General features: G+C 42.2%; 2 long non-coding RNA genes and 3 pseudogenes across 19 annotated transcripts; 4 read left to right on the top strand and 1 right to left on the bottom strand.

Annotated features, from left to right (window-relative positions):
• Positions 1 to 21,343: 21,343 nt before the first annotated feature.
• LOC143672719 (uncharacterized) lies at positions 21,344 to 83,464 on the top strand. 18 transcript variants are annotated; one of them, XR_013169976.1, is made up of 9 exons: positions 21,344 to 21,663; positions 23,788 to 23,824; positions 35,660 to 35,744; positions 56,967 to 57,137; positions 60,473 to 60,666; positions 61,146 to 61,253; positions 79,245 to 79,322; positions 79,826 to 79,925; positions 82,150 to 83,464. It is a non-coding gene; the product is annotated as an uncharacterized LOC143672719 (long non-coding RNA). The 18 variants fall into 18 exon arrangements; XR_013169979.1 differs by lacking the exon at positions 21,344 to 21,663 and adding an exon at positions 22,086 to 22,100; XR_013169978.1 differs by lacking the exon at positions 21,344 to 21,663 and adding an exon at positions 22,114 to 22,128.
• On the bottom strand, positions 36,943 to 54,882 carry LOC143672721 (uncharacterized). Its single transcript, XR_013170000.1, has 2 exons — positions 54,277 to 54,882; positions 36,943 to 37,124 (listed from the first exon to the last, which is right to left on the bottom strand). It is a non-coding gene; the product is annotated as an uncharacterized LOC143672721 (long non-coding RNA).
• An 8,345-nt stretch (positions 83,465 to 91,809) lies between the features above and the next one.
• Positions 91,810 to 95,058, top strand: LOC143672722 (fibroleukin pseudogene; annotated as a pseudogene).
• A 1,868-nt stretch (positions 95,059 to 96,926) lies between these two features.
• Positions 96,927 to 111,009, top strand: LOC143672718 (protein CLEC16A pseudogene; annotated as a pseudogene).
• Positions 111,010 to 111,550: 541 nt separating this feature from the next.
• Positions 111,551 to 112,600, top strand: LOC143672716 (ras-related protein Rab-2A pseudogene; annotated as a pseudogene).
• Positions 112,601 to 123,385: the final 10,785 nt, after the last annotated feature.

The following is a 123,385-nucleotide window of genomic DNA, read 5'->3' as shown; positions in this document are numbered from 1 at the left end:
ACTCATTTATTAGCTCTAGTAATTTTGTTTTGGATTTTTCCGGGTTTTCGACGTATAGTATCATATCGTCTGCAAACAGTGATAGTTTTACTTCTTCCTTTCCAATTTTGATGCCTTGTATTTCTTTTTCTTGTCTAATTGCTTTGGCTAGAATTTCCAACACAATGTTGAATAATAGTGGTGATAGTGGACATCCTCGTCTTGTTCCTGATCTTAGGGGGAAAGTTTTCAATTTTTCCCCATTGAGGATGATATTAGTTGTGGGTTTTTCATATATTCCCTCTATCATTTTAAGGAAGTTCCCTTGCATTCCTATCCTTTGAAGTGTTTTCAACAGGAAAGGATGTTGAATCTTGTCAAATGCCTTCTCTGCATCAATTGAGATGATCATGTGATTTTTCTGCTTTGATTTGTTGATGTGGTGTATTACATTAATTGATTTTCTTATGTTGAACCATCCTTGCATACCTGGGATGAATCCTACTTGGTCATGATGTATAATTCTTATAATGTGTTGTTGGATACGATTTGCTAGAATTTTATTGAGGATTTTTGCATCTATATTCATTAGAGAGATTGGTCTGTAGTTTTCTTTTTTTGTAATATCTTTGCCTGGTTTTGGTATGAGGGTGATGTTGGCTTCATAGAATGAATTAGGTCGTTTTCCCTCCACTTCGATTATTTTGAAGAGTTTGAGGAGAGTTGGCACTAATTCTTTCTGGAATGTTTGGTAGAATTCACATGTGAAGCTGTCTGGTCCTGGGCTTTTCTTTTTAGGGAGCTTTTGAATGACGAATGCAATCTCTTTACTTGTGATTGGTTTGTTGAGGTCATCTATTTCTTCTTGAGTCAAAGTTGGTTGTTCATGTCTTTCCAGGAACCTGTCCATTTCATCTAAATTGTTGTATTTATTAGCGTAAAGTTGTTCATAGTATCCTGTTATTGCCTCCTTTATTTCTGTGAGGTCAGTAGTTATGTCTCCTCTTCCATTTCTGATCTTATTTATTTGCATCCTCTCTTTTCTTCTTTTTGTCAATCTTGATAAGGGCCCATCAATCTTATTGATTTTCTCATCGAACCAACTTCTGGTCTTATTGATTTTCTCTATTGTTTTCATGTTTTCAATTTCATTTATTTCTGCTCTAATCTTTGTTATTTCTTTCCTTTTGCTTGCTTTGGGATTCGTTTGCTGTTCTTTCTCCAGTTCTTCCAAGTGGACCGTTTATTCCTGCATTTTTGCCTTTTCTTCTTTTCTGATAAAGGCATTTAGGGCAATAAATTTCCATCTTAGCACTGCCTTTGCTACGCCCCATAAGTTTTGATATGTTGTGTTTTCATTTTCATTTGCCTCTAGGTATTTACTAATTTCTCTTGCAATTTCTTCTTTGACCCACTTGTTGTTTAAGAGTGTGTTGTTGAGCCTCCATGTATTTGTGAATTTTCTGGCACTCCACCTATTATTGATTTCCAACTTCATTCCTTTATGACCCAAGAAAGTGTTGTGTATGATTTCAATCTTTTTAAATTTGTTAAGACTTGCTTTGTGACCCAGCATATGGTCTATCTTTGAGAATGATCCATGAGCACTTGAAAAAAATGTGTATCCTGCTGTTGTGGGATGTAATGTCCTATAAATGTCTGTTAAGTCTAGCTCATTTATAGTAATATTCATATTCTCTATTTCTTTATTGACCCTCTGTCTAGATGTTCTGTCCATTGATGAGAATGGTGAATTGAAATCTCCAACTATTATGGTATTTGTGTCTATTCCCCTTTTCAGTGTTTGCAGTGTATTCCTCACGTATTTTGGGGCATTCTGGTTCGGTGCATAAATATTTATGATTGTTATGTCTTCTTGTTTAATTGTTCCTTTTATTAGTATATAGTTTTCTTCTTTGTATCTTTCAACTGTTTTACTTTGAAGTCTAATTTGTTGGATATTAGTATAGCCACTCCTGCTCTTTTCTGGTTGTTATTTGCATGAAATATCTTTCCCCAACCTTTCACTTTCACCCTATATTTATCTTTGGTTCTAAGATGTGTTTCTTGTAGACAGCATATAGAAAGATCCTGTTTTTTAATCCATTCTGCCAGTCTATGTCTTTTGATTGGGGAATTCAGTCCATTAACATTTAGAGTTATTACTGTTTGGATAATATTTTCCTCTACCATTTTGCCTTTTGTATTATATATATCATATCTGACTTTCCTTCTTTCTACACTCTTCTCCATGTCTCTCTCTTCTGTCTTTTCGTATCTGACTCTAGTGCTCCCTTTAGTATTTCTTGCAGAGCTGGTCTCTTGGTCACAAATTCTCTCAGTGACTTTTTGTCTGAGAATGTTTTAATTTCTCCCTCATTTTTGAAGGACAATTTTGCTGGATATAGGAGTCTTGGTTGGCAGTTTTTCTCTTATAGTAACTTAAATATATCATCCCACTGTCTTCTAGCTTCCATGGTTTCTGCTGAGAAATTTATACATAGTCTTATTTGGTTTCCCTTGTATGTGATGGATTGCTTCTCTCTCGCTGCTTTCAAGATCCTCTCTTTCTCTATGACCTCTGACATTCTAACTAGTAAGTGTCTTGGGGAATGCCTATTTGGGTCTAATCTCTTTGGGGTGCACTGCACTTCTTGAATCTGTAATTTTAGGTCTTTCATAAGAGTTGGGAAATTTTCAGTGATAATTTCTTCCATTAGTTTTTCTCCTCCTTTTCCCTTCTCTTCTCCTTCTGGGACACCCACAACACATATATTTGTGCGATTCACATTGTCCTTGAGTTCCCTGATACCCTGTTCAAATTTTTCTGGATAGTTTCTGTTTCTTTTTGGAATTCAGATGTTCCATCCTCCAAATTACTAACTCTATCTTCTGTCTCTTTAAATCTATCATTGTAGGTATCCATTGTTTTTTCCATCTTTTCTACTTTATCCTTCACTTCCATAAGCTCTGTGATTTGTTTTTTCAGTTTTTCTATTTCTTCTTTTTGATCAGCCCATGTCTTCTTCATGTCCTCCCTCAATTTATCGATTTCATTTTTGAAGAAGTTTTCCATTTCTGTTTGTATATTCAGCATTAGTTGTTTCAGCTCCTGTATCTTATTTGAACTATTGGTTTGTTCCTTTGACTGGGCCATATTTTCAATTTTCTGAGCATGATCTGTTATCTTCTGCTGGCGTCTGGGCATTTAGTTAGATTTCCCTGGGTGTTGGACCCCACAGGTTGAAAGATTTTTCTGTGAAATCTCTGGGTTCTGTTTTTCTTATCCTGCCCAGTAGGTGGCGCTCGTTGCACACGTTTGTCTACGTGTTCCACCAGTGAAAGTTGCTGTGGGTCCTTTAACTCTGGAAAACTCTCGCCGTAGGGGAGGTTCGGCAGCCGAAGCGACTTGGAAGAGTGCCAGCTGGCCCAGGGGTCTGAATGCAGGGAGGGTTGCCGGCCGCCGCAGCACGGGAGAGTGCCTGACCGAATTTCCTAGTCGGCCTGGGGCGCCAAGCGTGGCGGGAGGGCACCAGCTGTCGCAGCCTGGGAGAGTGCACTGATCCCAGCTGGACCGGGGATTCACGTGTTTGGAAGGGACCCCCCAGTCACCGTTCTCCGCAGTCTGGGGATTTCCGACCCAACTCTCTCAGTTGGTCCAGGGGGCCTCGCGTGGTGGGGGCACCAGCCGCCGTGGCCCAAGGGAACCGCCTGCCCAATTCTGCCAGCTGGCCTGGGAAGGAGGAAGGGAGGGACTCCGGCCGCTTGCCGTCCCGCCCGGAAAAGCCCGCGCCCCTCGGTGATCTCACCGGGGCTGTTTCTCCCATACAGTCAGCCGTTCCAGGATGGGGTACGCCATCCCTTTGATCTCCGTCATGGCTCTGGGAGCTGCTCTGTATTTTCTCCACTCCCCCAGTAACTGTTCTGGAGGAGGAAAGGTGAGGGTGGCAAGGCTGTCAAGGTCAGTGGCGGAGGAGCCGGTGAAGGCGGAAGAGGGCATGGTGGTGGTTGGAGAGCCGCCGGAGCAGGAGGGGGAAGAGGGGAGAAGAGGGCGGGCAGGCCGGCTGCTGTGGGGCGTGGGCGCCGCGCTCCGGGCTGGCAGACAAAGAGGGGAGAGGAGGGAGGCGCGCTAGACAGTTTTTTTATGTTAAGAAACCATAGCAGAACATAACATGTTCTGTTATACTTTTACACAATTACCAGAGTTATGTTATTTAACAGATAAAATAAAAAATATATATGTATTTGTTCAGCTTTTCTTTTAGTTTAGCACATATACTTTTAGAGAAGTATTAGAGCAAAGCAGTGCAACCGACAATTTGGCTGTTTCTATTATCTGTAGCCTTTTTAGAATAACTAAAACCATGACTAACAACACTGTACTATGGCTTAACATCATAAAGATTAGTATCAGGATATAACATCAACAGTGAGAACATTGTCAAATTTCTTAGGAATTTATACAATCTCCAAATGTATGAATAATTTTACTTTAACTAAGAACAATATATAAAATTTCTTTTAACTATTGTGATACTTCCCAAACATTTCTTCTACAATAGGTTAAGTTACTTTAGCTCCTTACTTATACAAGCTGAAAGAACAAATTATTTGCAACAGTTTTTACCTAGATGTGACTTCTGAAATAAATGATAATGCCAACATAAATATTAATAAGAATATTATTTTGATGCCCACATTATTTTAAAAGGGAGAAAAGTAAATTTTAGCTTTGTATGAATACTCAGCTTAATGCCAAAGCTTTCTTTTATTAAATATAGATACAAAGATTTGAACCTGTATGTTTCCTTCCAATAACAATATTCATGAAAGGAAAGAGACAGAGATACTATAAAATAATGGAGGAAGGGAAGAAGTTTATGCTTGGGTTTAGAACATAGCCAGGCATCTATATACTTTATATTCAGAACACATAAATGATTACTTTATAATATATCTAAAATCTCTTAGTCCAATTCAGCACTACCCTCATAGGTCAGGAAAGCCCCAAGTTTGAAATATAATCAGCTTTTTGATGTTTTAGGGATTTATGTCCAGAAAAAACTCAAATCTTTCTCAACAATATTCCCAACTGCTGAACAATGCCAGGAAGTGTTAATTCATAAACTTAAGTTATGGTTTTTAAATAGTAGTTCAGAATTCTATTTGTTTGAAATGTAATTTTCTTATTTAAAGGTCTTACATGTGTCATCTCAGTGAGGACTTCTTAGATCATTCTTTATCTTTCTGCTTTTTAAATTCTTCCAGCATTTTTATTTCTTCATTGTATCTGTTTTACACTTGCCCTGGTACAATATATTCTAACTAGAATATAACTCTTTTAAGTCAAGAATTAGATTTTCTCTGTTTACGTCAGCATTTTTTAACAGAAATATTCTGACTGATTTTAAGAAATCCCCTGTAAATTCAGATTCTGCTACATACTGAAGGAAAAAATGGCCAAGAAAGCAAAGTCAGATTCTTTGAAATTCAGGTCATCAAAGTTATTTAAAAAATCCATTTGTATTTTTATTAAACTTAATTGATTTTTAAAATAGAATATTTGAAACATTAACATTTAAAAATTTTTATTATACTTTATAGAGATACATTGCTCAATTCACAGAATCTGAGTTATCTAATTAAGCTATTTTAAGAGGAGTTTTAAAAATGTATTTACAATACTAGCTTAATTTATCAGTAAGTTTTTATAGATTTAGGGGGAACATACCCAAGCAGAATAAAACTTCATTTGTTCAATTCAAAATTTATAATAAAATTCCTTTTACCAGAGGTTGAAAAAAAATCAGTTTTCATAATATCTGAAAATACAAATAATTTCTAAAGTACATTTGTTCATCAGGTTTTAGAAAATACACTGCAATTGATTAATTTCTCAGAGAGAAAGAGGGAAGGAGTGGGAAGGGAAGGTTGAGAAAGAGGGAAGGGGAGCAGAGGGGTGTGGGAAGCACTGTGGACTCCACATTAGGGAGGTCTGCTGAGGGGCCAAAAGCTTAGAAGGTTTTTTATGAAGAAGGTGGAGTTGGTATGAAGTGACAGAATGACACAGAGAAGGTCAAGAACTGAGAGTCCAGGAAGCCTGAGAGTAGGGAACTTCAGACCATTTGCCCCTGTGCCAAATAAAATTATCAAGTTCAGTGAGAATTTGCCAATCAAAAGTGCCATTTTCTGGTCAACATTTTTGTAGCTCTAAAGTGTATTGCAGCCAAATTATATTGCAGAGAAAAATAAGTTATTTCCCTTTTTAATTGGAGCTTATTAAGATTACAGAGGAAACGTCTTAGGGGAGTATATTTGGGGTGGTTGTTTTGAAGTCACCATGAAGTCACTGGGCATTACCCATGATTTTGTGAGGAAGGGAAAGCTTACAGAGGTCTACTTGTGGGATGCTTACAGAATTTTGCTCATGGGAGGATTACAATGTAACTGCTCCCTTGGAGGCTTACGATCTTCTTGGGCATGTGAGGCTGACACATGTTTTCTCATGGGAGGCTCACAGAATCCTGCTCATGGGAGGCTTATGAGTTAACTCCTCTCTTGGAGACTTACAGTTACCAGCTCCCTTGGAGGCTTGTGGGACCACTCAAGATGTAGTTCAAGTGAGACTAACCACCCGGATCTACAATCCAGTTGCCTCAACAAAGCAGGCATTCCTGGTTTGTTGTCAGGGATCAGGAGATTGCATTGCAGTCTTTCACTCAAAGCATTCTCCAAGTTATTTTGATTGCTGCAATGGGGAAAATGGTCTTGGAGCTGGAGAGTTTGGGCTGAGTGCTCAGAATTCTAGGTCAGGAGGCCATGGTTCTGTGCTGATGTGGGCCTAAGCACTGTGCTGGGGAGGGCCAGGGTGTCTCTGGGGCACCAAACAAAACTCTTGAGGGTAGAATCTGGGCAGAAGGGCATCACTTACCTAGGGTTAAGTTAGTTGCAGGTGTTTGAGTGCCATGGAGGTGAGCTGGTGACATGTCATGGTGGTCTGAGTTGATGGACTCAAGCCCTCAAGCACTTGGAAACCTAATGACTGTGCAGTTCAGGGAATGGACTTGACTGGCAGGCTGTCCCATTACCCCAAGGGGGCGGGGACTCAAACTGCAGTCTAATCTCTAAACGGGTCAACTGGGAGGCAGTCCCATCACCCTGAAGGGCTGGAAACCTAAGCTTCAGTCTGAACTCCATTCCTGGAGGTCCTGGTTTCCAGAATTAGATGTCAGGATTGCATCATTAAGGATTTCATACAGGACAGCAAGTCACAGCTTAACAGATTTATGGAAGGGAGAAAGCAGGTGGGAGCCTGAAAATGCCTCCTATCAGGGAGCCAATGAATGGAAAGAGATGGCTCTCACTCTCTTTCTGAGGGCTGTAGTGTTAAAGGAAAAATCCACACCAAGAAGGGAGGGGGATGATGCCCCGGCCTTCTTTGATGTGCAGCTGCATCTACCTACAAGGGTTAACAAGCAGGTTGCCTTCTGGTGGGGATGGTGTTGGCATCCCTGGGCCTCCCCAGTGGTTTTTCATCTTGTTGCCACATCTGGCTCTGCAAAAGAAGTCCCTTTTATAAGTAAAGTTCTTTTTCAGAGACCTGACACCATTCTCTAGGACACACTAGATGCTCAGTGAATATGTCTCTGATCTCACATAAAAGCTTTAAAAGTTTTTTTACATACAATGTAATCCATTAAAAATGCCAAATAAAATACCATGTACTATTAAACTAAATTTTAAGCAGTTCAACAAATTCTATAATTCTAATTTTCACTGTTTTAAAATCAGTTACTTTCTTGGGTTGCTGTACATTTATTAAGTCCCATGTAAGATGTTTCTGTTTATAAACACTGTCTTAGTTGACCCTTTGAGCTAGGCTTACTGTTCTTTTTAACTCTTAGGATACAGGTCCAGTGAATTTTAAAGCAATTTCCAGAAGACCATTGCCAGTAAATTGCAGCTCTGATTTTGAACACGTGACTGTTAGACTCAAGCCTACACGCTAAACTCTGCTTCATGGTTTAAATTGTAAGTATTTTAAATCATGACAAATCCCTTATAAATGGCATATTTAATGGAGCTTGGTATACCAGCAAAAGGTAGTGCCAACACTTAACCGGTGGCCATTGTAGACATAGGCTGTCTTTCTCCATATCTTCCATGCTCCCTAAGTTAGAAGGCCATCATAATACACCTTAAAATACTTGTCCACTGCTTCTAAATTTTCTATCCTCACCTGAACCTAGACTAGATCTGGGGTGGACTCTCAGGTGAATTACTGAAAACATGTGTGTCCTTGGACAATTTACTGATCCTCCCTGTATCTTCTCTCATCCTCTGAAAAGTGGGGGTAATGATAGAATCTGTCTCACTGGTTTGAGATAATTAAGGTGATGTTCATCATTATCATCATTTTGTTTCCTGAATATTTGCTTATGCTTAACACATTTGATATTTAGTAGGGTGGGTTCCCCTTTGGTCCTTTTCCTGTTCAGAAATTTTCTGGCATTTCCTGCAGTTTCCTCCATGGTTAGCAGAACACATTTTATTTTAAACTAATGATTAATGGAAAGCTGAAAGGTCATTGAGATTAGCCTCCTAATGAACCCAGTTTTCCACTCCATGGATTTAATTTCATCAGGGATACCCTGCATAAACTCCTCATCCATCTGCCCACCACAAAGCTTTCTCAATGTCCCTGGGGTGGTGCTTCTTGGGGAGAGTCATTCCATAACTATTTATGTATCAGGAGGGCTCAGAGGTGTTGGCCATCAGTCTTTCTGGAATCTTCACAGGAAGAGAGTTTCTGGGAGCCAGGCTTCTTGGTGGCTCAGTGTGAAGCTGGAAAGAGGGTGTCTGTAAACCTGGGTAGTATTAATGATGGTCAGAGGGGACATAAATGGGAGGTTGAGGTTGCAGTTCTGTCCTTCCTTTCTTGGGGACCAGAGAGTATCCTTGTTCTTTGAATAATCAATGACCTTTTAGAGCAGCTAAAATGAAGTAAAGTGTAAGTTATGTTTTCCTTCATTTTCACCATTTCCTCTGCTCTCCATTTCTTTGATGGATCCAGTTTTTGTTCCAGTTTAATTCCTTTGAACTACTTTTACATGATTTGGGTGATTCTTCTTGGAAATGGAACCACTGCCAGTCTGGACCAAAATAGACAAATTGAATGAAAAATAACGTCAGAGGCAGACTATAGAAGCTAAGTTCTGAAGCCAGGAACTTACTGGGCCAGGAAATGGATCCACCCAAGCCATATGGAGAGGGTGAATTTGCCTGGGAGTTAGAGGGTGGGCCTTCCACCTCCTTGCAGTGAGAGAGTTGTGTTGCCTCAGGCACTGGAGAGGGTGTAGAAAATTCTCTGGGGACTGGGGAAATCCCACTGTTTTGGAGGGGTTGAGCATGTTCCCTGGTGATGGCAGAGAGCCAAGGTATGCCCCCAGGCTTGGAGAGGGTGGAGCTGAGGTAAAGGTGGTTTCCCCTATGTCCCCATTCTGAGAGAGGTAGGCTGCTGTGTAGGCCTTTGGAAAAGGTGAGACTGTTGCTTTCTAAAGCCCCCAAAATAAAAGACTCTAAGATGGTGAAATCTAATGGAGTCTGCCCTGCAAGTTTTTGAAACTGCTGGGGTTCAGTGATCCCTGTGTTCCTTCCAATTCCACTTGATGGAAATGGGAATATGCATCTTATGACAGTCACTCCTTTGTATGTTGGCAGCAAATAACTTGTTCTGAGTTTTATAGGTCCAGATCCAGGGGAGAATTTTGCCTTAGGACAGACCATGCCAAACTTAGATGAGATTTTGTACTGTTTCTGACTTCATATTATTTTTGTTGTCACTGAAATGGTTTAAAGCTTTCTGATATTCTTATTGAATGAATGCTTTTTGCATTTGGAAAGAACACATCTTTTTGGTGTCCAAAGGGTGGAATATTTTATGATATTCCATTGTGTGTGTGTGTGTGTGTGTGTGTGTGTGTGTGTATATATATATTCAATATGTTAATCATTAATTTCCTTTTGATGGACATATGGGTTGTTTGCATCTCTGGCTATTGTGAATAATACTGCTTTGAACACTGGTGTACAAGTATCAGTTTGATTCCCTCTTTTCAATTCATCTGGGTATACACATGAGAATGGGAGTTCTATGTTTAACTTATTGTGGACTGCCATACTAATTTACCCATTGGCCACACCATTTTACATTCCCATTAACAATGCACAGGGTTCTAATTTCTCTACATCCTCACCAACACTTATTTTCCATTTAAAAAGAAAGTAATACACATCTAAGTGGGTGTGAAGTGGGGTCTCACTGTGGTTTTCAAATGCATTTCCCTAAAGGCTGTTAAAAATGTTAAGCGTCTTTTCATGAGCTCTTTGGCCATTCATATACCTTCTTTGGAGAAATGTCTGTTCAAGCTATTTGCCCAGTGTTTAATTGGTTTGCTTATCTTTTTGTTGTTGAGTTGTAGGAGTTCTTTATATTTCCCAGATATTAAACCTTTAACAGATATCTGATTTGCAGCTATTTTCTCCCATTCTGTAAGTTGCCTTTTCACTGTCTTGACAATGCCCTTTGATGAACAAAATTTTTATCTTGATGAAGGCCAATTTAAATATTTTTTCTTTTCTTGCTCATGCTTTTAGTGTCATATCTAAGAATACATTCCAAATCCAGGGTCATGAAGATTTTCCCATTATCTTCTAAGAGTTTATATTTAGAGCCTTGATACATGTGCAGTTAATTTTTGTTTATGGTATGAAATATAGGTCCAATTTCATTCTTTTGCATGTATATGTCCAACTGTCACAGCAGCATTTCTTGTTGAGATTATTCTTTCCAGATTGCATGTATGTGAAACCCTTGTTGAAAATCACTTAGTCATAGACGTGTAGGTCTATTTTTGGACTCTTAATTCTATTCCATTTTTCTATATGTTCACCCTCATGCCAGTACCATACTGTTTTGATTATTGTAGTTTGTAGTAAGTTTTGAAACTAGAGAATGGGAGTCCTTCAACTTCATTCTTCTTCTTCAGAATTGTTTTTGTCATTTGGGGCCATTTACAATACCATATGAATCCAAAGGTCAGCTATTTTCTTTGTGCAAAAAAAAAAAAAATGACTGCTGGAATTTTGATAGGGATTGCACTAAATCTATAGATATATCTGACAGCTTAACAAAAGTACAATTTCTAATTCATGAATACAGGATGCCCTGCCCTTTATGTAGTTCTTCTTTGATTTCTTTCAGTACCATTGTGCTGTTTTCAGTGTACAATTCTTTCATCTTTTTGGTTAAATTCATTTTGGGATGCTTTATTTTTTAGAGGTCATTTTATATGGAACTGTTTTTTCATTTTCATTTTGGAGTGTTCATTGTTAAGGCACAGAAACACAATAGAGTCTTATGTTGATCTTTTACCCTGAAACTTTACTGAATTCATTTATTATGACTAATACCTTTCTATGGATGTCTATGGATATTCTGTATATAAGATCACGCCATATACGGATGTAAAGAATTTTGCTGCTTCCTTTCCAACTTTGATGCCTGTTCTTTTTCTTGCCTAATTTCCCTGGTTAGAATTTCTGGTACAATGTTCAATAGCAGTGGGGGAGTTGGCACACTTGTCTTGTTTATGATCTTAGGGGGAAAACTTTCAATCTTTCACCATTGAGTAGGATGCTAGCTGTAGAATTTCACAAATGACCTTTATTAAGTTGAGGATGTTTCTTTCTATTCCTAGTGTTCTAGGTGTTTTCTACATGAAAATGTGTTGAATTTTGCCAAATGCCTTTTCTGCATTTGTTGAGAAGATCATGTGTGCTGTTTATTGCAAGTGATTCTAGTAATATGGTGGAAATAACCTTATGTTTTTGTATTTTTTTAATTATTCTATTAATATGGTATATTATGTTAATTGATTTTCTTATGTTGAAGCACCTTAGCATTCCTAGAACAATTCTACCTAGTCTTTTTGTATAATCTTTTCAATATGTTTTCGGGCTTGGTTTGTTAGTATTTTGATGAGAAAATTTGGATCCACATTCATAAGAGAAATTGGTCAGTAATTTCCATTCCTCATGCTGTCTTTATCTGGCTTTAGTTTGAGGGAAGTGCTGTTCACATAGAATGACTTAGCCAGTGCTCTCCTCCTCAACTTTTTAGAAGAGTTTGAGAAAGTTTTGCATTAATTCTTCTTTAGCTGCTTAGTAGCATTCAGCAGTGAAGCCAACTGGTCCTTAAATTTTCCTTCTTGTGAGGCTTCCTTGTTTCTGGTGTGGGCATGGATGGTCTTTACTCACTTATCTGATGATTTGTGACATAAAAAGTCTTGTTGTTGACTGAGGAATGTTGGCCCAGGTGACATTATTGTGGGACAGGTTATATGGTTTTTGCCTCTTATACATTCCTCAAATCTTAAAATTCTGAATTCCAAAGTATACCAGGCTCAAAGGGTTTCAAATGAGGATGTAGATCCTCTTTGCCCCTCTCTTTCACCCCATGGTGGAATCTATGCATAATTGATGTTGAATTTATCTTCAAAATGCTCCTCTATTATCCCCAGTTCTGTTTTCTATTCCACCTCCACAAAGCTGACACACTGTCTACCTGACTGTTGCACTCTGCTCCCTCCTGTTCCTCAAATGCGTTCTTCCCCACCCAGCCACTGGAGGGATATTTGTGAGTGCAGAGAGGACTATGACATGTGTCTGCTTTGGTGACTCTCAGACCCCATGCTCTAGTCCTGCTTGCTGTCCAGTCTCATCTCCTGATGGCTGTGCTGGCTGCCCTTCCATCCTAGACCTCTGAAATTATTTCCCACTTCAGGACCTTTGCACATGCTCTTCCTGTTCCTGGAGGCTAAAGCCTGGTTCCTAGTGTCCCTGGTGCCTTCTTACCATTGAAGTTTCTGTGTCAATGTCACGCCTCAGAGAAACTTCCCCAATTGGCCCCATCCAGGTAGCTCATTCCCATTACAACCTGCATAGCTCATTCCTTGTCTTATAATTTCTCTCTGATTTATTAGTTGATGTAGGCCTCACCCTGCAGGGCCATGAGGAGAGACTGCCTTGGTTTTACCATCACAGCCTCCACTGACACTCCACATAACCTCTGGGCTGCAGGAGGGGCTCGATATTTGCAAATTTGCCAAATAAATATATGATGTGAACAGATAAGTGAAGGTCTGTCAGAAATGTAGTGATAGTTGTGAAGGCAACCAGGGACAGCAGAATAGCAAACCCATGGAAGAGGTGCCTTCAGCTCAGTTGGGTGGCTCAGGGAGTGTCCTCTGAGGGAGGCATTTGCTTTGTAGTCTCAAGGTATGAGGGGGCCACAACACCAAGAACAGTAATGAGTCTGGCTTGTACAGCCCAGCCAGGCAGGTGGGGATGTTTCATGAAAGGTCCCTGAGGGCTCCCACAGGTGAGGGCAAAATGAGGCACACAGGAGTGGTCCCCAGCCATGGGGAGCCAAGGACCAGTGAGAAGGGCCCTTTGTTGTACTCCAGAGAGAACTCTGGAAAATTCTCAGTGTTACTGGAAGAAAATCTGGCCCCCTCACTCAAATGGTCCTTAAATCCTGGTTCAGTGAGTGTTTATGGCTTTATAGACCAGTACAGTCCACCAGGAAGGTTTATCATGGGGTTCAATGGCAGGCAGCACACTTGGACAAATGCCCTATATGACTGGCTACCTGGAAAGCCCAGTCAGTGGAAACAGGTCATTCCTCATCACATTGGGTCAGTGTGTTGTTGCCAGGCACAGAAGTAGATACTCTTTCTGCTCCACTTAGATTGCAGAGCCCTGAGGCTAGCCTTGCTGGAGGACATACAAATACTCCATGACAGGTGTAGGTCATGTGTCAGCAGGTGATGAACCACCTTCCCTTTCCATGTGCTGAAGGCCCACCATTTGTGTTCTCTTGGTCTTATGTTCCTCCTAAGAGGACAGACTGAGAGCTGTGCTTACTTCCTGGGAGGACTGAGGGGTTCCAACGATGGGGGCCTCACACTGAAACCAAGTTTGGAGTCAGGCTTGCATGGTCAGATGAGTGGCCATCGGCCCAAATTCCTCATGTTTGGGGCATGGGCTGCAGCTTCCCCATTGCTTCATATTCACCCAGTGTCATTCTTCTTAGGCGGGGGCAGTGACTCATCAAAAGTTCAGGGGTTTGAACAGTTGCTAGAGTTTTGTCTTGGTGTTGTTGGGTCAATTTGTCATTGGGGTGAGATGGCTGTGGCTGAGGCTGGCATCACATTGGCTCAGAGACTTGCCTGTGGCTGAGCATTGGCCAGGTAGGGCTGTGGCAGCTATTCTGTGTTTAACAACAACTATGCAGCCAGAACTGATTGTCAGGCAGTACACAGGGCTATTGTGAGGTGAAAGAAAGGGTGGGTGTCTGTGTATACATTTGAGAAGTTGAACCCAGTGCAACAGTTTGGTCTGTACTGGATACATATTTATGGATAGTTTGTTGAGAACAAAGGCAGACAGAGTGATAAAGAATAGTGGATGGAATCAGTGTGATGGCCTTTCCCAGACAGAAGGTTCTGTTACCTGCTCAGAAGCACTTACCAGCCTGGGGATAGGAGTCTGAGGATTGTGACTTGTCTGAGTATCCCCTCCTCTGACCGTCCTGTGCTTTCCACAGGAAGTGAGAGTACTTACTGTCCACCATCCTGGGAAGCCACTCCAGGACTGTGGGGACCACTGTGCATAGCCCTCGAATTTCCTGGACACCAGACCTGCATTGTGACTGGCTCCCAGATACTATCATTCCTATGGCCACTGGGACCAGCTTACCTGTTCAAACCCTGCTATGCTGTGATAGTGAGGGAGCAGGGATGAAGCAGTCACTCCCTGATAACTGAGAGAAGAGAGGCTTGTACCCTTGAATGGAGGGATCACCATCAAGGAGTCTACGTGGCTGCAGTGGATGTGGATTTCTTCAAGAACAGGGGAAGCAGACTTAGAGAGAAGAGTACTGCGCAGTGGTTATCATTTATTTACTTCTAGTATTTTGTCTTTTTTGATATCAAAGTGCCCTGAAGAAAGAATTAATTTTCACAAGTCTGCAGAAGGAACGTGGAAGTGGAAAGAATTAATTTTCATAAGTCTGCCCTGACCAAAAAAGCTCTATCATGGGACTGGACCCAAATTAGAAAGACTAGAGGGAATTTCTAGTGAAAGTCAGGAGAGCCTTGACAAATCTGCTTCTTCTCATGTTCACATTTTTTGATAACTATATCAATGTCATTATTCCCAACACTTTAAAGAGGAAAAAAGAATGACATGGATATTTCAATTAAAGTCCCCAGTGCCCACAGTGGGTAGATGCCTGAACTAGGCTTCAGATCCAGAGAGAGTACAACTCCAGAGATCAGTTTCACAATCATCAAGCTAGACCCACCCCCATAAACTATGTAGGGATTTCACCTGAAACAATTTTGTGAGGTTAAATCTCAAAACAGACAGTCCCTTTCCTACAATATTCAATTCTTATCTTCTTAAAATGCCTAGCCTTTGACTCAAACCTTTCTGCCCCAAAACACAACCAATTGCCCTGTGTGACATTCCCCTGAAGCAACATTCTGGACACTGCATGACTGAAACAAGCAGCCCAGAGCTTGCCTCATTTCCAAACTCACATCTGTTGTGAAGATCAAAGATTTCCACCTTCCACCTACATCTCATTTTTCCTTCACAAATTAGTGTCCAAACTAAAGATGTCAGCAACTCTCTCCAGGAGGAAGCCAATCCTCATCCTCACAGAAAATGGAGAAACTAACCAGATGCAAATTGAGGAATAGGAAGGACAGAAAATACCCCACCAACTCCTGCTGCTACAACTCCCTGTCAGGAAATGCTCAAGAAGATGACTGATGATGACATCCATGCATGGAGAAGGAAAGCAGATATCAGTGAGGAACACCTGAAAGATCTTGGGAAACAAGGAGGCTGGTGGAGTTTCCACCGTCGTTCAGGAAGAAATTTTCCTTCCCTGGAACATGGCTTTGAGATGAGCAGTAAACATTATTCCCTGCTCCCTGCTCCTAGGACATTTCTTTTGAAAAATGCAGAGCTGGTGAAGAAGAAGGGCCTTAGGGGCTGGAGAACTCATTGAGGACCAGCCACAACCAAGTCATCCTGTGGCCCTCTCCCACAGTACAAAGATGTACAATGGAGAGACTGGAGCATTGTTGGCCCCACCTGATTCTACACAAAAGGCCAGGGTCCCTGGGGAATGTCACATGGGCACCTGGGGCCATACTCTTGCAGGGATCATGTACATGGGAAAATGTGACAGCTGGGAAAGTTCCTAGGAGATATCCTAGGCCCAATCAAGGAAGAAAATCTCCACCCAACCAGTGTGTCCAACCCAGAAGTCATCAGCCACTAAGACCAGGTTCAACAACACCACGGGGGAATTGAATCACTTCCAGGAATGGCTGGTAAGAGGCCAAGCCCCCAAGCATTGTTCAAACCAGAGTTTGGCCTTACCCAATTCTGGGGGTTTATCAATGAATTTTCAGTTGACACCATGACTTCTGGACTTGTCACAACTGCACTTGGTGGGATTTGTCTGTCTAAAACCCAATTGCCACATTCTCCCCTTCCACATGCTACACCCCAGCCCCATGACCAGAATTCATCTTTGCCCGTCTGACCCTATGGCCTCCCACTCACACTGAATTTGGACATATTGCATGGAACAAAAGTGGGTAACTATGAGGATAAGGTAAGAATCCAATAAGTCACATTAGCTGGGCCATGATGAGAGCACACAGACTGACCCCAACAGGATCCAGGCCTGGAGGCTAGACCCATCACAGTGCATACATGGACTAACCAGCTGCAGGCATCAGAATGACCACCAGGCTGTTAAACTCCATGTCCCTTTGCACCAGGGAGCCCATGGCTGAGCCACCTCAGCCTGGTGTAGGCTGAACACCTTGCTCCCAAATTCACTTCCAGAGGTAGAGATTGGGCTGGGGTTCCTAGGAGGCAATTTGGGGAGGGGCAGGCTGAAGAAGGCAAAGTGGAGACCTTGGTGCAGCAGGGATGTCCCATCCCTCTGTGTGGGTGGGCAGGAGAGTGTCTTTTGAGGAGTATGTGCAGTGACCCCAAGGGGGTGACTGCATGGTCAGTTTCCGCCACTTTCTACCTTTGAGCAGAGCCAGAGAAACTTCCACATATGTGTATGTCTGTGTGTTATTCCTTGCTTCTTTGAAAGTCATCTTATTTTTTTCATCTGAAGCTTCTATGGTTTTCTTTTTAGCCATCTGAAAATTTCCTCTTCTTGTTATACTCATGGTTTCTTTTTTCATTAACTTTTCTGCAGTCTGGAAAAAAAAAACATAAAGCATGAAAAGTAATTATGCATGTATTAGTTTGCTGAGCTGTCAGAATGCAATATACCAGAAATGAGATGGCCTTTAAAAAGGGAATTTAATGAGTTATAAGTTTACAACTCTGAAAAGAGCATGAAAATGTCCAAATTAAGGCACCAACAAGAGCTTACCTTAACTCAAGAAAGGTTGATGCAATCTAGAACACCTCGGTCAGCTGGGAAGGCACATGGGTGGCATCTGCTTGTCCTGGGCTCTGTTTCTTTCAGCCAGTTTCCTGTGGGACTCCTCACTTGGCTTCTGTGTGTCTTCACTTTGTTCCTCTAGCTTACAACTCCTGGTTCTGGCTTGATTTACCAGATCTCATGGGATGGCACATTGTGAAGTCTGTTGGGCTCTGCTCATTTCTAGGCATTTTCTCTCTCTGTAGGCATTCCAAACACCAACAGAAATCTATGTCTTTGTCTGCTCTGATGCAACTGCTCTCCTAGTGTCTGCAACTGCAGTTCCAAACATCTGTGTCTGTCTGTCTCTGAGGTTTCTCCAAAATATTTCCTCTTTTAAAGGACTCTAGAAAGGTAATCAAGACCGACTTTGAATGGCTGGAGTCACATCTCCTAGTAATCAAAATTTCACACCCACAATTGGGCATGCCACATTTCCATGGAGATAATTTAATCATAAATTTTTGTCCTACACTTTTGGATCAAGATATAAAGATATGGCTGCCCCCACAGGATTGGATTAGGATTAAAACATGGCTTTTCTCGTGTACATAATAGTTTCAAACCAGCAGAACATGTTATGAGGAAGATCTAAAAACAATTCAATATATTGTTTGCTAATTTTTAAATGTGATAAACATTTAATAAAACACTAAGGCAAGAGGGTATGCCTGGGGGTGATAGAAAGGCATACAATGAGTGTGGGGGGAGGCACTCAAATCATCCAGATCTGAGAAGTTCTGTCTGCTAAGAGGAGTGAGTGAATGCTCTGTATTACTTTTATTCATATGCCTCCATTATGCTTGATATATTCTCTTGAAAAATATCCTGTTGAAAGGTAGGTAATTCATATTAACTGCATTTTTATTTTTTAATGATTTTTTAAATCAAAGAGCCACATTACATTAACAGTGGCTATTATATTGAAATCCAGGTTTCCAGGTATCACATATATCATTTATTGTTGTAATGAGAAAATGTAGAATCATCTCTGAGCTGAAAGGTGTTGAAAAATAACTCACTTAATAGAAAGAGGGGTTATGTAAAAATAAGAAGTACTATGTCTAAAGATGGAACTATTGGAGGAAAGGAAATGACAAAGAAGAACAAAATTTACCTGAGGATGCTTTCAAGGAAACAATACATCAGATGGAATAATAACAATGATAAAAATTAGGAAAAAAATTACAGGACACAGCAGAACAGAGATCTTAGGCTCAGAAAAGGAGGGAAGACCAGGAAAGAAGAGAAGTATTGTGAGCAACACAAAGGGAAAGTGCAAGGAGATACAAAAGAAGTGGAAAGGATGAAAAGTGTGTGTGGGAAAAGAAAATGGGTCAAAGGGTGGAAAGGGACTATGGTTACTTTCTAGCTAAAGGCTTCTACCATGTCCCTTTGTAGGCTGGGCCAATCCACAGGGGAGGGTCCTGGAGCCACAAGGGACTCTGGAGCTCACTCCCCACCCCCCAAACAACAAGATCCCTCAAGGGTGTGTGGGCTGACTGCCTGAAGTAATCTTGTGTTTCAATCCTGCGACTACACAATTGGTTTGAAAGATAAACCTTAAGGTGTCTTTCTGATACCCTGCAATGCCTGCCTCCCCTCCCCACCCTGGGCCCATGCCCCTTTAAACCTGCCCCCCTAGGAGGAAGCACTGCAGCAGGCACCCCAGGCGGGGTTCTTCTTTTCCTCATCAGTCATGTCCTTCTGAGATAAGGTTTCTCCATAAAGGTAGGAATATGTCCTGATTCTCAAGGCTAGAGAGCAGGCAGGATGGGAGAGACGGGGCCACCAGGGGAGAGGGTGATGAAGGGAAGGTTGCTCAGGGTAGGCTGTCAGCCCACACACCCTTGAGGAATCTTGTTGTTTGGGGGATGGGGAGGGAGCTCCAGAGTCCCTTGTGGCTCCAGGACCCTCCCCTATGGATTGGCCCAGCCTACAGAGGGACATGGTAGAAGCCTAGATTGCCAGGACCTGAAGTGGACAGCGAGTCAGGATGTGGTGAAGAGGCTCCTGGCTCCTAGTCCTTCTGTGCTTTGGTCCCCTCCTGAGCCTTTGAAGATGAGGCCAAGTCCACACCTGCCCTACAGCACCCTCTCCTGGTGTTCACAGGTGGACTCAGGTGTCTGGCATCCTGGCTCCTTCCCTGATGCCCTCCCCATTGACCTGGACACTGTTTATTCATTGCATCCCCTGGGTCCTGGGGCTTCTTGGTCAGCTATCACTCACCTGCTGCTCTTGTCCTGGTGTACAGGTCCACCTGTGACCCACTACACCACCATGAGTCCCTGTAGCCTAGGTGGGAATGGGTGCTGCCAGGTGGGGACAGCTACAGGTACCAGGATCACAGGTCTTCATTACCCCAATTGGAGTTGTCAGCAGTCAAAAATAGCTTGGATGTGGAATGCGGATGCCTGCGCCTGCTCTCCTCACCACCTGTCAATGGACCTACTGACTTATGCCCCCCCGAGCCAGGATGGAGCCTGCCCAGTCACAGATCTCTGGCTCACTTACAGCCTTCCAAGACTTGTGGCTGGTCAGGGCATATTTCCTCTTCAGCAGCAAAGTGGACTCTATCCCCAATTAGAGGGCCTGGAAGGAGAACCTCCTATGTCATAGCCTCTAGGGAGAGGGTTCTGGGGACAACTGGGAGAGGAGAAGGCAGGGGCCCCAAAGTGTCAGGCCAATGGCCATCCTAGCTGGTTCCAAGCCCCACACGCTGGAGCAAGCAGCCCAGGCCTCAGCCAGGCTGCAGGGAGGTGGACTGAGCCACTAAGAGTCAGCAGTTACCCCACCATGGGAGGCCTTGGTGTTTGGGTAGACAGGGTGGAGAGGACATCCTTGAGGTCAAATCCTGCTACACCCCACCATGTCAGTTGCCCCAAGATCCTTCCAAACCTTGTAAGTGTAGAGTTACAAGGGACTTGTCTCTTTTGTGTCAGTTTCTTTTGGAGATGTGATACCTTTTCCCCTCCTCCACTTTCCATGCCCTGGATGCAGAGGTCACTCATGGCTTCTATATCGCTGTCTTTGTAGTCTGCATGGCGTCTGGCCAGCCCTTCCAGAGAGCCGCAGGGATGTGGCATGGCCCATGCTGAGCAGGTTCCTGCTTTGTTGTGCTCAGTGCCTTGTAGTCACCACCTGGAAATTCTTAACCGTGTTTTTGAATGTGTGCTTTGTCAGTGGTGTCTGAGTGATAGTGGTGAGGGCACTGGAGTGTGGAGCATCTGCCTCCTGCGAGACTGTCTCCCTGGGCAGGTCTCCACTGCCTGCTTCCCGGCATCCTGGTGCCCCAGCCCCACCTGGCTGCCCTCGTGGAAGGTCAGGCCTGGGCTTGTTCAACATGCAAGCTCTGTGTGTGAGGGGAGGGACCGGTGGGCTGCTGACACAGTCCCAGTAGCCTAGCCTGAGAGTGAGGCAGGTTAGACTCAGGAAAAGCATCTTCCTGACCCTCAGGCACCTTCGGACCCAGAACAGGGGGGTAGGGTGGGTGAGAATAGCCAGGAACCCAAAGCATTTGAGCAAAACAGGATACATTGCTCAACCCGCAGAGCATGGGCCAATCACAATAACCCATTTACAATCCTTAATTAGAATGTCTAGGCAGCCTATTGCAATAGTTTATTTACAATACTTAATTTGCATGGTCACTAACCAATCACAAGAATATATAGACAGCCAATCACAAGAATATATACACAGCCAATCACAGTTGCCCACTTACAAACCTTAATTTGAATGCTCACTAACCAATCACAATGTAACAGCATTTCAAACTCCCTCTCTCTTTAAACCGTTGAAAACCGTTGGGCTAAACCACCTGCGCGCTCCCGTCCCTGGAACGTGCCCACTCTGGGTTCTTAATGGTGCACTTTCTTTTCTGTCAGTGATCTTTTCTGACTGGGTTGCACTTGCTTATCTCATTCTTGAATTCCTTCTCACCCGAGATGTGGACACTGGAAAGGGACTCTGGTGACAAGGGAAGTCTGGCAGCTTCTGTCTTAGCGGGCCAGCCAGGAGCTGCCTCGCAGCGTTCGCGACAACTCACCCCCAGCCCTGCCTATCTGACTGGAGTGAGGTGATCATGCAAGCCCGTAAGTGTCCCCCCTGCCCCCCAGGTGTCACAGTGAACAAGCTGGTCCACTTTCTTATCGCCGCTCACAGCGCCGCGTTTCCCACCCGCGCCGGTTGCGGCAGCTGTTCGGCAGCAGACCTGACGTGGGGCCTGCTGCACCGCCTGGGCCCCAGCCCGAATCCTCGGGTCTCGGTCCCCGCTGCCTGCCAGCCTTGAAGACGCTGCAAGAGGGGCCCGGGGCTGGAGCCCTGGCTGGGCACAAGGGACACGGGAGCCGCCGAGCGGCGCCGCACGTGCAGAGAACAGCGGTGCAATCGCCTTCGCTGCCTCTGGGGTTTAAACTCAGTCCCGAGTGCGACCGCGGGCGGCGGTAGTGAAAGCTGCACCCCACTCGCGTCCCTCTTCTCTCCGCCCCGGCTGCAACCCACCGGTCGCCGGGCTCGGTGGCGCGTGCAGGTAGCCCCAGCTTTCCTGGCGGTGGATGGTGGGTGCTGGGCGTGTCGGGACTGCGGCGCTCTATGGAGTGGGTGTCCTCACCGGGCATGGCACCACCATGGGGTTCTCGGCGAAAGCCAGGGGCATCAGGTTGTGTAAGGGGGGGTGCGTATCCGGCCCAGGCTGGACACCGAGCAGGTCAGACTCCCCGTGCTGGGTGGCAGAGGGACCACGCGGCCCGGGCCAGGAAGCCTGTGCCCCTCCGCCCCCGCTGCGGGAGCCGGGGACTCTAAGAGGAGGATCCACCTGGACTGGGGGAAGCAGACCCTGGAGGCGGATGTGGCCACGCCGGCCCTGCTGTCCCGAGCCCGGTACCTGCTGTCGGGGCCCCGCCCGGGCGGAGCTGAAGTAGAGTTAGCCTGGGAAGGCCCCACTCGGGCCCCACGCTCCCCTTGGCGTTCTCACTCCTGGCTGCGGGGCTCGGCTGAGAGGCCCGCCCGGCCACCCCAGTGAGGCCCAGTGGGCTCGGGTTTAGGAGTTGCAGGCGCAGCCGCTGCGGCTGGGCGCGATCTTCCTTCACAGCCGGCCCCTTCGGTGTCCGCGCCGTCTCCACCAACTGCCCTAAAATGGACTGTTTGCCCTGCAACTCGCGGTGCCAGCGCCGCCTCCAACTCCACGGCCGCCCGGTCCTGGTTCTCCCCCACACCGCAGTGTTTAGCGAGCCACACCCGGGGGTCTTCTCAGAAGTTTCCGGCTGGCCGCACTCCAGCTGCCAGGACAGTAGTGGCGGCCGCGCTGCCGCATAGGCGCGGTCCTGCGGGTCCTCAGCGCTGTCCTCGGCACCACGTGGCAGCACCAAGGCCTGCTGCCCTCCCTGACCCGCCGCGCGGCCACACGCAGCACGAGCCCCCTTCCCGCCCGGAGTCCCCCTCCTGCGAGAGGCCGCCGGCCGCGCGCCCCGCCCCCTGCTGCAGGCCAGAGCCGGACCCGCGCGCGCAGGCTGCCTGCGGATGGCTGAGGCCGCGGAACCTGTGCCACAGCCTGAGAGGGGGAGCGGCCGCACGCGCTCCTATGGCAGAAATGGTGTAGCATAAGGCGCGGGACCCCGCGGGCTGCACAGTGGACCGCTTAGCCACAAGGGCAGTGGCTGCTGCGGTGACTGCCATCCAGGCTGTGGTGTGTCCCAGCAAAATCCACACACACACACACACACACACACACACACACACACACACACAAAGTGCTGTGCGCAGCACTAGAACTGGGCACACGAGATAAATAATAAAAGAAGTAGGGAATTTGCAGTAAAATAGGGTTTTTTTGGTCATTTTTTATGCAAAAGCTAAAATTGGTACTCTAGTTCGCTTCTGTTCCAAAATTAAAACAAGAAAATGTACATATTATACTGATTTCAGAACTTTAGTGTGTCTTCAATGAACAAACTTATGTACTGTGATGATTGAGAAGGAAAATGAAAATTTTCTGGTTGAATGACTTGGTGTATTTAAAGTCACAGGCAGACCAAGTGCTTCTCAGTAGTCACACATCCTGCAGTGTGAGTGGCAGAAACAAAGCTGTCTCTCCAAAGAAAAGTTAAGGATAGCACGTTTGATTTCTACAGAGTAAATCTTTTTTTTTTTTATCAAACTCTTTGCCGTTTTTAAATTGTATCTGGAATAGTGTCAATTATTTTCTCCTGTTTTCACAGGTGAAATAAAGAAGTTGTGCAAAGAATCCCAAAAATGGTAATTATTTTGTTTGTTAAAAAGTAATTTTGAGGTACTTTGTTGGTGCTATGCACAGTGTGTGTTCCAGACATACACTAGTAAACAGAATAGACAACTTTTTGTCCTCTTGGAATTTTAGTTATGCCGAGGACACAGATGATAAACAAGCAAAACATCACACATCCAGTATGATATCAAAGAGAGAGATGCAATTTTAGCAACTCCCCAAGTTGTGTCTCCCCTACTAAAGGTCCTCTCTATACTGTGATAAGCTAGTGTAGGTAAAATCTTTGAAAAGTCTCTGTGAAGTCATTATATATGAAAAACAAATTTCCTTTCAGTTTCAGTTTGTTTTTTATATGTTGACTTGGGTCTCAACTTTGAATATAATTTTGCAGCTGACAATAAACAAAAAGCCATTACTTGTGAGAATGTGAAGGATGCTCGTTGTGGAAATGTGAGGGACTAAGTAATACTTACAGGGACTTCCAAGGGGAGGTGTGAGGGTGGAGACAGGAAGAATGGATGGGAGTTACTCCTCCCCCCTCTGCTCTTTGCATTGTTTCCTGTAGATTATGAGAAAATGGGAACTTTGCTTTCATATAGCAACTTTTAAGAGAACTGATGGAATTTTGTTTTTGGCATGGAATTTGAAAATGTGTTCAAGATAATTTATAAAAACTTAAACTGAATGTGAAATAGCCCCTTTTTTAAATTCGTTCCCTTCCTAATTCAAGGAGGTAGTAGGGCTGTGCGAGGAAGAAGGTATGGAAAATGCATGGCTCCAGAGGTCTGCATCAAAATAAGCTCATTGTAGTGGCCTTACCCCAGGGGCTGAGAGGAAGGTGGGTTGGAGTGCTAAAGGAGAGTCAGAGATGTCTGACAAGAGGCAGGGGCCCTGCTTACTGATACTGTCACGAAGTAGATAGCATCAGTTCAGAGGAAAATAGTGATCCTGGCCTTGTCACAGTGCTTGTGCTCAAGCAGGGCAGGGAGGAGCAGAGCCAGCGTTTTAGAAGAACATCTAGGAGAACTCCAAATTTGTATCTTAGGTGCCACCCAGGTGCCCAAAGTTCCTGGGAATTGCCAGGTTATACACACATAGCACAGCATCCATCTTAGACTCTATAAATAACACTGAAAACTCAGGAATAAATGTGACTACTATAAGAAAATTACAGTCCTGGCCCCAATTTTCTTGAAAGTTTTCCCTAAAAGAGACCATACAATATTTGTGCATCTGCTTCTGGCTTATTTTGCACAACATAATTTGCTCAAGGTTCATTCACCATCATTTCATGACTTCATTACTTTCTGTAGCCACACAGTATTTCATCATATGTATACACAGCAGTTTGCCTTTCTGCTTCTCAGTCATTGTACACTTCAGCCACCTCCATCCATTGGTCATCATGGATAATGTCCAAATTGAACAGTCCGTGTCTCCCAGCATCTTCACTTAGTTGTACAATCACCATCACTCTCAATTTTTGACATTTTTCATTGCTCCAAAGAGAAACATAACACACTCAACAAAGAGAAATTCTCAAACTCCCCTTAACTCTTATCCCTCCCCCTTAGTTATTTAACCCTAGCATTGCTGTGGTACCTGTCTTCCTGTTATATATAGCCCATAACATGTGTGCCAGTTTAATGCTGTTATGTACCCCCAGAAAAGCCATGCCCCTTTTCCTGATTCAGTCCTAAGAGGGCAGCCATGTTTCTATTAATTCTGATTTAATATTGTGGAGTGGAAACTTTGATTGGATTGTTTCCATGGAAATGTGAGACACCCAATTGTAGGTGTGAACTTTTGATTAGATGGAAATCTGACTTCCCACTTAAGATGGCTCTTGATTAGTTTACTGGAGTCTTTTAAAATAGGAAACATTTGGAGAAACCTGGATGTGGACATACATATAGGTGTTCAGAAATGCAGAAGCCCTTGGAGAAGCAGTTGATTCTGAGCCAACAGAGATACAGGTATTTGGAGATGTTTGGGTGCTGACAGAGAAAACAGCCCTAGATATGGATATTTGGTGATGCAGAGACCAGCAACCATTGCCTTGTGCCTTCCCATTAGATGCTAAGTAAGTCAGAATCCAGTGTTTTGTCCTGGAGGAGATATGTGAAGGCCCATAAACACTCACCCATGTACCTTCCCATGTGACAGACATTAGCCTTTCTTGAGTCAAGGTATCTTTCTCTGGATGCCTTTGTTTGGACATTTTCATGGCTTTAGAATAGTAAATTTGTAACTTAATAAATTCGCTTTTCAAAAGCTGTTTCTTTCCTGGTTATTTATTCCAGCATCATTAACAAACCAAAAGAGCAGGTAACAGTTTTCCCCCATACCTGTGTATTATTTACTGTTTGTACAAGATTCATACCTTTGAAGTAGTTCAAGCAAATACTTATTTATATTTGTAGTGTTAATCATTGAGTTATATGGCTTTCAAACCTTCACCTTCAATATGACAATATTACTTATAAACCCACCAATGAACTACTATCACTTCTTTCCATTCCCATATTCAACTTCAACCTCATTAGGTAACTTCATCCATATCTGGATTCTGTGACACACAAAGTTCCCTATATTTTACAGTATAAGACTCTGAGTATTTCTTTACCAGGGTTATATTAACAAAATTATGCAATATCTAAGGTCATCCATGTTGTTATATGCTTCAGGACATCATTTCATCTTAAATGCTGCATAATCTTCCAGAATATGTATAATAGCACTTTTTGTTTATCCACTCATCTGTTGATGGGCACTTGCATTGTTTCTATCTTTTGGCAATTGTAAATAATGCTGCTGTGGATATAAGTGTGCAGATGTTTGTTCATGTCACTGCTTTTCAGCTTTTCTGGGTATATGACAAGTGGTAGTATTTCCAAGTCACAGAACAGCTTGATGCTTGGTGTTCTACAGTGGCTGTGCCCCACTATCCATTCCCACCAGCAGTGCATAAGTGTTCAATTTCTCCACATACTCTCCAACATTTGTAGTTTTCTGTTTGTTTATTAGCAGCCATTCTTACAGGTGTGAGGTGATATCTCACTTTAGTCTTGATCTGCATTTCCCTTATACATAATGAAGATAAACATCTCTTCATGTGTTTTTTAGCCATTTGCTCTTTGGAAAATGTCCATTCATATTTTTGCCTATTTTATAATTGGGTTGGTTTTTTTGTTGTTGTTGAGTAGTATGATTTCTTTATATATACTAGATATCATATGTACCCTTATCTGATATGTGGTTTCCAAGTATTTTCTCCCATTGTGTTGGCTGCCTTTTCACCTTTCTGACAAAAGTCCTTTGAGGCACAGAGCCATTTGATTTTGAAGGTTCCCATTTATCTGTTTTTTCTTTCATTGCTTGTGCTTTTGGTGTAAATTTTAAGAAGTGATCTCCTATTAGTAGACCTTGAAGATGTTTCCCCATATTTGCTTTGAGGAATTTCATGTTACTGGCTCTTATATTTACATGCTTGACCCACTTGAATTAGTTTTTGAGTAGGGTATAAGGTAGGGGTCTTGCTTTATTCTTTTCGCTATTGATATCCAGATCTTCCATACACAATTACTGAAAAGACTTTTCTGTCGCAGTTCAGTGGATTTAGGCCTTTGTTGAATATAAATCACCATAGATTTGGTGGTATATTTCTGCATTCTCAATTTGATTCCATTCATCAGTGTGTCCTATCTTTGTGCCAGTATCATGCTGTTTTGACCATTGTGGATTTATAATAAGATTTAAAGTAAGAAAGTTTAATTCTTCCCTAATTGCTAGTCATTATTAAGATATTTTTTGGCTTTTTAAGATAATTTTCCCTACCGAATAAATTCTTAATTTTTTTATTGTTAAATATAACATATACAAAGAAAAGAGAGAAAAAGCAATTACTTTCAAAGTACACTTCGAAAGTAGTTACAGAACAGATTTCAGAGTTTATTATGGGTTATCAATACACTATTTCAGAATTTTTCTTCTCGCTGCTCCAACATTGGAGACTAGAAGTTTTGTGTGTGTGTGAAAAATAACATGTATACAAAAAAGCAGTACATTTCAGGGCACATTGCAGCAATTAGTTGTAGAACAAATTCAATGTTTGGTATGGGTTACAATTCCACAGCTTTAGGTTTCTACTTCTAGTTGCTATATGATACTGGAGACTAAAAGAAATATCAATATAATATTTCAGCAGTCATACTCATTTCTTGAACCCTATCTTCACTGTCTAACTCCACCTTCAACTTTGATCTTTCTCCCATTCTTTAGGAATATCTAGGATATGGCCATTCTATAATTTCATGTTGGAAGGGGATGTTGATAACATGGGATAGGGAGATAGAACTAGTTGATGTTCTGGAGAGGCTGGTCCCTCTGCATTTCAAGACTTATCTGATCCTTAGAACCCATCTGGGGGTTGTATGTTTCTAGAAAGTTATCTGAACACATAGAACCTTTGTAGAATCTTATATAAACTCTAAGTGCAAGTTAGAGTTGCACTTGGGAATGGTTTGGGTTGGGGTTTGGCTAGCTGTGGTAGGTAGCAGAGTCTAACTGAAACTTTCATGAGAGTGACTTCCAGAGTAGCCTCCTGACTCTATTTAAACTCTCTCAACCACTGACACCATATTTGTAACACTTCTAAAGACTTTTGGTCAGAATGGCATTGTTGATCCCACAATGCCAGGGCCAGACTCATCCCTGGGAGTCATATCTCATGCTACCAGGGAGAATTTTACCCCTGGATGTCATGTCCCATGTACATTGGGGAGGGCAATGATTTGAATCTCAGAGTTGGGCTTAGAAAGAGAGGCCACATCTGAGTAACAAAAGAGGTCCTCCAGAAGTAACTCTTAGGCATATCTATAGGTTGGCTAAGCTTCTCTGCCACATACTTAAACTTCATAAGAGCAAGCTTCAGGATCAAGGGCTTGGCCCATTGATTTCTTAATTTGATACTAGCTTTATCAAGTCCTCAAAGTGGGCTTTTGGAATATTGGTTGATAATGCATTGACTATGTAGATCAGTTTGGGAAGATTGTTACACAATCTTTAGTTTGTCAGTTTGTCTATATAATGACATGTTACCTTCCCATCCATGATCAGGGGATATATTTTCACCTATTTAGATCTTTGATTTCTTTGAGCAATGTTTTGTATTTTTCTGTGTGCAAGTCCTTTAAATCCCTGAATACATTTGTTCCTAGACACTTAATTCTGTTAGTTGCTATTTTGAATGGAACTTCTTGTCCCTTTAATTAGTGTACAGAAACCTTACTTCTTTTTGCATTCTAATCTTCTATCCTGCCACTTTGCTAAATTTGTTTGTCATCTCATCTAGCTTTGCCATATGTTTCTCAGGATTTTCCAAGTATAAGATCATGTTTTCTACAAATAATGTAAGTTTTACTTACAACTTCCTTTCTGATTTGGAAATGGAAGCATTTATTTCCTTTTCTTGCCTGATTGCTCTAGCTAAAACTTCTAGCACAATGTTGAGCAACGGTTACAGTGGGGATTTTCTCATTCCTGATCATAGGGGTTAAGATTTCAGTTTCTTACCTTTAAGTATGATGCTGCTGTCAGTTTTTCATATATGCCATTTATCACACTGAGGCAGTTTACTTCAATTCTTATGTTTTGAAGTTTTTGTCAGAAAAGGATGCTGAATTTTGATTAATGCTTTCTCAGCATCAATTGAGATGATCATGGGATTTTTACATTTTAATTTGTTAATGTGTTGTATTAAATGGATTGATTCTCTTCTGTTGAAAGGCCACCCTTGCATGCCTGGTATGAAGCCCAGTTCATAGTGGTGTCTAATTCTTTTAATGTGTCATTGGATTTGATTTGTAATATTTTGTTGAGAATTCTTACATCTATATTCATTAGGGAAATTCATCTGTAGTTTTCCTTTCTGGTAGGATTGTTACCTGGTTTTGGAATTAGAGTGATTTTAGCTTTATAAAATGACTTATGAAGTGTTCTTTTTTCCTTAATTATTTGGGAACAGTTTGAGCAGGATTGGTGTTAATTCTTATTGGAATTTTTTATAAGAATTTGGAATGTTTGAATAAAAATTTATTTAATTATCAAGTTTATTTAATAGTAATAATAAATCATTGAATTTCTTCAATTATTGAGTAAATATTTGGAATGTTTGATAAAAATTTTGAATGTTTGGAATGTTTGAAAAAAATTTGGAATGTTTGTTAAAATTCCCCAGATGTGAAGCCATCTGGCTGTGGTATTTTCTTTGTTGGAAGATTTTTTTTTTTTTGCATGGGCAGGCATTGCTAATCAATCCCAGCTCTCTGTCATGGCAGGCAAGAATTCTGCCATTGAGCCATCATCACACTGCCCTGTGGGAAGAGTTTTGATGACAGATTGCATCTCTTATGATTGGCTTGTTGAAACCTGCTATTACCTCTCAAGTCAGTGTAGGTTGATCATGTGTTCCTAGAATTTGCCCATTTCACCTAAGTCATCTCATTTCTTGGCATATAATTCATAGTTTCCTCTTAAAAAATACTTTATTTCTTCAGAGAGTGTGGTAATGATCCCCCTCTCATTTGATTTTTTTATTTCCATCCTCTCCCTATTTTCATTGTCAGTTTAGCTAGGGGTGTATCAGTTTTATGATTTTCTCAAAGAACTGACTTTTAGCTTTACTGACCCTTTCAATTGTTTTTTTGTTTTTTGCATGTGTTCTCCAATTCATTCATTTCTACTTAAGTTTTTTCCTTTCTTCTATTTGCCTACAGTTTAGCTTGCTGTTCTGTCTCTAGTTCCTCCACGTGAGCAGTTTAGTCTTCCATTTTTTCTTTCTTATTTGTAAAAACATGCATTCCAGGGCAATGAATTTCCCTCTCAGCACTGCCTCTGATGCATCCCATAAGTCCTGATATCTTACATACTCATGTTCATCTTTCCCACGATAGTTATCAGTTTGTCTTGCAATTTCTTCTTTGACCTATTGATTATTTAAGAGCATTATTTAATCTCCAAATGTTTGTGAAAGTTCTGGTTCATTGCTGGTTATTGATTTCCAGCTTCATTCCATCATGGTCAGAGAAGGTACTTTAAATAATTTCAATCTTTTAAAATTTATTAAGACCTATTTTGTGTCCAAACATATGATCTATTCTATAGAAGGTTCCAAGAGCAGTAGAGAAGGATGTATATACTGGTATTTGGGGTGTAATAACCTTTGTATGTCTGTTAGGATTAATTCATTTATCACATTGTTTAGGTTTTCTGTTTCCTTATTGATCCTCTAAGTGTTCTATCTATAGAGGAAAGTGATGTATTGAAGTCTTCCACTATTATTGTTGAAATGTCTATTGCTCACTTCAGTTTTGCCAGTGTTTGCCTCATGTTCTTAGGAGACCCTTGATTAAGGACATAAACATTAGTGATTGGTAATTCTTCCTGGTGAATTGTCCCTTTTATTAATACATATTGTCCTTCCTTGTCTCTTAAGAAACATGTTCATTTAAAGTCTATTTTGTCTGATATTAGTATGATTATTCCTGCTTTCTTTTTTTCACATTTTTTATTGTAAAATATAGCATGTGTACAAAAAAGCAATACATTTCCAAGTACATTTTAACTAGTAGTTATAGAACAGACTTTAAAGTTTGGTATGGGTTACAGTTCTATGATTTCCATTTTTTCTTCAAATTATTTCAAGTCGCTGGAAATATCAATATAATGATTCAGCAGTCATACTTATTTGTTAAATCCTACCTTCTCTGTCATACTACTCCTTTTTTCTGTGAAAAATAACATATATACGAAAAAGCAAGAAATTTCAAAGTACATCAAGGCAATTAGTTGTAGAACACATTTTAGAGTTTGGTATGGGTTTCAATTTCACAATTTTAGGTTTTTTTCCTCTAGCTGTTCTAAGATACTGCAGACTAAAAGAAATAGCAATATAATGATTGAGCAATCATACTTGTTTGTCAAATCCTACATTCTCTGTATAACTCCACCATCACCTTTGATCTTTCTACCACTATTTAAAGGAATTTGGGCTATTCCCATTCTAAATGTTTCATGTTGGGAGGGGCTGTTGATAATATGGGATGGGGGATGAACTAGTTGATGTCCTGGGGAGGCTGGCCCCTCTGCATTTCAGGGCTTAACTGGTCCAGGGACCCATTTGGACCTTTTAGATTTCTGGAAAGTTACCCTAGGGCATGGAACCTTTGTAGAATCTTATCTAAAGCCCTAAGTGTTCTTTAGGATTGGTAGGAATGATTTTGGTTGGGGTTTAACAAGTTATGATAGGTAGCAGTGTCTAACAGAACCTTGCATAAGCGTGTCCTTCTGAGTACTTAATTCTATTTGAACTCTCTCAGCCACTGATACCTTACTTGATACACTTCTTTTCCCTGTTTCGGCCAGGATAGACATTGTTCATCCCCACAGTGCCAGGGCTCATCCCTGGGAGTCACTTCCACACTGGCAGGTAGACTTCACCCCTGATGTCATGTCCCAGAGAGTCAGGAGGGCAATGACTTCACTTGCAGTGTTGGGCTTAGAGCGAGCCCACATCTGAGCAACAAAAGAGGTCCTCCTGAAGTAACTCTTAGGCACATACCTAGAGAAAAGCTAAGCTTCTCTGCTACCTACATAAGCATCACAGGAACAAGCCTCAAGATCAAGGTCTTGGCCTATTGCTTCAGGTGTCCCTAATGTTTGAAACAGTATCAGGGGTTTCCCCTGTAGTAAACTTTTTTAAATTGAAAAACCTTCAAACACATATATTGTACATGCATGGTGTACAATCAGTGGCTCACAATAATCATCACATAGTTATGAATTCATAATCATGATCCTTTTTTAGAACATTTGCATCATTCCAGAAAGAAAAAGAAAAAAACTCATATATACGATAAACCTTAACCCTTCCTCTCATTGACCAATAATGTTTCCATATACCAAATTTATCTTGCCCTTTGCCCTCCCTATTATTTATTTATTCTTTATCCATATTTTTTACTCATTTGCCCATAACCTAGAAATAAGGAACACCTGGCACACAGTTTTCACAGCCACAAAGTTGTACTGTAAATGTTATACCTTTATACAACTGTCTTGTAGTATGTAGGCTAATAGAACAGAACTCAACAGTTTCAGGTACTTCCCTCTAGTCACTCCATCACAGCATAAACTAAAAAGAGGGATATCTATGTAATACCCACAAATAACCTCCAGGTCAAATGTTTGAAATTACTCAGCTACTGAAAGTTTGTGTCTCATTTCTGTTTTTCCCCTTTTGGTCAGGAAGTCTTTCTCAATTTCTTGATGCCAGGCTTAACCCAGGCTTTCTGCTTTCTATTGCCAGGGAGATTTAAATGCCTGGGACTCATATCCCACATGGAAGGGAGGGCAGTGAGTTCACCTGCTGAGCTGGCTTAGAGACAGAGGCCACATCTGAGTAACAACAGGTTCTCTGGGGGGCAACTCTTAGGTCTAATTTTAAGTAGGCTTAGCCTATCCTTTGCAGGAAGAAGTTTCATTCAGGTGAACCCCAAGATTGAGGGTGCAGTCTATTGATTTGGTTGTCCCCACTGCTTGCAAGAATATCAGAAGTTCTCCAAATGGAGAAGTTGAATATTTCCTCCTTTCTCCCCATTACCCCAAGGAGACTTTGCAAATACTCCTTTATTCACTACCCAAATTAGTCTGGGATTAATCAGGGCATAAAGTAGCCTGGACAAACCAACAAAATCTCATGCACTATTCAAGATTCCATGTACTTACAGTGTTCAACTAAACTGACCATACAAATTAAATTAGGACATGCACTACCCAAAATATATATTTTGCACCAAATAAATATCTCTCCCTTTAGTTTCACTCAGAGGTTGACGTTTTAAAATATGGATGATATCATCCTTTACCCAGTCTTATTAATATACCTTAATCTTATCCAGATCAGCTTCATTCATATCTCTACTTGAGGTCTGATTACTTTTTCAACTTTTTAAACAGTTCCTGTATGTGTTACTGCTCACTTTCATAGCTTCAGAGCACTAACTATGAGTCTCAGGTGTCATAAATACCTGAAATTTCTGGGAAAGAATATATTATATATAAACAGCTCAGTATTTCAGAACTTAAAATTAACAGTTACACCCCATGAATTTATGTGATTACTGTAAGAGCTTATAATCTAGGACTCTTTACAGTAAGCCCCAACCTGATAACCCATGCTCTAGACTTTAGTTCACTGAATTGTTACATTGTAGTTAGTCCATATGATTGGAGCATGATGATATTTGTCTTTAAATATCTTAAAGTTCTTAAACTTTAAGAATGAACTCTTAAAGTTCATTCACCTAATTGCATGCAAGTTTGAGATTTCAGTTTATGTTGTAAAGTTGACACTCTAACAATGAGATTCTGAGTCAGATTTTCAGAGATCTCAAGTCTGCAGCTATAGGAAATAAGATCTTCCTTCAGGGCACTCATAGAAATGTTTACATCTGTCTTACAGTACATACACTTCTCATTTGAAGTCTTCACCTCATCCCTTTCCCTCATCAATGTAGACAGCGTATCTAACAACAAGCAACCAACATCTCTATACCTCCTGTTTCCACTAAACTCCATAAAGTGTCAAAAATATTATCCCCCAGAGCCTGGCATTAGAAGAATCCAACTCACCCCATGCATTGGCAGTGTCATTCTGATTGTGGGAAACAGAGTTCTTAGTGTTTTTGAGTCCAATCAGAGTAGAAAACCAATAATAAAAACTCAAACTTTTAAGATTCTGTTTCTTAAGAACCTCTCCTGGTACCAAGCTGTATTAGCCAGGGTTCACTAGAGAAACAGAATGTAGTTATCAAATTTTTAAAATCATCACATGTAACCATGGGAATGTGAGTTGTAGCAAGCCACAGGCCTCAATAAACGCTAAGGAGAGGTCCTCAATAAACTCATAGGAGAGGCTGGCTGGACAACTGTGGGAATGGAAGAGTCCAAAATCTGCAGGGCAAGCTGTGAAGCTGATGACTTCAATAAAGGGTTTGGATAAACTCCATGGGAGTGGCTCCCTGGCTGAAGCAGGAAGAGTGACTGTCTCTTCTGAATCCTCCTTAAAAGCCTACTGGTGTTTAGATTAATCATCACTCACTGCAGAAGACACTACCCTTACTGATGACAAATGAAACCAGCCCTTGATGCAGCCAATGTGATCATGATTAAAGTCCATGAAATGTCCTCATAGCAACAGACAGGGCAGCTGTTGCCCAACCAGACATCTGGGCACCACCATGTGGCCAATTTGACACATGAACCTTAACATTATACCTGTTAATCTCTATTCTAGATTCCAATTCTGAGCTTGCTCATTCTAATTGTTTCAAAACAATGAAATTACACAATATTTGTCCTTTTGTATATGGAGTATTTTTCTCAACATGGTTTCTTTCAGGTATCATCTATGTTATTGCATGCTTCAGGAGTGCATTTCTTTGTATGGCTGAATAATTATCCATTGTATGTATATACCTCCTTTATCCATTCATCTCTTGATGGATACTTGGGTTGCTTTCATTTTTTGGCAATTATGAATAATGCCCTATGAACATTGTGCAGATGTCTGTCTGAGTGCAGTTTTTGATTCTTTTGAGTATTTACCTAGTTGTGGGAAGACTGGATAATATAGTAGTTCCAAACTTAGCTTCCTAAGGAACCACCAAACTTTTCTTCTTAAGCAGCTGCCCCATTTTACATTGCCATCAGCAATGAATGAGAGTTCTTGTTTCTCTGCATCTTCTCTAATCCGTGTTTTTTTCCTTTTTTTTTTTTTTAAATAGGAACACTCTAATGTTTAAGAGATGGTGTCTCATTGTGGATTTCATTTACATTACCCTGATGGCTGTTTGTGCCCAGCATCTTCAGGTACTTTCTGGTGATTTGTATGTATTCTGTAGAGACATGCATGTTCAAGTCTTTTGACCATTTTTTAATTGGGCTGATTGTCCTTTAGTTGTTAAGTTGGAGGATTAGAAAGAATTTTCACCAGGAGGAATAGACATCCTCAATTTGGTAAATTAACATTAACCTGAAAGCAATTGTTTAATCTCACAGCAGAAGGAAGGTCAGTTTATTGAGAATATGGAATTTTTCTGGGTTTATAATCCATAAGTAATGGTCAAAAGGACTGCTTCATCTTAACACCACAGGATTTGATTTTTTGGAAACTAATTTAGCATAGTAGAAAGTAAATTAAAAAAGCATAAATTGATAAATGTACAGTGACAAATTAGCTGAGTAGCCTGAAAGAATAGTAGAGTCTTAAATAAATCAATGAAGAGGGGAAAGGGAAACCTTAGCTTGAAGTTCAGAGAAGGGATCTCTGAGAAAGTTGTCAAGTAATATGAGAATGTAGGTAAAGGAGCATCAGTAAAAATGTGTTTGTAGAGATTATGTGAAGAGCGGCATTGACAGTAGTGTTAATGCAGAGAAGACGTCAGTGCTCCTCTGTGTGAGTGAGATCTTGAGAGGGTGTATTTTTGAGGATCTGTTAACTTCTATTGGAGACTTGAGGAATATTGTTTTTTATTGTGTGGGGAAAATTGAATCAGTTTGAGGTACATTTTAGTGTATATGTCTGTTACACACAAAATCAGGGTTTAAAGATTAGAAATATAATCCACACAATAGTTTTGGATGCAGCATATGAGAAGTTTGGCAAAAATTGAAGCAAGTAAAGAAATGCATAACATTTCTAAGACAATGTATAGGAAATGGGGAGAAGAGGGACTAGCATTTTGTTTGACATGTTCCAATAGTAATACTTAAAGGATTTTTGTGAGGACTCTTTGCAAGAGTGAGTAGAGCAATTTGAAAACAATCAAGAATGTCAGAGAACAGAAAATCCGAAGAGAAAGTTCCTCCAAAGAAGTTATTTTCCAATTATAGCTCGATTTCAAGTAAAAGGCTGACACAATCATTAGATTTAATTTTCAGGAGCTCTTTGGTGAATTAGTCATATTTATTTATGAAGAGATTATAGTAAGCTTAGAAATTCAAAGAATGATGTGATACGATGTAGTCCCCAGATCCCAAATGGTCATTACTCACATTTATATCTATCTTATCATCATTATACTTTTCCATTTATTTTAGTCTTAGGACATGAGAATAATAAGAGATATGCTAAGAGATCTCCACTGTCTCCAGATGTACTCTTCCTTATGTCTATTGTGTAGTAGAAGTCCAGTTTTACCTTGGATGTCAGGATCAATCACCCAGCTGGATTGTAACTGCTTTCTTTGCCTGTTGACTCAGAAACACAAGGAAAAAAAAAGTGGCTGAGTGCAGTTTTAACTTCCAGTTAAGCAGAAATCATGACTGTGTCTTGTGGTGAAAGCACTCCACCTTCTAGACCAGAAGAGGATACAGTCATAGGAACAGAAAGCAAACATTTTTCTAGTGGATCATTAATAAGTGGTGCCCTAACCATTACCATCCTTGGTTTCCTGGACCCACGAATCCTGGGTATGGGAGAAACAGCACAATTGATTAGATGCCAATTTAGAATCATATACAACCTCCAAATCCAAAAATGGTAAAATAGGTATGGTGGCCCATTTTTTAGTTGTAGGAGCCAGGTCTAGCACCTTGTCCTTTCATCTTAGAAGGAATATGTCAATTTATCCCCACACCACTGGATACCTGACAATTACACAAATGGAGAAGGCCCCTGAAGTAATTTATATTTATGTCCCACTCTCTGATATGCAAATAAATTTCTCACCAATAAGTCTAGATTAATTGCTACTTTTTGCTTATTAGATCCATTTAGCATATCAATGCAATGAAAAATGTATAATGACCCAGGGAAGGGAATGTCAATTGAGGTCTGTGAGGACTAGATTATTATATAGGGCTGGAGACTTGAGGCACCCTCTGTTAGGATGGCAAAGGTTTACTGCTGGCCTTGACTGCTGAAAACAAAGTTTCTGTTGGTCAGGAACAGGAATCAAGATAAAAAGCAATTGATGATCAGTGGCTGCCTAACAGTTGCTATGCCTAACATAGCATATGGGAACAGTATGACATATTGAAACATTTTGGAATATCTAATATAAACCTTGAAGTTTTTTGTCTCAGATGAATTTCTTAAAAATTTAAAGGAAGAAGAAGGTTTTCCTTATAAATCTACCTGATAATATTGACTATGTAAGTGGGATATTTATATTTAATATAAATCCTTTTAGAGCTGCACTTTCTTTCTTATATGTGACTTCTATTTGCACACCATCTTCTATGTTCTTTTTAATTTTTCTCCTGAATGCCTCTTTTAGATGGATAATTTTTGGTCAGATTTTCTCATCTGTTAATTTTGAAGAGCTCCATTATTTTATTATTCTTATTGGTTATGTGAGAAAAGACAACATTTTTGCTGTCTTATCAAATGTAAAGTTAATCTTTTATCACCTTCTAGATAATGTATTTTTAAGTATTTCAGCTTTATCTTTTTAAAACACTTTATTGATGTTATTGCTGAGAAATATCATTATTTTTATTTTATAAATTCAATATTCATTTGGATTTATGCATTAAATTAACAATTTTCATTGCTTTTAAATCCTACCTGATTGTTTCAAATTCTTTCTGGGATAGTTTTTATTTTGCCTAAGTAACATTTCTTTACTTTTTTTAGAATTAATTTGCTGCTAGAAAACTTTTAAATTTGTTATTGGTTTTTATTTGTTTGAAAATGTTTTTACTTAACCTCACCTTTAAGGACTTCATTGTCTATACAGAAATCTATGTTGATGGCTATTTTTAAATTTTATTATAAAGCTATATCATTACCTTCTGTGTTCCATTGTTGGTGACAGATGTTAGTTTTTCATTTATTATTAATTTGAAAGTTGTATTTCTGCTTTATAGCTTCTTTTAAGTTTTTTTGAAGTTGTAAAAAACATGTCAAGGTATAAATTTCTTATGAGTTTTTTCCTTCTGAGTTTTCTAGTGTTTCTTGAGTCTATGTATTTCATTAACTTTGGGCCAGACAGACACCATCTCTTCAAATATTGCTTCTGTTCTATTCTATCTGTAGTCATCTACTGACACTCTCAAATAAATATGTGTTATGACTTCACACCCTACCCTCTACCATGTTACTATCTCTTCCATATGTTCCTTCATTTGTCTCATCAGGCTTCATTTTAGATATTTTTCAGCCCTAATCTTATTATAAGATTATAAAGTCTGCCTCTTTGCCTAATGTGTTTTTCCTATTCATTTAGTTCATTTTTCAAATGTTTTATTGTGTTTTAGCATTTCCTTTGTGTTATGTTTTGTTACTCACTTTTTAAGACTTCTAGTATACTCTGAAAATTATAGTATCACTTAAATTCTTGAATGTAAGAAGCATAGGTGTTTTATGTCCAATCTCTAGTGTGCCTTAAGGCCTGTTGCTGCTGCCTCTCATTCAGATTGTCATGTCTCCTTGTTTATTTGGTCTCTTTTCATTAAAATGAATTTGAACATTAGATTTTAAAATTGTAAAAATGATATGAGAACTAGGATGATGTCAGTGTCCTTCAAAGAGGTCTTTTGTTTGCTTTTGCCGGGCCCTGTGTACATCAATAATGTAAGACTACCTTAATCCAAAATAAAAATGGAGTATTTTATAGTTGATTGAAAATTTTTCCAAGAAAGCCATCTGCTAGGTTCCCAACTGAAAATAGTGGATGTATTACCACTCTTGTTAACAAACTTTGGTATTTATCTCCCTACCAAATTGATGTTGACAAAACATTGCTCTGATTCTCAGCTACCTTACTGAAATAACACCCCCAGGGCATAAGCAGTCTGGAATACTGGTTAATATTTTTGGATTTCCATCTTCTTCAAATTTTGGTCCAGTTTTACTTGCTTGTTGAGTAATATGTTTTATCTAATAATGTTTCATCAAAAGAATTATATAATCCACTGTTATAGTCTGCTAGCTTGCAGAATGCAATATACCAGAAATAGAATGGCTTTTCAAAAGGGGAATTTAATATGTTGCTAGTTAACAGTTCTAAGGCTGAGAAAATGTCCCAATTAGAACAAGACTACAGAAATGTTCAATCAAAGGCATCCAGGGAGAGATACCTTGGTTCAAGAAGGCCGATGAAGTTCAGGGTTTCTCTCTCAAGTGAGAAGGCACATGGTGAACACAGTCATGGTTTCTCTCTCATCTGGAAAGGCACATAGTGAGCACGGTCAGGGTTTCTCTATCATATGGAAGGGCACATGGCAAACACAGTGTCATCTGCTAGCTCCTTCTCCTGGCTTCCAATTCCATGAAGCTCCCCAGGAGACATTTTCTTTCTTCATCTCCAAAGGTCACTGGCTGGTGGACTCTGCTTCTTGTGGTTATGTCGTTCTGCTCTGCTCTCTCTGAATCTCTCGTTCTCCAGAATGTTTTCTCTTTAATAAGACTTCAGAAACTAATCAAGAATCACCCAAATGATCCCATGTTCATAAAACATCCCTGGGTCTTTTTCCTTTGGCATCTCCAAATCACCTAATCCAGCCTGACAACCACTCTGGATTACATCACATCTCCAGGGAGATGATGATCTAATTACAGTTTCAAACATACAATGCTGAATAGGGATTAGAAGAAATGGCTGCCTTTACAAAGTGGGGTCAGGATTAAAACATGGCTTTTCTAGGGTATGTGTATACATAATTTCAAACCAGCACATCCACCATCAATAGAATATTAATTTCTCTGTGCTTAATGTGGCTTTATTATTTGGTGGAGTATTTGGAAGATGGCTTCCAGGAAAAAATAGTTAAACATACAGCTTTTTGAGTCCCTTCAAACACCTTTCTTGTTGTTTCTCTTCAATACAGGTATTGAAATAGTCAATACAGGTATTGACTAATGATTTTTATCTTTTAAAATTCCTGTCCTTCAAATACTGAACATTTGGAATCATTCTTTAGATGGTGGGAGGGTAATCTTGGACAGGTAGTTTTTATCAGTCTTTTCACTTTGTGTGGTATCAGTGTGCAAAGATGAAACCTCCTTTCACTGCTGCCCATTCAGAACATAAACCTTAGTAGCCCATTGTTCTTTGTTTTATAGGTTTATCATATTTTATTTTACTGTGTGATCATTAAATTACCAGATGGGTGATATTAGTGAACTCCATTCCTGCCCAACCACAGTGGCAAGCTTCTCTCCTCCATTTCAGGGAGGCACAGCTCTGGGTGATCCCACAATCACCCTGGTATGACAGGTTGAGACAGATATCACTTATCTGACCACACCCACCACTAATGCCAGGCTAACAGGTTTATTATTACCAACAATGCCCTGGTGCATAAATTACTCTACAGAGTAACCCATTTAAATTTAGCTCCCTAGAAAAAAAATTCCTGAGGTCAGAGTTTTAAATTTGTTTTAACCTCAGGAAGGTGACTCTCAGCCTTCTGCTTCCCTGGTTAACTCTCACAAACTAACTGTCCAAGAGTTTATCCTGTATCTCCACAAGATCTCTGAATCTTCTTCCAGTTACTTAAAAGTTGGTGTATTAGATAGGGTTCTCTAGAGAAACAGAATCAACAGGGAACACTTGCAAATATAAAATTTATGAAAGTGCCACACATGACTGTAGGAACAAAATCCACAGGGCAGGCTGCAAAGCCGATGACTCCGACGAATGGCCTGGATGAACTCGACAGGAGAGGCTCACCAGCCAAAGCAGAAACGGAATCTGTCTCCTCTGAGTCCTCCTTAAAAGGCTTCCCATGATTGCATTTAGCATCACTAATTGCAGAAGACACTCCCCTTTGGCTGATTACAAATGGAATCAGCTGTGGATGTAGCTGACGTGATCATGACCTAATCCTATGAAATGTCCTCATTGCAACAGACAGGCCAGCGCTTGCCCAATCAGATGAACAGGTACCACAACTTGGCCAAGTTGACACCTGTCCCTAACCATGACAGTCCGCCCCTTGTCAACTTGGCACCTATATATATATATATATATATATATATATATATATATATATCACCTTAGACCATACTTAATTTCCAAATGAAAACAAATAAGCACACATTTTTTCTTTTACCTGACAATACTCAACTGTCCTGCATATAACTGGGAACACATTAAATCTCTCCAGAATAGGGTGCAAATCCTTGGGCAACATTCATTCTTAAACTTGATATCTTACAACCTAAATAGTATAACATGAACAAAACAGCATTACAGTCCTCGTTTCTGTAACTGACCATGTGGTCGAAGTTCGTATTTATCACTACCTTCTTCCACTACCCATTCCATGTTCCCTTTCCCCTCAGCAAGCACTTCAGCTGGCTGTGGTTCTTTGCCTGGTGGGGTGACCCAAACCTTCATTCCTGAAGTCTCAGAGCCATTAGTGGTCCTGCCTGGATTGTGTTGTTGCAGTTTTCCGTTGATTTTAATCACAGGGCATGGTAGTACTAATAGACGCCCCAGGGGATCTCCTATATTCCAAGAAAACTCTTCTTTACCTCCATTATGTAGTTGCAGTCCTACTTCCTTCTGATAGTCAGGGTCAATTACCCCAGACAATAATGTAATCCCCTTCTTGGTGTGTTGATCCAGAGGCATAAGTAGCCCAAAGTGACCAGGTGACAATCTGAACTTCCAGTTCAGTGGTATCACTGTTGTTTCTCTTGGAGAAAGCACACCCCGTTTTGGAACTAAAACCTGTAGACCAGAAGAACTCAGGGTAGAAGGGACAGGAAGCAAAAATTTTCCTAGTGGATCACTAGGAGTAATAGCGAGTGGCACCATATCCATTTCCACCCCTTGGTTCCTGGACCCATGGATCCTGACTATGGGAGAAATGGCACCATACAGTGGACACTGATTCAGAGCATACACAGCTTCCTGGAGAACATTACCCCAGCCTTTCAAGTTTTTGCCACCTAGTTGGCACCGTAATTGAGTTTTCAAAAGGCCATTCCACCGTTCTATCAATCCAGCTGCTTCTGGATGATGGGGAACATGGTAAGACCAGAGGATTCCATGAGCATGTGCCCATTCCCGCACTTCATTTGCTGTGAAGTGTGTTCCTTGATCTGAAGCAATGCTGTGTGGAATACCATGACGATAGATAAAGCATTCTGTAAGGCCACGGATAGTAGTTTTGGCAGAAGCGTTGCATGCAGGGAAAGCAATCCCATATCCAGAGTATGTGTCTATTCCAGTTAGAACAAATTGCTGCCCCTTCCGTGAAGGGAGTGGTCCAATGTAATCAACCTGCCACCATGTAGCTGGCTGGTCACCTCGGGGAATGGTGACATATCGGGGGCTGAGTGTGGGTCTCTGCTGCTGGCAGATTGGGCACTCAGCAGTGGCTGTAGCCAGGTCAGCCTTGGTGAGTGGAAGTCCATGTTGCTGAGCCCATGCATAACCTCCATCCCTACCACCATGACCACTTTGTTCATGAGCCCATTGGGCAATCACAGGAGTTGCTGGGGAAAGAGGCTGACTGGTATCCATAGAACGGGTCATCTTATCCACTTGATTATTAAAGTCTTCCTCTGCTGAAGCCACCCTCTGGTGTGCATTCACATGGGACACAAATATCTTCACGTTTTTAGCCCACTCAGAAAGATCTATCCACATAATTCTTCCCCAGACCTGTTTGTCACCAATTTTCCAATTGTGGTCTTTCCAAGTCCCTGACCATTCAGCCAAACCATTAGCAACAGCCCATGAGTCAGTTTACAAACACACTTCTGGCCAGTTTTCCTTCCAAGCAAAATGAACAACTAGGTGCACTGCTCGAAGTTCTGCCCATTGGGAGGATTTCCCCTCACCACTGTCCTTCAAGGACACCCCAGAAAGGGGCTGTAATGCTGAAGCTGTCCACTTTCGGGTGGCACCTGCATATCGTGCTGAACCATCTGTAAACCAGGCCCAAGTTTTCTCTTCCTCAGTCAATTCACTGTAAGGAACTCCCCAAGAGGCCATAGCTCTGGTCTGGGAAAGAGAAGGTAATGTGGCAGCAGGAGTGAAAACCATGGGCATTTGTGCCACTTCTTCATGTAACTTACTTGTGCCTTCAGGACCTGCTCTGGCTCTATCTCGTATATACCATTTCCACTTTACAATAGAGTGCTGCTGTGCCTACTTTATGCCTTGGTGGGTCAGACAACACCCAACTCATGATAGGCAACTCAGGTCTCATGGTAACTTGGTGGCCCATGGTTAAGCGTTCAGTCTCTACTAAGGCCCAGTAGCAGGCCAGAAGCTGTTTCTCAAAAGGAGAGTAGTTATCCGCAGCAGATGGTACAGCTTTGCTCCAAAATCCTAAGGGTCTGCGTTGTGATTCTCCTATAGGGGTCTGCCAAAGGCTCCAGACAGCATCTCTATTTGCCACTGACACTTCCAGCACCACTGGATCTGCTGGATCATACGGCCCAAGTGGCAGAGCAGCTTGCACAGCATCCTGGACCTGTCACAGAGCCTCCTCTTGTTCAGGTCCCCACTCAAAATTAGCAGCTTTTCTGGTCACTTGATAAATGGGCCAGAGTAGCACACCCAAATGAGGAATATGTTGTCGCCAAAATCCAAAAAGACTAACTAGGCGTTGTGCCTCTTTTTTTGGTTGTGGGAGGGGCCAGATGCAGTAATTTATCCTTCACCTTAGAGGGGATATCTCAACATGCCCCACACCACTGGACACCTAGAAATTTTACTGAGGTGGAAGGCCCCTGTATTTTGTTGGATTTATCTCCCATCCTCTGACACGCAAATGCCTTACCAGTAAATCTAGAGTAGTTGCTACTTCTTGCTCACTAGGTCCAATCAACATGATATCATCAATATAATGGACCAGTGTGATGTCTTGTGGGAGGGAGAAACGATCAAGGTCTCTGTGAACAAGATTATGACATAGGGCTGGAGAGTTGATATACCCCTGAGGTAGGACAGTGAAAGTATATTGCTGACCTTGCCAACTGAAAGCAAACTGTTTCTGGTGGTCCTTACTAATAGCTATTGAGAAAAAAGCATTTGCCAGGTCAATAGCTGCATACCAGGTACCAGGGGATGTATTGATTTGCTCAAGCAATGATACTACATCTGGAACAGCAGCTGCAATTGGAGTTACAACCTGGTTGAGTTTACAATAATCCACTGTCATTCTCCAAGACCCATCTGTTTTCTGCACAGACCAAATAGGAGAGTTGAATGGGGATGTGGTTTGAATCACCACCCCTGCACCTACAAGTCCTTAAGAGTGGCATAATCTCTGCAATCCCTCCAGGAATACGGTATTGCATTTGATTTACTATTTTGCTTGGTAGGGGCAGTTCTAGTGGCTTCCACTTGGCCTTTCCCACCATAATAACCCTCACTGCATGAGTTAGAGAACCAATGTGGGGATTCTGCCAATTGCTCAGTATGTCTATGCCAATTATACATTCTGGAACTGGGGAAATAACTACAGGATGGGTCCGGGGGCCCACTGGACCCACTGTGAGACGGACCTGAACTAAAACTCCATTGGTCACCTGGCCTCCATAAGCCCCCACTATGACTGTTGGTCCAGAGTGATGTTTTGGGTCCCCTGGAATTAATGTCACTTCTGAACCAGTGTCTAATAATCCCCGAAATATCTGATCATTTCCTTTTCCCCAATGTACAGTTACCCTGGTAAAAAGCCATCGGTCTCCTTCGGGAAGACCTAGAGGAAGGTTAACAGTATAAATTTGTGGCGGTGTAACAGGTTTCTCCCCCATAGGGACCTGGCCTCCCCTTCATTCAAGGGGCTCAGTGTCTGTAAACTGTTTCAAGTCTGGAAATTGATTAAGGGGCCGTGACTCTGTGTTTTTGTAATTCAGGTTAGACTTCTGTTCCCTTGACCTAGAACTCTTTTGTTTATACAGCTCCAACAAGAATTTAGTAGACTGCCCTTCTATTGTATTTATAGGCACCCCATGATTTACTAGCCAATGCCACAAATCTCTGCGTGTCATATAATTTTGATGCCTCCTTTGAGTTTGTTGTCTATTATAATACCCACGTCTACCCTATCTTTGGTGATTAAGTGTTGCCACCTGGCTTCTTCCAACTCGGGATCCTGTCATCCCCATTGTCTTTAAGGATTCCAGCTCAGTGACAGCAGTTCCTACAGTAATATCTGACCTACAGAGAAGTGCAACCACAGAGCTCTTGAGGGATGATGGTGCTAGTCTCACAATCTTATTTCTCACTGTTCTGGTAAAAGGTGCATCCTCTGGACATTCCTGGGGTGTAAGAGCAGGCTTTGCATGATAAATCCACTCTAACATCCCAATCTCTCTAAGCCTCTGGATCCCCTCATCTACATTATACCAGGGCAGTTCTGGCATTTCAACCTCAGGTAATGTTGGCCACCTTTTGATCCATGTTTCAACCAACCACCCAAACAAGCTGTTAACACTTTTTCTAACTGCTTGAGCTATAACATTGAATGCAGAGTCTCTGCTTAGTGGACCCATATCAATAAATTCAGCCTGATCCAGCCTTATATTCCTCCCACCATTATCCCACACTCTTAAAATCCATTGCTGTAGAGAGCCGCTTTCCGGGTTTGGCCTAGTGGACACGCTGCAGCCTGCTCTAGAGTTCCCCCCGCCCATCGAGTGAGCCAAGATGGCGCTCACATCCTGCTTCCGCAAATGACGCACACGCCCACCAACCCTATCTTCCAATCACCTCTGTATACGTGGCATTAACCTATTGGGTTTGGGCACAGTATATAAGAGGTTACCCGGACGGGGTGGGTGGAGACGACCCACAGGGAGCCGTGCCTGACGGCCGCATAGAGGTTGTTCCCCCGCGGGGCATCTTGTCCCGCGCGGAACCTGTAACAGAGAATGCAAGCTTAACTCCAGTAAAGGTCTGTGCTTACAACTGCTACGTGTCTTGGATCTGTGTTTCTCACCAGCGCGGATTTGTCTGCGTCTCTCTGTCTCTCCTCATTGTCTCACCCGCCGGCCGGGGGCTTGACGCTGAGCGAGAAGTCGCGGACAAGTGGTGGCCCGTATGGGGAAACCTTCTGCTGCCTTTCCCCGAGCTGGTGAGGACGTGCTTCTTGAGTTCGCAGCGGACTTCCCGCGCTTGATCACCGCGAGAAGGTGAGTACTTCTTATTACGTGAGAGTTAAGGGCTGTGGGCGTTCAGGTAGCCCCAGTGAATCGGGAGAGCTCCCCGATTGATTAAAGTACAGTGCCGACTGCAAGCATGGGGCAGTCAGAAAGTTCACCTTTATTACCCCTTTTAAAAACCCTTTTGAAGCAGCGGGGCATCTCGGTTAAGAAGAGTTCCCTCCTGCAGTTCCTTGAAGATGTTGCTACTTTTGCACCTTGGTTCGCCCACTCCGGGAGCCTCAGCCTGCCTTCTTGGTTAAAACTTGGTAATGACATAGAACGGGCGCGCCAGACGGGCCTTTGTATGGACTCGATCCTGGTCCCTATCTGGGAAACCGTCCGTGCTTGCCTTGAGGCAGAGTCTACTTCAGGCCTCAGTCCGTTCCCTGCCCTGCTAGAGGCATGGCACGCGCTTCAGGAAACTCAGTCGGCTTCGTCTGCAGACGGCTCCTGTAAGAGTGAGCCGCCAACTTGCAAGCCGCCAGAGTCAGACGTTAGTTCGGACGACTCTGACTCGGAGTCAGATAGTAATGAGACCGAGGGTGCAGATGCGCCTCCGCTGATCGATTGGGGGAGGCCCCCTGTCTCACCCACGCAGCCTTCCGCCCCGCCAGCGCCTGCTGCAGGGGCGCGGCGGCTTCCGGTGAATGGTTTTGGTGATCTCGCCAAAAACCCTCACCACGGGCTCCCTCTGGTGGCCGAATCAGGTAATTACAGTGGCTGCTCTCCAACTTCTAAGCGCTTGTTAAAAGGAATGGGATATGTCCCCGGCAAAGGCTTAGGAGCCTCATTGCACGGGCGCGCAAGGCCTATACAAGCTGTCTCCAATTCTGACAGACGAGGCCTGGGTTTTTCCTAGGGGCCACTGAGGGGAGACTCCCACCCACACCTATAAAACTAAAATGGAAGACCAGTACCCCGGTGTGGGTGCCTCAGTGGCCCTTACCAAAAGAAAAGCTGTCAGCATTGCATACTCTAGTGTCTATACAGCTAAAAGAGAGCCATATCATTCCCTCCACATCGCCTTGGAACACACCCGTATTCGTCATAAAAAAGAAATCAGGCAGATGGAGATTGTTACATGATTTAAGAGCCATTAATAATTGCATGGAGTCCTTAGGACCTGTTCAGATGGGGTTGCCCCTTCTCTCAGCTCTGCCAGAGCATTGGTCTATTTTCATCTTAGACATCAAAGACTTACTAAAGAAACAGAAAGGGGGAATAAGTCACGGCCTGTCCCCAAAGGCTCAACTGTCTATAGCCTTGTTTACGTACAATTTTTTAAATGAAAATGCACAAGGAATGACACCTGCCCTACAGCACACCACTCCGAGTCCTCCACATAGAGGTCTAGTCCGTTGGAAGGATGTCCTGTCAGGACAATGGCAAGGCCCTGACCCAGTGCTCAGCTGGGCCAGAGGCTCTGTTTGTGTTTTTCCCTAGGAACCAGGACGTCAACCAGTGTGGGTTCCGGAAAGACTGGTGAGAACCGTGACATCGCCCGAGGAGGCCACGGAGCTGTTACCTAAAAAACCAACAAGCCTTCAACCTGAACCATCAGATCAGGCCTCCAACTCTGCTGATGACGGCGGCGACTGACGAGATGGCAACGAAAACGCCGGTCACCCTTCGATTGTTTAGAAGGGGGACCAGTTTTAATAACCCCCGTTGCCTTCGACCTTTCCAAACTGGGCGAGACTGTACAAAGTCTGTGGAACCGAGTCACCTCTTGGTTCTCTTGGCCCAATTTGACTACTTGGATTCTCGTAGCAGTGGGACTCTTAGTAACTCTGTTCATTGTTAAATGTTTGTTAGAACGCTTGTTCCAGACACAGCAGCAACTACGTGTTTCTACCATGTTAGCTATGTCTTCCCAGTCAAATGTGGGTGTGCGTCCCTCCTCGATAGATAGCCCGTCTGAATCACCTGGGGCAAAGCTCTTGTCAGCAAGGTTTGTTGCAGGCTCCCTGGCCACTACCCGTGTTTAGCTAGGCACCAGAGGCTGTTAATTTTGCGCGCCTAGCCGCCTCGACGGTGGAGCTGCGGCCGCAGTCCTGGCCAGACTGGGCTTGGCTCTAGCCATTGCACCGAGGCCTCCGCAGCGTTTCCTATGCCCTGGCTGTCGCTCTCATAATCCCCGCTTGACCCAGTTGCGAGGCGAAGCACTGCAGGGAGGAGTCACGTGGTATCCAGTTCACGGACTCTCCGGTCTCTATATGAGGTGAGCAATCTGGTCGGTGCCAGAGGCTCCGTCGTGTGATGACGCGAGCCTAGTCCAGACTCCCCAAAGCACCAAACTATGTTGTGAGCCACTCAGGCCCACGGGAGCACCATCATCAATAGAGACACTGGGTACAAGAATACGGTCTACGGACCATGCCTCTTATAAAAACAAAAAGGGGGAGATGTAGAGAGCCGCTTTCCGGGTTTGGCCTAGTGGACACGCTGCAGCCTGCTCTAGAGTTCCCCCTGCCCATCGAGTGAGCCAAGATGGCGCTCACATCCTGCTTCCGCAAATGACGCACACGCCCACCAACCCTATCTTCCAATCACCTCTGTATACGTGGCATTAACCTATTGGGTTTGGGCACAGTATATAAGAGGTTACCCGGACGGGGTGGGTGGAGACGACCCACAGGGAGCCGTGCCTGACGGCCGCATAGAGGTTGTTCCCCCGCGGGGCATCTTGTCCCGCGCGGAACCTGTAACAGAGAATGCAAGCTTAACTCCAGTAAAGGTCTGTGCTTACAACTGCTACGTGTCTTGGATCTGTGTTTCTCACCAGCGCGGATTTGTCTGCGTCTCTCTGTCTCTCCTCATTGTCTCACCCGCCGGCCGGGGGCTTGACGCTGAGCGAGAAGTCGCGGACACATTGCCACCCATATTCCCTTGATTTCTGTCTATATAAATTGGAAAACTCACACAGTTCTTTTGGAGTATAACGTACCTCCTCATGTGTGATACTTTGTACCTCACCTTTAGGGGCCTATTGGGACTTTAGTTATAGGTCTAGAAGAAGTGAGGGGTGGTGGGGGTGGGTCATGAAAAGAATTAGAAATATCTTCCAAGCCATTTGCTTCAGGGCTTTCATTTGCAGTTTCATGTGGTGAAACAGGATTAATAACTCTAGGGCTAATCCCTTCAGGAGGAGGTTGGGTGGCCAATTCCTCAAGGCAGGCTGGAGGTGGGGTGGCTATGTCCTCAGGGCAGACTATTACAGGGTTATCTAAAGAAGGCTCAGCATGGTCTAGGGTTTCAACCTCACCCCCAACATCATTATCAATCCGTATGTCACCATCCCATTTTTCAGGGTCCCACTCCTTTCCAATCAATGCCCTCACTTTAACGGCAGACACCATGCAAGACTGAGATTTCAGTTTACGTTGTAAAGTTGTTACTCTAACAATAAGATTCTGAGTCTGATTTTCAGAGATCTCAAGTCTATGGCTACAGGAAATAAGATTTTCCTTCAGGATACTCATAGAAACGTCTACATCTTTCAGACGGTGCTTAAGCTTCTCGTTTGAAGCCTTAAGCCCATCCCTTTCACCCTTTAATGCAGACAGTGTATCTAACAACAACCAACCAACATCTCTGTAACTCTTATTTCTACAAAACTCTGTAAAGGTGTCAAAAACTTTATCCTCCAGAGTCTGGCTTCATACAAGCGAAGCATTAGGAGATTCGAATGATGATATTTTGACTATCTCCTTTGCCAACTCAGTCCATGGATTGGGAGTGTCATTCTCATTATGGGAATCAGAGTCCTTAGTGTCTCTGAGTCCAGTCAGAGTAGAAAACCATTCATAAAAACCCATTTCTAAGATTCTGTTCCTTAAGAACCACTCCTGGTCCCAAGATGTATTAGTTAGGGTTCTCTAGAGAAACAGAATCAACAGGGAACACTTGCAAATATAAAATTCATGAAAGTGCCACACATGACTGTAGGAACAAAATCCACAGGGCAGGCTGCAAAGCCGATGACTCCGACGAATGGCCTGGATGAACTCGACAGGAGAGGCTCACCAGCCAAAGCAGAAACGGAATCTGTCTCCTCTGAGTCCTCCTTAAAAGGCTTCCCATGATTGCATTTAGCATCACTAATTGCAGAAGACACTCCCCTTTGGCTGATTACAAATGGAATCAGCTGTGGATGTAGCTGACGTGATCATGACCTAATCCTATGAAATGTCCTCATTGCAACAGACAGGCCAGCGCTTGCCCAATCAGATGAACAGGTACCACAACTTGGCCAAGTTGACACCTGTCCCTAACCATGACAGTTGGCTTAACCAAAGGGAACTTAACATGTCATGGTTTTGAGGGCTAGGAGGCCTGCTTCCTCCTGGGGTCTGTAGTAACTCGTGCTGGCCTCACTTGCTCCAGTCCTTGAAGTTCCATGGCTTACCTCTGTGCCTCACACCACTTGGTGATGTTCTATCCTTTCTTTCTTGGGTCCCAACTGGCTTACTGCTTCTCCCTGTGGCATCATCTCTTTGGTGATATCTTCAAGTTTCTTCTCTTTTAAAGGCCTCCAGTAATCTAGATTAAAGTCCATTCTGCTTCATTTGGCCACAACTTCGCTAAAAAATAATATCTTTAAAGGGCCTATTTAAAATGGGTTTAGATCCACAGAGACCCACATTAGAATTAAAAAAATATCTAAAATGGGGTACATAATTCAGTCTACCTCAGTACTCCTGGTCACTTTAGATCATGAAGGTAAATGAGGTGAATGTTTCAGTTGTGAAGAGCAACTGCATATTAAAAACTGTACATTTCTATCACTTTTCAATGGTTTTATGTCTTATCTGTTATTCTCAAATCCCTTATGGAAAGCCCTTTGGGAAAAGGAAGTGGGTTCAGTCAAAGTAAAATTTCCTTTGCTTTATAATTATAGTTAAGTAACTTATTTTTTACATCCTGGGGACTGATTAATTCAGTTATCATAGTAAGAGATAAAAATGAGTAAATTTACAAGAATTAAATCCACAGATGTCTGAGTTATAGTCCTTCTGTCTTAGAGTGCTAAAACTACAAAATTTCAATATAGCAGTAATGGAACGGCTTTTAAAAAGGGAATTTATTAAGTTGCAATTTTGCATTTCTAAAGCCATAAAATATACAAATTAAGGCACTAACAACAGGTTTCCTTTACTCAAGAAAGGCTGATACCATCCAAATGACCTCTGTCAACTGGGAAGGCATGTGGCTGTATCTGCTAGGGTCTCTTGCTTTAAGACACCTCTCTCAGCTGGGAAGACACATGGCGATGTCTGTTAGCTCTCCTCATTTCATAAAACATCCCTGGGTCTTTTTCCTTTGGCATCTCCAAAGATCTCTGAGTGTATGGGCTCTCTGAGCACTAAAGCTTTTTCAAGAATGGTATTCTCTTAAAGGACTCTGGTAAGCAACCCACCTTGAATGGGTGGAGACACATCTCCATGGAAACCACCTTATCAAAAGTTACCCCTTACAGTTGTGTGGGTCACATCTCCATAGAAACAATAGAAAAGGACACTGTCCAGCAATATGGAATGAGGATTAAAGAACATGGCTTCTCTGGGGTGACAATTTCAAGCCAACACATTGCATACTCTGGATTATGTTCTTTCCAAGTACAAAATGCAGTCATTCCATCACAGTATCTGAAAGCCTTTAAACCACTTCAGTATTAATATAAATACAATACAACATAGAAACAACACAGAATGTCATCAGATCAAGTAATAGACATGGTCTGTCCTAAGGCACAATTCTCCTCTGACTCTGTTCTGGTAAAACTCAGAACAAATTACTTGCTGCCAGTGTATAAAGGAGGGACACTCACTGGATACATAGTCCCATTTTAATAGGAAGAAATTGGAAGGAAAACAGGGGTGACCCGACCCAAACAGTTCTGAAAATCTGCAGGAAAACTACATTAGATCTCCAAGTATGAAAGTCATTTATCTCCAGAGCTTTGGAAAGCAGTAGTCCCACTGCTTTTTTTTTTTCCCCCAAGGGCTTGTGCAGTGGCCTGGTACTCTCCAAATGCAACCTTATGGGACATTGGTGAGACCACCTTTTTCTATGTTCCACACTCTCCAATTATGGAGGCAGAGCCTGGGCTCTCTCTCAGCACTGGGGCTTATGCACAACTCCTCCAGAACTGTGTGTTCGAAGCTAGGCTCTTCCCAATCCCCAAGGAATATGCTCCACCTCTCCAAAGCCTGAGATGGCAAAACTCTTCCTGAACAAGGTGGGAGGCCAACCTTCTGCTTTAGGGGCAAACTCACAATCTCCAAGTGCATGGATGAGTCTGCTCTCCTGATCTGAGGTTTCTTAATTTCCATGGTTCTGCCTTTGAAGTTATTTTCCTCCAATCTGTCCCTTAATGCTTTTAGTCCAGACATTTATACAGATCCTGCAACACACTTGTTGGGTCTGTTTGCAATAGGCAGGCATCATAACCACCTGACAATAGGACTTTCCACAAATTCTTCCTAGATAACTCCATCTCCAATCCTGGCTTTTTCTGAAATGGCTGACTTGTTCCATGTATAGTTAAATCCACATATGGGGCCCTATTCTCTGTGATCTCCCTTTCTGGACACCCCAAATTTTCCAGGCCATCAGTTTCTTGTTCTTTGGTACTCAAGTTTTCAGTTTTCAACTTATTTCTTTCCTATCACATTTCAATATAAGCTGTGAGCCCTTCCGCATTTAATTTGGAAGTCTCTTCTACTAAATACTCAAGTCTGTGGCTTTGAAAATCTGCCTTCTATCAAAAACCAGTAGTCAGTTTTGCCAAAATCTTTACTACTGTGAAAAAAGATCACCTTCCTTCTGTTTTAAAGTAACGCATGCTTCATTTCAGTTTAAGTCCATATCAGAAGTATCCTTAGAGTTCATATTTCTACCAGCAGTCTCTTCAAAGCATTCTAGGCCTTCTCCATCAAGATCCTTGCAACTCTTCCGTAATCTTCCCTTGATCCATTTTAAAAAGACATTCAAACATGTTGGTATTTACAAACTGCACCATCACCCCACTTCTCTGGTAACAAAATCTATTAATTAAAGCCACTGGAATGCAATACACTAGTAAAAGAATGGCTTTTAAAAATGGAATTAAGTTGCAAGTTTACAGTGCTAAGGCCATGAAAATGTCCAAATTTAAGGCACCAACACAGGTTACCTTCACTCAAGAAAGGCTGATACCATCTGGCAACACCTCTGTCAGCTGGCAAAGGCACATTGTCAACATCTGCTAGCTCTTTCTCTTTATATCATAAGGCTTACCTGGGGGTGTTTTCCTTCTGCATCTCCAATGATTTCTGACTGTGTGGTTGAGGTTTGTTTCCATCACCATAGAAATCACCGCATGCATAAGGTAGGGCTTTAGAGAGGTGAAGCCTAAGGCATTTCATTTCAGGTGGGTCACTGTAACCTCCAGTGCTTTAGCAGAGCACTACTGGTCTTTTGTGTACCTTACTGTTCTCTCCATCCTGGGTTGAGAACATTACATTGACAGCTGCCCTGTTCCAACCTGGCAGTGTTATTCTGGAGAAATCACTCTGCCAGAGCCTTAGAAAATTCGTTGAAAAACTCTGGGCTCTCCAAACTTGAAAGGGATGAGAGTCAATGGGATAGAAAAGGGAAGAAATCTGGGTGGGCAGAGCCTCGTGAGGCTGTGGAGTCACATGGGATGGAGACCAGGATGATGTCACATTATGACATCAGGAACTCAGCTGGGGACTGGCTGCAAGGGTGGGGGTAAATGTCAGGGACACAGGTCCTGAGAAGGAGAGTAGAATCTGAGCACGATGTGGGGATTTTCCCTCCACTAATGTCATTTGTCTACTTCTAAATGACATAAATGCTGACCCTCCTGAGGAGGCTGCTCTGGCCTGCCCCTCTCCTGCATCTCTGGCACCTACAGACTTGGGTCACCTGCTGTGCACCCACATTTACCTTCTCTACCCTTGGAACAGCTAAAGAAAGGGGTTTGAAATATCAAGCCAAACACTTTGAGGATTAGGAATGATATTTTAACCATCTACATGTCACAGAGCAGTGACAATCAGATGAGCAGCAAAAAGAGTTCATTGATACTAATCAGTAATGTAGAAATCACAGAAAACCTTGGGACTTTTGGGTGACAAGAGCTACTGAAATGAGGAAGTGAAAGGCAGAACTGTGCAGCAGAACATGTGAACAAAATGCCAGAGTAGAAAAGAAAACTTCAGAAAGAAAAGATGGCAGATGTTTCTCATACCAATTCTTTAACAGTCAGCAAAGCTGCTGACCTCTTTCAATCCAAAGTAACAATGAGGACTCATGCAGGCAGATGAACATGTGATGGAGTTAGACATGGGATCCCTGAATGTGACACCATCCTGATAAGAAAATGTAGGCAAGATCTTAGTGCAAAGCTCAAAGCCCTAGACTATCGTCAGTAGTTCTGATTCTGCTGATAAGGAAAGAGGTAAATGTTTGTTCAACAGTACAGTCTCAATTAGTACATTTCCTTCTACCAAAGCAGATGAAGGAACATGTGAGTACATAGTAGTGGTATATTCTTGGGAGATTGACCAACACAAAGTTAGTCTCTTGTGGGATTAACATTTACCCTCACCAGACAAACCCAGAGGATGCTGCATCTGTCAACTGGTCATGTCCATGCTCCTTGTGTGCTCAGTGGCTCCCTCTTATCTGTTCAAGGAAGGAATCAGGCAACTGGGCATGGAAGGGAGAGTAAACTTAGAAAGCAGGAATTATCTGGCATGCCCTAAAGGAATCTGGAATTTCAAAAAGTCATCTGTTACTGCATTTGTCATTCTTTTAACTGGCTTCCTTTCCCCATTGTCTGGTGATCCAACCATACTCATCTATCCTGAACTTTTATATACTTTTCCACAGGAAGTTTCACCAAACAAGGAAGAAGGCCCAGTGAAGGTTTTCTCCACAAATTTAATTATTAAATTCTTTTTAAATAATGGAAAGATGAATTAACAATATATTTAACATCTTATCCCTACAACATTGGTATATCATTACTATTGAAAGGTAGTTTCTTTGTCACGTATCTTTCCATTTATTCATCTTGTGAATATAGATGTTAGGTTTCTCAACAAAGTACTTGCAAATTGAATCCAGCAGCATATTAGAAGAATTACACACCATGGCCAAGTGGCATTTCTTCAGTGCGTGCAAGGCTGCCTCAACATAAGAAAATCAATTATCGTAAAACACCATACCAACAAGTCAAAGCAGAGAAACCACATGATCATCTCAATTGATAACAGAAAAAGCATTTAATAAAATTTAACATCATTTCTTGCTGAAAACGCTTTAAAGGATAGGAATAGTTGGGAACATCCTCAACATGATAAAGGGAATATATGAAAAACCCACAACCAACATCATCTTCAATGGGGAAAGACTGAAAGCTTTCCCTCTAAGATCAGGAATAAGATAAGGATGTCCACTGTCACCATTATTATTCATCATTGTTCTGGAAGTTCTGGGCAGAGCAATTAGACAAGGAAAATAAATGAAAGCATCCAAATTGGAAAGGAAGAAGTAAAACTCACTGTGTGCAAATGACATGATAATATATGTCAAAACTCCTGAAATATCTTTGGCAAAGCTACTAGAGCTAATAAATAAGTACAGCAAAGTGGCAGAATAAAAGAGCAATGTCCAAAAATCAGTACTGTATCTATACATCAGTGATCAGCAAACTGAGGAAGGACTCAAGAAAAAAATTCCATTTACAATAGCAACCAAAAGAATCAAATATTTAGGAATAAATTTAATTAAGGGTACAAAACATGTATACACACAAAACTACAATAATTTGTTAAAAGAAATCATGGAAGGCCTAAATAAACAGAAAGTCATAATGGGTACATGAATTGGAAGACTAAAAATATTTACAATGTCAATTCTATCCAAATTGATTTATATATTCTGTTATGTGAAACCAGGAGCGAAATGCTGCAAGAGCTTCCTGGAACGTTATGCAGTATACCGAAGAAATTGGGGCCGAGACTCCAGAGCTTTAGGAAGGAAGATTTAACTTGTCCATGTTCATGGGGTCCAGCTGAGTCACCTCAAAAGTCTGAGCCCTGGACAAAAGGTTACAAGAGCTTTTAAAGGTAAGATATGAACTGATGGTGTTGGAAGAAAATGATTGGCTGATTTCAATTGGGAAGGTCACAAAGCTGGATTTACAAAAGCCAATGAGTGCTTAGGGGAGGTGTTTCTTTACAGGAACTTGTCTTACCTTGCCAACATGCAGTTTTACCTGTTCTCAGGGTAAGCATCCTGTTTGCATGTAGTTCTGACTGCTCACAGGAATTTGGGGACTTTTAAAGGGGAGGTAGTTTAAATGTGCAAGGGGGCATGAAGGACCTGCCTGCTGCAAGGGGAAATGGCTTGGGCAAACAGGGGCTGCCTGTTACACTCCCCACTTTGATGCTTGTCCATGCTAGTGTACAGTTGCACCATTTATACCTCATTTTCTTCTAGTTGTAGAGGCTGGTATTGGTGCTTCCATATTGCCGGGATTTTTGCCAAGGTCTGCTTTTCTATTAAGGCTTTGACTGAATATTGTAAGCTACTTACTAAGAGTGGCAGGAGGCATGGGACAAGGAGGCTTATGCCTAGCAAGCCTAGGACACTAGCAGTTAGGGTTCTGAGCCCTTTGAACATAGAGAACCATCGTCCAGCCTTTCCATGTTTGTATTGGGACATGGGCTAGTTTTCTCATTTCATTGGTTATTTCTCTAGTAGCTTTTCCCTGTTCATCTATTTGGAGGCAACAGTCAGTTCAGTTGAATTTCCCACAGATGCCTCCCTCATCCACTAAGAGATAGTCTAGGGCCAGCCGGTTTTGTAAATGGTTGCCCAGATTTTGTCCAGGATATTGGCTAGGGCTTCTCGTGCCCATGAGGTTCTATTTGTTATTAGTTCAGAACTGCTTGGAGGTGGATGATATGGTTGACCTTGTAGATGGGGGTTCAATATCCCCATGACTCATCCTGAGCCCAGGTGGCAGGCCTGTAATAGTGGATTATTCATTCCAGGGGCCACTCATTATCTTCCCAACTCCCTATTCGGATGTTCTCTGCCACTCTCCATTTTTCTCTGATGAGTGCCCACAGGGGGCACCCAATCTGGCTACCCCAGAAGACGGGGCCAAGAAAAAAGCTGGGCAAATGGTTCCAATTGTGCAGGACCCTGTCCACCCAACAGGCAGCCATTTGTAGGTCATTTTCCCACATAGCCAGTCAAACCTGGCGGGGGCTTGCTGAGGACTGGCAGTAATTACATTGCTCCATACCTGGTCAGATTAGGCATTTTATAAGGTGTAGCTTGGCTGGCATTTTCATCCGCTTCCCAGACTGTCTGTTGTGCACCCTCATGGAGTACTCACCTTCCTGAGCACATAAGCTCCCACAGAAGGCCTTTCCCTTTCGGAGGTGAACATTTCCCAGCAGACTGGGGTACCTGGGTGCAGGAGAAGGTAACCTTCAAATCCAAGCATGAGAACCATTTGGCTTCCCCTGGGACCAGACCGGCAGGTATATGGGTTAGGAACCATGGGGTGGATGGCTTCTGTATTTCCATCGACTGCTCACAAGTTTTGTACCAGGCAAAATTCCCATTTGAGTTTTCTTCATGGGTAGTGGTGGGGTGTTCCCAGGGCGTTGCAGGGCCAGGTAATTTGGTGGGATTCCAGCCATGCCAAATGGCCTTGAATTCCCTTGAGGGCCTTCTGAAGGATTGGGTACTGCTGCACTGCCACAGGGTGTGCCATGGGCTTCAGGGCCATCACCACTGGAGGCAGTGTTCTGCTAGGCCTGGAAGGTTGTGCTCAGTCCAGACATTTGATCTCTGTCCATGAATGGCAGGCTAGGGCAGACCTCCCCTCCCACTTTAGATTCCTCATGCAGCCACCAATCTTCACCAGCTGGTATGGTTAGGAGTATGATCTTTTGTGGGCCATCAACCAAAATAATTTGGGCATGCAGTTTCCTTAGGAGGTCCCAACCCAGTAGTGGCAGCAGGCACTCTGGCTTGTACAGGAACTGGTGCCATGCTTAGCACTGCACTGTCTGGCCTTCAGAAATGGTTTCTTCTGCACTTTCCTATGGCATCCACTATGTGTATTTTCCAGCCAGGAAATGGGTGAGCATCCCCCAGGGGCTGGCTTATTAGTGTTCAGCACTGGTATCCACCATAAAGTCCATTGTTCAGCTCCCTAATTTCACTCTGACCATGGGTTCCTGAGGGTCTAAAAATATGGAACACAGCCTGTCCTAGTGAGAGAGTTCATCGACAGAGAAAGTGATGGTGTCAGGATCCGGATGAGGCCTACGTCTGGTATCACACTTGTTTTGCCTCAGGGGTGGGTGCTCAGGCTCACTGGGTTGTTTTTGACCTGGGCCCTTGGTCTCACTGCTCAAAGGCAACAGTAATCATCCGAGCCTTTTCCCAGAATTCCTTTTACTTTTCCTTGGTCCCTACTTGGTCATGACTGATGAATAATACCCTCATGACCACCTCTATCAGCTGGCTTGTGTTCATGCCCGCAAATCCATCTAGTTTCTGGAGCTTATGCAGAATGTCAGGGCCTACTTGTCCCACAAAGGTGGTGTTTAACAACATTTGGCTCTCTGGGGACTCAGTATCAAATTGTGTGTATTGGCAGAAGGTTTCCATCAATCACTTAAGGAACTCGCTTGGGGGCTCATCTGACTTCTGCAAGACCTCATTGACCTTGGTCATGTTGGTGGCTTCTTGGCTGCCTTTCTGGAGGTCCTAGAGCAGGGCCTTGCAGAACCATTGAAGGGACTACAGCCCCACATCAGTGTTTGTGTCCCACTCTGGGTCATCTCCCAGAAAACTGTGGGTGACGTATTGGGTTGGGTCTAAGGTGCCATCAGTAGTGCTTCCCTCCAGGTGCTTCCATGCTGCTGCTACCATGTGCCAACAATCCTCAGTGCTGAGGAGAGTTACAAGCAGCTGGTTACAGTCAGGCCAGGTGGGCTGGTGAGTCTGGACAATGGACTGGAACAGGTCAATCATTACCTGAGGCCTCTCAGTGTAGGACCATGTATGATTCTTCCAGGTTAGCAGGTTGGTAGAAGAGAAGGGAGTATATGTGAAGTTTATTCTCCCTTCCTGAAAGTCTCCCTGCACATTGACATAGGGAGGTCCTTGGGTTTCTCTCAGAGGCATTAAGGGCATGGCCAGGGATGGGGTGGCACCACCTGGCTGGGCCAAGCTGCCATGGCTCAGGGACTCCAGGGATGGCTGGACCTGGCAGAGCCTCAGGTGATACTTCTGGGCTGCTGAGGGAATTGGGCTGTTGTGGAGATGCTCGGCAGGGCCATAGGTATTGGGGGTGTGAAGTAAGATGGGGGTTTTCTTCTTCAAGTGCACTGGATAAAACCAGGACCTTGGCCTTGCCACCGGTTCTTTGCAGGACTTCTCCACCACTTCAGTGAGAAACACCTGGCACCATCCATCAATGCAAGTTTTTATCCACCCTGGCTTCTTCTTTGTGATCTCCAGCTAGTTGGAACCCAACTGTGTCCAGACATCTTTGACACTATACTATAAACTGCCTTTAAATTTTCTAACTCAGAAGTTCCCTCAGACAGCCAATCTACCTCAAAGGTGGGTCATTCTAGCATGCAGAATTTCCTGAGTTGATCCAGGGACTCCCCAATCATCAGTAAAAGCCTTCATAAAGTTTGACATCATGGACCACAAGGGTGTTCTATTATATCCCCCCCCCCATATTGGCAGAGCCAATGTTTAGGGGAAGGGTTTATAGACAAACAAAAAAGGGATTTTAGACAATTTAGTGCTTTGTTCAGCCTGGCCGCTCCCCTATCAGGGATGTTGGGCACCTCCTGGCTTTGGTCATTCAGTATAAACCCCTGGCCAGCCGCCCTTTTGGGGTTGCCCCCCCTTAACTCTATGAGGATTGCCACAAACTTGCAGAATCTGAACTCCCTCACAGCCTGGAGCTCAGCTCCTGTGGCCCAGGACTTCCATTCACTCACATAGTCAAGCACAATCAGTTGACATTCCTCCCACACTGCCCTTCCCAAAACCCAGTCTGAAGACTTCCATTTGCCTTGCTCCTCCAGGTGGAGACCATTATTTGGAGAGTCTTGGGGGTTGCTCAGACTGCCCTTCCACTCAGGCCTTCTACGAGTGGGCTGATAACCTGATGCACTCAAGGGCTTAGCAGTCAGGTGGGTGGCACTCCCAGGGATCTGGTTCCTGAAGCTGTCCTGAACCCATCACTGCTCTGGCAGTGATGAGTGCCCCAGCTGGGGAGGTTGGGATTCTGAAAGATGGGGAAGTCCCCAGTGCTGGCACTGCATTCCATCAGGTCTCTGGTCTGGGAACGTTTGCTGTCACGGGCGAGAGAGATGATAATGTCACCAGCTCTTGATCCTGTATGAGCCCTGAGAAATGTTGGTGCAACATCAAAGGAATTGGGACCGAGGCTCTGGAGCTTCTGGAAGCAAGATTGTAGTTGTATGTGTGCATGGGGCCCAGCCAAGTCATCTTGAAATTCTGAGCCTTAAGCCAATGTTCACAGAATATTTTATAGTCAGGATGGAACATTAAAGTCAAGTAGGAAATGGAGGTGTTGGAAGGAAATGATTGGCTGATTTAAATTAGGAGACACAAAGCTGGTTATACAGAAGTGGATGAGTGATTAGGGGAGGAGTTTCTTCACAGGAGTTTGTCTAACCTTGCCCATCTGCAATTTTTCCTGTTCTTGAGGCAAGCATTCTGTTCACATGTAGTTCCAACTGCTCAGAGGAATTTGGAGAATTTTAAAAGAGGTAGTTAAAATTTGCAAGGAGGAGTGAGTAACCTGCCTGCTGCAAGAGGAAATGGCTTGGGCACACAGAGGCTGTCTGCTACATCCCTTAATCTTTCCTGTTCACAAAATATCAAGTAGAAAGTTCTTACAAATACCTGCATTGCTATAATAATGACCTATGTTGTGAAATATTTTCCTGATTTCAGTAAAATATCAAGATGCAAGTATTTTTACACTTAACACATGGAAACCTTAACCACCTAAAATGGATATCTTAAGCTTCACTTATCTGTAGGTGTATTAAAAAAATCTTTCTTCTTTTTTAATGTAAGCATTTGGAGCTATAACTTTCCCTCTCAGCACTGCCATTGCTGCATCCCATAGGTTTTGGAATGTTGTCTTTTCAACCTCATTTGCCTCAAGATATTTTCTTGTTTTCCTAGGGATTCCTTCTTTGACCCATTAGTTATTTCAGAGTATGTTGTTTAGCTTCTCATCTTTCTCACCTCTGTCTTTGTAAGTGTGCCCACGTGTCCTTTCATGCGTTTAATCAATAGATATGATTTTCTGCCTGCTTAAAAAGAAAAAAAGAGTACATTTTTTAGGTCCCACAGATTTGTGAATTTTCCACTTCTCCCTCTGTTATCGATTTCTAACTTCATTCCATTATGGTCAGAGAAGACATATTGCATGATTTCAATGTTTTTAAATTTGTTGAGACTTGTTTTACGATCTAATATATGGTCTATCCTGAGGAACCATCCATATGCACTAGGGAAGAATGTGTATTCTGTTTCTCTTGGATAAAGTGGTCTATTATGTCTGTTAGGTCTAGTTGGTTTAGAATAGCGATCAAGTCCTGTACCTCCCTTACTGCTGTACTGACTAGATGTTCTGTCCATTATTGAAAGTGGTGTACTGAAGTCTCCTGTCAATGTAGAATCATCTATTTCTCCCTTCAGATCTCTCAGTATTTGTGTCATATATTTTGGGGCTTTGCTATTAGGTACATGTATATTTCTAACTGCTACACATTCTTGTTGAATTGACTGACCCCTTTGTCAGTATTTAGTGATCTTCTTTAGTCCTCAGAACAATTTTTTGACTTAAATTCTATCTTATCTGATGTTAATATAGCCACCCCAGCTTTCTTTTGGTTATTACTTGTATCGTATATAATTTCCCCCACCCTCTCACTTTCAGCCTACTTATACTTTGGATTTTAGGTGAGTTTCTTACAGACAACATATAGGTGGATCCTGCTTTCATTTTTGTATGCTGTATGGCGGGTTCATATTTCATTCTTTTTCCATGTGAATATGCCATTATTGCAGCAGCCTTTGTTGAATTTTTATTTGCTGTATTTTTTGTTTGGTTTTGTTTCTTTGTTTGTCTTTTTCGGGAAGTGCATACACTGGGAATTGAACCCAGGTCTCCCACATGGAAGGTGAGAATTGTACCCCTGAACTACCCTTCCGCCCCACCCCCCATGCTTTGGTATCTTCTCTGCCATTCTCTACCTTTTGAGTGGATAGCCCAGCCATGCACATTTTAAGTGCGACCGATAATGTAGGACTTTCTCCTGCCATTTTGATATTTGCTCTTTATATGTCTTACATCGTTTAGGCCCCTCAATTCTGCCATTAATACCTACCTTCATATTTATTAGCTTTTCTATTGTACCATTTGGAGTCCCATATCTTTTCTTCCTGAATATATTTTTCAGTTATTTTCTTTGTGGTTACCATGCATTAAAACTTAGCATCCTAAATCTATAGCAATCATGTTTGATTGGATACCAGCTTATCTTCAATAGCATACAATACAGTGTTCCTACACTCTGGTGTCCCCTCACCTTTTTGGCACTTGTCACAAATTATATCTTTGTCCATCCTATGTCAAACACTATAGATTGATCATGATTTTTTATGCATTGCATTTCAGCACCTGTAAGAAGTAAGGTGTATGTAATTAAACATATATACTAATTATGTAACACCGGCGTTTATAATTACCCATTTGGTTACCTTATTTCTTTATGTCAATTTGAACCACTGTCTAATCTCCTTTCCTTTTAGTCTGGAAAACTCCTTTAGCTTTGCTTTTACGGCAGGTCTGGTAGTAATGAACTCCCTTAGTTTTTGTTTATCTGGGAATATCTTAATCTGTCCCTTACTTTGAAAAGAAAGACTTGCAGGATATAAAATTTCTGGGTGGCAAGGGATTTCTTTCAGCACTTTAAATATTTTGTACCACTGCCTTCTTGCACCCTGGTTTCTGATGAGAAAATGATACTTAATCTTATTGGGACTCCCTTGTATGTAACTTGTTACTTTGTCTTGCACTTTCAGAACTCTCTCCCGTCCTTGGCATTAGCATTGGTCAGTATACATACTATGTGTCACATTGGTTGTCTCTGAGTTTACCCTGTTTGGGGCTCAGTGGGGTTCTTGTGTGTGCATATTCATGCTCTGTTGTTAAGTTTGTGAAGTTTTTCAGCCATTTTTCCTTTCAATAGTCCTTTCTCTCGCTTCCTCCTGGGACTTACAGAGTGCATACATTAGTATATTTGGTGCTGTCCCATAGGTCTCTTAGGCTCTGTTTGTTCTTTATTATTCTTTTCTTCCTTCTGCCCTTTAGCCTATATCACTTCAGCTGTCTTGTCTTTGAAATAGTGGATTCTCTCTTCTGCCACATCCAATCTGTTGTTGAAGTCATCTAGGAACTTTTTCTTGCTAGTTATTGTGGTCTTCAATTCGAGCATTCGTTTCATTTCTATTAAGAGTCTAAACAGATTTCCATATAGCTGTTTCATTGCTTTCTTCATATCCTTTAGCTCTTTCTCTGTATTTTCCTTTGTCTCTTTAAGCACATTGAAGATCATTTTCTAAAAGTCTCTGTCTTGTAAGTTCAAAATCTCGATGGTTTCTGGATGTTTATCTTGTTCATTTGGATGGACCATCATTTCCTGTTTCTTTGCTGGGTAATCTTTTGTTGGCCACTCTACATTTAACATTTTGAAGTGTTAATTTAGGATTTAATCCCTGAGTTCCTTAAGTTATAACTAGCTTATGATGTGACAGAGATTTTCTTGAATGACAAGAGGTAATTCAATCATGCAAACCAAAGTAAGAATCGCCTTTCACAGTTCTTGGAAATTGGCTCTGTTTTGGCTAGTGGTCTTTTTCAGAGCTCAGGCCTCCCATCAAGATCAGCTGAGACAAAATGCAAAGGGCAAGGTCTCCTCTCTCTTCTCTGAGCCTTCCAGACACCATGAGCTGAGCTTGCTTCTTTTTCTGGACTTGTGGCCTTAGGAATTCCCCCATTTACAGTTTACACTTACAGGAATTCCAGTGAATGCCTCCTCTATTCTCTGTGAACTCGACTTTCACCCCCTACTAGGTGCTCTCTTGCTTGACTTAATGAAGGTAGTCCTTTGCCCCAGGCCGCATTCATCTAACTGTTTCTCACACTGTCCCAGCTATCTACAGACTGCTTCTCTGCCCTCAGTATGAACACAGGGAGGGTAGAGACTAAAACAAATTCCCTGGCTCAGTCCCTGAGATTTCCACCATATAGATTGGTTTTGACATAAATGTACCCCTGTATGTGCACAGAGTCTGCTCTGGTCCCTCTGGAACAAGGCGAGGAACCCACAGTGTAGCTCTGTTTGGCTCCATCCAGCCGGGCGGATGATGTGGGAGAGGGGACAACAAGAGTACCAGGAGCTTCTTCTAGGTTTTTGAAGATGGGTTCTGTTGATTCAGCACTTGCCCAGTTAATCCAGTCCTTTAATTCATTTCCATAGTTGTGAGCAAAGATACTGTCTTTCAGATTCCTTTGCTATGTGTTCCCAAGGCCAGTTGGAACAATGGCCACCCTCAGAGCTAGTCCCCAGTGATCTTAAGTAGCTAATCAAAAGCAGTGATCAGTGATCAAACCTTATGCCCCTGGAGTGTGGAGAACTAGATCTTTGTGTCCCACCTGGCACCCACAAGCTAAGCCAGGAGCTAGAGCTGTGTCCTTTTGCTGTCTGCCGTTAGGCTGGGGTGTGTGGGCTCACAACTGCTTCAAGACGGGTGAAATTCACAGGGATTTGCCACAAATTACTAACATCTTCTCTATTCTGTTTTGGATGCTCTGCTCTATTCCACTAGACTGCTGAGTTACAAAATAGTTGTTTCAGGGAGTTCCTCTGGAATCCACCATCTTCCCACAATCTTCCCAGGATTTATTTTTACAATAGCCTTTATATGTCTGCTATAAGGACCCATGGCCCAAAGCCCTCCCGCTCCTCTATTTAGAGAGCAAGTCACACAGCCGCCTGCATGACCAGGACAGATGCTAAAGGTCAAAGAATGTAAAACCCCCCAACTCTAATCACTAAAATCTTCTCAGAGTCTGCTGAAACTCGATTGTAACCAAATCTCACGAGAGTGTTAAATTCATAAATCTTTTCTTGGACACACCCCTCTCTCTTTCTCTGTTTCTCTCTTGACTTTGGGCAGAGTGCAGACTTCCATCTCCCAACCAGCCGCTACTGGGGAGGAGCCTCCTCTGTCCATAAGTCCCTGATTATTTTTATCTCAAACATTGGCATCCTTTTTATCCATGTCTATAATTCTCTCAAGAAGTCTTGCTCACTATCAAAAACATTTCTAATGTGAGAGACATTAAAATTACTTTAAGAATCATATTGTAGCATTGTAAAAGTTTCAAATTGAAGAAAGGAGTTATAATCAGTAAGGAAATGAAACTTCCACAGATATTTCTCCACCTATCGCTCCAGTGCTGCCAGGCCTCTCTGTGCCTGGTCTGACTTAGATCCTACCAATCTATATGCAGAAATGCCATCTGCTCTTTGGTGAATTTGATGACACCTCAAACAGTCTCTAGTGCTAATTCTTGACGTTCCTCTTCATGTGAAGTTTCTGTGAATGGTCGTCACTCTTAGCAAAATTTCACGTGGTAGACCAGGGTTGTGGGGACTGAGATGGAATGAGAAAACAGAAGAGTAAAGTTTCCTTAAAAGATTTAAAGAGTTAAATTCTTTTGAGCTGAGGACCCTGTCTGAACATGACTTTTGATTCAGAGACCTTCCCCAGTCCCCGTGGTAGGCATGTCATCATGCTGAAAATTGTAGGCCCTTGATGGAAAGCATTGGGGACATTTGGTCAGATCTGAAGGACAACCATCCCCATAAAGGATATATGGATGAATGGAGACAAAATGGCTCAGTGGAAATCCATGAAATGTGAAGGCACTGCCAGTTCTCACTGATTCCCTCTGTTTTAAAATTGGCATAGGAAAGTGAATTTATTTCTTGCTGAGGCTCCTATCCCCTCTGAGTCTATTCATTGATAAAACAAAGCACGCAAGCATATGAAAACGAATACAAAGAGCAGCAAAACGAGTGTGACTGTCCGCAGTGTATCGAGATTCTGGCTCCTTTGAAGAAAATCTTAGACTTGGAAGTTACAGGTAAAAATGTTACATCTGCTGAATATAAGGCCTCATCTTGGGGGCAAGTGTGTGTGAACGCTCCATGGCAGAGTGCCACATATTATGCCACCACATCACACCCTGAGTGTCATGCATGGAGAATGAGGGTGACATGGTATTTCAGGGTTCTTCAAGGTTGCATGAGGGGATACCTAGGCTTAGAATGATATCAACCTATGGATTTGTCTGCTCTAGTCATGATCAACCTTTTCCATAATGTACATAGGTGACCGGAGTAAAGTTAGTGAACACTCATTCATAAAACCTGCCCCCCTCCTAACTGTCACACTGATGGTCTCTCCTTGTTGTCAGGCACGTGTTTTTGTTTGAGATAGAACTCTCTCAGGGTTCCAAGCTGGCAGTTATAGACCAGTAGCTACTGGCCAGAGGCAGATCTGAGGGTACTTTGGGTCCATGAATGTCCTACTTAGTGCCACAACAATGTCTTTTCAGCTATTACTAGTACAACTGTCCAATGTTTTTATGGTTTTACGTGAAATTTTCTTGGAAATTTTAATATGTGCTCCTTTGATTGCTCTCATAATACAAGTCCGTCGACGTGGTTTGAAAGCGAAAGCACTAGCCAAGCAAACTTCATCTCTGTGTGAGAAATACCATGAGTTCATTGAGCAGATAGGAGAGATTACCAAATTGTATGAAGAGCTCAGGTTCACGGCAGTGGAGACCTCTCCTCCAATGTTACAAACCCTATGTCTTGTAACACTTAACAAGGACACAAACCGGTTCCTCTCACCAATTGAAGATTTATTAGAAATTCTGGACAAAGAACAGAAATGTGAGTCTCCGAGACTTTCCTTCCAGAGAATGATTCGGGGTCATTGTCAAGGACAGAAACAGTCACTCGATGAGACATTCAGATCCCCGCAGTGGAATGAGACTGGGGCCAACGAGATATTAAAGTCATCTCAGCAGGATGGAGAACAATGCCAGGAAGAAATCCTTGAGAATTTGGAGGAAAATGCTCATCTTCATGGAACCCTAAACCTGCATGCCTTAGAAGATGCTGTATGGAATGAACGCGTTGAGGGAGTAAAAGAACAAATGAATGAAAAACTAACAGTTCATAGTAAACATCTAGAAAACGAGCAGGGGGCGCAACAGCAAGATAATGAACAGTTAGGACATGAGATCGAAAAGCTTCAGCACACGCTGCAAGTCCTTCCTGAAGTACATCAGCATCGCCTCCTGCAACTTCACCGGGAATCAGTCCAGCAGGAAAGTGTCCGCTTGGGCATGGAGATCAACCTTACTAAGGTGTATAAAAACATACAAGATCTAGAGCAGCAAGCTGGCACTTACAGAAAGATGGCTGAAGAGCTGGAGAAGGAAATGGAGAGTACAACTTCTTACCATCAGAGATGGATCAGGCACCATGAGAGAAATTCTCAAGAAAATTTCCTGGTAGCTCTGGCTGCAGAAAGAAAGCTCATTGAGCTAAGACAGGAAAATGAGCAGAACTGGCAAAAATTGCGGGAAAGAGAGCATAAAATCCACCTTTTCCCAAGGGGTCCTTTGGTCCCCACTTTTTCACATGCAGCCCAGGGAGGCTGGAGAGGTTCAGGGCAAGCCCTGCATCATCAGGACCCCAGTTGGGGAGGAGGGGACAGCAGCGAGGGCTCAGAAGTCCAAGGTGATGCTCTTGTTTGACTCACCTCTGCATCAGCCAGTCCCTCACGGTTCACAGCACTTGAACTGAGGATGTGTTTTGCACTTTCAAAGAGACTGGGCTTACTAACTTGTTAGTGTATTTGAATTTTTAGTTTGTTTCTGTTAAGTATATTTGAACTTTTCGTTTGTTTTAGTTTGTTTCTGTTAAGTATATTTGAATGTTTAGTTTGTTTTAGTATAGTTCATTAATCTATGCTGCATTTTCTGTTGTTGAAATTTTACAGAATTGTACTACAAAGAAAGATTTTTCCCGAATATATATAATTGTCATAGTATTTTAGGAACATACTACCAGCCTTTTATTGAATCCCATAGTTTTATGTCACAAAGTATGCATGTTAAACCTATGAATTGTCCCACCATTAATTTCAGAATTACAGAAATTAGCCATGATTGGGTAAAATATTTGTGTAACATTCACGTTTGTAATTATATATGTGAGATAACATTGAAAAGATGTAAAAGAACTTAGTACTTACAGCATTCAATTTTAATAGTTTTTATAATCTCTAAAGAAATACCACACAGACCATTATTATTCTTATTATTGTGTCTTTGTATTCTCAGTGATTTAGTTTTGGTACTTGACTTTTTGTAACTATTTATTTTGTTTATCGTTTCTCTTTAAAGTTACCAAATTGTTCATGTTATTCTTAGCAATTGAAAAATGTATAAGTTTCCTTCAATGAACTAAAATTTCTTCACTATTCAAAAATATAGAAACCAAATGTGGAGTATTTCTTAACTTGTATAGCTAATAAACTTATACAGATGCAAATAAAGAAGATTTATTTGTGTTTAAATATAAGTTGGATTGTTGATGTTTTTACTTCTTTTCTATGAAATATTATTGCATGAGGATTCTGACATTAGGTTTTCTTTTCTGTTACTGCTCCACTGCCCACATTGAAGGATTGTTTCCCCTCAGCACTCAGAAGAGAGTGATACTAAGCACAGGGGATTGATCCAGTGATTCAACAGTTTTATTCAGAATTTATCCCTTCTGAAAGTATGCATTTTGTGGGTATTTGGATACAATTGCTGAAATCACAATATGGGCTCTGCATGAGGCACCATGTACAACTCAGTCTTTAGACATCCTCATCTCACAAAACAGGGAGGCCTGTCTGATTCACACATGGATAAAAGAGGAAGAAAATGGAGAGATTCGTCTAACCTTGCAGCTTTGCTTAGAAAGCTTTCTGCCTCATGTGCGAGGAAAAAAATCTCTGTTTTAGAATGCGCCTGGACACGGACAGGAGGGGGTCACAGTATACAGTGAGTGAGGGGCGGGGCTGTCATATTGAGAAAGACATTAGGGAATTATCCATTAAAAGACAAAACAGACTACTCCATACAAGGGAGTTTATTTTTATCTTCCCTTTCTTGGACAGAATGAAGTTATGGAAGATTGAAAGTAAAGATGTCGTGTTGTGAATTATATCCTAGGGAGTTTGTTTCTTTCAGTCATAGATTTTAATACCTTGAGAATGTCTAGATATTGAAAGACTCAGATGGGCTGAGATGGACATGCCCGAGGCCATGTTGGCTGAAGGGTCTGTCTGCTGCTCGTGGGTCGGACCCCAGCTCGGCTCTCTTTCTTCGGCACCACGTTCCCTTCCCGTGGTTACAAGTAGGCTTTTGCAGGCCATTTCCCACAACTAGTGAAGTATTTAGTGTTTCTTGGGCTGTCCCACCCTGGGGAGTTGGGTTATTGCTAGATAGACGTTTCCTTAGGAAAGATGGTGATACCCATGTGTTTGATAAAGCCTAGGTATAGCTATCACCACAAATGGGAAATGGCCCTGATTGCAGCAAATACTTTGATGTAAGCAATGGCACATTGCCGACTTGGTTTTCCAATTTTCTTGAAGCTTTTTCTCCTTGTCATTTAAAATGGACTCATTCATCTGAAAGGAGAAAGGCCGAATTTAATTTTCTCAAGTATGAAAGCAGACAACAGGGTTTGACTTCATCACTGTTGTAAACTAGTTCTGTTAGGGCCTTGCCAGGCATAGGACAAACAAAGAGCAGGAAGGTTGTTGGCATTTACAAACTAGTTTAGTAGGCAGCGTCACCTCCCCTGTAGAAGGGGGCTCGATGAACAAGTGGTTCTCTCAGTAACTTGAGGCCAGATTCTGATGTCTGAATCCATAGCTGTACTTATAGCTCTAGGTTGAAATAGGTACCCCCACGTTGTTATTATACATATTTAACCTCAGAGTTTTTGGAAGGGTCCTATTGCATTGTTCCTGGAACAGTCTTTACTTTCAGGAAAACCTTGGTGCCTGACTGAAGGAAAGGATTTTCATTTACATCCTAGTATTTCCTTAAGCTACTTAACATTAAGTTTCAAAACTGTCATGCTGGGAGGCAGTATGACCTCATCTTTCTCCTAACTAATTCTCTTCTCCCAACAAATTCTCCTACCTAAATGACCCTATTTCCAAATAGGGTCACATTCTCAGTTATTGGGGATTAGAACTTCAATTTATCTTTTGGAGGATTTCATATTTCGGTCCATTACAAGGACAAAAATGTCCTATTTCCTTGCTTCAAAGATCCTATCAATTATAACATGCAAAATTATGTTATTTACATCCAGGCAAGGAAATAGTGTTGCCCATTATACTATCACATATCATTAACCACAAGATATTCTGATTTCAGAGATTTTTAAATATAAAAGGAGCATCTGATAATACATAAATACGATAAATTCCTGCTTTGGGAGAGGTGTTTGGAGTGGACACATCTTTAAAGTCTTGTTTTATTCAAGTGGGAAATTAAGATATTTTCAATGCCTGAGTCACCCCCAGAGAATGTCTTTTGTTGCTCAGAAATGGGCTCTCTCTCTCTCTAAGCCAACTCAGCAGGAAAGGCCCCTGCTCCGCCCCCACACATGGGGCATGATCCCCAGGTGTATATATCTCCTTGGCCATGTGTGACATGACTTCTGGGATGAACCTGCACCTGGCATCATGGGATTGAGAAAGCCATCTTTACCAAAAGAGGGAAGAGAATGAAGCAAAATAAGGTTTTAGTGGCTGGGAGATTTCAAATTCATTTGAGTGGTCCTTCTGGAGGTTATTCGTATGCTAAATATAGATATCCCATTTAATTTTTTAGTGCATCAGAAGGAAATGCCTGAAACTGTTGAACTGTAATCCAGTAGCCTTGATTCTTAAAGAGAATATAGAACTATATTGTTTTTACAGTGGGACCGTGTGTTTGTGAAAACCTTCTGGCTAACACTTCCTTTATCCAGTATTTGGAAAGAGGAGTAAAATAGTAAGGACAAAAATCAATAACGGGGGGTGGTGTATTGGTTCGCTAGTGCTGCCAGAATGCAGTATACCAGAAATGGAAAAGCTTTTATAAAGAAAATTTATTGCACTACAAATTTGCAGTTCTAAGGCCATAGAAAAATTCAGACTAAGGCATCCAGGAAAAGATACCTTGATCAAGAAAGGCTGATGTCTGTCACATGGGAAGTCGTATGGTTGGTCCTTCTTCTCAGTTCATTGCTTGTAGGCTTTGATTCCAGTGCTTTCCTCCCTAAGCACCTGTGGGCCTTCACTTAGCTCCTCTGGGACACGACTTTGGCTTCTGACTTGCTTAGCATCTCATGGGAAGGCACCTCATGACATCCACTGGGCTCTGCCCTTGTCTAGGCATCTGCTTTCTCTGTTGGGACTCCAAACAACTCCAAACATCCGTGTCTCTGTCAGCTCTCAAGCAACCGTTATCCAAGCTTCTGTTTCTGTGGTTTCTCCAAAATGTTTTCCTGTTTAAAGGAGTCTAGTAAAGTAATCAAGACCCACCTTGAAAGGGTCTAATCTCATCTCCATCGAACCAAAGGTTTCATCCATGCCTGGGTGTGTCACATATACAAGGAAGTAATCCAGTCAAAGCTTCTGACCCTGAAGAAAGATACAGGTCCCACAAGATTGGATCAAGATTAAAACCTGATTTTTCTGGGGTACATAATAGTTTCCATTGGCACATTCCACTTTGGGATCCTAGAAAAGACATGTACTTTCCTGATAAAAAATGCAATAAAATATTTGAAAGACCTTAAACCATTTTATGACCATATAAATAAGAGAAACCGTACAAAATCTCATCAAGGTCAGTTCCAGGCATGGTCTATCCTAAAGCAAAATTCTCCTCTGACTTTTGGCCAGTGAAACCAGAACAAGTTATCTGCTGCCAATGCACAAAGAGAGTCAATCATAGGAAAAATCTTCCCATTTCCATAGGGAGAAATTGTAAGGAAACCAGGGGTCACTAGACCCAAGCAGTTTCAAAAACCTACAGGGCCAACTCCACTCGATTTCTAAATCTGAGTGTCATTCATCCTTGGGGCTTTAGAAAAGGGTAGTCCCACCCTTCCCAAGGATTCATGCAGTGGTGCTGTTGTCTCTAAATGCTGGGTTGATGGCTGCAAATTTGCGTGCGGGTGGGGGGGGCATTGGGGAGACAACCTTTTTCTTTGTCCCACACTCTCAAAGCATCAGCAGAGCACTTGGGAACTCTGTCATCTCTGGAGCACATGTTCAAACTCTCCAAAGGAATGGGGCAGCAACAATCATCTCCCCAATCCCGAGGGAATGTGCTCCACCCACTCTGAGGCCTGGACACTGAAACGCCTACCCACTGCCTTCAGGGCAAACTCACCCTCTCTAAGTGCTTGGGAGAGTCTGCTTTCCTGGCCAAGGTTTCTTGTCTTTAGTCTTAGCTTCCATACTTCTTCCTCTGAAATTATTTTTCCTTCAGTTTGTCCCTTTTCTGTCCGTTTGAGTCCAGTCTGGCAGTTGTTCCACTTATATAGATCCCACAACACTCTCATAGGTTTTCTATTTAGTATATTGGGACATTGCCCGTAAGACAATTGGACTTTCTGTGAATCCTTTCTGGATAACTTCGTCTCCAATCCTTGCTTTTTCAGAAATGGCTGAGTGGTTCCATGTTTGGTTAAATCCTCACATGGGGCACTGTTCTGGTTTACAAGCTGATGGAATGTGATATACTGGAAACAGAATGGCTTTTAAAAAGGGGAATTAAGTTGCAAGTTCACAGTTCTAAGGCCATGAAAATGTCCTTATTAATTAAAGCAAGTCTGTAGAGGTATCCAAATTAAGGCACCATCAAGAGTTTACCTTCACTCAAGAAAGCCTGATGTTCAGAGTTTCACTCTTAAGTGGAAATGCCCTTGGTGAACGTGGTGACACCTTCTAGCTTCCTCTCCAGGCTTCTTGTATCATGAAGCTCCCCCAGGGACATTTTCCTTCTTCAGTCTCTAAGGGCTCTGGCTGTGTGGGCTCTGGTAGTTCTCACGGCTATCTCATCATGCTGAAACTGCACTCTCTCCAAAGTGCTTCCTCTTTTATAGGATTCCAGTGGATCTAAACTAATCAACACCCATATGGAATAGGTGGAGTCACAACTCCCTCTATTCAAAAGTTAGTACCCACAATTGAGTCAGTCGCATCTCTGTTGACATAGTTTCATCAACTTTAAAACATACATTAGTGAATAGGGATCATATGAGATAGTTGGTCCCACAACATCAGATTAGGATTCAACACAGCTTTCCTGGGATACATCAATACTTTCAAACCAGCACCGGCACTATATTCTGGGTTCTCTTTCTCAAAGCCCAGAACTTTTCAGAGCATCAGTTTCTGTTTTCTTTGTACCTAATGAATTGTTCTCAACTTATCTCTTTCCTCTTGCATTTTACTGTAACTTGAAGAGTTGTGCTTTGGGTGTAAAGTTTAGCAAAGTACCTGCTATTACTAGGTCTTGAAAAGGTTCCCCTACATTTTCTTCTAGAAGCTTTATGGTGCTAGTTCTTATATTTAGGTGTTTGATCCACTTTGAGTTAATTTTTGTATAGGTTGTAAAATCGGGGTCCTCTTTCATTCCTTTGCTATTGACATCCAGTTCTTCCAAGCCCAATGATTGAAAAGACTCTTTTGTGCCAGTTCACAGGATTTGGGGCCCTTGTCAAAAATCAGTTGAACATGGATTTAGTGGTCTCTCTCTACATTCTCAATTCCATTCCGTGGGTCAATTCTTCTATCTTTGTGCCAGTACCGTGACATTTTGACCACTGTGGCTTTATACTAGGTTTTTAAGTCAGGAAGTATTAATCTTCCCAGTTTGTTCTTTTTTAGGATGCTTTTAGCTCTTCAGGGTCTCTTTCCCTTCCAAAAGAATTTGGTAGTTAGCTTTTTCAAATCTTCAAAGTAGGTTGTTGGACTTTTGATTGGGACTGTGTTGACTCTGTAGATCAATTTGGGAAGAATTGACATCTTAACTATATTTAGACTTCTTATCCAAGAGCAGGAAATGTCTTCCCACCTATTTAGATCTCCTTTGGTTTCTATTAGCAATGTTATGCAGTTTTCTGTGTACAAGTCCTTTACATCCCTAAGTTCATTTGTAGGGACTTGATTCTTTTAGTTGCTATTTTGAATGGAATTTTTTCCTTAACTGACTCCTCTGCTAGCTGATTGCTTGTGTATAAAAATGTTACTGATTTTCGCACATTGATTTTCCATCCTGCCACCATGCTGAATTTGTCTATTAACTGAAGGAACTTTGCTGTAGATTTCTCAGGATCTTCCAGGTATAGTATCATGTCATCTGCAAATAATTTAAAGTTCTACTTCTTCCTTTGCGGTTGGGATGCCTTTCATTTCTTTGTCCTGCCTGATTGCTCTTGCTAGAACTTCTAGCACAATGTTGAATAATAGTGGTGACAGTAGGCATCCTTGTCTTGTTCCTGATCTTAGGGGGAAAGCTTTCCCTCTCCATTGAGTACGATGCTGGTTATCGGATTTTCATGAATTTCCTTTATCCTATGGAGGTAGTTACCTTTGATTCCTATCTCTCGGTGTGTTCTATGAAAAGAGGATGTTGAAGTTTTTCAAGTTCCTTTGTAGCATCAATCAAGATGATCATGTGATTTTTTTCTCCCTTTTGATGTGTTAATGTGCTGTATTATATTAATTGATTTTCTTGTGTTGAACCATCTTTGCATTCCTGGCATAAAGCCTACTCGGTTGTGGTGTATAATTATTTTAGTGTGCCGTTGGATTCGATTTGCTAATATTTCATTGAGAATTTTTGCATCTGTGTTCATTAGGGAGGTTGGCCTGTACTTTCCTTTCTTATAACATCTTGACCCGGTTTTTGGTATTAAAATGATGTTACTTCATAAAATGAGTTTGGTAGAATTTCTTTGGCCTCAATTTTTTGGAAAACTGAGCAGGATTGATGTTAATTCTTTCTGGAATGTTTGATAAAATGCCTCTGTGAAGCCATCTGGCCCTGGGCTTTTGTTTGTAGGAAGATTTTTGTTGACTGATTGAATCTCTTTACTTATGTTTGGTTTCCTGGGATCTTCTATTTCTTCCTGAGTCAGTGTACCTTCTTTGTGTGTTTCCAGGAATTCGTCCATTTCATCTCAGTTGTCTAGTTTGTTGGAGTATAGTTGTTCCTAGTATCTTCTTATGATTTCTTTTATTTCCTCAGCGCCTGTGGTTGCTGCACCGCTTCTCATTCCTGATTTTGCTTGTTGGCATCCTCTATCTTTTTTCTTTGTCAGTCTTGCTAGTAGCCCATTAATTTTATTGGTTTTCTCAAAGAACCAACTGATGGTTTTATTGATTCTTTCTATTGTTCTGTCGTTCTCTCATTCGTTCATCTCTGCCTTAACCTTTGCTATTTCTTTTCTTCTATTTGCTTTGGGGTTAGTTTGCTGTTCTTTCTCAAGTTCCTCCAGGTTTGATGTTAAATCCATGATTTTATGTTCTTTCTTCTTTTGTGATATAGGCCTTTAAGGCAATGAGTTTCCCTCTCAGCATGGTCTTTGCTGCATTCCCTAAGTCCTGATAAGTTCTTTTCTCATTTTCATTCATCTTCAGATAGCTACTGATCACCAACACAATTTCTTCTTTACCATTAGTTGTTTAAGCGTGTGTTATTTAATCTCCATATATTTGTGAATGTTCTCGTTCTTTGGTTGTTATTGAGATACAGCTTCATCCAATTGTGATCAGAGAATATGTTTTGAATAATTTCAATAATAATTGAATAATTTGAATAATAACCACGAATGGATGTGCTGAGCTCAGGGAGGGTGGGGTGAGGCTGTGCGACTCTATGGGCAGAGAGGCAGGGGTAGCCTGGATATGGAGGTTAGTACCCACAAGTTTATGTGCTGACAACAGCCTGCAGGGAACAGGGAGGAGGAGACAGTGCTCAGGAGAGGTGCAGGAGAGGTGGGTTGGGCTGCACTTGGGGTGCGCGTGTGGGGCAGTTACGTGCACTGGGGGCTGGTGGGGAAGGTGCCTGGAGCACGGAGAAAGGAAGCCAGTGACGGGGTTCAGGTGCATGGGATGTGGGGTGAGTTGCCGGTCATGGGCCTGTGCCGATGAGGGTAGTGTGCCCAAAGAATGCGGCCTGGCTGAATCCTAGTCGCCAGCTCCCATCTGTGCACTCCCAAGGCCTCCACATCTCCGCGTCAGGCTCCAACTTTCTGCCTCTCAGTTCCTCAGCCTCTACAACCAGGGCTACCACATGTAGTACAGAAGGCTCCCCCAGGTCAGCCGCTCTCCTGAATTGCTGCCTCGGCTGCACTTCTGTCCCTTCTCTAACTTTTCCCTGGAGTAAGGCTTATCTCAAGCTTCTCTAGTCAGCCATCTTCCCAGAATTTAAAATATGTTTTTTTCATATTGGACTTTTTGAAGTCACTGTGCGTGGTAAAATTTTCAAGGACTAATGAAAGAAAAGTGAAATGAATTATTTCAAATATATCGGAAACAATTGTAAAAATTGATGATATACATGGCCATAAAGCAAACCTCAATAAGTTTTTAAGAATTGGGATTGTTCAGATGACATTCTTGCTTTCATTACAGTACATTTAACAGTCTATAATGCCAAGAGAAATAAGAAACTCTACATACATTTGCAAAAGTATAAACACTCCTAAGGCAGGACATGGTGGCTCAGCAGGCAGAGTTCTCGCCTGCCATGCTGTATACCTGGGTTCAATTCACAGTGCCTGCCCATGCGAAAAAAGAAAACACTCCCAATTAATAATTCATTGTCAAATAATTCCTTATGGAATGTTAAATTTCTTCAACACAAACAGCAAGAAAAATACTGAACTTTTGTCTTACCCACAAGTATGTTTTGTCAAATGCATTAAACTAACTGTACACTTAAATATAGGTGCTCATATAAATTATACCTCAGTAATACTGCAGTAATGAAACACTTGTAAAAGGCAGTCAGAGTGATAGTTCAAATGGAAATGATAATTTTTAATGCATATAGTAGAAAATAAAAAGGAGTGAACATTAGTGAGCTAAGTAACCATCTAAAGGATGTTTCAACCAAACAGCAAAATAAACCCGATGAAAGGAGAAATGCAGTGATAAAGATGAAAGCAGATATCAATATATAAGAAATAAAGATGCAATAAAGAGGAATAACAGAGTAAAAAAAAATAACTGATTCATGGGAAAACTATGTACACCAAATCGTTATAATAGAGAATGAGAGAGAGGCAGGGAGGGAGAAACGGAGAAAATGAGCAAAAGAGAGTTAAAGGAAAAGGGGCCATTACATATTGAAGAGAGACTGGAAAGTTAATGAGTAACTGCCATGAACTTCTTCTGCTAATGAATTTGAAAATTTCACTGAAATTTGAAAATTTTGCTGAAATGGGCAAACTCCTAGGAAAATATAATGTACCAAAATCAAGTTGAGAAGTAAGTGAAAAACTTGTAAAAGGAAGCAATGGGAAGTTCATTGTCCTCCCTTCAGCCCAAGCTCATTTGCAGGTACCAAGTTGGGTGGTGAGAAGGGGTGTTAGTTCCAGTCTGATGTCCTCTGTTCTGTCAGTGAAGTGTGATGTGATGTCATTGAACTAGGTGCTGAGGGTAAATAGTAGATGTGTGTGTGTGCATGCGCGTGTGGTGGAGGAAGGTTTCTGTGGCATTGTAGGGTTGAGGAGGGAGAAGAAAGTATGAAAGTCCTCAGGTAGATAAAGGAATTTACTAGGAGAAGTAGTAAGTTTGGTGGACAGTGTAGAGTGCTTATTTCATATTCATAGGTATACATTTCATTTGAGAATATTCACCATAATTCCTCAGTTTCTTCTTCCTATTTAGCAGGGTTTTTTTTTTTTTTTCAGTAAACCCAAGTAAGGAAGATGCAAGGTTTAGCATGTGTGCCAGAGCATGACTATAGCTTGGAGCAAGGAATTTAATCGGTAATGATGGGAGAGAAAATACAATGGATAATAGCCAAAAAGTAGAGTTAAAAGATTAGTGGTCCACTGGTGTGTAGAGATTTTGGAAAGTCAGCTGGGAGAATACAAGTGGTAGTCAGAGAGTAGGGTACGTGAATTGGGGGTTTTACCGGCCGTGCCATTCTTGGAGACACTAGGGATTATGGTGGGATTAGGAAAGGAAGTGGCCAAGGTGGGATGGAGAAAAGTCACTGGATGCTCTTTGAGAGCTGAGAGGGCTCGGCATTAGGCTATTTATGTGAATCCTTTTAAAGCCTTGCAAGCCCTGGCCCAGCTTTTACTGAGAGGATATTTCATGGACATAAATCGTCAGTAATTTAATTGCATCTATGACTGATTATATCTATAATGAATTTAGGAGGGAGCCTTCAGCAATGACAGATGTTTAGTCCAATCAGTTGAAGGCTTCAAAAGGAGAAGTGATCACTTCAGCAGTCAGAAGAGAATTTTCATCTCTATTTCAGCCAGCCAGCGTCTCCTGGGGAATTCATCAAGAACCTTCATTGGGGTTTCCAGTTTCCAGCCTGCTCTACGGAATTTGGACTCATGCATCCCCACGGTTGTGTAAGCTACTTTTATAAAATCTCACACTATTTGCAGGTATCTCCTGTTGCTCTGTTTCCCGAGAGAACACTGACTAATACAACTCTCTAGGAAAAGGAGTTGATCATTTAGAGTTGATAGAGATATGAATGATGTAAGAGACCTAGCCCTGGGAAGGTCAAAGAGGAGCTGAGGAAGCAACAATCTTTCAGTTTTGTTGATGCCCTCTATTTTAGTTTTTTTATTCTCTATTTCACTTATCTAGCTCTAATGAAATACTTTCCTTCTTTCGACTTTGATCTTTTTTTTGGTCTTCTTTGCGCAAATTCTCCAGTTGTAAGGTTCATTCTCTCTTTTGACATCTTTCTTCCCTTTTATTTTATTTATTTATTTACATTTTTAGCATTATAATGTGGTGGTGTATTAAATGCATGAGGAGTCCACAGCTATCCCTGGACATATGGCGTCCACATTTGGGGGGCCCAGGCTGGAACATGGAGATCGGCAAAGGGCATTCCATTTTTCTCTCTCTTTTTGTTCTTTAGGAAAAAGAACAATACACTTAGAACCACCAATAATGGGTGACTTAGTTAGCTTAATCATGGGCATATTTAAATAAAGTATCCATATAATCATTGTAAAGCCCGCATTGGTACAGTATGTTTCATAAACCAATTTAAAATTAAGGCAACAAGGAAAATATTCTCCATATTCAGATATCAATGTTCTTAAATTCTAAGTGTTAAACAGTGTTCTAGTTTGCTAGCTGCTGAAATGTAACACACCAGGGATGGATTGGCTTTTGATAAAAGTGGATTATTTCATTAAAAACATATAGCTAGTTCTTCAGAGGAAAGGCAGCTAACTTTCAACTGAGGTTCTTTCAAACCCAGAAAAGCTATCTGGGTTGATCTCCACGGGCCTTCTCTCCAGGCCTCTGGGTTACAACAACTTTCCCCAGGGTGATTCCTTTCTTCATCTCCAAAGACCTGGGCTGAGCTGTGAGTGCAGAGATGTGGTATATTGAGCTGCTTGTGCTGTGCTACCTTGACCTCTCCCATTTAAGCTTCCAGCCAATTAAGTCATCATTACACCAGACATGCCTTCTTGCTGACTGCAGATGTCATCAGCAATAGATGAGGTTCACGTGCCATCAGCTCATGTCCACAGGAATAGAACTAGGTACCCTTCACCTGGCCAAGTTGACACCTGAACCTAACTACCACATGTCCACCCCTTGTCAACCTGGTAACAATACACATCCCTTGAAACGATATTAAAGTGACAAAATTATCTTGTAGCTGTGGACCTATGACTCTCAAAACAAGTTATCTGGTGACCATATGCAAAAGAGGACATTCACAAGATACAGGTATTCATTTCCATTGGGAGAAATTGGAAGGAACACAGGAATCGTAAGATCCAAGCTGTTCTGAAAATCTGCAGGGCAACCACCATTGGATTTCAAAGTCTGGAAGTCATTTCTCCTTCAGCTTTAGAAAAAGGCATTCCCACGCTTTCCAAGGTCCTATGCAGTGGCCTGCCTCTTTGCAAATCAAATTCAGGGGACATTGAGGAGACCACCTTTTTCTCGGCTCCACCACCTCCAAGCATCGGGGCCACCCATGGGCTCCCCGCCATTTCCAGGGCACACACTCAACCCCTTCATGTGGTAGCAGCCAGGTTCTCCCCAGTCCCCGAGGAGCATGCTGTACCTTCTCCAAGGCCTGAGGCTATGCGACTCTTCCACTGCAATGAGGTGGGAGTCGCATCCTTGGTCTTCAGGGCAAACTCACCCTCTCCATGTATATGGGTCGGTCCACTTTCCTGGTCCGAGGCTTCTTGACTTCAGACCCGAACTTCCATGGTTCTCACTCTGCAAACTCCAATTTGTTCCTTTTGTGTCCCCCCTTTTGTCCCTTTTGTGTCCCCTCTTTGTCCAGATTGGCAGTGATTCTGTTTACACAAGAGTCTCTTCAAGCCCTCCAGGACTTCTCCATCACTCACTTCACAGTTCCTCCAAAATCTTCCCTGTATCCATCCAAAAACTGGTCCCAATGACTGGTATTTGCAGCAGCAGCCCACTTCTCTGGTACCAAATCTGTTCTAGTTTGCTAGCTGCCAGAATGCAAAGCCACACCAGGGATGGATTGGCTTTTAATAAAAGGGGATTTATTTCATTACAAACATATAGTTCTTCAGAGGAAAAGCAGCTAACTTTCAACTGAGTTTCTTTCTTACCCAGGAAGGCACAGGATGATCTCTGCTGGTCTTCTCTCCAGGCCTCTGAGTGATAACAACTTTCCCCATTGTGATTCCTTTCTGCATCTCCAAAGGCCCGGGCTGAGCTGCGAGTGCTGAGATGAGGTATGCTGAGCTGCTCAGGCTGTGCTACATTGACCTCTCTCATTTAAGTCATTCATTGCAGCAGACATGCCTCCTTGCTGACTGTAGGTATAATCATCAACAGATGAGGTTCACATGCCATTGGCTCAGGTTCACAGCCATAGACCTAGGTAACTTCACCTGGCCAAGTTGACACCTGAACCTAACTACCACAAACACTAACTTAGATACCGTTTGATTAGCTGTCAGACCTGTGGATTTTCACAACATATCAAGTAGAAAGTTCTGACAAATACCTGCATTGCTATAATAATGACCTATGTTGTGAAGTATTTTCCTGATTTCAGGAAAATATCAAGATGCAAGTATTTTTACACTTAACACATGGAAACCTTAACCACCTAAAATGGATATCTTAAGCTTCACTTATCCGTAGGCGTATTAAAAAAATATTTCTTCTTTTTTAATGTAAGCATTTGGAGCTATAACTTTCCCTCTCAGCACTGCCATTGCTGCATCCCATAGGTTTTGGAATGTTGTCTTTTCAACCTCATTTGCCTCAAGATATTTTCTTGTTTTCCTAGGGATTCCTTCTTTGACCCATTAGTTATTTAAGAGTATGTTGTTTAGCTTATCATCTTTCTCACCTCTGTCTTTGTAAGTGTGCCCACGTGTCCTTTCATACGTTTAATCAATAGATATGATTTTCTGCCTGCTTAAAAAGAAAAAAAGAGTACATTTTTTAGGTCCCACAGATTTGTGAATTTTCCACTTCTCCCTCTGTTATCGATTTCTAGCTTCATTCCATTATGGTCAGAGAAGACATATTGCATGATTTCAATGTTTTTAAATTTGTTGAGACTTGTTTTACGATCTAATATATGGTCTATCCTGAGGAACGATCCATATGCACTAGGGAAGAATGTGTATTCTGTTTCTCTTGGATAAAGTGGTCTATTATGTCTGTTAGGTCTAGTTGGTTTAGAATAGCGATCAAGTCCTGTACCTCCCTTACTGCTGTACTGACTAGATGTTCTGTCCATTATTGAAAGTGGTGTACTGAAGTCTCCTGTCAATGTAGAATCATCTATTTCTCCCTTCAGATCTCTCAGTATTTGTGTCATATATTTTGGGGCTTTGCTATTAGGTACATGTATATTTCTAACTGCTACACATTCTTGTTGAATTGACTGACCCCTTTGTCAGTATTTAGTGACTCTCTTTAGTTCTCAGAACAGTTTTTTTCTTAAATTCTATCTTATCTGATGTTAATATAGCCACCCCAGCTTTCTTTTGGTTATTACTTGTATCGTATATAATTTCCCCCACCCTCTCACTTTCAGCCTACTTATACTTTGGATTTTAGGTGAGTTTCTTACAGACAACATATAGGTGGATCCTGCTTTTATTTTTGTATGCTGTATAGCAGGTTCATATTCCATTCATTTTCCATGTGAATATGCCATTATTGCAGCAGCCTTTGTTGAATTTTTATTTGCTTTATTTTTTGTTTGGCTTTGTTTCTTTGTTTGTCTTTTTCGGGAAGTGCATACACTGGAAATTGAACCCAGGTCTCCCACATGGAAGGTGAGAACTGTACCGCTGAACTACCTTCCCACCCCACCCCCATCCTTTTGTATCTTCTCTGCCATTCTCTATCTTTTGACTGGATAGCCCAGCCATGTACATGTAAAATTTCTCCCTCCCTGCCTCTCTCTCATTCTCTTATAACGATTTGGTGTACTTAGTTTTTCCATGAATCAGTTATTTTTTTCTCTCTGTTATTCCTCTTTACTGCATCTTTATTTCCTATATATTGATACCTGCTTTAATCTTTATCACTGCATTTCTTCTTTCATCGGGTTTATTTTGCTGTTTTTTTGAAACCTCCTTTAGATGGTTATTTAGCTCACTAATGTTCACTCCTTTTTATGTTGTAATATATACATTTAAATTATCATTTCCATTTTAAGTATCACTCTGCCTTTTACAAGTGTTTCATTACTGCAGGTTTACTGAGGTATAATTTATAAGAGCACCTATATTTAAGTGTACAGTTAGTTTAATGCATTTGAGAAAACATTCTTGTGGGTATTACAAAAGTTCAGTATTTTTCTCGCTTTTGTGTTGAAGTAATGTAAAATTCCATAAGGAATTATTTGATAATGAATTATTAAAATGGGAGTGTTTTTTTTTTTTTTTTTTGGCATTGGCAGGCCCTGAGAATTGAAACCAGGTATACAGCATGGCACGCGAGAACTATCCCGGGTGAGATACCATGGCCTGCCTTAAGAGTGTTTTTAATTTTGCAAATGTATGTAGATTTTCTTATTTCTCTTGGCATTATAGACTGTTAAATGTATTGTAATGAAAGCAAGAATGTCATCTGAACAATCCCAATTCTTAAAAACTTATTAGGTTTGCTTTGTGGCCATGTGTATCATCAATTTTTACAATTGTTTCCGATATATTTGAAATAATTCATTTCACTTTTTCTTTCATTAGTCCTTGAAAATTTTACCATGTATATTGACTTCAAAAAGTCCCATATGAAAAAAACGTATTTTAAATTATGGGAAGATGTCTGACTAGAGTAGCTTGACATTAGCTCTGCTCTAGGGAAAAGTTAGAGAAGGGATAGAAGTGCAGCCGAGGCAGCAATTCAGGAGTGCGGCTGTCCTGGGAGACCCTTCTGTACTACATGAGGCATCCCTGGTTGCAGAGGCTGAGGAACTGAGAGGCAGAAAGTTGGAGCCTGATGTGGAAATATGGAGGCCTTGGGAGTGCACAGATAGAAGCTGGCAACTAGGATTATGCCAGGCCACATTTTTTGCATGCACTACCCTCATCAGCCCAGGCCCGTGACCGGCAAATCACCCCTCATCCCTTGCACCTGAACCCCGTCACTGTCTTCCTTTCTCCATGCTCCAGGTACCTTCCCCACCAGCCCCCAGTGCACGTAACTGCCCCACACATGAACCCCAAGTGCATCCCAACCCACCTCTCTTGCACCTCTCCTGAGAACTCTCTCCTCCTCCCTCTTCCCTGCAGGCTGTTGTCAGCACATAAACTTGTGGGTACTAAACTCCTTATCCAGGTTACCCCTGCCTCTCTGTCCATAGAGTCACACAGCCTCACCCCACCCTCCCTGAGCTCAGCACATCCATTTGTGGTCCTCCCAGGCCCAAGCATGTGTGCAGACCCCCAAGCACATCATTCAACTCTGAGAACTCCATTTTGTAGCAGTCGTAGAACTGTGCCTGGGCACAGCCCTCAGCCTTACTTCCCAGCTTTCAGAAAGTGCTGACCTGCACAGCTGGGTCACATCTAACTCCAATCCATGAAGGCATAATTCTGACCTGCTGAAGACAGCAGAAGATCACTAAGCATGTCACAATGCTGACAGATATAGCCCTGCCTAATGACCAAATTCAAACAGCATCAGGGTCACAGACACTGGAACAATTAATCATAGTTGTTCATAAACTCTACTTAATAAAATAAGTGAGATGGCAAATGATGCAATGGAGATCAAGAAGACAGCAGAACAGCAGTAAGAGGAATTTGAAAGAATAAATAGCAAAATAGTCAAATCACAGAGATTAAAGGTTCTGTTGACCAAATAAAAAATATAATAGAGGCACACCACACCAGATTGCAGGAGACAGAAAAAGAATAAGTGCTACACAGGACAGGATAATTGACTTCAAAGATTCAACACAGAAAATGACAAAAAAGATGGAAAAACCTGAATGGGACCTTGGAAATGATAGACAAATCAAAGTGCACAAATACAAGAATCATTGGTGTCCAGGAAGGAGAAGAGAGGAGTAAAGGGCTAGGAAGACCAGTTGAGCATAGAATGGAGGAAAACTGCACAACTCTCATAAAGAACATAAATATATAAATCAAAGAAGCCCAAAGAACTCCAAACAGAATAAATCCAAACAGGCCTTCCCCAAGGCACATACTAATCAGTCTCTCAATTGTTGAAGAGAACCAGAAAACCCTGACAGCAGCAAGAGACAAACAATCTACTACATACAAGGGAAATCGAAGAAGACTGAGTTCAGACTACCCAACTAGCACCATGGAGGCGAGAAGGCAGTGGTGTGATATATTCAAGAACCTGAAAGAGAAAGACTTCCAGCCAAGAATTCTGTACCCAGCCAAACTGTCCTTCCAAATTGAGAGATCAATGAAAGTTTTCACAGACAAAGAGGTCCTGAAAGAATTTGTCAACAAGAGACCAGCCCTACAAGATTTACTAAAAGGATTTCTGATGGCTGAAGAAAAAGACAGGAGAGAGAGGACTGGAGGTGGGCACAGAATTAAAGGGTGCCACTAAGGTCAATTTAAGGAATAGAAAGAGAAAGATGGAAAAGAATATACAGATCTGAGAAAGAGAATACAAAAGATAAGATGGTGGAATCAAGAAATGGCTTTTCGGTAATAACATCGAATGTGAACAGACTAAACTCACCAATGAAAAGATACAGATTGGCAGAATGGATTAAGAAACACAATCCAGCTATATGCTGCTTACAGAGACTCACCTTAGGCACAAAGATACAAATAGACTGAAAGTGAAAGAATGGAAAAATATTTTCCATTCAAGTTGCAGCCAAAAAAAGTAACTGTAGCTATACTAATGTCAAACAAAATAGACGTTAAAAGTAAAGACATCATGAGAGACAAAGAAGGACACTGTCTACTAATTAAAGGGTCAATTCACCAAGAATATATAACAATCAAAATGTATGTACTCCCCAGAAAGGAGCTCCAAAGTACATGAAACAGGTATTGGCAAAACAGAAGGGAGTGATAGATGTTTCAACTATAATGGTAGGAGATTTCAATGCATCACTCTCCTCTATTGATAGAACAACCAGAAAGAAGATCATTAAGGAAATAGAGCAGGGAAATAACTTGATAAATGAATTAGACCAGAGAGACATATATGTCATTGCACCCCAAAACACAAGGTTTTACATTCTTCTCTAGTGCTCGTGGAACATTCTCCAGGGTAGATCATATGCTGGGCCACAAACAGGACTTTATAAATTTAAAAATAATGAACTTATTCAAAGCATATTCTCTGATCAGAATCGGATGTGGCTGTATCTCAACAACAACCAAAGAACGAGAACATTCACAAATATATGGAGATTAAATAACATGCTCTTAAACAACTAATTGTCAAAGAACAAATTGCTAGAGGAATCAGTAGCTATCTGGAGATGAATGAAAATGAGAATAGAACTTACCCGAACTTATGGAGTGCAAAAAGCTTGTACTGAGAGGGAAATTCATTGCCTTAAGTGCCTGTATTTAAAAACAAGAAAGTGCAAAATCGAGGACTTACAGTAAACCTGGAGGAACTTGAGAAAGAACAGCAAACTAAGCAAAAAGCAAATGGGAGAAGAGAAGTAACAGTCACAAAGACTGAAGCATTGGCCACTGGAATTGAAACAAGAGTGTAGACGTGGACCACCAAATCTATGGTCAACTGACTTTTGACAAGGCACCCAAATCCTCTGAACTGGGACAAAATAGTCTTTTCAATAATTGGGTGTAGAAGAACTGGATATCAATAGCCAAGAGAATGAAACAGGACCCCTATCTTATACCCTACACAAAAATTAATTCAACGTGGATCAAACTAAATGTGAAATTAAATGTAAAAACTAGCAACATAAAGCTTCTAGAAGAAAATGTAGGGAAACATCTTCAAGACCCAGTAATAGGATGAAGCTTCCTAAACTTTACACCCAAAGCACAAACAATGAAAGAAAAAATAGATGCATTGGAACTCCTCAAAATCAAATGCTTCTGCACCTCAAAAGACTCTGTCCAAAAGGTGAAGGGACAGACAAATCAATGGAAGAAAATATTTGGAAATCACATATTGGATAAAGGTTTGATTTCATGTATATATAAAGAAATCATACAATTCAATAACAAAAGAAATAACAACCCAATTTTAAAATGGGCTAAAGATATGAATAGGCATTTTTCTGAAGAGCAAATATAGATGGCTCAAAGGCACATGAAGAAATGCTGATATTTACTAGCTCTAAGGGAAATGCATATCAAGTATCTCTTTTGAGATATACAATGAGATACCACCTCACACCTCTAAGAATGGCTGCTATTACACAAACAGGAAAGTATACATGTTGGAGAGGATGTGGAGATACTGGGACACTTATGCACTACTGGTGGGAATGTATAATGGTGCAGCCACTATGGATGACTGTTTGGAAGTTCCTTAGGAAACTAAATATCGAGTTACATGATGACCCAGCAACAGGACTACTTTGTATACACCCAGAAAAGTGGAGAGCAATGACACAATTAGACATTTGCACACTGACACTGATATTCATAGCAACATTATTCACAATCACCAAAAGATGGAAACAAACCAAATGCCCATCAACAGATGGATCAACAGTGGATAAACAAAACATGGGATCCACATTTGATGGAATATTATGCAACAGTAAAGGTGATAACCCAGGATACTTAACTGGGGAAATTTCCAAACTAAATGTACAAAATGCAATCTGTCTAAACCCTACAGGTAATGGCAAAATGCAAGAAGAAAGAGATAAGTTGAAAAATGATCTTTGTGTACAAAGAAAACAGAAACTGATGGTCTGAAAAATACAGGGCTTCCAGAAAGACAGACCCCAAAACAGTGCCTGTTCTGAATAAATAACTAAATAAATCACGTGTTCTGAGTTTCCCAGGCCCAGAACCAGATGAGAGTTTTTATCGGACAGACCATGCCTGTAACTGAATTTGATGAGATTTTATACTAGTTTCAACCTTGTATTGTATTTGTATTGTTACTTGTCATGGTCAGGATCATGTGTCAACTTGGCCAGGTGGTGGTACCTGTTTGTCTGGTTGGGCAAGTGCTGGCCTGTCCCTTGCTATGAGGACATTTCATAGAATTAAATTATGAGCATGCAACTACATCCACAGCTGATTCCATTTGTAATAAGTCAAGGGGAGTGTCTCCTTTAATGAGTCATGTTTAATCTAATTACTGAAAGCTTTTAGGAGGATTCAGAAGAGACAGACTCTCTTCCTGCTTTGGCTGGCGAGACTCTCCTGTGGAGTTCATCCAGACCCTCCATCAGAATTGTCAGCTTCGCAGCCTGCCCTACAGATTTTGGACTCTACATTCCCACATATACGTGAGACACTTTTGTAAATTTTAGATTTATGAATATTTGCTGTTGCTTCAGTTTCTCTCGAGAATTCTAGTACATTACTGAAATGGTTTAAAAACTTGTGATATTGTGATGAAAGAATGTATTTTGTGCATGGGAAAATATGTCTTTTTTGGTGTCCAGGGGGTAGAATGTCCTGGTTTAAAAGGATTTATGTGCCCGAGAAAAGAAATACTTTAATCCTATTGCAATCTTGTAGGAGTAACCTTCTCTTTAAATCCCTATTCAATAATGTATGTTGGAAACTTGATTAGATTAACTCCAGAGAGATGTGACTGGCCTAATTGTGGGGATTAACTTTATATTTTATCTTTTTCACCTTTATTTTTTGGCATGGGCAGCCTCTGGAAATTGAACACAGGTCTATGGCATGGCAGGCAAGAATTCTGCCACTGAACCACCATTGCACTGCCCTGTGGGTGTTAACTTTTGAATGGAGGGAGATGTAACTTCACCCATTCTGTGTGGGTGTTGATTAATTTGGACCCACCAGAATGCTTTGAAAGAGAAAACATTTTGGAGACAGTCCCTTTTCAGGATGACAAGATAGCCACAAGGACTACCACAGCTCATGCAACCAGAGACCTTTGGAGCTGAAGAATGAAAATATCCCCAGGGGAGCTTCATGAAATAAGAAGCCTAGAGAGGAAGCTAGCAAGCATCACTATGTTCACCATATACCTTCGCAGTTGAGAGAGAAATCCTGAACTTCATCAGCCTTTCTTGAGTGAAGGCAACCTCTTGATGCTGCCTCAATTTGGATACTTTTATAAACTTCCTTCAGTTGGGACATTTTCATGGCCTTAGAACTGTAAACTTGCAACTTATTTCCCCTTTTTAAAGCCATTCTGTTTTTAGTATATGACATTCCAACAGCTTGCAAATTAGAACTGTCCCATTTGTGAGGATTTAATCAAACCCAGAACCACTCAGCAAGTTCAGAAAAAGCAAGGATTGCAGATGAAATTATCCAGAAAGGATTCATGGAAAGTCCAATTTACTGACTGGCAATGTCCCAATATACTAAATAGAAAATAATGAAACTATTGTGGGATCTGTATAAGCAGAACCACTGCCAATCTGGATTAAAAGGGACAGAAAATGGACAAATTGTAGGAAAAATGATTTCATAGGAAGAACTATGGAAGCTAAGACTGAAAACAAGAAACCTTGGTCCAGGAAAACAAACCCTCCTAAGCACTTAGAGTGGCTGAGATTTCCCCGAAGGCAGTGGGTAGGCGTTTCAGTGTCCCAGACCTGAGAGTGGGTGGAGCACACTCTTTGGGGATTGAGGAGATGCTTGTTGCTGCCCCATTCTTCCGGAGAATTTGCACATGTGACCCAGAGGTCACAGAGTTTCCTGCTGCTCCACTGATGCTTGGAGAGGGTGGAACAAAGAAAGACGTGCTCTACCCACTGCCCCCCACACCCTAATTTGCAGCCCTCACCCCAGCATTTGGAGAGAACAGCACCACTGTATAGACCCATGGAAAGAGTTGGACTGCCCCTTTCTAAAGCTCCAGGATGAATGACTTGCAGACTTTGAAATTTAATGGATTTTGCCCTGTAGGTTTTCAGAACTGCTTGGGTCTCGCGACCCCTGTATTCCTTCCAATTTATCCCTATGGAAATGGAAACATTTCTCCTATGACTGTCGCCCTCATGTATACTGGTAGCAGATAACTTGTTTTGATTTCCCAGGACAATAGCCAGAGGAGAATTTGCATTACCATACCTGTAACTGACCTTGATGAGATTTTGTACCATTTATGACTCTTATTTATATTGTTACTGAAACAGTTTAGGGCTTTTATACTCTTGCATTATATTTTTTATCTGGAAAGTACATGTCTTTTCTGGGGCCCAGGGGTAGAATGTGCCAGTTGGAAACTATTATGTACCCAAGAAAAAGCATGTTTTAATCCTCATCCAATCTTGTGGGACTAGAAACTTTTTTAGGGTTTGAAACTTTGATTGGATTACTTCCACACATATATGACATGAAGGCCCACAGATGCTCAAAGAGGAAACCACTAGCATGAAAAGCTACAAGCAGTGGAACTGGGAACAAGGACCAACCATATGACTTCCCACGTTGCAGACATCATATGGGATGTTTTTGAACAAGGTATCATTCCCTGGATGCCTTCGTTTGGACATTTTTATGGCTTTGTAGCTGTAACTTTGTGATGTAATACATTCTCTTTATAAAAGCTATTTCATTTCTGGTATATTGCATTCTGGCAAAGTTAGCAAGCCAACAGACACTCCCCCCAACATTATTTATTTTTCTCCTTATTTTTTGACTCTTCTTTCCAATATTGGATGAAGGTAAAGTCAACCACAAGGTTTTCACAATCATACGGTGACACTGTAAAACTATATCGTTGTACAATTGTCTTCAAGAATGAAGGCTACTTCTAATATACTAAAAAAGTAAAAAGGGATATCTATGTAATGCAATTGAATAACCTGCAAAATGACCTCTCAAATCTATTTGAAATCTCTAGGCCACTAAAACTTTATTTTGTTTCATTCTCTGCTGCCTTTTGGTAAAGGTGGCTTCCTCAATCACATGATACCAGGTCCAGGTTCTTCCCCAGAAGTCATGTCCCATATTGCCAGAGAGATATACACCCCTGGGAGTCATGTCCCACATAGCGGGGGATGCAGTGAATTTATCTGCTGAGTTGGCTTAGAGAGAGAGGCCATTTCTGAGCAACAGAAGAGGTTCTCTCAGGGTGACTCAGGCATTTAAAATATCTTAATTTCCCATTTGAATAAAACAAGACCTTAAAAATGTGTTAAATCTAAACACCTCTCCGAAAGCAGGAATTTACCACATTTGTGTATTATCAGATGTTTCTTTATATTGGAAAATCTCTGAAATCAGAATATTTTATACTTAATGATATACGACCATTTAATTGGCAACATTATTTCCTTTCTTAGAGGTAAATAACATAAATGTGCATGTTATAATTGATAACATCTTAAAATCTATGAAATATGATATTTCTCTGCCTATAATGGACTGAATTGTGACACCACCCAGCCCCAATAACAACCGTTCATTGATGGCAGTAGTGCAGTAACAAAACAGGAGGCCTAATCTCAGAATCCTCATGCAATGGTATTTCATAGAGAAGAAGTATAAACATCTATAATCCAAATTATGTTTAAATATAAATAAATTTATTTTTTGCACGTGTATGAGTTCATTAGCTATATAAGTCAAGAAATGCGCCAATGGCTGTTAAAGCAGCTTCAGCCTTGCACACTTCCCTGCTGGGGTGAGCACCACCGCAAAGATGAAGCTAGCTAACTTGTGCTGGCTGAGCTCCACTGTCCTGGCTGCTCATAGTTTTTTGGTTGTGGCAAATAATGAAACAGAAGAAATTAAAGATGAAACAGTGAAGGACGTCTGCCCGATGAGATTGGAAAGCACAGGGAGATGCGAGGAGGGCGGAGAATGCCCCTAACAGGTAAGCTTGCCCACCCTGACTCTTCAGCTCCCGAAAGAGTTCAGCAAGATTGAGGAAGTGTTCAAAGAAGTCCAGAACCTCAAGGAAATTGTAAATAACCTGAAGAAATCTTGCCAAGACTGCAAACTGCAGGCTGATGACAACAGAGACCCGGGCAGAATTGAGCTGCTGGTACCCAGGACAGGGGGCCCAGGAGAGGCTGGTGACAACAGAGTGAGAGAATTAGAGAGCGAGGTTAACAAGCTGTCCTCTGACCTAAAAAATGCCAAAGAGGAGATCAAAGGACTTAACGGTCGCTTGGAGAAACTGAATCTTGTCAATATGAATAACATAGAAAATTATGTTGACAGCAAAGTGGCAAATCTAACATTCGTTGTCAATAGTTTGGATGGCAAATGTTCATCGAAGTGCACCAGCCAAGAACAAATACAATCACGTCCAGTTCACCATCTAATATATAAAGATTGCTCTGACTACTACACAATAGGCAAAAGAAGCAGTGAGACCTACAGAATTACACCTGACCCCAAAAATAGTAGCTTTGAAGTTTACTGTGACATGGAGACTATGGGGGGAGGCTGGACAGTACTGCAGGCACGCCTCGATGGAAGCACCAACTTCAACAAAACATGGCAAGACTACAAAGTAGGTTTTGGAAACCTCAGAAGAGAATTTTGGCTGGGGAATGATAAAATCCATCTTCTGACCAAGAGTAAGGAAATGATTCTGAGAATAGATCTTGAAGACTTTAATGGTGTCAGACTATATGCCTTGTATGATCAGTTTTATGTAGCTAATGAGTTTCTCAAATACCGTTTACATGTTGGCAACTAAAATGGCACGGCTGGAGATGCCTTACATTTCAGTAAACATTACAACCATGACCTGAAGTTTTTCACCACCCCAGACAGAGACAATGATCGATATCCCTCTGGGAACTGTGGGCTCTACTACAGTTCAGGCTGGTGGTTTGATGCATGTCTTTCTGCAAACTTAAATGGCAAATATTATCACCAGAAATACAGAGGTGTCCGTAATGGGATTTTCTGGGGCACCTGGCCTGGTATGAGTGAAACTCAACCTGGTGGCTACAAGTCCTCTTTCAAAGAGGCCAAAATGATGATTAGACCCAAGCACTTTAAGCCATAAATCAGTATGCTCAGTCCTCCAGGTGTTGTACATTACCTCTGAGGTCCATTATTTCCTTCATTACTTTGAATTAGGCCTTGTTTTTATATTCTCTGTCCCAAGCTCAAAAATACATTTGTGAATGGTAGGTTCTGATACTACACAGCATTTAAAATACAGCTGAAAAATACACACTTTTTAAAGGAGTGCTTGCTAGTATGCTGTTATCCAAATGAACACCTGTAAGTAATTGGGAATATTGAGATAAATTCAATTTGCAATGCTTTTTATTGAAAGGTTTTCTAGGACTTGTATGACTTTTTATTCAACAGGCTAGGTTTTATAAAAGTAACCCTTTTCTCTTGGCTTGTCTTAAGCACATCTGAAGGTATATCAACCTTCATAGGATATAAACAGTGATTTGGGTACCTATTTGTCTCTACCCTAGTCCCCATTCTGAGATGACTTTACTCAATTTAAGACATTACTTTCGGTCAGGAAGCCCCTCTACCATTTTAGTCCCCAGGTAAAGGGAAATGATATATATAAACATGTTTATGTAATATTCATGAAATACAAAATATTTGTCACAAAATATTTTAAAATATGATTGTGTAATATCACTCCACAATGCATTCAGGAAATAATGAAATCTTTAAAGATCATGGTTTAAAAGAAATTCATTCACAGTTTAAGTTTTTAAATGTTTGTGGTGAAACCTGCTTTAACATAAATATTATCTTTCTCTGCTCTGTATGAACAATAACTTTTGGTTTTAAATGACTCTACTGTGCTAGACTACTGATCAGCTTTTTTGGGGGAGGTAGTGAAGGAAGCATTTAATTATAGACTATAAAACTCTGAAGGCCAGTTTTATACCATAAAGCAATAATTGAATATCATTAAGTGATTCACTTCATAAATATTTAGATTTTTTTAGGACAAATATATAAATTTATTCATTAAAAACATGAAATTGAAATATATACAACATACATATTTCAACTCTAGCTAGTGTATTGCTTATTTTACTAACAAAAAAATATATAGGTGTTGGTTTTAAACATAAAAGTATCTGGCATTTTTATTATTCATTAACTAGCTTTGGAATACAAGTATAAAAGTAAAAACTTTATTAAAATATATTTAATTTCATCATTGTAAAAAGGGATTATTTCAGAAAGAGCAATATTCTGCTGTAAAAAAGTGCTGTAGAGTAAGATTTAAAATAATACACTGAACTACATATGAGTCATAGAAATACATTCAGTCTTTAAGTTCTCTGCTCACGTTTTCAAAATACAACACAAAGCTGTGTCTTCACCCATTATTTGAAAATGACTAAAGAGGTTAGTTCCTTCAGGAAACAGGTTAATTTTTCAAATGTTAAGAACTTATAGAAAGTTTTAATAAAGAAGAAGCAAGATATTCTTTTAAAATTGTATCAAATATAAAGTTTTCAGGTAAACATGATAAAAACTAAAATAATATGAATAGCATTAAAATGTTAAAGCAAGAGAAATACAAATAAAATTAAATGAGAGCCAAAATGTAAAATGTACATTTCAAAGGCTGACTGTCTACTTAGTAGAATCCAAATGTAAATGTCATTATTGAGTTAATTCTATTTTTCTTTTGCCATTTTGTATTTCAAAAAGTCTAAGAAGATTTTTATATGTTTATTCTGGAATAAACTTCCTTAGTACGCTTCTACAAAATTTCAACAAAAGAAAATACAGTATAGATTAATTAACAGAAACAAACTAAAAATATAAATATACTAAGAAGTCAGTAAGCCCTTTACACTCTTTGAAAGTGTAAAACAGAACCTCAGTTCAAGTGCTGTGAACCGTGAGGGACTGGCTGATGCAGAGGTGAGTCAAACAAGAGCATCACCTTGGACTCCTGAGCCCTCAGTGCTGTCCCCTCCTCCCCGACTGGGGTCCTGATGATGCAGGGCTTGCCCTGAACCTCTCCAGCCTCCCTGGGCTGCATGTGGAACAGTGAGGGCAAAAGGACCTCTTGGAGAAAATAGGATTTTGTGCTCTCTTTCCCGCAATTTTTGCCAGTTCTGCTCATTTTCCTGTCTTAGCTCAATAAAAGCTTTCTTTCTGCAGCCAGAGCTGCCAGGCAATTTTCTAGAGAATTTCTTTCATGGTGCCTCATCCATCTCTGATAGTAAGAAGGTGTACTCTCCATTTCCTTCTCCAGCTCTTCAGCCATCCTTCCGTAAGTGCCAGCTTGCTGCTCTAGATATCGCATGCTTTCATACACCTCAGTAATTTCGTTCTCCATACCCAAGCAGACGCTTTCTGCTGGACTGATTCCTGGTAAAGTTGACGTACTTCAGGAAAGATTCGCAGTGTGTGCTGAAGCTTTTCAATCGTGTTTTCTAACTGTTCGTTATTTTGCTGTAGAAGCTGTTGCTCATTTTCTAGATGTTTAATTCGACTTGTAAGTTCTTCATTTTGCTTATGAAAGTCTTTAGGCATCCTCTGCCGTTCCTTTTCCAGTCTGTCTAAAGCAGTACTGGAACGTACACAATCATTGAGTTTTGTCAAATCCACTTTTGTCTGACACTGCAGGCCTCCATTCATTGAGCTACTCTTTTCGTCTAATTCCAAGCTGACAGCATCTTTGTAAACTTCTCCAGAGACGGCAGGCTCACTGATCACTTTGAGGAGATTTTGACTCAGAGATTTTAACTGGTTGTCTTGATCCCTGACAACCTGTTCTCTCTGTATGCTGGAATGTTGAAGATTTTTTTCTTGTTCCTTTACTTCCTTAATGCTTTCATACCATACAGCATCTTCTATGGCATGCAGGTTTCGGGTGCCCTGAAGGTGGGCATTTTCATCCAAATTCTTTAGGATTTCTTCGTGGCATCTTTCTCTGTTCTGCTGAGATGACGTTACTATGTCCTTGGCAGGAGTCTCATTCCATGGGGGGTATTTGAATGTCTCATAGAGTGACTGTTTCTGTCCCTGACGATGAGCCTGAATCACTCTGCTGAAAGAAAATCTTGGGGCCTCACATATCAGTATGTTTTCAAAACTTTTGACTAAACCTTCACTTGGCAAGAGGAACCAGTTTGTATCCTTGTGAAGTGTTACCAGACACATGGTCTGTAACATTGGAGGAAAGGTCTCCTCTGCAGTTAACCTGAGGTCTTCACACAATTTGGAAATCTGTCCCATCTGCTCAATGAATTCATGATATTTTTTGTTGCTTCCTATTGAAACGGAGCTCGAAGAATATTAAGGAATGATGAGAAAAAAAGAAAGGAAGAAAGAAAGAAAGACACAGACGTGCTCAGGGGGTCTGAAGCTTGAGTTTACTTCAGACAGACTTCAGACAACTTTATTCTCAACCAGGTCCTTGTTATATACCACAGGATGTCAATAGATATGCAGGCATTTCCTGAGGGAGCAAGATTCTTATTGCACAGTGTTCTTCATACTTAACATAACTGTTTTGAGTAAACATTCTCTTCCTCCCAGACTGCTCTACATAACAATCGCCACAGTTTACCGCTGCCATCCCGAGGCCAGCAGCTTGCAACAAATTCTTTAGGTCTTGCTTTAAACTCTTGGCTTCTACAATTTTTCACGTTCAGATGAAATTTGCTTGGATAGTGCTTTTGCCTTTTAACCATATCGACAGACTTGTATTATAAGAGCAATCAAAGTAGCACATATTAAAATTTGCATGGATATTTCACATAAAACCATAAAAGCATTGGATAGTTTCATTAGCACTAGCCGAAAAGACAGTTTTGTGGCACTAAGTAGGAGCTTCGTGGTCTCAACGGACCCTCAGATCTGCCTCTGGCCAGTAGGTACTCGTATGTAACTGCCAGCTTGGAACACTGAAAGTGTTCTATCTCAAACAAAAACAAAGTGTTTGACAATAAGGAGAGAGCATCAGTGTGTCAATTAGGAGGGAGGCAGGATTTACAAATGAGTGATCATTAACTTTTTCCTGGTCACAAATCTGCATTATTTTCATAATGTATACAGGTGAAAATGGAACACATTGATCATAGCAAGAACAGATGAGTCCATTAGTTATCACTTTAAGCCCATGTATCCCCTCATACAACCTAGGAGATCCTTGACATGCCCATGCCATCCCCATTCTCCACACTTGACACTCAGGGTGTGATGTGGTGGTATAATAGGTGGCACTCTGCCACGGAGCATTCACACACACTTACCCCCAAAATGAGCCTTTATACTCAGCAGATGTAACATTTTTACCTGCAACTTCCACGTCTAAGCTTTTCTTCAAAGGAACCAGTATCTCCCTACACTGGGGACAGTCATGCTCGTTTTGCTGCTCTTGGTATTAGTTTTTGTTTGTAAGCTTGTTTTGTTTATGAATGAATAGGAAACATGAACCTTAGCAAGAAGTAAATTCACTTTCCTATGCCAATTTAAAAACACAGGGAATCAGAACTGGCAATGCCTTCACATTTCATGGATTTCCATTGAGCCATTTTGTCTCCATTCATCCATATATCCTGTATGGGGATGGTTGTCCTTCAGATCTAACCAGATATCCCAAAGCGTTCCATCAAGGGCCTATCATTTGCAGCATGATGACATGCCTACCACGGTGATTGGGAAAGTTCTCTGTATCAAAAGTCATGTTCAGATACAGTCCTCAGTTCAAAAGCCTTTTTCTCTTAATAATGTTTAATCAAACTTTACTCTTCTATTTTCTCATTCTGTCTCAGTCCCCAAAACCCTGGTCTACCACATGAAATTTTGCCAAGAGTGATGACCATTCACATAAATTTTACATGAAGAGGAACATCAAGAATCAGCACCACAGGCTATTCAAAGTGCCCTAACATTCACCAAAGATCAGACCACATTTCACTGTATAGATTTGTAGGATCTAAGTCAGACCAGACACAGAGAGGCCTGGGCAGCAGCTGAGTAATGGATGGACAAATATCTGTGGAAGTTTCATTTCCTTACTGATTATAACTTCTTTTTTTAATTTGAAACTTTTAAAATGCTATATTTCTTAATGTAACTTTAATGTTTTTCATGTTAGAAATTTTTTTTTTATAGTGAGCAAGACTTCTTGACAGAATTATATACACAGAAAATGGTGCCATCATTTAGGGATCAAAAAAAACATAACTTTTGTGATGGATATGGGTTGCTGCACTGTATCATAATACCTAATATATGGAGAATAATTTAACAAAGGACTAACTAAATTTCAGAACGTTTTCTGTAGGTCTTTTCGTTCAGTCTATATTTTCTCATAAAGCTAAGAAAGAAAATTGAACATCATTTTTTTGACATACATTTATGAAATGCCAGGAATAATAGCAATATTCCTTTCCTGATCCATGCATAACAGGTTATTTGTTGAGTTTCTTCATCAGCCCTCAGTAGAAATGCTGCCAAGTTTTATGCTTTCCTGGTCAATAATTTTACAGTGTCTAATTGCTAACCAACCACTGATTCAGTGGTTGAAAGTATGATAGGCCTCATTTTTTTTGAGCCTCAGTTTTCATGAAGAACACCAGTTATTGAATACATACTAGATATAATATAAGAAGTAGCAATTTCCCTCCCTCCAGGAAAATTAAGCTGCAAAAGGAAAATAAAAAGAAATCTGGCTAAATTTCTGAACAATGTTTGACTCATCCCTTCCAAGAAAATTCAATGTAAAAATTTGGAAAACAATACACTTGACTGTGGTGAAGAGATAGCAGTCAGGGATGTAAAATATATTTGGAAACAAGTCCAATCCTTTAGCAATCACAGTCTTAATTACTGGAAAAATAATTTAGGCTTTTGTACCAAGAGAAAGGATATTATAAAGATGAATTTCTCTGCTATTATAAACATGCATACATGATACATATATCAAAAGAAGAAAGAATTGAATTCAAAGCAAAATTCATTTTTTGTACTTTTACAATTTTTAGCATTTAACTAAAAATCAGAGAATGATGCAGAAATAGTGTCTTAGTTTGCAAGCTGCTGGAATGCAATATACGAGAAATTGAATGACTTTTGAAAAGGGAATTTAATCAGACAGAAGTTCACAGTTGTAAGGAAGTGAAAGTGTCCAAACTAAGGCATCCAGTTAAGGACACCTTACTTCAAGGAAGGTGGATGGGTCAGGAACAGCTCTGTCAGCTGGAAAGTCACGTCACTGGCATCTGCTGGTCCCCTGCTCCTGGGCTCAGCTGCTTTCAGCCTCTGTTCCCGTGTGGGTTCCTCACTCTGCTTCTCCAGGACTGACTTTCATCTCTTGGCTTCCCTTGGCTCTCTCTAGGTTCTGGCTGGTTGAAAATCTCATGGTGCCGTCTGCTAAGCTCCAGGGCTCTCCAAACATCAGTGTCTCTGTTCTCCACATGTCGGCATCTGTGTCAGCTCTGCTCTGAAATTTCTGTTGGCTCTGTCATTTCTGACTCCAAACCATTTCCTATTTCACAAGATTTCAGCAAATATGTAAGACCCACTTTGAATGGGCCGAGACATTTCTCCATCTAGTCAAAATGCCACACCCTGAACTGAGCATGCAACAATTACATGGGGATAATATTATCAAAAGCTTCTATATGTAATATTGAATCAGGTTTAAAAGCAAAGCCTATTTGATTTCTGCTACCTGCCCATGTAAAAAAAAAAAAAAGCAATGCCTCCTCCCACAAATTTGGATCAGGATTAAAACAGGCTTTCCTTAGTGTATGGTCTCACTGATATGAACTGACATTAGTGAATAAACTTGGAATATTTTGTGGATAACAGAGACCATCAGGAGATAGAAATAGGGTAAGATACTGCATAATTGTAGTTGAAGGAATACAGGTTGTGCAACAGGACTGAATATAAAAACTCAGAAATGGACAGCACAATACTACCTAACTGTAATACAATTATGTTTAAATTCTGAATGAAGCTGCATATGAGAATGATAGAGGGAGGAGGGCTGGGGGCATAAATGAAATCAGAAAGAAATACAGACATTAAAGATTGAGATGGTATAATCTAGGAATGCCTAGATTGTATAATAATAGTGATGAAATGTATAAATTTTAAAAATGCTTGTGCATGAGGAAGAACAAAGGAATGTCATTACTGCAGGGTGCTGAAAATAGATGGCAATTAATATTTTAAAATTTCACCTTATGTGTGAGACTAAAGGAAAAAAGTTTATTTGGTACAAAATTTATATTTTGACTAGGGCATTTCCTAATATAACTTATGAAGATAGCTTGATTGAACACCATAAGTAATTGGAATCTTGGGTAGGACATGAGATTTTGTTAGTTTTTCCAGAGTGATGCCCCAATGAATCCCAGAGTGATTCAATCAGTGAGTGGAAAAGTATTTGCAAAGTCCCCAGCAGGGACTGGTGAGAATGGGGAGAAATTCAACTTCCCCAAGTTGAATTCTTGATATTCTGAGAAGCAGTGTGGACAACCAAAGCTATAGGCTGAGCCCCCCAGTCTTTGGGTTTGTTCATATGAAACCTAACCCCACAAAGGATAGGTCAAGTCTACTTAAAACTTAGGCCTAAGAGTCAACCCCAAGAGACTCTTTTCTTGCTCAGATGTGGCCTCTCTCTCCAGCCAATACAACAAGCAAACTCACCACTCTCCCCCTGTCTACATGGGACATGACTCCCAGGGGTGCGGACCTTCCTGGGAATGAGGGACAGAAATCCTAGAATGAGCTGAGACTCAGCATCAAGGGATTGAGAAAAACCCTAGAATGGGCTGAGACTCAGCATCAAGGGATTGATAAAACCTGCTCAACCAAAAGGGGGAAGAGTGAAATGAGACAAAGTGTCAATGGCTGAGAGATTCCAAACAGAGTTGAAAGGTTATCCTGGAAGTTATTCTTATGCATTAAGTAGATATCAGCTTGTTATTCAAGATGTAATGGAGAGGCTGGAGTATTGCATGCAAAATTTTATTTCTTTGTTTGTTATATTTTTCTGTTATCTTTTTATTTCTTTTTCTGAATTGGTGCTAATGTTCTGGGAAATGATCATGATGATGAATATGCAACTATGTGATGATATTGTGAATTGCTGAGTGTATGTGTTGGGAATGTTTGTGTTTCTTGTAATTTTTTTTAATTAATAAAAAATTAAAAAAAAAAAACAGTAATGGGCAGGCTGCCTGTGCCACCCCAGGGGAAAACAAAAGTTGGAAAATACCTTATACCTCAGCCCAGTGCACTGAATTAGCAGCTGTAATTCAAGTACTGCAGAATTTTCCACAATCTCTTAATATTATTTCTGATTCTGAATATGTCTGCTAAACAGTTACTCACATTGAGACAGCTTCTTTGTTTGAAGGAAATGAATTATCCCGAAAGTTTTTACATTTATAAACATTAGTCAGATGTCAAATTAAACCCCTTTTTTATCATGATATAAGTGCTCATACTAATCTTAAAGGTCTTTGTCATTACAATATCAGCAAGCAGATACTCTTGTGGGGGTAATTCAAGATTCCATGATATTTCACAGATTGTCTCATAGTAACAGAAAGAAATTTCTGTCTTTATCTGAGCAGCAAGCTCAGGACATTGTTTGGACTTGTCCAACAGGTGGACCTTTAAATGCACTCCCATTTGCATCAGGGGTTCATCCTTTGAGGTCAAAAGCAAATAAATTATAGCAAATGGATGTTACTCATATCTCATAGTTTAGTAAAATGCAATATGTACATGTTATCATAGACACCTTTTCTCATTTCATCTGGGCTACCGCACAACCTGGAGAACGTTTCTGCCATGTTATTCTGTTCGATCACATTTACTTAATGCTTTCACTGTTATGCGATGCCCCAGTCTATAAAAATGAACAATGGTTCTGTTTATACAGGGAATCAGTTTCATAAATTCTGTACTACTTTTCATGTTACTCATATCACAGGATTTCTACATAATCCCTCTGGGCAAGGAATTATTGAACGAGCAAACCAGACGCTAAAGTCTATGCTCTTGAAACAAAGAGGGGGAGATGATGATCAGGAGGATGGTGATGTGAAAATAAGTACACCTAAAGGTCAATTAGCAAAAGCACTGTTTACTTTACATTTTTAAAACATTTATGATAATTCATCACACTCTCTTGCAGAACAACATTTTAGTAATTTGGAAAAGAAAAATCATACAACCCAAACAGAACTGCAGCTGCAGCCGATCTATTGGAAAGATGTTAAAGATGAGTTATGGAAACCAGGCATGATAAAGGTGTGGGGTAGGGGATTTGCTCTTGTCATTGCAGATGACAGAACCTTGGTTTGGATTCCCTCGAAGAGAATAAAACCCAGACATGTCAACCCTGATGAAAATAACTAAATGAATAATGTACATTATAGGACATATAACTCTAATTGCTGAAAGACAGGGACATAATTATACTTATTGGGTTTATATTCCTAACCCACCTCTGCTTCAGGCCCTAACATGCAGATCCAACTTTACCAAAATATCTGAATACCAGTTTAGGATTCCCAGGTCCAGTAGATTCAAGGCTTCCAAAACTACTTAAGGAAGAAAAAAATGGTATCAAATTTAGCTCTTCCATTTCTAGAAAGACCTATATATGTAAGTAATGAATTACTGTGTATGACAATAAATAATTTAACTACATGGTTTAAGATCAAGAGTGATTCTTATAACTACCTATATGTATATCCCTCTTTTAACTCTATGGAATCAAATGATACTTGCCTATTAGCTGGGAAAGAAAGTTGGAATGGATGGCAGTTATGTCATATGATCTGAGCAGTTATCATAATTAATGATTCCGATGGAATTGTAAGAGATGTAGCCCGTGTAGGGCCTCCCATCTCTAACTTGGAGATAACCGAGACTATATGAACAAGCAAGCTAAATCAGAGTTTAATACATAGAGGACGATTTGTGCCAAATCCATGGAATGATAAATATAACATTGGTCAGAGAAATTTATAGAAAATTTTCCTAGGACTGGGTCCAATTTTTTTTTTTTACATGGGCAGGCACCAGGAATCAAACCTGGGTCCTCTGGCATGTCAGGCAAGCATTCTTGCCTGCTGAGCCACCGTGGCCCTCCCTGGGACCAATTTTTATAGCGAATTCTAGTAACCATAACTTCTCTTTAAATAGCAGCCATAAACAGTATATGCAAATATGTACTACAGATCCATATGTGCTCGTTAAAGGTCATATGCATATAAGAAATCAAATTTTAATTTTGAGAATTGTTCTCTATTCACTTGTCTCCAAGCATTTATGTTGCAGGAAAATCAGACGATTGTAGCAGCAAGGAGAAGAAGAGGTATGTGACTGCTGGTGCAGATGTCAATATCTTTGCAATCCTCTCCAGAAAGAAACACAAATCCTGATGCATTTGGCAAAAGAATATCCGAAAAGGACTAAGAGACTAATTGGACTCATTATTGCAGCTCTCATTGGAATCATTGGAATTATCACTGTGGCTGCAGTTGCTGGAACTGCATTGTATCAAATTATACAGACACAGCATTATGCTAGAGAATGGCATTAAAATGCCAGTGAACTGTGGCATGATCTATCTCATGTTGATGAGCAAATTAATAATAAACTAAATGATATAGAGACAGCACTGGTTCATATTGGAGATCAAATGTATAATTTAAATTTTGTAGGAAGTTTAAAATGTGACTGGAATGAGAGCAATTTTTGTATTACCCCTTTAAGATAATAATCAATCTGAAATAGAATGGGAAAAGGTAAAGAGGCATCTTTTGGGGCATTTGGATAGTTTAATTCTTGATATCTTAGAATTACAAAAAAAAGGGTATTAGAAAAATTCACATATAGCCTACAGAGATGATGTTATACAATCACCCAAAAGCTAAAAGATAATAATAACCTTAATCCTATTTACTGGTGGAAATCACATCATTTTTTGACTACTATAGGCTTAGATTTGGTGCTGTTAATATTCTTTCTCTTCCTCCTCAGCTGTGTTAAACAACAAATGTTCAAAGTCAGAGAGCTTCACTGGTAGCCAATGACAGGTAAGACCCTTCCTTCAGAGCTTAATGGCAACCTAAGACAGGCACAGTCACCTCAGCAAAGCCGTGCTAACAGTGTGAGTCTGGCAAAAGCCCTTGGCTCCTTCCTGAATCAAAGTCAGAGAGCTTGACTGGTAGCCAATGACAGGTAAGACCCTTCCTTCAGAGCTTGAGGGCAACCTAAGACAGGCACAGTCACCTCAGCTAATAAAATAAAAAGGGGAAAATGTAGGAGCAAGGGTTAAAACAAGACCCACAGAATTTGTGGGAGGCAGCTGGCATCAGCATGGTGGAGGCCTTAAACTATGGAGATTGTTATGTAGAACAGTCTGGGAGGAAGAGAATGTTTACCCCAAATGGTTATGTTAAGTACAAAGAAAGAGAGCACTGAAAAATAAGCACTTTGTTTCCTGTGGAAATGCATGCATGCCTTTTGTCACCCTGCAGTATATAGGCTGGATCTGGTTAAGAATAAAGTTGTCTGTTGTCTATTATCACTGATCTTCAGACCCCCGATCCCATCCCTTTCTTGTCATTCCTTAATATCCTTCGAGCTCCATTCCATAGGAAGCAACAGTCTTATTCTTAGCATCCATCTCTGGATGGATACACTGAACCAAACATCCAACCTACTAAGTCAAGTAGCAGACAAGACATCCCTCAGTGTAGAAACTCATCAGCCACAGATGAACAGCCTCACATTGGAAATTATCACTCACAGAAAACAATAGGGAAGGGAAATTTTGCCAAGGTGAAATTGGCAAGACATGCTCTAGCTGGTAGAGAGGAAAGTTTTCATGATGCCTTTTAATATTTCCTTAGATCTCTCCAGAGTCTTGTTAAAAAGCTTTCTTATATGTTGGAGAATCAGTGACAGTTGCAGGATGTTAAACACTGGCATATGTGTAAGTGGTGCATATCTGATGGCATAAAAGCTACCTCAACATCTAGGAAAGAGTCATCCTTGTATATTAGGATCTCTTAGAAATTAGTTGTGCTGCACAAGAGTCATCCTTAGGCTTCTACCTTTCATGTGATTTCTGAAGAACATTTCTGATTACTATTGCTAATGAACCCTAGGAACAGGGCTAGGAGAAGTTCTTAATAATTTTTGCTCAAGATAAATTGGGTGTAAATATGCAGAGTCATCTACTAGTTTATATTCATTTAGAGACCATGCTGAACAAATGTTATAGAGGTGTTTTTCTTAGCTAATAAGAGAATTTGACTTCTAAAATCCCATGTTTTAAATTATGTGCTTTTATATAGTAAAATTTTTTATTTGCATATATGTGTATTACGTATATATTTTTGTGTTGGGTCAAAGGTTTTATTTAAATAAACATCTAACATTCTAAATTACATAATGTGTACTGGATCTAAGATGTTATTTTTTAAAACCTCAATAATAAAATGTTTTTAAAATAAGTTTTCTCTTTACTGTATACCAAATATTGCCATATCCCTCCCTGTTCATTCTGACCCTGGAGTGTTCAGATACCGGCTACACTAGGCAGAAACTGAAGAAGACATTGAAATCTGTTTTGTCGGTCTGCTGTAAGTGAGCTTGGGTGGCTGATCTCTCTACTCATGGAACCATTTTATTCATATAATGATTACCTTACTGCAAGTTTATAAGCCACACCCCCCCGTTAATTGTTGCTTGTCAGATTTATAACTAAAATATTGAGATTCAAGGTGATTTTTGCTTAAAAATGAGAAATTTGGACGAAATTACAAAGGCTTAGTATTATTGATTTAGGATCAAATATGTTAAATATTTTGGTCAATAGAGTACATTTCAAGTCTGCCAGATTAGCAAATTTACCACCCAATTGTTTGAATACCAAATATGTCTAAATTATATCTAGTTAGGAATGAAACAAGTATTTTCTTCATATGTGTTAATTCACCAAAATATATATTCTTAAATATGCTTTGATTCTCTTTTTTAGGTTGCTGTCAAAATAACAGACAAAGCTAAGCTCATTCCAACAAGTCTACAACAGGTATTTAACTGTTTTAATAATAAATAGTTAGAATATGAGTTTATTATTAATATATGATATTCTATAAACTCAGCTATCCTAATTTTCCTATTAGGTACAGTACTACATTTCACCAATTATATAAAGAAAATACATATGATACATAATTTTATCAAGCAGTTGTTTGAACAATATCTGCTACTCAAATGCATGCACCATGTGAAAGGAATTTGTCACTTTTAATTGAGTAGAATAAAATTTCATATCCAATATTTTGAAGTAGTCAGGATTTTGCTTGGTAGAAAATCTGGTTGAAGTAATATTGTCCATAGATATGTTTCTTTTATTGCTTCCCTTACTGGTCTGCTTAAGAAGCAGTCTTTTAACTAACTTACAATAAAAGATACGAACATTTTTTTCAAGGGGTGGAAACATGGAACAGGGAGAGAAAAGGAAGTGGTGAAAACTTGGATTGCCCTGGTAAACCAATACTGTTTTATGTTGCTTCAGTAATTACTTATGGGAAAATTTTATCAAATGCACATTTTAGCACTTTGAAAATGAAGCAGATATTTTAATGTTTATAACATACATGCTAAATTTGTACTTGGTGAGAAAATATGCATTATGATTTTTATCAGAATATAGTGGTAGCATAGTCACATGCGTAATTGTGACATGCATAACTTTGGATTTGTGAACAGTCTTGTCGTGAGAAACTCTTAGAATGATGTTTTTAACATGCCTGCCATGATCAGTTCCGTGTCTTGACCGAAAACAGCGCGTCACAGAACAGAAGCGCAACCAACTAGTGGAGACCATCCGCTCCATCACCGAGATCCTGATCTGGGGAGACCAGAATGACAGCTCTGTATTCGACTTCTTCCTCCAGGAGAACATGTTTGTTTTCTTCCTGCGCCTCCTGCGGCAGAGATCGGGCCGCCGCGTGTGTGCTCAGCTGCTGCAGACCCTAAACCTCCTGTTTGAGAACATCAGTCGTGAGACCTCACTCTACTACCTGCTCTCCAATAACCGTGTCAATTCCATCATTGTGCATAAGTTTGACTTTTCCGACGAGGATATTATGGCATATTATATCTCATTCCTGAAAACACTGTCTCTAAAGCTAAACAACCACACTGTCCATTTCTTTTACAATGAGCACACGAATGACTTTGCCCTGTATACAGAAGCCATCAAATTTTTTAGTCACCCTGAAAGCATGGTTAGAATTGCTGTAAGAGCCATAACTTTGAACGTCTACAAAGTGGATAACCAGGCCATGCTGTGCTATATCAGAGATGAAACCGCTGCTCCTTACTTCTCCAGTTTGCTCTGGTTCCTTGGGAGACGTGTGATCAAACTTGATAGCTGTGTGCAGACGGGTGAGGAGCACGGGAACCCAGGGAGACGGAGCAGCCTGGTGGCTGAGCACTTGGACCACCTGCACTATCTCAACGACATCCTCATCAACAGTGAGTTCCTCAGTGATGTGCTCACCGACCACCTGCTTACCAGGCTGTTCCTCCCCCTCTACGTGTACTCACTGCAGAATCAGGACAAGGGAGGAGAGCGACCGAAAATTAGCCTGCCAGTTTCCCTCTATCTTCTGTCGCAGGTCTTCCTCACCATACATCACGCACCACTGGTGTGCTCGCTAGCCGAGGCAATTTTGAATGGCGATCTGCCTGAGATGTCTGCCAAGCCTGAGCAAGATGTCCAGAGAACTTCTGCCAAGCCCAGCAGTCGGTGCTTCGTTAAACCCACTGAGTCACTAGAATGGTCCCTTGAGACAAACAAGCACAAGGGCAAGAGGCAGGTGCAAAAGAGACCCAACGACAAAACGTTGGGGAGGAAGAAGATGAGGAGAAAGGGCCCACCGAGGATGCCCAAGTCGACGCCGAGAAGGCTGAAGAGAGAGAGGCGGTGATCATGGAGCGCAGGCTGTCAGAGTTGGCCGCCAGCACCTCCGTGCAGGAGCAGAGCACTGTGGATGAGGACAGTGCTGCCGCCTCGGGCTGCGGGAGTGTGCAGTGGAGCAGACCCTTCCTGGATATGGTGTGCCAGGCTCTGGACAGCCCAGATGATGATTACCATGCCCTCTTCGTGCTTTGCCGCCTCTACACCATTTCTCAGAATAAAGGCATGGATCCTGAAAAACTAGAGCGAATCCAGCTCCCAGTACCAAACGCAGCCCAGAAGATCCCCTACAACCACCTACTGGCCGAGAGACTCATCAGGATAATGGACAGCGCTGCTCAGCCAGACGGGAAGATCCGCTGGCAACGCTGGAGCTGAGCTGCCTGCTCCTAAAGCAGCAAGTCCTGACCAGCACCAGCTGCATCATCAAGGACGTACACCTGGCCTGCTTGGAGAGCGCGAGAGAAGAAAGTGTTCACCTTGTGAGGCATTTTTATGAGGGAGGAGAAATTTCTTTAGACATGCTTGAAGATGAGTACAGGAGCATGACTGTGCAGCCCATGAGCGTGGAGCACCTCATGACGGATGCCTCCATCCTGCTGCCTCCAGCGGGCACGCCGCCGACAGGCATCGACTTTGTGAAGCGCTTGCCCTGCGGTGACGTGGAGAAGACCCGACGGGCCATCCGGGTGTTCTTCATGCTCAGGTCCCTGTCGCTGCAGCTGCGAGGTGAGCCCAAGACTCAGTTGCCGCTGACACGGGAGGAGGACCTCATCAAAGCTGACGACGTCCTGGATCTGAACAGCAGCGAGTGGATCGCCTGCACAGTGGTCACCAAGGATGGCGGCATGGTCCAGCGGCTCCTAGCCGTGGACATTTACCAGATGAGTTTGGTGGAGCCCGATGTGTCCAGGCTTGGTTGGGGCGTGGTCAGGTTTGCAGGCCTCCTACAGGACGTGCAGGTGACGGGTGTAGACGATGACAGCCGCGCCCTGAATGTCACCATCCACACACCCGCATCCAGTCCCCACGCCAAGCCCTTCCCCATCCTCCAGGCCGCCTTTGTCTTCTCAAACCACATCCGCTGCTTCACTGCCAAGCTGCGCCTGGCTATGGGCCGCATCCAGGCCAGGCGAATGAAGATGCAGAGAATAGCTGCCCTCCTGGACCTCCCCGTCCAGCCGACACCTGAAGTCCTACAGGACGTGCAGGTGACGGGTGTAGAGGATGACAGCCGGCTCCTCTGCCTCCACCCAGCACATGCCCTTCCGCTTCTATGACCAGTGCTGCCAGGGCAGCAGTGACCCCATGGTGCAGCACGCCGTCTTCACATCCGTGGGCAAGGTGCCAGGTTTTGCCCTGGCCCCGTGTCTGAACCAGCACAGCTCACTGCCCCTGTCCTCTCCTTCACCGACATCTGCCAGCGGGAGCGCCGACCACTGTGACTCAGGATGCTCCAGCTCAGCTTCCAGCCCTTCCACAGCCCAGATGACCCCACAGCGCCAGACCAGTCTCAGCCTGACCTTCCCAACAAGTCGGTGATCATCCATGAGACGGAAGCCGGTGTCCAGGCCAGCAAGACCCTGGGAAGGAGCACCAATGTGGACACAGCCAACCTGTCTCCCAGCCTCATCCCCCCAGCAGCCCACCATCTCCCTGCTCTACGAGGACACTACCGCCCTGCTGAGCGTGGAGTCGCTGACCTCTGTCCCTCCCATGGACCCCTACAGCCTCCGCGCCCTCACCGGCATCCCCCTACCTCCCACGGCAGCCGCAGCTGGCACGGCGGCCCCGGGAAGGGGGGCTGGGCCTCCGAGCACTGACCAGCAGCCCCCCCTCTCTGCGCGCATCGCTGACAGGGACCCCAGTGGAGTCCGCTCAGCAGACACATTGGGAGCAACTGCAGTTCCCAGTGGCCCAGAAGATCCATCTCAGCCACCTGTCAGCGTGCACCCCTGAAATGGAAGAAGCCCGTTTTCCATTCTCCATTTGAACGCCTTTCACTTGGCACCTCTCATGAGGAGGCTGGGACCAGCAGAGACGCCCCAGCAAACCCAGACAACCCTCCTGGCCCCTCAGGGATGGTGTTGGGATCTTCACCTCACAGCCTGACAGCCTCCCAGTAGGTTGTGCCACCGCCCCCCCTTCCTTCGGGCAGCCCCTCCTGGCACCGTCTCATTGCTGTCAGCATCCCCCGTGTGCTCAGAAAACAACAGCCACTTCAGGAAGAAATTTGTGGAAAAGCAAATTTCGATAAATATCTCCTTTGGATATTTAGTTTCAGTTTTGGTAGCAGATGAAAAAATCTTTATGTAAATAGCACCTATTATTTATATATTTTTTGGTTTTAATTTAATCTTTTTATCTTAAATCTCCAGGGAGAGGATCTAATTAGAGGTTCAAAAATGCAGTATTGAATAGGGATTATTCTGCCTTTACAAAATGGGATTTTGATTAAAACATGGCTTTGCTAGGGGACGTCCGCCCTTTCGAACCGACACCGTGAGTGACATCGGGGCGAGGGGCGCAGGGGTGCAGCAGCAGGAAGAGGAGCCCAGCGTCCTGGCCCGGAGCGGCCGTGACCATGGCACCTGCCGACCTCTTCAGGGACCTCATCGTCAGGAATACAGTGCAGGTAAACCACGCTTATCGCTACGTGCACAGACGAGAGATTTCCGCCAGTCACCACCTGGGTGAAGAGTCTGGTGCTCACATGATCACTATAGATGAAAAACAGATAAAACTTCAGATATGGGTTACAGCAGGGCCAGCGTCTTTTTGTACCATCACAAGGCCATATTACAGAGATGCAGCAAGGGCTTTGCTAGTGCATGATATTACAAGGATGGGTACATTCACCCACTTGACAATCTTTTTAGAAGATGCCCGCCGGCATTCCAGTTCCCACATGGCCATTATACTTATTAGAAATGAAAGTGACTTAGAATCTAGAAGAGAAATAAAGAAAGAAGGTGAAGCGTCTGCATGAGAACATGGGCTCATCTTCATGGAATCTTCTGCTAAGACTGCTTCCAATGTTGAAGAGGCATTTCTTGATATAACCAAATAAACTTAAGAAAAATTCCAAGAAGAAATCTTTGACATTAATAATGAGGCAAATGGCAATAAAATTGGCCCTCACATGCTGCTACTAATGCGACCCATCCATATGATGAGGGAGGACAGCAGGCAGGGGAGGCTGCTGCTGAGTCTCCTTTTACTGTCTAGCTGCCCAGGGGGCTCCTCACTCCTTTCAACCCTCTCTCCTCCTGCTCAACTGAGATATGAAACTATGCGAAATGACTTTATGTCACAGAAGAATTGAATCCTTCAAATTCTTACATAACTTTGAATAGATGGCTAAGGTTCTCTTGGAAAGACTTCTTATCCATGCAGGGACCCTGCTTTCCCCAACCACCTAACGGGAACCCGCAGCACCCACTGCTAATGGTTTTCAGTCCCACCATGCCCACAGACGCCACACGAGCAGAACTTCCCCAGGGACTCTCCTCTCTGGAGGGCCCTGGGCTCTTGTTCTTATCAGTGTCCCTCCCGGGGGCCCAAGTGTTTCTTTCTGCCAAACAAATACTGGGGCAACTTCTTTATCTTCACAGACCCACTTCTGAGGAGAAAAAAGAAACAAAAGGAATAAAAGTCACTGAAACAAAAGAAAGTTCATGAGCTGAAGGTGTAGTTCCCCAGCCTCTCGGTGCCCAGAGCCCTTTCCTGTCCCTTATCTGTATAGCCAGCTGCTGTGGCTGCTGCAACCTGAGTATGAAATGTAAGAGCAGCTGCAAGCATAAAGAAGGGAGGAACAGAGATGGCCACGTGGAAAATGTGAGCCCTGATTCAACCCAGCCACTGAGGAGTGTGTCTGAAGGGGTTGTCTTGGATTCTCTGTAACATATGCACTTAGCGAAATTATGTGGCATCCCATAATAAGTTTTGTTGGCTTTCTTGAAGGTTGTTAATCAGTCTAGTTGAAAGCATTGAGATGGTCCAAGTCATCTTTGCGAGGCCGAGTGCCATAGCAGCTTAGCACAAGGGCTCTAGCGTCAGCTGGGCCCAGACTCCAGTGCTGCCTCCACCACCCCCACCCCACCCTGCCCTCTGGGAGGCTCGGAGACATCAAGGGCACCCTGTGGGGTAGTGCAGGGATAGGAGACCTGCTGGGGAGCCACCTGCATGACGCAGGGTGCTGCTGACCCCTCCCCGGCCAACGAGGGGAAGGACGCTCCAGTGATCCGCCTTGCCAGTGCTGCTTTGCAACACCAGCTTGCCATGAGCTGTGACTGCCGGCTTCCCTATTACATGGCGCAGAGCGGCCCTGCCGTTGGCGTGTTAAACGCCACCGTGGGGAAACTGCAGTGCCAGCTGCACAAGTGGAGTAGGACATAATCAAGTTTGCCCCCATCTTTCACAGGGATGTTATCCAGATCAGCAGGAGGGGAGTTGGTTGACTTGCACAGTCTCATTGGAGCAGGGCCCGTGGGCACCATGCACGCCAGCCCCCTCCATGCCCTCCTCGACATCATACTGCAGGCCCGACCGGTCACTGGGCCTGAGGGCCAGACCACCCAGGGGAGAGGCCGCAAGGCTAACAGGAACCTGGAATTCACGAAGCTCTTGCCCTTGAGGTTTATAAGGATTTCTGTAGGAGATAGGATTAACATAAGACCTGCGGAACTACTTGGGAGTAGATGGCATTAGGGTGGCGGCAGCAGTAAGCTGCTTTATGTTATCTGATTTATGTAAGACAGTTTAGGAGGAAGAGAATGTTTGTTTACCCCAAATGGTTATTTTAAGTACGAAGGAAGAACACTGAAAGATAAGAACTTTGTTCCCTCAGGAAATGCATGCATGCCTATTGACATCCTGTGGTATATAACCAGGATCTGGTTAAGAATAAAATTGTCTGAAGTCCGTCTGAAGTAAACTCAAGCTTCAGACCCCCTGAGCCCATCTGTGTCTTTCTTTCTCTCCTTCTTCCTTTCTTTCTTTCTCATCATTCCTTAATATCCTTCGAGCTCCGTTCAAACAGGAAGCAACAGATTTCCATTCACAATCAGGAGAAGCCGAAGCTGCACCTTGAGTTTGCCACTGCCCATTCTTGCTCCCTGTAGTTGTGCCCTCCTCTAGAAGCCCAGGAAGACCTCTTTGCCTATTAGGAAAAACGAATTCATCTCCTGCAACCACCAGTGGACAGTAAGAGCAGCAACTGTGTCCATCCCCTGGGGACAGATGTGCAAGCCTGAGTCTGAGGAAGAGAACCAGGCAAGCACAGCAGCTACAGATTTCCGTGGAAAGGGGGCTGGAGACCAAGTCAGCGTCAGGAGCCTCCACATGACCTCGGAGGGGTCTGGGACCTCTCCTGATGCTTGTGCCAGGGGTAATGGACCAAATGTAAAGGCACTAGCATGCCTGATGTGTCCACCCCCAAACCTCCACAGCCTGACAAAGGAGCAGCATGAGGGGCAATTGCATGTGGCAGTGAAGGGCAGCTCAGCAGCTGCCATGAAGTGTGAAGGCATCTAAGTGCAGATTCTGAACGAATCACCACAGCAATTGTGGGAGCAGCTTCCACGGGCCCATGAGGATGCAAAAACAGCATGGCCATTGCAGGTGTCACCAATATGCCATCCAAGAGCCTTAAGTTGGCCATGGCAGGAGCTACAAGCCAGGACTCAGTGTACTTTCAGGAGGCTGGTGTCGGCCACTGTCTCTCGGGAGAGCAGCGTGAATGGTTTCAGGAACAACATCTGCCAGCAAGAGTGAGGCAGAAACAGGTCAAGAATCAGCAGCAGGAATTTCTCCCTCCATCTCTGTGAGCGACGGCCACAAGACTGGGCAGGGGGAGGCCAGCAAGTCTCCCAGACCAATGCCGAAGCCTGGAAGTAAAAAGGGAAAGGAGAGAATGAAGGGAAAAGGACAGAGCCCCTGGAGGGAGGAGGAGTTCCCATCACACGAGAACTGGTGAAAGTCATTGCAGGTAGGCCCAAAATCATGGGGCCAGTTCTTGTCCAGCCACAGATCCACTGAAGGGGATAAAAAACAAAAAGGCGGTGGGGACAGCAGGTGCCCTTCTGCTCAAAAGGGCATCGGCCACATGCCTGTGGCGAAGGAGTCCAGGACGCGTTACAAATCACGGATGAGCATATCAGCAGCTACTTCAGGCTCTATGAACAAGGGACTCAGAAGGATCAGTGCTTCCTTGAGAAATTTCAAAGCCAGACTTTCTACAAAATGAGCAACTTCAGTCCCTAGTGCCGATGTGGACATCGGGTTGAAGACAGAGGAGGGCAGTGTGGAGCTCAACCTAGAGACAGTGGAATGTGACCGGGGGTGATTATCCCTGTGGACATCCTGACACTACAGTGACTGCTGAATCCTGTTAAACAGGAAGCAGAGCTGGGAGCTCTAAGGAGGACCAGCAGGGCTCAGGGGAGCATCCCCAGAAGCCAATTTGTTTTCCTTAATGCAGTTTGAATAAAGAACACTATGATCTCAGAATGGCATGTAGTGTTGTGTTGACTTTCCATGTCCTGCAGTCTGGTAGCGACCTGGCAGGCAAGGGGAACCTGCCTCACCCTGGCTCGGCAAAGCTGCACCGAGCTCATGGGGGGCCCATGTTGCCAACCCCTCTGTGGTCTTGGCTTCGCAACACTGTGGCTGACAGCTGGACTGTGGCCTGGGAAGCTCCCCCACCACTAGCTCTCTCCCCGTTACAAAGATCTGTTTCTCCTGAAGACTCATAACAAAGCAACAACGGAACCCATACTCCTTGGGATATTCAGGGGGGTGGGGGTGCAGTAGCATTTGTTGCAATCAGAACAGGGAAGACCAGCAATTCTGCTCCTAGGTCTATAGCCTGGAGAAACTATCACCCCTGTTCTAGGAGACAACTATGAGAATGTTTATAATACAATAACGAATAATAGCAAAACAGTGGAACAGCCCATATTTCCAACAACAGGAATGATACAATGGGATATGGATTCTGTCCCAGTTTGAATCTGTGGTTTACCCCAGAAAAGCCATGTCCTTTAATCCTCACTTAATATTGCTGGTAGGGAGATTTTTGATTATTCATGGAGAAGTGACCCACCCACTTGTGGGTGGTAACTTTTAATTAGATGGTTTCCATGGAGATGCATCTCCGCCCATTCAAGGTGGGGTTGCTTATTGGAGCCCTTTTATAGGCTTACTAAACTCCCCTTATAAAAGCCATTCACTTCTGGTATATTCCATTCAGGCAGCTTGCAAACTAATGCAACCAGTTTTCACCTTGATTCAAGGTGGCGAAATTACAAAAAGATCACATTGCATTCTTTTGATCTTATGATTTCCACAGAGGCATATATAAATAAATGTTAGTCTGGAAGAAGAAAATGCAATAAAATCATTTGCATAGCTCTTAGCCACTTACACTGTTGTTTAATGTATGTGCTCTCCTCTGATTCTCACAGTTCTCCAGTTTGCAGATTAGCAGACTGAAGTTCAGAGCATTGAAAGGGCTTGGGAAGGTGGGAGGAGATGGGACAAATTTCCTGGTACTAGATTCTGGGCTTTTGTCCCCTACAACCCCGCACCTCCTCTTTCCCAATCCCTCCTCCTGTCTCCAATCCCTCCTCCTCCTCCAATCCCTTCTCCCCTCTCCAGTCCCTCCTCCCCTCTCCAATCCCTTCTCCCTTCCCAACCCCTCCACCCCTCTCCAGTCTCCATGCCCCTCCTTCCCTCTCTCCCCTCCCTGAACCCCTGCACTCTTCCTCAGAGAAATTCACTAGATAAAGCAGAAGCAGGAGCAACGGCTCCAAGGCACAGGGAATGAGAGAAATGGGCAGGAAAGGTGTCTGTGAGGACGGTGTTGATGAAGAAATGATGGAAACAATTATTTGCATTGATATAACCATCATCTCCTTTAGGGGAAAGGCCATGTCTTCTTGGGTTCCGGGTCCCCGGCCCTAGCACAGGGGTGGGGCATGATGGCACACTTAAGGAGCTCCATGAATGTTTGGTATAGTGGCCTGTGGTGGTCACTAGTCATCCCCTGCCTCCAGACGCAATTCTGGCCGAGGCTTCCAGCCATCCCTGGCTTCTCTCCTCCCACACTCCTTCCTGCAGTGCTTGTCCCACAGGTGGGAGGTCTGAGACATGGAGAGCCACTGCTAATGGTTTTCAGTCCCTCCTTATTCATAGTGGTCAGACTAGCAGACCTTCCCCAGGGGCTCTCCTCTCTGGAGGGTCCTGGACTCTTGTCCTACCTGGCGTCCCTCCCAGCCGCCCAGGTATTTCTTCCTGCCAAACAAGTAAAGGGGTGGCTTCTTTCCCTTCTTACCCCCCCTCTGAGGAAAACAAGAATAAAAGAAAAGGAAGAAAAGTAACCGAACAAGAAGTATCGTGAGGGCCCAGCCTCTCCCAGGCATCAGCTGGTTCCCTCTCCCTATCCCCTGTTGTTGACAGCCCTTTCCAATACGAAAGGGTCGGAGTGGCCATGGCCCAGGTTCCCCTAGGGAGTGGGATGGGGGATCGAGGTGATGGTGGAGTTATACAGAGAAGGTAGGGCTTAAAGAACAAGTATGATTGCTGAAACATTATATTGATATTTCTTTCAGTCTCCAGTATCTTAGAACAGCTAGAAGTAAAAACTTAAAATTGCGGGATTGTAACCCATACCAAATTCTGAAATCTGTTCTACAGCTGATTGTTGTGCTGTGCTTTGAAATTTATGCTTTTTTGTATATATGTTATTTTTCACAAAAAAGAAAAAAGTCAATTGTGATGATAAAAAAATACTTATTCCTTCTAGCCTCCGATGTCCCGGAACAGTTGGAAGGAAACATCTGAGTTGATGATATGGTAGCCCATGACAAACTGTGGGATCTGTCCTATAACTACTTGTTGAAGGTGCTTTGAAAACTGTTGCTTTTTTCTTTGCTTTGTATATATGTCGTACAATAAAAAAAAGTCTAAAAAAAAAAGGATCGTGAGCTGACAGTGTCATTTCCCCGTGTCCAGAGCCCTTGCCTGTCCCTTATGCACGTGGCCTGCTGCTGTGGCTGCTGCAGGTTGAGTGTGAAGTGTGCAAGCAGCAGCCGATGTTCACACGGAGCCCGCAGTCAGGAGCCGCCCTGTCTTTCTCTCCTCTCTCCAAGTTCACGTTTCATCGCCCCTTGACCGAAGCTGCCTCTGTTAACACCGGGAATCTCTGCGGGGCTTCCTGACAGCCACTCTTCGCCAGTCTGCACCCGGCGCTCCGCAGAGAGCATGGGGAGAGGCGGAGCGAGGCCTTCGCCCTCCCCGCGCCGGGTCCCGCCCGCGGCGGCCTCTCCGAGCCTGGGCGGGCCTACCCGGACCCGCCGGGGGCGGCTGCACAGGCCGCGGGGCGGGAGGGACGCGGGGCCCGGCAGGCGGGGCTGCGGGCTCAAGCTCGGCCCCTGCTCAGGCCTGAGCCGCAGACAGCCGCCACCTGCGGGCCCGCCCCGCCCAGTGAACGCGCGGCCACCTGGTCCCTGCCGGGACGACACAGCCTGCGCGGCGCAGGGGGGGGGGGGCTGTTAACGGGGGAGGGGCGGGGGGGCGGTTAGCAGGGGCGGTTGACGGCCAGCGGGGATTCGCTGGCTTCTCCAGAGCCTGCTGGATAATGGAGAGAAATGGTAGACGTGCCACGTGTGCCCAACAGCACGTGCCCCGCACCCTTGGGGAGATTTACAGGCTGTTTATGCAAGGCCTGTGCACACACTACTAAAAAGCTGCTCTCGACTTTCCCTCCGCAATTTTTTTAATAATATTTTTATTGATGATTCTTAACTTACTAACATAGAAACATTACGTGATGTACAATAGTGACTCGCGATATCATCACATAGCTGTGTTTTCACCACCATGATCATTTTTTTGAACACTTGCAATCCAGAAAAAGGAAAAAGAAAAAACTCATACATACCATACCCCTACCCCTCCCTCTGGTTGAGCATGGTATTTCCATCTCCCCAAATTATTTCAATCTTTGACCCTCCTATTTATTTTTTATCCATATGTTTTACTCATCTGTCTATACCATAGATAAAAGGAGCATCAGACACCAGGTTTTCACAGTCACACAGTCATGTTGTAAAAGCTGTATCATTACACAATCATCTGCAAGAAACATAGCTACTGGTCCCTCCAGCCTTTTACCAGAAAACTTTTGCCACATTTAAGTTTTCTAGATGTAAAGAGATTGCTGACTTATGATGACTAATGAGAGAAAATTACACATCTTTCTGTAATGTACATTTGTTGGGGGGGGGAAATCATAGATATGTCTTCTGGAAATGACTTTGAATTGGAATTTGCCTCCAGAAGCGACACAGGGAGCGATGCATGCGTGCTTGCTCTGTGCTGGAGAGGACGTGGGGCGGAAGGCTGAGGCCAGAGGGAGAAGGAGGTTCTGTGCCAGTGTCGTATTTTCATTTAAAACTGTTATTCTATGTGTGCATTTTATTCTTCACAACTCTCTTAATAGTTGACAATGCTAAGAACTTTTTGAACTATCTCCTCTTCCAGGGTGTTCTGAAATGCCTGAGATGTTAAAAGTAAAGGTGGTAAAAGGAAGGATGCACTAATGTTCTAAAAAATTATCATGGTGATGAATACACCACCAGGTGATGATATTGTAAGCCATTGATTGTATACATGAATGTATGTATGTGTTTGAAGATTTACCAATAAAAAAAAACAAGGATTGTGAGAAAGATCAAAGGAGAAGGTGGAGTTATAACAGAGAAGATGGGATTTAACAAATAAGTATGACTGCTGAATCATTATATTGATATTTCTTTTAGTCTCTAGTGTCTTGGAGAAGGTAGAATTAAAAACCTAAACTTGTGGAATTGTAACCCATACCAAACTCTGAAATCTGCTCTACAATAAATCACTGCAGTGAGCTTGGAAATGTATTCATTTTTTGTGTATGTTATTTTCCACAATTAAAAACAATAGATTACCTGGCGCCTAGCAGGAGACCAGACAGCCAGAGGCCCAAAATCTCTCTCTGAACTGCAGTAATTCTGAAAACTTTATATGCAAAAAAGATGGGCTGAGTTTCGGATGATGAGCACAGTGGCCCCAGAGGAGGTCATTAACATTAAGATCATTAAGAAATTAACGTTAGAAATCATGCTATTTCTTAACATGATACAGTTATTGAGAAGGAAGCGGACATTATTCGGCGGACCCTGACCAGACGCAGGGAAGGGCGGCCGCCTTCCCACCGCTGCTGCCCACGCTCGGCGGGCGCCCCCGGGCGGCTGCTCTTCTCCGGACAGCCGAAGGCCTCAGCGACCGCAGTGAGCGGGGGGCGAGGGGAGGTGGGGGAATGGCGCCCGGTGGAGGAGGAGGGGCTCGGTCTGCGGTGTGGGCGTGGCTTGGGCGCTCCGTGCCTGGGGGAGGGGGTGGGGCGTGGAGGCCCGTCTCTGCGCCGGGTCTGGTGTGGGGGTTGGGCAGGATGACCGGCCGGACCGGGGGTGGGGTGGTGGAGGGGGCGGGGCGACAGGGCGCGTGCGCGGCCTCCCAGCAGGCCCCGCCCCATTCGGGCGGGCACTGTCCGTCACACCCGAACCCATGTCCGGTCCCCCCTCTCCTGAGCCCCTCCTTCCTGGCACCTGGCCGCACTCCCTTTGGAAGTCGCCCTTGTCGGATGGTGAATGTTCTTCAGGCTGCTTCAGCTCTTTTTGGCCTTAACGTCCCCGTGGCCTGACTCTGCCCAAGTTTTTCGGTTTTATTTTTATTCTTATTTTATCATTTATGTACTCATTTGTGAACACGCACGCAAAACACTTGCCTCTGATTTGGTGGTCATTTTGGTTGGTTGCAAACCTGTCGTTTGGATGTATATATATTTAAAAGAATAGATAAGTAATTTAAAAATTTTTGAGATGGATTTACAATGGGGGAAAATAGAGGTAGTAAATGGGTCCATCTTACCCGTTTTTGTTAAAATTCATATACAATATTGTGACTTTTTGAAAAAGTTGTAACAAAGCAACTACACTAAAGCTAAATGTCAATAACAGGGGGATATAAAGGGTATGACTTTCTTCCCCAAGAAATGAGAATGCTTGCTTTATTGACTATGATGGTGAATGCATAACTATGTCATTATGCCAAAAACCACTGGTCATAAACTTAGGATGGATTGTATGTGTTTGAATAAAACTATTTTTAAAAAAAGATTAAAATGGTAGTAGTTTCAATTCAGGAGCGAATTCACAGTGAGGTTAATGGACTGTTGGTGATTAATGCTAATAACAGCTAACATTTATTGCACCATGCACTATTTAAGTTACTTACATGGATTATCTCATTGACTCCTCATGGCAGCTGTTATTATCCCCATCTTACAGATGAAATGGGGAGGTATGCAACTTGCTTGAGACCCATGTTTTTCAACCATAATATTTCCAAACAGGTGTGTGTATTGTGTGTGTGCGTGGCAAAAGCACAGAACATTAAATTTAACATTGGAGCCATTATTTTAAAGTGTACCATTCAGTTCTTAAATAGTCACAGTGTTGTCCAACCATCACCATTATCTAGTTCCAGAATATTTTCATGACCACAGATGAAAACCTCATACTCATTCATAGTCACTCCATTTTCCCCACTCCCTCCAGCCCCTGACAACCACTGGTCTTCTGCCTTTTTGGATTTACCTAATCTGCATATTTCATATAAACTGAACCATACAATATGTGGTCTTGTGTGCCTGTCTCCTTTCACCTAGCAAAATGGTTTCAAGGTTCATCCACATCATGGCATTTGAGGTCAGGAAGGCACAATACCTAAACTTTTCTAAGTTCTTTCTGCTTTCATTTATCTAAAATAATGTTTTCAAATCGGTCAGGTTAAAATGCAGCTAAGACGTGGCACTGAGTAATTACACAAAAGCTAATCAGCGCTGTGTTCTCCCAGCCACTGCTGGTTCTCCCTTCCTGCTAAAAGGTCAAGTCTCTGGTGAAAGCAAGGATGGGACATCCAAAGCCCTGCTCTTCGGACCCAGATGTGGAGCTTCCCAGGGCAGTATCCACTCTCATTTTGCCATGCCACCTCACCTCGGGCAACTGGTCTACTCCGACCGGTAATAGAGACTCACTGTGCCAGCTATTCACCCTAACCATCTGGGGGGAAAGGGCAGAGTGTGAAATGAGAATTTCACAAATATGTAAATAAGCGACAGCGTTCCCTTCAGAATCGCTAACAGACCCTCACATGGCAGGACCTTCCTATCTTTATTTTCAACATTTAACTGTGCAGGTGCCCCCAGTGACTGTGCGTGGGAGGGGTGTTACCCACATGGCTGACCCAGGAGGTGCTTCCCAACTGCTCGTACAGCATGGCATTCACAGAGTCTTTGTTCAGACCACTGGGGGGGAACGGGACTTGGAGACCTGGAAGAGGTTTCTCTGGGTGGGGGGGCGACTGGTCTGGGAGCTCCAGCCACCTGGAAGGCTGAGCTCAATAGCCCAAGGCAAACCCTTAGAGAAGCTCTGCATTAGAGAACCAGGATTCAAGCACCAAGCCATCTAACATCTTTTCTGGAGAGCACTCTAAGAGTGAGTGTACGAGCTTGCACCTACCTAAGACCACCAGCAGGCATTAGATATAATAAATTGCCAAGAGGCCTTTTGGATAAACATCAAATATGGTGTGCTATTCTATAATTCAGTGTATGCTCCCCTTCCAGATTATTTTAATCCTTTTAGTTTACTACTAAATCATTTTGAAATAAAAATTAAATTTTAGTTAAATTACTCTAATAACAAGTGAAAAAATAATCTTTAGACACAAAGTAACGGCAGTCCAAAGTGACACTGCAGTTTATTTTTACACATATATTAAGACACATAAGAAACACAGCATTTTCCAAAGCACTATTACTCTGGGAAATAAGGAAATATTTCTGAATGCATTTTTATTACTGAGTACTTTTATAGAGCACAGACAGTGCAATATCAAGTTTGCAAGGTACAAAGTTTTCTACAGAATATTAATTACACTGTGATAATGATAAGCTCTCTAACTTAGTTTACCACAGTGCACGATACTGCCTCACACTGGATAATGCTATGTATCAGGTGAAGGCGAGGTGGAAGCCTCCTTTCAGACTAGGATGCGAGACGTACAAACCATCAGAAGTAGACACTGAAGGGGCAAGGAATGTTGAATATGGAATTCTTGTTGCCTAAAACAACTGATGCAAATATATAATTTTAAATAGTTACGATGAAGAATTATGACTTTGCATTGCAGTATCTATTACTGGCTTAGTAAATGTAAAACCTTTTTTTTTAAAGTC

The sequence above is a fragment of the Tamandua tetradactyla genome, assembly GCF_023851605.1.
Source record: "Tamandua tetradactyla isolate mTamTet1 chromosome 4 unlocalized genomic scaffold, mTamTet1.pri SUPER_4_unloc_1, whole genome shotgun sequence".
Taxonomy (NCBI): domain Eukaryota; kingdom Metazoa; phylum Chordata; class Mammalia; order Pilosa; family Myrmecophagidae; genus Tamandua; species Tamandua tetradactyla.
The sequence above is the reverse complement of the archived record's forward strand: the minus strand, read 5'-3'. Positions and strand labels throughout refer to the sequence as shown.